The sequence below is a fragment of the Saccostrea echinata genome, unplaced genomic scaffold (assembly GCF_033153115.1).
Source record: "Saccostrea echinata isolate AGI-Se365-2 ecotype Australia unplaced genomic scaffold, CSIRO_AGI_Sech_v1 ptg000030l, whole genome shotgun sequence".
NCBI classification, from domain to species: domain Eukaryota; kingdom Metazoa; phylum Mollusca; class Bivalvia; order Ostreida; family Ostreidae; genus Saccostrea; species Saccostrea echinata.
Genome location: NW_026889779.1, coordinates 29,386,498 through 29,530,676, shown reverse-complemented (window position 1 = coordinate 29,530,676; position 144,179 = coordinate 29,386,498). Strand labels below are relative to the sequence as shown.

General features: G+C 32.9%; 3 protein-coding genes across 3 annotated transcripts; 2 read left to right on the top strand and 1 right to left on the bottom strand.

Annotated features, from left to right (window-relative positions):
• Positions 1–56,517: 56,517 nt before the first annotated feature.
• On the top strand, positions 56,518–56,970 carry LOC133197012 (interleukin 17-like protein). The gene has a single exon (XM_061332852.1). It carries the CDS (start codon positions 56,518–56,520, stop codon positions 56,968–56,970), a length of 453 nt encoding a protein of 150 aa, XP_061188836.1.
• A 10,191-nt stretch (positions 56,971–67,161) lies between these two features.
• Positions 67,162–140,954, bottom strand: LOC133197011 (uncharacterized). The gene is made up of 44 exons (XM_061332851.1): positions 140,840–140,954; positions 138,070–138,132; positions 137,661–137,717; positions 137,455–137,534; positions 137,253–137,361; positions 136,657–136,795; positions 135,783–135,922; positions 135,468–135,614; positions 134,933–134,987; positions 134,369–134,479; positions 134,124–134,216; positions 133,690–133,906; positions 129,820–129,884; positions 129,422–129,538; positions 127,890–128,064; positions 124,977–125,155; positions 124,444–124,647; positions 122,926–123,006; positions 122,556–122,670; positions 109,045–109,294; positions 99,418–99,584; positions 97,036–97,154; positions 96,510–96,641; positions 95,860–96,051; positions 92,198–92,288; positions 89,969–90,046; positions 84,485–84,512; positions 83,352–83,427; positions 83,066–83,267; positions 82,925–82,969; positions 82,074–82,142; positions 77,588–77,662; positions 77,228–77,407; positions 76,954–76,993; positions 73,333–73,364; positions 72,167–72,193; positions 71,950–72,065; positions 70,883–71,012; positions 70,681–70,785; positions 70,155–70,220; positions 70,010–70,043; positions 69,235–69,323; positions 67,667–67,853; positions 67,162–67,369 (listed from the first exon to the last, which is right to left on the bottom strand). The coding sequence occupies exons 1-44, from the start codon at positions 140,926–140,928 to the stop codon at positions 67,324–67,326; spliced, it is 4,812 nt and encodes a 1,603-aa protein (XP_061188835.1). The 5' UTR covers positions 140,929–140,954; the 3' UTR covers positions 67,162–67,323.
• Positions 84,943–90,377, top strand: LOC133196681 (cilia- and flagella-associated protein 119-like). Its single transcript, XM_061332540.1, has 9 exons — positions 84,943–85,048; positions 85,275–85,306; positions 86,452–86,517; positions 88,002–88,171; positions 89,042–89,112; positions 89,215–89,331; positions 89,421–89,481; positions 89,651–89,758; positions 90,175–90,377. The coding sequence occupies exons 1-9, from the start codon at positions 84,995–84,997 to the stop codon at positions 90,372–90,374; spliced, it is 879 nt and encodes a 292-aa protein (XP_061188524.1). The 5' UTR covers positions 84,943–84,994; the 3' UTR covers positions 90,375–90,377.
• Positions 140,955–144,179: the final 3,225 nt, after the last annotated feature.

The following is a 144,179-nucleotide window of genomic DNA, read 5'->3' as shown; positions in this document are numbered from 1 at the left end:
ACCCCCAAAAAAACTGAGCAACAAATTAACTATTAATGGTCCTCAAACTAGCTATTAATGGTCCTTCACATCGGAAAAATGATAGGGTTAAATTTTCATGCAGTGAAATGCAAACCCAGATATTTTCAATGCTTAACAAATCTACTTGAAGTAATTTGTAAATGATTTAATGTAACGGAATGACATATACTTACCTGGCAGTGAGTATAATCTAACATCCGCACAATCGAGGACTCATTACAAACAATACCCAGAACTACAGTTCGCCAACCTACCACACTTAATAACTTAAGATAAGTACATCATTTTCGGATCGTCGGGAAAACACATTATCGGATCAGGCAATCTATACCCGTAACATTAATGCCACGTCCTTTGGCGCATGTGTCCTGAGCAAAAAGAACCATTAACGCAATGCAGTCTTATCGTAAACCTTGGCTCTTCCTGCAATAATAATACCCTAGGAAACCTTTTTCTATACAAATTAACGGACAACCTTAAGAATCAGCTGTTAAACTTTGGTCTTTATGTATCTTATCCTACCTCGCCTTTCATTATCTGCTTAATTCTTCAACTGATTCATTTTTGTGGATTTTAGTCTCAATTAGAAAACTTTCAGATATAATATTTCATTCCGAATCCTCTACAAATTGATTTGACATGCAATGAGTGGAAGACGTATAACCATATATAAAAACCGCTCCAGGATTTATTTAAGGTTTAAAACCACGAGTCTTACTTTTAAGATAATGAGTATTTTTTTTAACCCAACTCAGAAAACTCAATTGATGCTTCATATCCTAAGAATTCTTATCTCATCTTGTGAAATAAGAAGTTGATTCTTTCTTGGACATTGAAATGACATTTTTACAATTTTTACAAAGCATGAAATTGCACCTTTGAATTGCAAATTGACACTAACAAACTTCAATTCCCCACATGGTTGCAGTAATTGGTGTTCTTTTCAAAGATACTTTTACTATTTACTTCAAACAATTGAATGCTTTGTTAAAATGAAGCTTATGGGCATCTTAATGCACTAAAGAGCGCATTAAAACTACTCCACCCCTTTTCAGCTGTCTTACTTCAGAGTCAACAATGTCATCACGAAAATTCCAGTAAGAACACCCTGGTGATTCAACCGCACATTACAGTAGTATATTTATTATTGTCGCACCTCAACTCAATTAACAGAATAGAATATGATTTGTCATTGACCCTGAATGAGTTGCATACCGACATTTGTTCGATTTATTGGTCCCCTACCGGTGAAACTGGAGGGGCTATACTAGATTTCCTTGCCCTTTGTCCGTGTGTCGGCCTGTCTTTCTGCCTGTTATTCAGTCAGTCTCACTCGGTTCTCCGGACCTTTACTCTAGATGTTTGCATATATTGAGCTGAGTTTTGGAATATGAGCCTATCTTGAGTTGACTTGCAGATCAAGTTCGAATTTGCTTAGACTTTGATGTGATTTTTGACGGAATCATGACCCCTACCAGTAGATACTCTCAGTGTGCTTATGTTTTAGGTCACCTGAGTCACTCAAGTGACCTATAACCATTTGTTTTTGTCTGTCCGTCGTGCGTTGTGTTAAACCTTTGAACATTTTCAACTTCTCTGGAACAGCTAAACCAATTTCAACCAATTTTGGTATATAGCGTCTATGGGTGAAGGGGAACAAAAATTGTGAATTTCATTATCCCTGTCCTCTGGGTCCTGAGGGTGGGCCTAAAACCAAAAAATTAATGCAATCTTTAAAAATCTTCTTTATTCCTGGACATCAAGCAGTCAAACAGTTGGCATGATTGTAATAAACATTGAGCCCTCTACCAAAATTGTGAAATTCATTATCCCAGGGTCAGGGGATCTGGTGCTAGGGTGGAGTTATTAAGATCATAGTGAAAGTGCATTATTTCTTTGAAAATCTTCTCTTCTCCTGGGTATTAAACAAACTAAATAAGTACATAGTTATGATAAGCAAAGGTGCCTCTTCAAAAATTGTGAATTTCATAGCCCTTGGGTCAGGGGTTCTGGTGTTAGGGCGGGGTTCTATTGATTATATAGTGAAAATACATTAATTCCTTGAAAATCTTCTCTGCTCCTGTGAATCATTTAAACAAACTAAGTGCATGGTTATGATAAGCAGGGGTGTTTCTTCCAAAATTGTGAAATTCGTGACCCCAAAGTCGGGGCTCTATTGATTGTATAGCAGAAAAGCATAATTTCTTTAAAATTATTCTTCTCTGTTCTCTGTTATAATGAGAAGATGATTGATTGCATGTTGTTTTCGTCCCGTTCGGGAATTTTTCACTCATATGAAGACGTCACCATATACCGGTAAAGGGCTTCAAATTTAGACCTTACTCGGCACTGAGGGCCATTGAGTAGCGAGGGTTCTTTATCGTAGCCAACTCCTACCGTGACAAAAGGCCTTGGTTTTTAAGGTCTCATCCGAAAGACCCGCAACTTTCACTTCAAAGTGCTGAGCGCCTGGCGAAGGAACAGTTGCTACCTATTTTTTAACGACTTAGGTGAGTCGCGTCCGTGATTCGAACACACGACCTTCCGATCACGGAGTGAGCGCCCTACTGACTGAGCTACCTTGACGGCTATAAAGAAAAGAATCTAAGTGTATAGTTATAATGAGCAAGAGTGCTTCTCCCAAAATTGTAAGTTTCATGGTCCCTGGATCAGATTTTCTGGCATTATTGATAATATAGTAAAAATGCATTAAGGTATTTCCATCCTCCTGTGATGTCGTAGGTTTTTGCAAAAACTGTTATTTATTTAAATTCATACCCAATAGAAAAATATCTTTTGGAAGAATGCTTTTCAATAGGTGTAATAAAAATTATTGTTGAGTTAAAGAATTTTAAACATGTATATTTTCTTTATTTAATCAATTAATCAATCTTTAAAAAAAAATGTTGCTAAGGGCAATAACTCTTTCTCATGTATCATCATTCAGGCATTTTCTTTATTGTACCTCTTATGTAAAATAGTTTCCCTGACATTCACAATTCAAACATATTTATAAAGTAGCAATTATTTTGGAACTTTCAGCACCAGAATTATGTATTTTAACCAATTTTTACATAATTTTTAAAATACTAAAGTCTTTTTACTAAAAATGTAAGATTTTTAATGCTGAAATATACTTCTGTTTATTTATGTCTGAAATCTTAAAAAATATGGCAACCTATACATTTTATGCAATTATTAGTTAATTTAAACTATAATCTTTGAAAATAAATGCAGTTTTTCTACTTTGAACCATTAAAATTGTGAGGGTGGATAAACCTTAATTTTATTAAATAGTCCTGTCTGCTCCTTAGTGTTGAGCAGATAAAATAAGTGCATAGTTATAGATCCTGGGCATATTGGAGGCAATCAGAGAAAAGTTTTAATAAGCAAAGACATTTTTACTAAATTTTTTAACGTCTGGATCATTTGGTCGAGTGTTCTGGCCCTGGCCAAGGTCTTATTAATTTGTATTCTACTGAGAAAAGTTATTCCCCTTTGCCGTTCACTTTTGATAATCAATCAGTGTAAATAATGTATTTGAAAGGTTAATAGAATAATAGAATTATGCAAGAATTTTTATTGTGTAATACAAAAAGTACTTTCATAGTTTTAAAGATCAGGTAAATAATAGAATAAAAATGAGACAAAAATAGCATATCTTATTAAATGTTCTTTAAAGACAAAGAGAGGCAGATGTGAGAGCTTAAAATATGTGTTAAAATAGTACAATAGCACTTATAGTTTGTTAATAGTGTGTATGGTGATTAAATGGGGGTCAGATTAGAACTTAATTTATGAGTTGTTACTGAATACTAGACTTATCATTTTGTTGATCCTGATCATATCCTATTTCTCTTACTTTTGGGCAACAAAGCTTCATCTATCAGTTTATTTTATATACTAGTACTCTATGGATTATGGATCCTCTACATTGTTGTATTATTCTTCGGTGACTGTTAAGGCCCTTGGGCTTCTTGTTTGTTTTCTGTGATAATAGGGCTTGTGCCCTTTTTTGTGACATCGTGTATGTGTAAATTAACCTCTTTTTAATACATTAATTTTTGGGGGGTGGGGGGGACATCCCACAAAAATCACCACCATCATTCAGTCAAAATAAAATATGAAAATGAATGCAATCAAAAATGAAAAAGAATCTACTGTACATTATAGTCTCATTTTCAATAAAGACATCTGAGACAACTTGCTATAATAAAAATGCCAACTTCCCTTTATTAGTTTAATACTACATATTGTCTTTCACCAAACTAAAATACTACAATTATTAGAAACACAGTTTAAGGGGTTTAAACTCCTTGCTTATCAAATATTTTCTACAATTATGAATTTTCTTAAGAATTTATATTTTATATACAACATGGGAGCGAATTATTGTTAAAGATGAAACTGTGTTATTTTTTTATTTTAGAAATAACGATATCTTTCTTATCAAAAGGTTACTCCGGCAACTCCTTTAAATAAAATCGAACTCTCAGTGATTCACTTTACGAATGTTCGTTACATATATCAAATTTACTGTTGTAAAACATAGTCTTACTTTCTATTCCTCCGCATATTAGTTAATAAAGCACACGTAAATAAAGTCTCCATGTAGCTGCAATTTATTTTTACAATTCATAGCTTGTTTCGTATTTCAAACTTCTGTCTTTCATATGATCGGTCGATTTACTTTATGTTTAGAGCAGAAAATTTGACATTAATTTTTGACTCCCAGGAGTCTCAGATGCAAATTAACAATGATGTATACCAGCTGAGGGACTGATCTCTCCATTTATCTCCTTGATTGAGTAATAAATTAAGAAGGGGATGTACCAAAGATGAATGGCTTTGCCATCGACCAGTTAGCAGTGATCGGGGGGAACTGACAAAGTAGAGACCCCTCATCGTCAGGGTCAGAAGTAACATGGAACGCTCTACAGACTAACGACTTTTGGTTGAAGCATTTGGTTTGATTTCAGTTTAGTTACATTCATTCGATGATATATATGATGGCTTTTTGTTAAGGTCTTTCGTAGTGATACATTTGTTTCATTATTTTTGACTGAGTACTATTAAGGAGAAAGAACAAAGAGAATTTCGCCTAATTTAGAATTCAGTAAACTCCAACAACTATCTTAAAAAAAAGGGTATTTGTAATTAATGCTGATTGATTCATTATTTAAACCCAATATTTAATTTGGATTTTTTTTTATATTAGATTCAATCAGATGGATTTAAAATAGTTGGTCTGTCCATCTTAACACCTGTAAGAAACTTCAGTTAGCAGTACCAAGCGTGGTGCCCATAAAGTTTGAATATATATATATATATATATATATATATATATATATATATATATATATATATATATATATATATATATATATATATATATATATATATATATGTATGTATGTATGTATGTATGTATCATGTATTAATTGTTAATTTGTCAAATCATTTTGTGAGCTGAGTGCCCACAGTACCTATAGTACTCCATACTTCGCACAACACAATAAACCATCAAAAAATCTTCTCAGGCCTCTAAGTGGCCTCTAAAATTTAGGCGCCAGCTGGCGCCTTATCAAAAAAATTTAGTCGCCAATGCAAATTTTTAGTCGCCAGGCAATTTTTTTTAAGGCGCCAACTTTAAAAGTTAATAGTAATCAATATAGGGGACCCATGACGTGACTAAGAGAACACCACATGTCCTGACTAAGAGAACACCACATGTCCATTGCTAAAAATAATTTCTTCTTTTAAATTTCTTTTCGCTTTTTCAGAAAAATTGTTAGAAATGTTAAATGTTCCGACGATCGCCAAGTCAGTTTAAAATGGTCGCCAATTTGGCGACTTATGGAAAATTTTTAGGCGCCATGGTGACTAAATTAGTCGCCAATTAGAGCCCTGCAGTTCTTCTTTTTTTTTTGGGGGGGGGGGTTGAAAATATATATATTATGATTCTGCACATCTGTTCTATTGGTGCTCAAAGTACTGGTTCACAAACTATGTCATCATTTTTATTTTTCTAATTTTAAACAAGATTAAAATTGTATGCATTTTATATAAGTGTGAGGAAATTATTCAGTAAAACGCCTTTTCAAGGCTTATATCTCGATGTTTTTGGTTTGTAGTCCACATAAATCTAAGCTCCGTAAAACTTTTCTTTATTTGTTTCAAATTAAGCATTCTTGCACCACGTATAATGGGATTCTAAATATATTTCAAATGAGAGAGAGAGAGAGAGATAGAGAGAGAGAATGAGTGTGTATGCCCTTCCCCCTGATATGAACACACTGCACACAGAGTCTGAATCATAGGATGCTTTTAAAATATAGACGCTAATTCATTTGCATTAATGATCCGTGAATAAACCTAGCTGCAATCAAACGGTATCCGGTGATGTATTGTTAGGGTCTTATTTGTCAAGAAAAACCTCGATAAAATCCAAAGAAACGTGAACAAATATTTAATGAAACAAATACGTAATTTGTATGGATACAGGATATAGCACGGCACTCTATATGTGTCCATTGTTACCATAAATAATTAGCACCAAGTAATCTTTGTAAAGTTTAAGTAAAAATAGTGTCGTGGTTATCTTTTCTGGAAAACGAAATGAATTTTGAAAACACTTGTAAACAATATATTTTTTTATACATGTAAGAAAAATAATCAAAGCCCCCCCCCCCTTTCCCGTACATACATTGTATCTTGGTGTCTGGTTAAGGAAGTTCTGAATAGCATTTAGACTTTGAGAAAATGATGTCAAATAAACGTATAAATACTGAGTTTACCTTGTTCATTTTTAACAGTGGGTACCTGCATCATTACCCAAGGAAAAAAGTTTCAAAAACAATGAAGCATTACTGAACAGGATCCACTGTTGTTTACTTACATTGAGAAAATTAATGTACATGTAAATAATGTAATCAATTACTTAATCTTGGTCTATTATAATATTAAGAATACTTTAACCCATTCGATCTTTCATCTAAGGGCAGATCACTCTATAAGCATAAAACTACTCTACATTATTCTGTGTTGTGCATGCAGTTTAGAGTTTCCTTAAATTCGATGGGTGACACTAAGTTTCATAAAAATTCCTTTTACACATTCTTTGTGTAGTTCTTTATCACTTTAGTTACAATAAACAATAAGGTTCATTTATTGTACCCCCTCTGTATCTCATTGAGCAAATACAGACTGAATGGTTAATGGTATCCAATATTCCCCAAAATAACCGAGTACGTGACACCCGCACGATACTGGGGTAATAGGAGGGCGCTGGATCAAACGCAGACAATACACCTTCATGTACAGGTAGATAATCTTCAAATACCTGCGCATACTCCCACCACCTTCCCTCAAATCTAGTCTGACCCCAATATAGAACAAACATTTGAAGTTGTGACCCCCGACCCGCTCTTAATGAAAATTGTAAATTTTGTTGAAGTGCGTAACGCCTCGAGTAAATAGATGTGCAAGGGCTTTCTTATGCAGGTTCTAGACAGGTATCTGTGTTGACGGAATTTTCGAGGACAGATCAATTTCTACTGAATGTTTTCCTGTTTGCTCATTTCCTTTGCCTGATCAAAGTTTTTAATTTTCGCTATATTTGTACACACTCCCGCAAGTTTTAAATTATTTAAAACTTCAAATACCTCCGTTATTCGATATACCTTGTACGTTCCAGATAAAATGAACAGCATTTCATCAGATTATTGATATCAATTCATCAACTGTTTCTCTGTTCTTACTTAATATACAGGTTTAGATTTCACGCTTATAATGACATTAACCTTAAGTTTCTTTAATCTTGTTTTTTTTTTTCTTTTTTGCGTTAGAACAACACCGTGCCAATGTGTGCAGCTAAGTCATGGTCAATAGCCCATGCAAATGACAAAGATGTTTATGTGGGAACCATTAAGAAACCGGAACAGAAAATTTATTTTACCTTACTATGGGATTATTCATGATATCCGCTTGATTGTCGTAAAGTTAGGATTCGTTAATCGTAAAATTCCTATCAACCTTGGATGCTTTTTATCGACAAATTAAAAAGAAACAAATCATTTATGGGTCAGGAAAATATAACAAGTCATCTCATTAAGACTTTCAAAAAAAGTATGAGATTTCTAAATCACTTAACGAGAAATAATTATTGGCAGAGTTACAGTGTATCTTTTAGGATGGGAGAAGTTCATACGCATACATGAGAATTGTATGGCTGTATTATCAAACCCTTTTTTAATCCAGACTACAAAAATACTAATATTGTTTGAATTAAACTAAGACCTTTTCACAAATCTATCAAGTAAGTCAGAAGACAACATAGGTATATTCTGTTGATTGGAAGCTATCGTGGAAAAATTACCTTTATTGACGGACGAAGACCTATGGTGCTGTCAGGTGTCCGAAGATGGTGTCGCCGGAGTTAGCCTTTGGTTCGATCCCCCACGTCGCTGTATACAATCTTACCTGTACTAAATCAATTCATAGCACTGTATCACAGCTCATTGAAACAGTAGGTGTATAAACAAGAGCACCGTGTAATGTATGATGCACGTCTAAAACGGAGAAAAGCCAACACTGGATTGACAGATGTTGGAGATTAGCAGAAGTTTAAGATCAATAGGTAACACACAGGAAAAGATTTATAAGATTCAATATAGCAAGTTCCTTTTAATTTGTGGTCATTAATTCTCCATATTTTGACAGAAAGACTGCAATCTTGACAGTGTCCTTTTTTCTAAAAATTTACATGTAATTTAACCCTAATTAAGAGTTAGGTCATTCGAAAACTGTATAAGATGGTGTAAGGTAAAGAAATCAAAGAAGGGTCCATGATTAAGCTAAATGTCCTCAGGTAGTAAATAACTAACACACGTGCAAACAGTTACATCTTTTGGGATTGTAGATACATATACAAGTAAAACACTAAACGAGAAAATTGAAGATCATTTATTTAGATTACCAACACATTTTCAGTTTAAATATTTTTTGTGAATTTCCCAACATCTTTTGATAACGTCAGTATCCCCTGTTGACTATCAATTGCCAGTATTTATTAATACATGTAACTGCAAAAAGAGTGATGCATTATTTGACCGTGTAGTCTGGTTTTAAAACCAACAGGGGAAAAGTGTCAAAATATGAGAAAAGAATTACCTGATCAAATGTTCTTGATCATCTTCAATTTCGTTTCTACCTTACTGAGTCCTACATTATACATTGTAGGAAAAAGTTTTCGCTATAGGTGACAAAATAAACTTACTCGTTGGTAAAATTAAGGCTTTTATTAAACATTTAATGAAATTACAAGATTATGATTAAAACGTTCAGTTGAATACAAATAAAAAAAGAAGTTATGAATGTTTTTCTACAACATACAAAAAGTAAAATGTTAAACAGCTAGTGGTAGAGTGGATAAATGATAGGACCAATCCGCGTCACTTAATGAAATTTTGTCTTTATTGTAACTATTATATGGTATATAACTGTTGTAACATTGCAGAAAAAATACATATTCCGCATTAAAAGGTTATATATATTTTTTCTACAATGATTACTATATCCAACACAACAATGAGGGCATTTCATTGTATATAATCATGTGTCAGTTATAAAATTTAATATTCTCAATATATTTCCACTAACCAAATTGATTTGAATTACCATACCTATAATGAATTTCCAAACTTCATAAAAATATTTACAGACAAAGATACAAAGTGTGATCTAGCAAATATTCTACCAAACCTCTTTCCTTACTCCTCACTTATAATTAAATATTAACTGCAGTGAAGGAGCAGCTTCAGTAGTGGTTTCAATCAAATGTGGATACTAATAAACTTCAAAGAAAATTTGAATTTGCAACATTTTGCCAAAAATATGTGAGTTTTCAACAATTCATACAACCATTCCCCAAAACAAATTAAAGACCAGCTTTTTGATAACAGAGAGAACTGTTTCTTCACTAACAATGGAACTCACAAGTTGTTTATATCTTGTCAATTGTCATCTACATCTACAAAATTATGTTGATAAAAACCATTCTGATTCTATGTATTAGCACTCTGAGGTTAATATTAAAATGATGCTTTTGGACGATATCTATATAGTCTTTGAAGAAAAGGTCTTCCACAACCTGCTGAAATTACCCCATCATTAGCCGACCTGTGTTTGTACTCTTTATTAGTCCCCTAGTGAAACCGGAGGGGACTATAGGTTTCCTCTGAGTCTGTCCGCCCGTCTGTCTGTCTGTCCGTCTAGCTGTCCCTCTGTCTGTCCCACTTGGTTTTCCGCACTTTTTTCTAAACGCTTGCAGATATTAAGCTGATTTTTGATATTTGAGTGTATCTTGATGAGTTACAGATCAAGTTTGCATTTTGTTCCGCTTCAATGATTTTTGACGGAATTTAGAGCTTTTCAATTTTTTAGGGTTTTCCGCAATTTTTTTCTAAATGCTTGCAGATATTGAGCTAATTTTTGGTATGTGACTTTACCTTGATGAGCTATATATCAAATTTGCATTTCGTTCCGCTTCATTGATTTTTGACGGAATTATCACATTTTCAATTTTTAACGGGAACCAGATTACACTTGTCGGTAGGGGACTAGTATTGCTAATGCAATACTCTCAGAATGCTTGTTCAAATTAATTACAGGCTTTTTGACATCATAGACAGCTGCTTTTTCAATAAAATGGAACTCGTAAATATACTTACCTTGTCATTGGTCATTTGCAAAATTATTTTGTTAAAAACATTCTGATGGTACACAAAGTATTCTGAATTTGATATTTAAAAGATGCTTGAGTTCTGATTGACAATATCTATAAAGTTTTTTTTTTTTGAAGATCAGGTCTTCGAAATTCCCACTTGCTTTGGCCTTCAACTCGCCATTTAGATATATCGACGATGCATTATCAATTAACAATAGTTACTCCTATTCATATGTCGACTCGATTTATCAGTGACCTTGAAATAAAGATACCACAGAGTCTAACACATCTGTTTCATATTTGGATTTTTTTTTTACTAGGAAAAAAAAACTTTAATGGTAACCTAACAACAAAGCTTTATGATAAACGTGATGACTTAAATTTTTCAATCGTCACCTCACCTTACTTATGTAACAATATACCATTATCACCTGCATACGAGACGATTTCTAAAATGAGGCAAGCTATTGACAAACATGTTGATGAAACAAGGATATCAACAGTCTCGTATAAAGTCATCATTTCGCAAGTTTTATGGTCGATACAATGACCTTGTCAGCAAATACAATCTATCATTAAGTCAAATGCTGACTGATGTTTTTTCATACTACTTGTTAGGCCATTATTTACACACTGAATTGTCTACGGATTTTTCCGTTTTTCCCGATCATGACAAGGAGCACAGGGCGGGTGTGACCGGTCGACGGGGGATGCTCACCCCTCCAAGGCATCCGATCCCACCTCTGAAGTTTTCGAAAAAGAATAAGGGCGCTTCTTATTGGCATTCGGCAGGGATCTGGGCGCACTTGAAAAATGAAAATTTCATTGCTCCGTCACATGAAATTTTAGAATTCTTTTGATGTATCGGGTTCCTGTGAAATAGGAAAGGGAAATATTTTCCCGATATTGTGTTTTGATTTGCTAAAAAGGAACGAGGAAATTGGCTAGATGAGTCATTTGGTACAAAATATTACATTTTTAAACAAGTTTTTCTAAAAATTTACTATCTCTGGGTCATTTCTCCATGATATTGAACGTTATTTGTGTGCATTTTAATTCAAAGAAACTAACAAACATTTCTAAAAAAAAAAAAAAAAAATGGAGAGAAGACCCAGAGACAATAAAAAATGAACATTTTCCAAAAAAATTCCAGTGTGTAAATGCCGTGCTTCATTGTCGCTTTAAAAACCAGACAGTGTGTAGCAGTGATAGCTCAGTAGTATGCGTTGCCCGTCCAGTGCAATGAAATAGAAATATTTTTGGTTCGATACTCGCATGGAAAGTTAGTATTTTTTTTTTAGTACAAACAATCAATTCTTTTGTCAGTTTAATTTCATGTACTGATTTATTTTCAAATAGATAAATTCTGGTTCTGTTGCAAAGAAAGCGAAAGCAATTCATCCAACCTACTGATACTTTAATATATACATATAATTGCATTTAACTATACCCTATAGGTGTCTATTATTTATGTGAAGTGTTATTAAGTTTGACATGTAGTAATTATTAAGATAAGCGGAGTGATATATTAAATTTGACAAAGTATTTCAAACTAAATGTATTATTTTCCCATGTGCGTAGCTTTGTAAAGTATGTCCAGCTGTGGTCAGCCGACCAAATCGTAGACATTTAAACTATAAATGTTTCGTACACCTTATTCCTGCAGATCACACGCCAAACACGCCCATCTTTTTTTGAAAATTTTTCTTTTAAAATTATTTACATGAAGAGGGTTAAGTTCATGAAATATTATATTATCGATCTGTACGATACATAAGTGGAAGAGCAATGAAATGGTTGACCTTTTACACTTCTTAACTGGAGTTGCAGATGACTTGAAAAACCTGATCCTTGAGAGGTCAGTTTTGTTTATTGCTTCAGAAAGCAGCAATATGATTTTCCCAAGAAATGAAGATGAAAATATTCAGTAGGTGTAAATACGTCCGTACATTTACCTCCATTGAATATTTCCTCCTTTTTTTCTAATAAAAACCGGTTGTTGTTTTATATCTGCAGATAACATAATATAGTCTAAACTTGTTAGATCCGTTTTAAGCTATCTGTAAACTATGAAAGATATTTAAGAAATATCAAAATTCAATCTTTCATGGCTCTACGGATCGATAAAACAAACTTTGATACACTTTATATGAATTATTTATTCTGATATAAATATAAACAGTAAATTGTCCATTGTGTTTGTTTATACGTAAATGAAAGGTTCAATCGTGGAATATATATTATTTCTTCAATGTTGCATCTATAAACCAAGAGAGAAAGCATTTTATTGTTTAAAGAAGCAAAATAAGTGGTTAAATCATTATTGTTTTCATCAGAATTTCATTATCCAACTATCACCATCTATAGACACGTAGACTTCACCGCTGTCGGTCAAGTTACATCAGCCTTTCATCATAATGATCATAGCAGTACCAATGTAAATAGTAGCAACAAATGAATGGTGGCGATGTCGACACCACGATAACAAATACTCAAAGAAACACATCTTTAACAGTGGTCGGAACAACCATCAGCAGACGACAGCCCCATCATTATCGTGACCTCTCAGTCATTTACTTGTATGTCATTTCCAGAATTCCCTTGTCTATTATTGACAATACCAAAATGCCAAAACCACAGTTTTGCCATTTCAGAACAGTAGATTTTTCTACCTGAGGATTAGTTCATGATACATCAGTACATTTGACACTGATATGAATATTATGAAAAAGGAAATGTTTTATTTAGCAGTGGAAAATACTCTTATATATTTTGCCAAGACTACAGGCGATAATGACGTCTGATTTCTGAGTTACTATAGAATAACACTTCTGCAGACACTGACTCAGTTAAATTCCCTGGTGTTCAAGCTCAAGAACTTTATTTCTCCGTGTTATATGACACATTAGAATACATATAGTAATTACTAAATGTATACAATATTATACAGGTCTAACAATATGACAGTGAACATAATAAATAGATAGCAGGTATATAAGACGTGTTATATCAGGTAATTTTGAATATGGAACTCTAAAGAATTAGAAATATTCATTTTTCTAATGTAGACTTATGCCTGTATATGTGTTTTGTTCTGCTTATTACTTATTCAGACATAATTCCTAATTCATATTAAGTAAATATTCTTTTTTTCAAAGAATATAACCATCTTGGATCAATATGGATCAGAACCTTCCAATAGTTTTAAGGTTTACATAAGAATATATTAACGAGAAAACAAAAGTACATAATGCTATGAACATATGTGCAAACCTTACGGGGGAAAACAAAAACGTTATGTATTCATTATTCGATAAAATAAAATCTCCTATCGTAGTTTAAGAAATATTCGATAATCAGTGTCCTCTGTTCATACAAAACATCACATTTTACTCAACTGGTTGGGTTAAAAAGAGTTTGGAAATGCTTATAACATTATTGTATAAGCTCATTAAAATTTTTAGCGCCTTTAATGCCTGTGCTGCTTGATGCTGCATTCCTTGGAGTAGGATTAGTTCTTTTTGGAAACAAGAGTGTTCCAAGGAACGCATGTGTCGCCTGCTTTGTGGCTTTATTAAATATGTAAATAAATCCAAGTGTAGTTAGCTATTTATTTACTACTACCATGTTAGTTCATGCATAAAAAAACATCCACGGATAATATAAGACTGCATTAGAATCTGACAATCAAAGAAAATATCATTCCCAACCCTAAAATGAATAATTATTTGAAATTATTAGAAATAATTATTTATCATTTTACATTATGTGTTTCAAAGTCTTAAGAGCGTTTGCTCTAGAGTCGCGATGTAAGGAGTTGATCCTTACGTCGCGGGTTCGAACTCGCTGCGGGACGTGGAGACCGGTCTTTCGGATGAGACCGTATAAACCAAGGTCCCGTGTCGCAGTAGGTGCTGGCACGAAAAAGATTCCTCACTGCTCAATGGCCCTGAGTGCCGAGTATAGGTCAAAATTTGCAGCCCTTCACCGGTAAGTGGTGGCGTCTCCATATGAGTGAAAAGTTCTGGAGAGGGACGTTAAACAACAAACAAACAAACTAGCAAAGTCTTTACTCCAATTGTCAGTCTACACAATCCATTGTGGGATACCGATTCCGATGTATTTTCATAGTATAAATATCAGTTTGTGTGGTAACTGAATATCATACAGTTTCAAAGTACAGTATCATGAGCTCATAAACATATTTAAATGCTAATTATCAATACACTGCCTCTCAAAACTCAAAAACATAAGTTAAATTAAAGTGTTCGGGGTATTTTTGGCAAAATAGGTCAAAGATCAAGGTCAAATGGATTGTAAGCTTTGTATTTTTCAAAATATTTTATGATAATCAATGCACATGCTAAATAGTATAGACTTACCTCTTAAATGTCAAAAATATACTGTATATTGGCACTATTAATTATTTTATAAAGTAAGTCAAAGGTCAAGGGTCACGAGGTCGGTAACCATGGCAATTCACAAAAACCATAGTGCCAAGAAATATATATGTGCAAAATATCAATTCCATATTCTTACAGATCTTGAGATACAAGGTGTGACAGACGGATACACAGACAGACAGACGCCGGGTAAAGTGATCCCTTAGTGTCGCTCTGCGTTGCAGGCGACACAAAAAGAAGAGAGAGGGATCAGAGGGTTAAACACACTAAACAGCACTAAAGACCTACACCTGTCTTTACATCTACAGGAAGATGAAGCATTTCCTACATAATTTTTACTAGGCTCATAAATTACTTTCGCTAATATTTCACTGGTGACTTTTTTTTTTAAATTTCTTTTAAAACATCAAGAAACATGTATTTATAACAAAGGTATCAATCGCATCTTGTTCGTTCCTTGTACAGGTGAATGTGCACTTAATTATGTAATGCATAATCAAAGCATTTCATAGTGACCGGTCGGCAGGGGATGCTCACTCCTCCATGACACCTGATCCCACCTCTGATGTTTTAGAGGTCCGTGTTTGCTCTGCTCCAAAATTTTTATTGTTTAATGGACTTAAATTGAGCTTGAATACTGTTCGTTTTCTCTATATATATCATTTAAAAAACGAGTAATAAATAAACGCAGTCATCTGCAAAATGAGAACATAATCTGAATGCATTTCAAAATTAATTGGTAAGAACATACATGTAATTTTTTTTTGTATGTTGAGTTCGCAAACATACTGTTTTTCTGGTTTATGTACCAATGTACCAAGCTACGATAGCCCATTGGGTTCATGTTCGTTTGTAGAGGTTGAAAGGGTTTTAAAATACATTTTACGATCTTTAACATCAAATCGATTTTCAAAGTTAGATTTAGTAACAAGTTTTTCGGTAAGGTTACTGTAGTTTGATACTACTACATATGTATCAAAACTAGCAAAGGTGATATCAAAAAGAAAATTTAATTTAAAAAAAAAATGGGCGAATGTCGAGTAAAATGTATATGGTTTGAAAATAAAAGTAATAAATTGACACGTAGACGTCGCGCACGATGTCGGTGTCAAAAAGTCAAAATTTCTATTGCGACAGCAGTTGCGCTATTTTTTTTTTTTTTTATATATATATATATATAATTTTGAAACAGTTTACTGTATGAAAACTATATATCATTCGGTCGGTAATTGTATACTTGATACATTTAAATATATACATATTGGTAAAAAAATTCGATTTATCAAATATATGAATTTGACAATTACGTCCGAAACGCATGTAGACAGGTAAAGGCCGGTTTATACGGTAATACATGTCGTATACAACTTGTCGTATACAACTTTTGTAATATATTTCTCACGTGTCTACATGGTCAAACAGGTTTACATTCCATTCTATTGTTATTTAAACAAACGAAACGCCCCTTTGAGAAGTACGTTTTTTTTCATTTTGTCAACATGGAAGCACAGGAAGAGGAAGACAGTTATTTTAATGTACATTTTTGATAATTTCATTTGCACTGCATTTATTTGTACCAGCAAAGGAAATCTAGAGGACGGGTCAGACAATGGATCGGGAGGAGAGACTACTATGGTGCATATGTGGGAACGCACTGAAAAAATTACGCTCTTTGATAAATTTCTTCAAAGTGCATTAAAATTGGGACAAAATCAATGCACTTTGAAATTTTTTTTTCAAAGTGCGTTAAGAGTGTACATTAACATTTTTTTTTTTTACCATGGAGACACTTAACTTAACGCACTTTGAAAAATATGTATCAAACAAAAATTCTGGACTTAGATTTAAGTAATAGACAGCATTATTTTGTTATATTTCTTTCGAAAAACTGATGAATTGATCAACTCTCATCGAAAACGAGGAGAAGACAGGTAGAAGGTCCCTCAGCGTTCTTTCTCAGTTTATCTTTCCTACCCATATATATGTATGAACATTACTGGTATGACATTAATATATTTTCTCTCAATAAATTTGAGATAACATAAAATAGATAAAAAAAATTGAGATAAGCTTTCCTAAAAAAAAAAAAAGGAAAATAAAATAACGCATCCTATTATAGTAAAGAAGAGAGGCTCAGGGGCCATATCGCTGACCTAAACAACAATAGCCAACTTACTATACTTTGGCCAAAGTAGCTTTACAAAATCAATTACAATACAAATAAAAAAATGTGTAAAATGCATAAATATTTTTTTCGTTCCTCTTACTGTAGATTCCTTATTTCTCGCGAAATGGATTTTTGACGTCAAATCGCGAGAACAATAGAATGGACGGTTGATCAAGAATTTTCATATGGATAACAGTATCATACAAATAAAAGCAAGTAAATTTATTTCGCGAGTGGAGCTTCTCGCGAAATTATCCGATAATTAATTCTTTGCTTATATTAAGGAATGTACAGTAATACTAATCAAATAACTATGAAAGACCATCATATTGTGCCGGAAAATTATTTTGGCTGAGGTTTATTTTTCTTACTATCAAATAAATGAGTCACCCATTGTTTCATCTATGTTCACTATATTTAGATGCATATGGTAGATTGAGAGAGAGAGAGTTTTCATGGTATGGAGAAATAATTTCCCTAAGAAAAATACAATGCTTTAAGTCACTTATCGACCCCTACATCTACCGAACGTATTACAGACTGGATAAAAAAAAAAGAACAAACGAAATTGTGCCATTAAACAATCATTCCTCCATTATTTCTTAAAGACTCATTTTCCTTTCATATTATTTACGAGAACCTTCGGGAAAATCTTTAAAACTTCTATATATCAGATCCTAAAGTGACATCATCACCGAAAAGTTATCCAATCAAGTATTTATATATTGGCCAAGCCGTGCACATTATTTTTCAAAGTATGTGAACCTGGTCCCAAATTTAACGCACTTCGAAAAAAAAATTTCAAAGTGCGTTGTTACATGCATATCACGTTCATATTAAAGAACTAAGTACTGTTTTTAATTAAATTTTCTAGAAAGTTTCTGTGAATAGATATGGCAGATTTTGATGATCTTCTGGACGCAGTATCCTCATTTATAGAGAAGAGGGACATATTAATGAGAAATTCAATTTCACCAGCAGAGCGATTTGCTCTTACAGTGCGTTTTTGGCCACCGGTAATATAAAATAAACCGTCTATTTGAAATACATTTAAGGAGGAATGCTAAACCAAAAAATCATTTGATGGATCTTTAAGACATCCATTATAAAGTAGGGTTTCAGCATTAAAAGACTGTTATTTGCTCTTAATTATTTTATATGATTTTGTTTAATTTTTTCAGCGAAAAAGTAAAAATATTGTTCTACATTTTAAATTTGAACAAGCCATAACTCATGTAAATGTACACGTATAAAAAGGTTGAGGTATTCTTTTAGAAAAATTAAAGTGGTTAGTGAAGCATAAATATAACACCAAAATCCCAGGCCACTGATTGGCTAGAGAAAGAAAGTCTCATACGACTTGCTGTACAGAATAGAGACACGCTCTATTCGAACGCGTGAAATATATGACTCCGGGGAGATTTAAATTCCGTGTAATAGCGCCGTACACACGGTAACATTTTGCTTTATAAAACAAGGTTTATACAGCTTGCTTTACCGTGTAAACCGGCCTTAACGAGAGCGTCGCACATGCAATAACAAAATGTTGATAACTTCCATAAAACAAACAATACAAACATTAAATTTAGCAGAAAAAAAATCAAAATATGATGTAAATGATGTAAGTTCTTACAATTGTGATGTCATTCAATCCGTATGCTGTGAACGCGTCCCTCAAAATGTAAGACAGAGATGTAGATCAGCGTTAACCGAAGAAATATGGAATGAACATGAAATGCCTTTGGGTTCTTAGAAAAATATTAAATAAGCTAAATAAAGGATGATGTGACATAACTGCTATCTGGGGCCCCTTTTTCTACGACGAATTATATTAAATCTACAACGATTTTGATAGTTTTCAAACATAAGTGAATAAATACGACGCCTTTTGAATAGTTTCAATAGTTCCATCACATTTTAATCATAAGGATTACTGCATTATCTATGATTTTTTTAGACCCTATGACAGCAACATTCGGCCAGTTTTGTGACAATATGTTCTTTTATGAAAAGAGAATAGGCGGGTCTTAGTACAATAGAGGGATATGCATGTCCGAGAAATTTACCTTATATGGCTATTGTTATTATTTCGCACATAGTCGCTTACCGAGAACAATTGTCCAATCCGATGACAGAACGACAAAACATGCTGGTTTACTAAATGTTTACATTTTATCACAGACACGTGGTTTAGGTCAATTTACACATTATCTCTACTACATTTCAAACTTTTAATGGTCAGCCAAGACTGTTTATACATAATGATACACATGGAACCTCAGCGTTTACCGTTTTGGGTCAAGAAATGCACATGGAACTTGTATTCACTGATACTCGGGAATACGTGTAGACCTAGCGAAATGCCCACCAAACGCTTTACAAAACTTTAAATTATGTATATTTATAAATCAATTGTTTGTAACTGTGAGCTGGGAAATTGTAGATCCGTGCCTAATCTTTGACTCAAATGCATAAAAAATTGTTTATCGGAAAGTAGGTAAAAAAGCCTTTTTTCCAAGCATAAAATTTCCTTAGTATTTTTGTGGTACTCACTCGTAATGCATCTCATTTAGCTGATTGGTCAGTTAGGAAGTATCGCCAGTGCCTCGATTAGCATATGAATTTATTCTTACGTCAGAAAAAATAGTTTCGTCGATCTGTTCATAATAGGAAAGGCCAGCTAGATTTTACCATTTTTTAAAAAACAACATGTGAGCGCAGTTACGTACATTTTTCTCCTTTCACATATAGGTAGATTTCAATAAAATACAGTGACCAGCCAAAGGAGAAAAATGTACCTACTTGCGCTCGTATATTTTAAGAGCTTCAAAGAGTGGGGCGGGGCCAAAATTCAATGGGAATCGGATGTAAACATGGTACCCCTACCCAAATGAAAGATCTGTATCTTCCAAATTACGCTTCTATTTTTGTTAAAAGTAGTTTTCCGTAAGGGAATACATATCAGTGATTAGTTGCATGCAAAAATTAGAGAAAAATTTGAACATTTAATTTTTTTTGTCAATTTACCGGGGGCCGTATGTCACATCATCCTTTTGAAATTACATCTCGATAATCCTTTTGGTGTGTAAAGAACTATTTTTAAGAATAGAATGATATTGTGTGTTCGTATGTATGTTGGGTACCTGATATTTAGAAGATTCATTGGGAGGATATCGAATAAGATAGTGTGTCACAAAGTTTGGACGTTTTGTGTCACAAAGTTTTTAAGATCCGTAGATTGGCTAATTTTGTAATACTGAGTGAAAAATCAATGTTAAAATATTTTTTTTTAATTCTACAAAAACGTTGTCATGTTATTAAGAAAAACATATCTATACAGAATTTTAACTTGGGATGTCGTAAGTGTTAAGAATAATTGCCGTGTCACATATATATACAACATGTAGCTACATAAGTTAAACATGTCAAAATGTTGATATATGTATGATACTTTTTTTTTGATACTCATATCTTGTTTACACCTTTTACATCCAATCCGTGGATAAATTATAATGAGGTCCATTTGGCAAACCTCGGATGATTCCGTCTTTCATCAAACTATTAAATTATCAAATTAGATGAGGTACATGTACGAATCGGTCAAGATGAGGTCTTTGGGTCCGTTCCTGGGTTTCTGGAAAGGCTGTACAGGGGATTGTATAGAGGGAGTATCCTTTCCCTAAACTAGACTTTGTTTATATAAATGGTTACCATTTTGGTCGGTTTAGATGCATTTGGAAGCATTATTTTTTTTTTTAATTTCAAAGAAAAATATGAAACATTACTAAAATAGATAAATAATGAAAAGATGAAAAAAGGAAGGGGCAGTTACTTATATTCTGTTTCCATGACAACGTCGGCCATTTTGAATGTTGTTTGCATACCTATTTTTGTTCACGGTATCATAATAAAATACAATTTTGTTTTATTTCAAATGCTACCGGGTTGATGACAAAAAGAAATAATTATCAATATGCTAGTGAAAATCTGAAATTTAAATCAAATCACAACCTCCAACTAACCCCCCACCCCATCCCTTAATCAATATTCGACTACCCAATGTCAAATGCCTTCCAATGCCCCATGTACATGTAGTACGGTTTGCTAGCAGCAAATAGACTTGACACTTTATTGTCAGGAAATTCATATTTGAAATCGTTATCCTTATATAAATTTTTGTGTATGTGGTTTTTTTCTTCTCTTTTCTAAAATTCAAACTGCAAGTGATGAGTACTTTTGGACAGATTCTGACAAGGATATATACTGATACAGTGTATACACTGTACATATGTTTTGCTTCTATATATAAATACACCTGTCATAACTTTAAACTGTTCATAAAATTAATCATTATTGGTACATTTTTATTTCATCCATATCAGCAAAAAGAGTAAGTTTTTGGATAAAATCATTAAATGTTTTAGATGGTATTTTATGCAAGTGCGCGAAAAACATCAAAAACGCCTTATTTTTACGTCTGTGACATAGCATGTTGACATTTATTTTTTGTTAGTATTTTGTCACCATTCTATTGATATTAATTTGGAATATACTAATAACTTTTTGAAGAGATGCACATTTGAAAAAAAAAATCGTTTAATTTCCAATATGTCTATATTTAATGACTACATATATAATTTAACCAACCACAGTTGTGCCATGGTAATTAGATTTATTAGTTTTGGACAATGTGTGACATTCAATGTTGACATCGCAGATAGCCTCTAAAACATACACTTCTATCAAGAATCAATTCAATTTTATATCTCATTGAAGTTTTGATTTTGCACATTTTGTATTTAATGATGTATGGTGCCAAATTAGAAAAAATAATTCTAAACATGAAAGCAATGTACTGAGTGTCGTATTTAAATGTTACGTTTATGCCGTCAAATTTCATTGTGACACATACATGTATATCAACATTTTGACATGTTTATCATGATGTGTATTGATACGTATAACTTTCCAATTTTGTTCTATAAAAAAGTTTTTAAAACATAACTTTTCAAAAATTTGATTTCATTATTGACAGGTGTAAATGTATTCTGCAATCTACTCGTACAAATAAAGAATAAGAATACACGAAAAGAAACGAATTTAAATTTTGTAAAGCAGGAAATGACGTAGATTCTTTTAATCATTTTTCATTCGTATAAAAAAGAAGGTATTTCAGATAATCGATAATCGACTTCAAGCGAAAAGCATTACAATATCTCGGGATATTGTTACACCTCCTATTAAAAGACCCGATTTCAAAAGTGGGGGAGGGGTGGGGGAGACTTCCCAAAAAATCTGACAAGCACGAAAAAAAACCCTATACTGACCAAAAAAGTGAGGGGGCCAACTGGTATAAAACACGCTTAAGGAATTTGAAATGAGCTGGTCGATTAATATTTTAAATCTTTTTTATTCTTGAAATTAAAATGCAGAAAGGACAAGGTATGGTAACGGCCGAATCTGGCCCCTTATTTCATGTAAAAATCAGAACACAGTTAAAATTGTGATAGTTTGTACTTAAGAACTTAAAACGAAGCTTGTTTTAAAACCAGCACTAATTTTGATTCAAAGCTTACACGGAGGCCACAAGATGAAGTAGAACATTTTCCCGAATTTCCTCAATTCTGGTGGAATTTCGTCAAATTTGAGATACTTTTCACTTCGGGAAACATAGAGCACAAGCTTGCCTATCTGAAATTTTTATACATAAGATGCATCTGATACTAGTGTATGAAATGTGTAAATCTGGTAGATAGGCAAGCTTGTGCTCCACGTTTTCTGAACCAAAATGTGCTGTAAAATCGATGAAAATTTGCATAAAAATGAGAAGATTCGGAAATTGACATTTTCTGACCTTCCTGTGACCTCTTTGTATCCCATAACTTAGAACCAATACTCATTTTGTGGTAGGGGTGACAACAGGTTTTTATTGATAAACTGTTGCATCATTCTAAAAGACACCTCAAACCAGGGGCCAAAAAGGGGTCTTAGTCTACCTTATACTTTGACAAAATTAATAAAATATTTTTGAAAATCTTTAAGTAACCTATTCTTAATTTACAATAATATGAATTTCTGAGTTTTTTTTTTTATAAGCTTCTAATATGAAATGAGCTGAAAAATATGTTCAAAGTCTTATCCTTTATGACTCACAGGTTTGGTTGAAAGATTCAAATCTAAATCTTGATGAAAGTATATACAAAACGGTCTCCGAAACACTCTTTGCTAAAATTTATGAGCATAACAAAAAAAAATATTCAAACGCATAAAACAGGTAAACTGTATCCCAAGGAGTATGAACCTACGATCATTATCCAGATCTGTTAGGCACGTTGCAACGCACATAAAAAAATGGGGTGTGAGGAAAAAAATTAAATATTTTTTTAAATAAATACAAAACCTCCAAAACTCCCCCACATCGAAAAATCCTTTTCATTGAGAAAGTTGGGGGGGGGGGGTCGATCGGTTTTGTTTCCTCTCCTTTTTTTAAATGAATTATTTGAAATAGTTAGATCTACTGTAACAAAAAGAAGTACTCAGTATGTAAGTGTCTATGCGAGGGCGGGGTTAAAGGTGAGGTGGGGATAGGGGCTTTGAATGAAAAAAATTAAATTCAATGCTAAATCAGCAACATATCTACACTATACTGAAAAAAGAGGGCTGGTACTAGGGCCTGCTGATATGACATGGAATTGTTTTGAATGTATCTCAATGAAATAAAAAGCAGATAAATTTACATATGATGTCAAATGAATTTTGTAATTTCTACCGAGCTTTTCATTAAATGAGGCAAATTATGCACATATTTCCCTCCCGCAATGAGCATGCAAAATATCAGAGAATTTAATTATTTTCAATGAACTGCATTGTATATTTGACAACATACTAGGTTTTAAATTTTTCCTTCCATAGAAAATGTAGGTCAAAAAAATAACGTCAAATTAATTTTCTAACGTCACGCAATCTAACGTCATTTTGACGTTACCGAAATTGACACCAACATCGTGCGCGACGTCGTAATAATTACGGAACCATCTTTGAGATATCTGTCAACAATTTTACATATTCTTTATCAAAAGTTATACATTATGTCTTAAAGTCTCATTAGTATGGGAAGAAATCGTCTTTAAAATATCATGCACACACTTAGGTAGGCAATATTGACCATTTCCATGTACTTGAACACATTTTTTCCAGTGAATCCTCGCTTCATTTTATTAAAAGTATCCGAGAACCTTTTATTAGCAACGTATCCTAGGACCCACGATACAATAAAACTACTATTTTATCTCCTAAATGATCACTTGTATATCTTTTTTAAAAATATCTCTACTTCAGTTTTTCGAGGTTAAAATCACAAACAGGATTTATTTGCCAGCACTTGTTATGAGTTGCTTAGATCAGTGGTAAAAGTGTCGGTCGAACTGATGAAAATTTATAGGTAAAATTTTTATCGATTAGGGTCAATTCCCGCGCAGATCACTGATGCATTTTCCCTCTTTTAACCATTTTTGTCGGCTTTTTTTTTTTTTTTTTGAAGCTTTACCCTCTGTATGCTTTTCTAATATTAAAAACTACTGAGAATTTTTAACTTTTAAAAGCAAGAGAAAACTTTCGTCATAAAGCATTAAAACTATTCTCAGAGAACCACCCTATGTGGATTATCTGTACGTTTACTGTTTATCCCGCCTAATCTCTGCAAACAACATAAATTTTGTGAGTTTTAGCTTTGAAGGATCCAGTTATTTTTGTATAGCTTGGATTTGTCACACAAACACTTCATATTTACCAAACATCCATCACGAAATTTATCACAAAGTCCACTCCAGTCTGATTACCTTACTTAGCGACTCCAAGTGCACCTGGCATTCTTAAATACACATTCCAGTTAAGTTGCTCTTGGGAAGTTGATAAACTTTTGTTTTAGAATGATCTATCCATTGATATTATTTATACAAGCATAAACAAGTTTCGAAGAAATCCATGTCGAACCCACGTAGAATATTGTATCATACCTCAGCTTTAAATCTGTAATCTGTACACAATTAAAAGCTATGAAATGAAACTATATAGAAAGGAAGGAAAACGTGGATTTGCCCAAATAACATAAACTTTTATTTACTAAATCGGTAATTAAACCTTTTGGGAAAAATACAATTTAATCATCGAATTTAATTAAATAAGTATTCAAATTGATAAAATATCAGATTTCGATATAATATAATGAATTAATAGGGGGATATTTCTAAGGGAACAGAAAACTTGGAAATGTAGTTTTCTATTTTCAGTGATGTTTCGTTGATGAAATTTTCATTCTAGACAAGTAAATTTAAGAAGAATAAGAAGAGATAGAAACCCAAAGAAATGGCAAGAATGTGTTATGAGGAATAACATTATTTAAAAAATGAATTCAACATATTTTATTGCTAAGTGATACGTTTTAGTTCAGACACTAAGATAGTTATCTCCTTATTCAATTTTTTTATGAGTACATTTATATGGTCTTCTACAAATACATTAAAATATGAAACTGAAATATATAGTAAAATTAAATTCTTGATAAGCAAATTTGAATAAATTTCTTTTAACAACCTGGGAATTTTTAGGAGAACAACCACATTCATTTAAAAAAAGTTTATAAACTTGACAAGTTGCGCATTTTGTCCATCAGAAAAGGAATCAATCCTCGTAGCATCAAATGCACATCTAGAATGTGGGTGAATTAAAAAATAATGACCGGCAAATTGAATATTTTTGGAAAAAATTAATTTACCATAATATTTTTTTTTCAATTATAACATCATATTTTATATTTATTCTATTTAAAAATTTCTGAAGTGACAATAGAATAGAAAAATGCGCAAAAAAAAGTTTCAGTATATTTATGAGTAATTGAAAAAGAAAATTGTACTACATCCTAAAAGACTTTCTAAAATTCATAATCAAACGAAATTATAGGTTATTTATTCTTACAGACTTGTGTGGAGGATATAAATGATAAGATCTAAACCTTGATTGAGTTTCTTCTCTTACTTAAGTGAAAAATTACCTTTTTTGAATGTTATCTCTCAATTCTGGCTTGAAAAGTTTTAATTTAACAAGAAAGAAATATGGTACAATAAATTCCCCAAAAAATAACTTTTTTGTCCATTTCATAATTTTTTTCAAAATCTAAGCCAAAAAAAAGATATACTGTATGTGTACTTAAAAAAGCGGGCTTTTTATTTTAGCGGCTTTGGCGCAAACAACGATGTGCTAATTCATGATTACCGAAATCATTTATTAATAAAATAAACGCCACGGACATGTAAAGCGCTAATTCCTGATTTCGCCAACAACTCCACACCCAGTGACTGCGCTAAATTTTGAATACGCTAATTTATGTACACGTACAGTATATGAGATATCAGTTTTCTTACAAAAAAAAATGCTAGATTTTGAAGTGATCCTGTTTTTCTTTATTTTGTTGCACTCCTGATATATATATATATATATATATATATATATATATATATATATATATATATATATATATATATATATATATATATATATATATATATATATATATATGTATGTATATATATATATATATATATATATATATATATATATATATATTGTTTTAAAAATTTTAACACACAATTAATCATTCAAAGCAGTTTGTCGCTGTGATATATTTTATCATTTACGGCAAGTTTTTCACATTTTCTTGATGTCAAAATATGATTATTTGCTTAGACATGAAAAAAGAAGACCTTGACTTTTTGTCAGAATGGATTAAGTGTATCAGATGTATGTTGAGAGGCAATATGAAAACCATTTATCCTTCTGTGTTCAATAATTCAAGAATTAATGCTGACAAAGCAGGTAACAACAATGTCTTTGTTAGTAATGTCCTTTATTTGAATTGTATTTTAGAGGAACTTCGATTTAATTCTACAAGTGGTAACCATGCAGCATGCGGGGTTTATATCTCTCAGTTGATTCGATACTCATGAGCATGCTCTACTTATGAACAATTTCTAAAACGAGGTAAGTTATTGACAAACAAGTTGATGAATCAAGAATATCAACAACCTCGTTTAAAGTCGTCATTTCGTAAGTTTTATGGTCGATACAGTGACCTTGTCAGCAAATACAATTTATCATTAAGTCAAATGCTGACTGGCTTTTTCAGTAAAATAAATTGACTTTTTCACACTAATTGTGAGGCCATTATTTACACCCTGAATTGTCGACGGATTTTTCCGTTATTTCCCGAGCATGACAAGGAGCACACGGCGGGTGTGACCGGTCGGCAGGGGATTCTTACTCTTCCATGGCACCTGATCCCACCTCTGATGTTTTAGAGGTCCGTGTTTGCTCTGCTCCTATTTTGTATTGTTGAAATAAACTTTTGAGCTTGAATACTGTTTGTTATCTCCATATATTTTATTATATAATATATGATTAAAAATATATGTTTAGTGATGAAAACGAATCTATGAATTGGCTGTAAAATGTCCAAAAATATCTGTAAATTGTTGATAGACGTAATAATTTCAACTATACAAATGTTATCAACCATTTTCTGCAATTTATTTTTAGTAAAGATAGATGAGGTTCATTAATAATTATAAAACAGTTTTGTTGGACTCCTAACTGCAGTAGACAACAGTTTTTCATAGAGCACAATTTAAAAAAAAATTGGCAACAAAAGGTTGTTAAAAAATTGTGCAATATATTTATAGTCTCAATACTTCATAGTTAAAACGCATAAAATTGTTTAAACTTTGCTTTATTTATTGAAGCATTCCCCATTAATGGTACAAAATTAGCTAAAAAGATATTTAGAACATAAAAGTTTATTTTAAAGGGTATTTCACTTAATTGGACAAACAAGCAATTCTTAGCAATTGAAATCAACCAGAAACATTCTACTCATAATTTTTTCTTTATATTTATTCATAATTGATCATCGATAATTCCAACATTTTTGTTGCACTCCTGACCAAGAGCATGCGAGTCTTAAAAAGTAGAATTGTGAAGCATAAATTTCACCAGAACGTGTTTTGATTTTCCAGTGAAGTTGTGGTAGAATTATTTGAATTTTATATCAATTTATCAATGTGTATTTTTTTTAATTTCACACAAAAATTAAAAGAAAAGATAAAAACACATCTGGATAGATAAAATAGAAAAAAGACAAATGCCAGTAATAAAAACTGTCAATAATTTAGCAAATAATCCTTTTTGATCAAAGAATTTATATTGTAAATCTGTTTGCCAAAAACGGAGAGGGAAGCATGCAGACCGGCCCAAGTTCAAGTTCAAGTTCAATTTATTCACCCAAACCAAAATATTGGTACATGGGGTTCATTAACAACATATATTTACATTTCCAATGTCTTGTCCGAGATAAAATTACAAATTGTAAAATACTTTATTTCTACATAAATCTACTGGTTCATCGATAGGCGCGGTTAAAAAAAAATCACGTGCGGGGCGGGACAAATAGAGACAGAAGCGGGGCTATTAGCACGGGAATTTGCAGAATCAGGAGCATGTAAATATAAGGAATAACTGTCAGATTTTTTGGATTCATGGCGATGATCAATCGATTGGCTTGCGTGATAATTTTATGCATAAACGCCTTCGGCGTTTATGCAAATTATCACGCAAGCCACTCGATTGATCATCGCCATGAATCCAAAAAATTAGACAGTTATTCCTTAAATATACATTATATACAATCTGGTCAGAGGTACATATACAAAACAAAAAACATGACATTTGATTGAAAAAGAAAATAAATAAATAAGAGAGGGGAAAATATATCAAGGAGGACAGACAGCATCATAAATTTTTAAAATAAACATACATAGTTTTTTCAGCATTTTTTCATTTTTGGTTGACATTAATTCCATAAATTTAATATCAATTATTTTAGAATTATCAGCTGATTTAAAATATCAAATCCGTTATTTTTAGTTAAAGATCTTATGATAACATTGATGATAATTTTAGAAAAGAAAAGCAAAAATCACTCATTTTTAAAGTTAATTCTGTTACTTTTTTTTTTTTTTTTTGGATGTAAAGTAATGAAAATCGTCAATTATTTTAGAATTATCAGCTGATTTAAAAATGATTGAAATACAGTATATTTTTGACTCAGGTTTCTCAACTCGGGTTTTTAGAGTTATTCTTCTTGCAGCACAGTCTACATTTAGATCTTGGATTAACCGCTTATACAGTTGTGATACCTTTACTTTATAAATGTTGAATATTCGTATCTTTTGTGTATATTTTAAAGCAGAAATCTAATTGACATTCAAATGTATTTTGTGTTTGTAATGTGTTCTTAATTTTAGTATAGTTATCCGAATCTTGTTTGCTTTTAACAATTAAATGATTATTAAAACGATGATGTTATTGGTGTATTCTCACTGCCGGTTATAAATCTGTCTTCTCCAAAATACGAAAATGTCAAATCCTTGTTGACTTCTTTTATGTTGTAGAGAATGCTATGATGAGGTGTCTCTAAGAAACAAAAAGTTTATGCAAAATAATTCAATATTACAATTTACATCCTTCGTGCGTCATATTTACCACTTGCTCGAGCTTTACAGTATAAAATGGGATTAAACTGGGTTTTTCAAAAGTAATTGCAGCCCATAGAAAATGCTCAGATATTTATTTTTCGAATGAAGCTTGATCAAAAGCAGGCAAGCAGGAAGTTAAGGTGACAATGTAAGAACACATGGGGAATCCTTGCTGTCCTTGCATTGCAGGTTTCGATCGCTATAGAATATTTCCATTTTTGTTAAACTTAAGAACTCGGCCTAGGGATTGAAATCGGAACAATATTTGTAACCGGTTAGTCGTATTTTTTTCCAGCTGAGTAACCGGGCGGTTAATCGAGCAGACAAGACTTGTTTGTAAATCTTATTATGAATTATTTCAAGTCATACTCTTACAAAGCAATAATTTGCATTTTAAAATAAATCTGATAGACGGAATTCCTTACTTTTTTAATCAAACGCGACAAGGATGTTAGGAAAAATTATGTAAACTTTTTTTCTTTAAAAGACTTATATATTATGTCATTGTTGTATTAAAGAAGATAATTCCTTGAATTTTTACTTTGGTCTTGAATAGTGAAATATTTTCCATATTTCCTAAAAACTCGGTTTTAGAAGAGAGAAAGTCTTTTTCTGTATCATCTGTTCATAACATGAATTTGAATTTAATATTTATTTTAGTCAAAATTTAAAAAAAAAATATTTTATGTAATATTTTCACTGTCATTCACATTATTTTCCCTTAAATTCTCCACGACTATTTTTATTTTTCAAAAAAATGATTTAATCAAACACTGATGACGACTGGTGACTGGTCACAAAATATTGCTTTGATAGTTTGATGGTTCTGGGAATCTCAAAGTACTTTTCTGATAAGCTTGAAAATTATGGGAATTTTGCGTTATTATCATATCATCCACACTCCTACATACTTGTTTGGTCTTATCCTTGGTTTTAAATTTTGCCGTTCCGGTCTCTCTAAAATATCGCCAAGCTCTCAATTGTGGTGGTGGCTTTTTCAGAATAGGTAAGCATGGCTACTTCACTGAGCTGAAAACTGCATTTTTAAAAAACTGTCTCTACCAAGAACATGAAAATGAGGGCTTATGTGAAAACTGCGCTTTCATTAAAAAATCGCCGATGAACCCTCATGAAGATATGAATTTGATACCTGTATGATGTTGAGATGGATTTAAAAATTCAAAGGAGGGACATGAGAGTTAAAAGATCACAGTCGAACTCATCGATCGCAATCTTCAGGACACGAAAAACATCGATGTTTTAAGCAAAATATCTTACAATGCCAGATAAAAAGTAAAAGACGTTGCTAAGACATTAAACATTTCATTACCAAAACAGTTTATAGAGTTTGATAAAGGAAATAAATCTTTATCAAAAAATTCTGTCAAACAAGTGTTTTATTTGATTTTTTTTTTTTACAGATTCCTGCAAGAAAACAGCATTAAATATGCCAAGGGTCTATTTTAACAATCGAAGGTATCATAAACGGGTGATGGTACACTCTTTTTACTTGTGATTTTCTTGTATCTAACAACATTCTGTTAATAAGCAATAAGATGTAAAGGAAATTATTAAGAAAGGAACGTTTACAGACCTTTGCCATCCCAAATATTCGCTAGATCTTAGTAAATATGACATATTTGTATTCTAAAAACTCCAGAAGATGCTACAATTTTAGATCTGTGTGGAGTTTTATATGTAAGTGTCTTGTGAGATGCTCTCACTCCTACATGGCACCTGATCCCACCTCTGATGTTTTTGGAGGTCCGTTTTGCTCTGTTCCAGATTCGTATTGTTTAAATGGACTTTGAGTTTGAATACTGTTTGTTATCTCTATTTCATTCCAAAAAAGAATATGCTGAGGTGTTCTGGTCATTGGTACAGAGACTCCAGAAATGTATTATTTTTGTCTTATTTATTGAACGCCCTTATATATAAAATATCCCAGTGTGAACAACTTCTTTAGCGGTCACTGTAGAATTGTAGTGCTATATGTTCCTGTATCGTACATTTGTTATGAGTGCTCTCTGCAGATTTTGACAAGCAGTGAAAGCATAATACTCATATATATATATATATATATATATATATATATATATATATATATATATATATATATATATATATATATATATATTCTAATATATATCTAATTGTTTTATGATCCAAATAATATTTACATGTAATTAACCCTTCTGCCCTTCATGTGATAGCTGCAAAAGTCGTGATCTAAGAGGGAATGAAATACATGTATCACACAGAGACTTCAATATGGTATTCACATTCTTCCCTTTTAGAACAAGGTGGTTAAAAGTCTCAACAAACAGAATCAGCGAACTAGATTGAAAAATGCATTTAAAATAATAAAAATACAAAGAAGAATCCAGTCGACTTGATGATCTGATTTGCTTAGATCAGTAAACCAATATAAAGGATAACATCAAGGGTATGCATTGGTTAATTTTCCTGTTTTCGTGGGATGAATTTCTCGGGGATGCATATGAATCCCTGCCAATAACAAATGAAGCTTGCTATAGATAAAAAGCACCTGACCCATTCTTTGTTGTACATCCAATCTCCTTCCTTGTTACTTTACCGTTTTTGTTACTCATTCAAGAATCATATTTACATGGATTAGAAGCACACTTCCTTTAGGAAATTCATGTTAGGTATTAAACCACGGCGCCTGCTTTTACTCTTTCACTAATAATTTCATTCGCTGATACGATAAGAAAATAAAAATTTGTTTAAGAACTAAAATTGCCGGAATAAGAATCTATCAACTAAAATACTCATTTTCATATTTCAAAAAAGGATAGACATTTTTTAAAACATGATATTCCGGAATCAAGAACAGATATTTTATTGATTGCATGCAAAATTAAAAATGGTTCACATGCATCATGTGTATGTATGATGTATTGTAACATTAAATAAGGATTTGAACATATTACATTCCCTTTGAAGGATTATACATGTTAATAACTGTCTTGCTACTGATTCATACGACAAACTTTAATTTGGAATTGACCATACCCGATTTTCTCTACGTAAAATGAAGTTAATGATAGATTTTTAAAAAAAACATTATAAATTACAAGATTAATTAAAATGTCTTTCTTATAAATTAAATAGAATGAGGAAAGGAATATTGACGTTTTACCTGAATGTTTCTTGATAAACAAGATATGTTTTTGAAACATTGCTGCCCCCGTATGGCAGCTCTTGGCCAAAGTAAAAAAAAAAATTCAAATGTATAGAAAACCGGAAAGTTAGGGTCAGAAGGTAAAAAATGTTGGTACCCAGAGAAATGGCTTTCACAAGACATACACATATAGTATGAAAGTCCTAGCACCAACCGCTCAAAAAGTATAGGCACGGTTAAAGTTTTTTTTTCAAAAAAGAGGATCAAACTCCAAGGTCAAAATCAAAAGGTAAAAAGTTTAATCCCAAACAAAGGGTTTGTCAAAAGAAATACACATATAAAATATCAAAGCCCTGGCATAAATCACTAAAAATTTATAATTTGGATAAGGAAAATTTTCAAATGTACGTCAAACTCCAAGGTAAAGGTCATGAGGTATAAAACGTTAGTATCCAAAGAGTTTTCTTGTCACGATGAATATACAAACTCCAAGGCCAAAAGATTAAAAATGTTGGTTCCAAAAAAAAAAGGTCTTGCTACAAGAAATACACAGTGTTAGCTTATTTCTGTGGTTATTAACTGCACAACATTTCCTGAAATGTGAAAGTTCTAGCATCAGAAGTTATGGCCAAGGTTAAAGTTAGATTTTTTTTCAAAATTACGTCAAACTTCACGTTGAAGCTCAATAGATCAAATATATTGGTACCCAAAGAAAGATATTGTCACAAGGAATACACATGTAAAATATGTTCAAATGTTATGGGCAAGGTTAAAGTTTTTTCGGACAGACAGACATCGATCTAGACAAACAGACGGATAGAGAGACAGCTAGACAGACAGACAGACAAACCAAGAACTATATGCCCCTGAATCTTCCATTATAGAGGCATAAAAATTCATCAAAAGAAGATGAATTATTGCACATAACTTTCTACCACATAGGCGTTTTTGACTGTTTAATAAGAAATGTGTTTCCTTTAAACTCATCAAATAGTAGTTCATTACTAGTTTCATATACATTAATATATCAGGGGATAATTCAAAACAATTTTAATTTTGACACATTCTGCAATAATTACAATCAATATTTCGTAGAGGAGAATGTACAAATAATTTTTTTAAATGTTCATGAAACAGTATGACATTCATTGCGTAATTTAACGGCATGGTTCAGAAACTTTCCCAAGTTACAGAGTGCTTGATATATTGTTTGCACATAGTAATTGTATAAATTTAATCATAGATAGTTTTTCCCAGTATATTTGAAAATATATTTTATAAGTAAATCCTTTTAGCGTGGATATTTTAAGACAAAATGGAATTCGTCCTTAATTTTGAATCTACACACAGTTCAATTTTTTTTTTTCGTAATATGCTTTATGTCGTCCATTCTGAATAGCTAAATTATGTGATGACAGTATTATATCTTGCAAATTTACTTTTTATAAATACAAGAATATGTTTACAGTGTAAAATGGTCAATAATGTTCTTTTTAAACAAGCGTACATCAAAAAGAATTTCTTGTGTTTTTTCTAACATATAAAACTTTTTTTTTCATAAATTCTAAATGCATCTTTTCAATATCACATGCATTGTAGTTTCCCCAAACTTTACAACCATAATTCAGTATGTTACTAACATATGTGTCAAAAAGTGAGAGCATAGTTTCAGTATTTTTTTTAATTCAACTGACTAACCTTAGATCTAAGATCAAACATTGTATTTCTACCTTGACTGATTGTTTTTGTGTATCATTTAAACTTCCGCTGAAAATCAATAAAACGCCGAGGTACATAGAATGTATGATGATCTTTGAGATCTAGTAATTATTCCAATACCTAATATTTCCGTATAGAGACGTACACGCATTCTCCGTCAAGGAACTATAACAGATAGGTTTGATTCATCAATAATGCCCTAAATGATGTCACTCTTTACAACCTTTTAGTATCGAGTATATAAAGGAAACATGATTGGAATTTGATCGTCTAGATTTTTTTTGAGCCATTTTACAGAGACAATGACTATAGGCATTAAAAATTTTGACTTGCTCCGCAAACCAATTTTTACAGTTTTCAACTCCTAATAAGTTTGAAATAAATCAAGATATTTAAAAAAAAATTAATTCAAATCATTTGAATTTATTGTTAAAATATTTCCACCAAATTTGGATATAATATGACGTTAAATAAAAAAGATATGACAGAAGTCCACGAACATTCCAACAACCCTCGTATAATGCTAAGTCTCCACTAAGCCAATAATGATCAGATTGAATGGAAACCACAGAGAAGAGTGTAATGATTCTGCTTCATATTCTACATGTAGTAGATCTTAAATATATAAATTTAAACATTCACTGGGACTTTATGATCAACTCAGTGAAATGTTATTTCCATGTTCACATCATCTTCAAACACGCTAATTATTATACCCAGAAAGACAGAGTAGCAAAATACGAGTGGTGTATAGTCGTAAAATTGAGATACAATGCAAGTAAAATATTTTAAAGCTTTCCGAATCTTTATAAGACTTCCGCCCTATTAGATATAGATTATGTATCTTAATCAATTATCTCATTTTGAGAGCTAAAAGATGTTTATTTTAAAGGAAGGTGTAATTGTACGACTTTTTTAATTGTCTGCATATTTCTTATACAACCTAGAAACAGAATAATCAGTTACTAGTACAATTATTTTTAATTTGGAACTACATTGTATTTTCATTGAGCAATCCGCTGTGTGATATAAAACATAAATAATATTTAAACGTCTCGTCTGAATTCTATTTAGAAATCTGAAGGTTTAAGGATAAAAAAAAACACACACACAAAATTGACTGATTTTGAACAGGAATTACTTAAATATTAAATTCCTAAAATATAAAGAAATTATAGGTTTCCTTTGGTGTTCAAACATTTCTATAAAAATCTCTACGAAATTTTTCATACATTTCATGACTATATTACAAAATCTTACAAAAAATTTCCACGATTTCTGTATAGATTCCTTATTTTTCGCGAGTACTTATTATCGCGAAATGGCTCTTTAACGTCAAATCGCGAGAACAATAATTCGCGAGTGGACGGTTGATCAAGGGATTTTGCATGGATTATCACCATAAAAATAAAAGCGAGTAATTTTATTTGCCGAGTGGTATTTCTCGCAAAATTAAGCGATAATTAATTCCTCGCAAATCTGTGAATAGGGCATAGACTTGGACCCCTGGAAATTCCAGAGGTGGGATCAGGTGCTTAGGAGGTGAAAGCATCCCTCTTCGACCGGTCACACCCGCCGTGAGCCCCATGTATTTATCAAGTATGATATATGGCTGATTTCTTCAAGAAAGGCTTGTGTTATTTATCCTTATTGTGCGCCTTTTCTTGTACAAGTAGATAGTTAATGAAATTAATTATTTCTCCATTTTGTCGAGTCGAAAGATGTGCAATTCTTTTCAGAAACAGGAACAAAAATAATAATTTGATTCGGTGTTATACACAGGAATTTTTTTTTTCAGAAAATGTTTTAGAAGGAAGCATCTTGCTTTGTAGTTATAATGAGGAACTCGGTGCATGATGAATCGTAAATGGCTGCAAAGGATTCGCTTGATTATGAAATGGTAAACAAAACATCAAACATTAAAATAAAGAACATGTAAATATATGTCAAAAAATTATACAAAATCATAAAGTGGCATTTGGAAAAATAAAGAAAAATGGCTCACTGATTGATCGACTGATTGATTGTATATTGTTTTACATCCCGTTCGAGAATTTTCTACTCTTATAGAGACGTCACCATATACTGGTTAAGGGCTATACTCAGCACTCAAGGCCATTGGGCAGGGTTCTTTAGTGTGCCAACGCCTACCGTTACACGGGGCCTCGGTTTTTAAGGTCTCATCCGACAGACCCGTAACAGTCAATGCTAGTGCCGGGCGCTTGGCGAAGGAAGAATCAATAACTTATGTTACCTCTTAGGTTTGACGCCGCGAACGAGGGTCGAACCCGTACCTCTTGATAACGAAGCGAACGCCCTATACCTAGGCTACTGTGACCGATTAGTTTCACTAAGAAACGAAGTGTTCATTTATAAAATTAAAATAATTAATATTTGTGTTAATCAATACCACTAGCCTACCGTAACCGGTAAAAAAAAATTAAAAATTATACATATGTATATTTAGTTGCATAAAATTGTCAGTTATGTGCAAATTTACGAACTATATATCACTCTAAAAATTAAGAAAAATTCAAATATTCCTGTTGCTATAGGAAACCGCCTCTTGGTTTTCCATTGACAATTAAATGATACGTGTATTGTCAATCTTATTTTACTCACCTTTCTCCGAAATATATGCGGATGCCTTAGCCTCGTCAGTTTCTATCATTTCGGGGGGGACGGTTTCAATAAATGATATCCCCGTTCATCTATATACACTGGTTATTTGTTTAAAGTTTTATCAAACATTTAAAATTTTTAACAAAATTCTTGATATGTTGTTTCCAAGAAACTCACAAAAATGTATAATATGTCAAATTGTCATTCACATCCTCCATGCATTGTTTTAACCATGCACATTCTCGAGTTCTATACAATGGCGATTAAACTGGGTTTTCAATGGTGTATAATTGCTGGGATTTTCAATAGTTTGTAATTACAGCTCTTGGAAAATACTAAAATATTTGTTCTTTGAATCAAGCTTGTTTAAAAGTGAACAAAAGCGCAAAGAATGAAGTGTACAATACGAAAATTCATGAGAAGTGCAACACTTGTTCCGTACTTCTGTCCTTGCATTGTCGCTCCCTAGCGTTGTCGTCAAAACTCCCTTACGCTCCAATCTCTTATGTTGTTACCAATAAAATAGCGAGGTAATGTTTTGCCCTAGTAGGACTCCATCTGTTTCACCTCTCTGCATGGGACTATTTTTTCCCTTTTTATTCCAGATCTCCTCTATCGTTTTATTACATGTAATTGAGAAAATCTTATCATTCCACGAGTTATATTTAAAACTAAGTTTTACTGATATTAAAATCGCCCAATAAGTTGTGTTCCAAACCTTATTCTACTGATATAAAATTGGTCCCATGAGTTTTGTTTAGATATAAATTCTACCTATATTTATGAATATCTCTACGAGTTCTGTACAAATTTATTTAAAACTCTGATTTAAAACTCATTTTCTTCATCTAGAAACTAAAGGTTTTTCTGTGTTATTGTTGCAAACAACAGAAATTAACCACAGATTTAAGAGGGCGCACTAATGGCTCCCCATCCCCCCTACCCCCCCCCCCCCAAAAAAAAAAACAATTTCTTTCTCGAAATATGTTTAATCCATACCGAAAAAAGGTATGATTGAAAAGTACTGTATTTTAACCATTTTTAAAATACATCATAACAAACCTTTGATCTGCATCTTGGAGTTGTTTGGCTAAAACAAGTTATACAATGTAATATAAACACGTATTTTGAGGTTTAAAATTTTCAATGAAAAAAATAACAAATAATTGAAAAAAAAAAAACCAAAAAGTGAAAATAAAAAAAGCACATTGGTTTTTACGGTCACCAAGTATCATGATTTTTTTCGGCCATGACTACTCTAGCTCCAACTGGAACTGTAACTCGGGTATCATGTAACAAAAAATATCACAGTTTGGCGAAAATTCTATAATCATTATCGTATTCGTGCAACTTGTCTCCAAAATATTCAGAAGTAAGAAAGATATAGTACACTGTATAATTTCAGTATATGACCAACTTAGCCTCACTCTGGGGTCTGAGCCATGCACCTGAATTTTAAAAATTTTTGAAAGGTAGTTGCTAAATATGAACATGTAAACAATTAGACTGCTAGATGTTCATGAGTAATGAAAATTATTTTTAAAATACTATATTTTCAATGTATGACCAACTATATGCCTTACCCAAGGGCCTGAACGCTATAAGTTTCACAATTTTGAAATAGGTCCAAGTGCGAATTGTAATCATACAAACAGATTGCTAGATGTCCACGAGTAAAGAAAAATATTTTCAAGAGTGGGATTAATTATTGATATATAACTAACATAACTGGGGACAGACCGCTGGATGGAGGGGTCACTATGCTTACAATTTTGTTAAAGGGTTTAAGAAGAGACATAAATTAGGCCTTTCAACTAATTTTTGAAGTTGCACATATGGTAAAAAAAAAAACAAAAAACATTTGATAGATAGATTAACAGCTTCGTGATATTCTCAAAAAAGATTATAACATATACATACCTTTAATTAAATCTTGAAAAAAATAATTATTAATAGTTTATTTGTACGAGGTTGTGTTTTAAGGACAGGTAACTCAAGTGCGAAAAACGACCAACAAAGTGCCGATTTATGAGTTATCGTTTATAGGAATAACATATAGGCTGCTTCAGTTGGTATTGTTATGTATACAAAAGGGTTCCTTACATTGTTTTGTACACAAACAGGTAACCAAAACAAGGAGAATGTCTTCTCTCTACCTGAAATAACGGGATCAAATGAATGGGGAACGGACTATATTCAAGATTTTTAACTCTCTCTGACAGTTGTTACGAGGAAGAAAATATAATGGCATGTTTTTTGTGTGTGCATTGTTGTGCTTCTTATATAAAGATATACATTTCTACAGGTAAATGCAACAATTAATTATCTTATTCGTTTTACTAAGCACGAAGAAGAACGACCAAGCATAAAAATTTAATCAGGTTAAAATTAAGAAGGGGGATAGATTTCACTTTATATTTTTATTTAAAATTTCACTTATATATTATTTCACAGTATCTGCAAGTACATTATAAATAATTTTAACATTTGAGCTAAATTTTAAAACCACTGGATTCCGCAGACAGCAAAGGAACACTTGAATAATGCTGAAAATTGACCTGTGGACCTAGCGCAGTTAAAAGGCCTACATAAATATCTCTCTGGTTTAAGTGCGTATTGCCCCATTAAGGCCAGTGAGTAAAAAAGAACATTTTAAATATTGGCACCAGTTGGTTGTACAAATACACGAGCATGAAAGATGCAATGTACTTTAAATTTATGACCAGCTAAGTCCCACCTTGCGTTATGATCTCAGAACCTAGGGCTATGAATTCTAACAATTTTGGAAAAAGGTTCATTGCTTATAACAACAACGCCAACAATTTAACCGCTTTGTGTCCATTTTGAACATAGTCATAGCTTTATCGTTTATAAGTTTTCTTCACATCTTTCCCATTAAATAATTAGTTTGAGAGGTATTTCTCTCTTATCAACAATGAAATTGAAGCTTCAGATTCCAATCGTAATCCAGAACCAAGCGTTAAAGCAAGTGATTCATAAGGTCAGTCTAGCCAAGCAGTCACTTGGTGGTTTTTTAATTCTAAAACATTATGGGGGTTATATATATATATATATATATTCCCCTTGTCATTGAACTGCCCATACAAACAAAAAATAAATATATCAACATGACAACATTGTATTGCATTAATAGAAGTCACACCTTCAGTGTACAAAACCGTAGGAACAGTGACAATAGACTGGCGTGTATTTGTGGATGTTGGAATGAAACATTAATGGTCCATATATTCCTATTTTTCCTTTTCGTTTCCAGAACAAGATGGTAACTCTTAAAAATAAAATCAATAACCAGTTTTTAGATCGATTTTGAATATACAAACAAAATCCAGTAGATTTAATGATCTCATTTGCTTAGACTAATAAGCCTACAAAAAGAAGAGACACCAAGGGAATTCATTTGTTAATTTTCCTGTCATGGTGTAACACCTAAACCTTTTCTGCGATGCGTATCAATTCCTGCCAATGACAATTGAGGCTAGCTTTAGATACACAGTACCTGATCTATTCTTTTTTGCAAATTCAATCTCCTTCCTTGAAACATAACCGTTCTTGTTACTCATTCAAGATTCATATTTACTGTGATTATCGGCACACTTCCTTGAGGAAACTTGTTTCAAATATTTTAGAAAAGCGTTGAAAATATAATTCTCTATTGCTTTAAAAACAATCATTTCAATCGCATATATAGTAATAATAACTTCACCTACCAAAAATTACCATTTCAAATTTTAATAACAAGGGCATATAATTTTAGTATTATATTCAGGATACATGTAGATTTTTTTATTATTATTATTATTATCTGCAAAATTCAATATGGTTTACATGCATCTTTGATGTAGTGTTACAATAAAAAAGAATTTTTAAAAATAAGTTTCCTCCCAGTTGATTGGAGATGCAAGAGCATGCTCTGAGTACGATTAATTTTTAAATCTAGACAAGCTACTAACAAATAAGTTGATATTTCAGGGATTTCTACAACCCCTTTAAAGCCAGCTTTTGGCAAACTCTACCTATTCTTGAGTCGTTTTTTGTCTGATTTGTTTCATGCCATTTGAGGTCATTGCTTTTATATTAAATTTGACTTTCTTTCTAAATTTGCCTGATTACTAAGTCTACCTGATCAATACATAGGGCTCATGACGAGTACGGGATACTTTTGGTTCCTGACACCTGATCCCCTCTCTGGTGTTTTCAGGGGTCCATGTTTTGTCCTGTTCATGATTCGTTTTGTTTACTGGGTTTACGAGATGGATCTCTGTCCGTTATCTTCACCTTTTACATACTTATGAATGATTGTATTATAGTATCTTCCTACTGAATCATCTTGCAAGTATTAGTTTAAGTAATTGAAACACTCTCCGATTTCCTTAGAATAAATCATAAATAGAAAAAAGTGGCATAATTAAATTTGTAAACTGGTTTTATTCTGGATTAAAAAGAAATAAGAAGATGATATAACACAAATATACTTAGTATATTGACCTTTTTTTCTTTAAGAGACGTGAATTATTTGAACAAAATTCCATTTACTATGTTGATACTAGACAAAGTATATAACTTTTTTTAAAAAAAAAATTCGGGGGCCTTCTTTTTTATTTTACACGAAATTATTACAAAAAATCTTAAACGTCCTTTCCAGCAAACAAATAAACAAGAGGCCCATGGGCCACATCGCTCACCTGAGCACATTGGCTAGGAAAAAGCACAAATCACTTCAGTATTGAAAAGTTTAAAGGGGAGGGGGCTTGGATTTTGAACTACCTGAGGATGCTTCCATATCAATATAACAAATGGCTTTACTGTTCTTGAGCAGAAGATTTTTAAAGATTTTTTTCCTATATATTCCCTTGTTAAAAATTTGATCCCCCATTGTGGACCCTCCCTACCCCCCCCCCCCCCCCTTCATTTGAACAAACTTGAATCTACACTACCTGAGGATGCTTCCATATCAATATGACTAAACATGGCTTTTCTGTTGATGAAAATATTTTTTCCTATATATTCCTATGTAAAATTATGATCCCCCATTGTGGCCCAGCCTACCCCTGGGGTTTATGATTTGAACAAACTTGAATCTACACTACCTGAGGAAGCTTCCATATCAATATGACAAAACATGGCTTTGCTGTTCCTGAGAAGAAGATTTTTCAAATTTTTTTCCCTATATATTCTTATGTAAAACTATGATCCCCCATTGTGGCCCCACCCTACCCCAAGGGGTCATGATTTGAAAAAAACTTGAATCTACACTACCTGAGGATGCTTCCATATCAGTATGACAAAACATGACTTTGCTGTTCTTGAGAAGAAGATTTTTGAAGTTTTTTCCTACGTATTCCTATGTAAAACTTTGATCCTCAATTGTGGCACCACCCTAGCCCTGGGGGTCATGATTTGAACAAAGTTAAATCTACACTATCTGAGAATGCTTCCATATCAATATGACTTAACAAGACTTTGCTGTTCTTGAGAAGAAAATTTTTCAAGTTTTTTTCTGTATATTCCTATGTAAAACTTTGATCGCCCCTTGTGGCCCTACCCTACCCCGAGGGGTCATGATTTGATACAAACTTGAATCTTCACTACCTGAGGATGAATACACATCAATATGACTAATTGTGACTTTGTTGTTCTTGAGAAGAAGATTTTTCAAGATTTTTTTCTACATATTTCTATGTAAAATTTTGATCCCCCATTGTGGCCCCATCTTACCCCTGGGGGTCATGATTTGTACAAATTTAATCTACACTACCTGAGAATGATTCCATATCAATATGACTAATTGTGGCTTTGTTGTTCTTGAGAGAAAGATTTTTAAAGATTTTTTTCTATAAATTCCTATGTAAAATTTTGATCCCCCATTGTGCCCCCCCCCAGCCCGGGGGTCATGATTTTGTACAAACTTGAATCTACACTACCTGAAGATGCTTCCATATAAATTATGACTAATTGTGGCTGTGTTGTTTTTAAGAAAAATAATTTCAAGATTTTTCCTACATATTTGTATGTAAAACTTTGATCCCCCATTGTGGCCCCACCCTACCCCTGGGGGTCATGATTTGAACAAACTTGAATCTACACTACCTGAGGATGATTCCTTATCAATATGACTAATTGTGGCTTTGTTGTTCTTGAGAAGAAGATTTTTAAAGATTTTGTTCTATATATTCCTATGTAAAACTTTGATTCCTCATTGTGACCCCACCCTACCCCAAGGGGTCATGATTTGAACAAACTTGAATCTGCACTACCTGAGGATGATTCCATATCAATATGCCTAATTGTGGCTTTGTTGTTCTTGAGAAAAAAGATTTTTAAAGATTTTTTCTATATATTCCTATGTAAAACTTTGATCCCCCCTTGTGGCTCCACCCTACCCCTGGGGGTCATGATTTGAACAAAATTGAATCTATTCTATGTAATGAAGGTCTCACATAAGTTTCAACTTTTACAGCCCAGTGGTTCTTGAGAAGAAGATTTTTAAAAGATACCACTAAATTTTCACTAATTCTTAAGTATCTCCCCTTGAAAGAGGGTGTGGCCCTTCAAACTTGAATCCCCTTTACCCAATGATGCTTTGTGGCAAGTTTGGTTGAAATTGGCCCAGTGGTTCTTGAGAAGAAGATGAAAATGTGAAAAGTTTACAACAACAACAACAACGACGACGACAACGACGACAGACAACAGACAAATTTTGTTCAGAAAAGCTCACTTGAGCCTTTGGCTCAGGTGAGCTAAAAATGATTAATACGGTTATTTATCAAACTTTTTCGAAAATAGTTATTGTATAGAAATGACGTTTTTCATTAGTTTTCTAGGAATAAGTATAGTGACATAAGAGATCAGATATTGTTTAGATTCTTAATATTTCCGTATTGAGAAGGATACATGTTTTACATTGAGGAACTGTCACATATGCAATGATTTGATTTGATTTGATTCATTAGTAACGTCTCAGATTATGTCACATCTCTAATGCTATAATTAGATAAATTTATTTGGGGAAAAAAACCGGATTAGACCTTAAATTACAAGGTGAAGGTGCGAGAGAGAGAGAGAGATTTACATTTTTATTTATTTATGGGAGAGTAGTTGGTTACTTGTATCAGATAGCTTTTTGCAGTATACAAACGCGGGGACTTCCTGATGCCCGAACTGTTTGTATTCAGATATCCCTATTGGTTACTATTACTATAGATATTTCACAATTCACGAGGAAAAGATGTATTTATTTTTAGATGAAGTCTTATAGGTTCAGGCATTTCATTCCCACATATGAATAATTCTTTCAAGCTTTGATTGTAATATTGAGATCAAGAACAGCAATTCAAGATTAAGAAAATGAGAACGAAATATTAGGTGTATTATCACAAGTATCGTTTTGAAAGGTTTAATCCACAAGGTTGTGATTTCAATCCCTAACCACCCTAACCGCCCTGCTGCAGATTCTTTCACACAGATATATATGAATATCTTTTTCACATCTGTTTCATATTTGCATATTTTACTAGAAAAAGACGTTAATGGTAACCTATCAACCAAGCTTTAAGATAAACGTGATGACTTCAACTTTTCGATCATTAACTTTCCTTACTTATGTAGCATGTAACCCTTATCACCTGCATGTGAGGTTTTGTCTTCCAGTTGATTCGATACGCAAGAGCATGCTCTACATATGAACGAATTCTAAAACGAGGTAAGCTATTGACAAACTGGTTGATGAAACAAGGATATCAACAGTCTCGTTTGAAGTCATCATTTCGCAAGTTTTATGGTCGATACAATGACCTTGTCAGCAAATAGAACCTGTCATTAAGTCAAATGCTGACTGACGTTTGCTCGTCATTAAGTCAAATGATGACTTACGTTTGCTCTGCTCCCGTTTTGCATCGTCTAAATGGACTATGAGCTGAATACTGTTCGTTATCTCCATATATATATATATATATATATATATATATATATATATATATATATATATATATATATATATATATATATATATATATATATATCGAGTACTCGGTCATTATTTTAAAAAAAATTCATGTTGATCTAGTTTTAAATACTTGTTTAGAACGGGGGAGGGGGATCTTCATCATGATATTTGTATTCAATTATACTTCCGATTTAAGCTTACTTATACGTAGCATAATATGCTGATTGTACATTGGAATTAAAGTGTTCTTCATTCGGCTTTTTTCTTAAATCAATTTTTTAGGTTTTCGGATTTTCAAATTCCATATTTTTTAGTTATTTATTCATGAATTTATTTTATTCACTCTGAAACATTTTCTACATGTATTACAGTAAAATAATGAATTGAAATGAAGCTAAAGTTTACTTGTACAATTTGATTCGTTCTGTTTTTGGCTTAGCATTCAATACTTATCGTAGGTATCCTATGTCCCTTTACATGAATTTCACTAAAAATCAACAACAAAAAACCCAGCAATCTATAAATATTGCTTTTCTAGAGTACATTTTGAAATACCTTGACACATATTTTTTATCTCAAGAATAACGTTACAACATAACAGATTACAACAACGGAAAGCCTTTCATTTATCATTTGTTTATGGACGTAAATAATACACACAAAAACTGATTGAAATGATTCTTATATGTAAACCACCCAACTGGTTTTGGTATTCCGGGCATTTAAAGGATATAAATAGGATATAAACAAAAAATAACACGAGGAATTACGTTGTAATGAATAAAACGTACAATATTAATGTAAGAAATTAAAAATAGTTACCTAACACGTGAGGTGAAATTCAATCTTTTCTTCCTTGTGTTTTCAATTATCTTGGTTGGATAAAATCGACCTTAAACAATAAACAAATGTTTACAGATATTTCATGAATCAAGTGGAAATCTTCAAGGAAAAAAATATAAACGTTGCACGAAAAGTCATTCTAAACTGATGTGAAAATAGAATACCGGGTGTCAGATGTCCATTATCATTGCTTATATTGTTAACTTACAAGCACTAAACAGATATTATTCTAGAAATAGCGAAATTGAAGTAAACAACTTCAAGTTGAAAACATAGAACACTTTCTGCATAGCAAACCTATATGTTTATCTACTATGTAATGAACACCCCCCTAGGAAGAAATACTATGTAGTAAACCTTCCCCTGGAAAGTTTACTATATCGTAGATATTCTTTAAAATATATCTTTACTATGAATAACTCCATCCTTCGATTGATTGATTGATTGTATGTTGTTTAACGTCCTTCGAAGTAGTTATTTAAAGTAAACCATTCCATCCATATTTTCTTTTATTACATGATTTCAAACTAATATTTGAAGCTATCATTCTTATTTTTCCGTGAGGTCCATTATTGTTAAATCCCTTAGTGATTCCAATTTTGTTTATAAAATACTTGTAAACACCCGTTTGTCTTTTGTTTCATTCATTTGTCCAACATGAAAACATCTATTCACAAGGAAGTAAAGCTTATATTTCTCATACACATTCATGTATGTTTTATTTATTCCTCTAGTCGTACGATTTAGATCCTTAAAATACCCGGAATACCAATCGGGTGTTTAATTTACAATCTTCTCAGTCCTTATGACATTTGTTTCCCATCTTTTTGAGTTATTTTCTTCCAATTACAATCGGTTGAGAAAAATATAAAATAAAATTCTCAGATTAGATTGGCTTATTAATTATGCTATTGGTTTATTTGGAAAATGTTTCAATATGAACAATACAAATACAAAAATCAAGATAACAAAATAATCATATCCTTATAGCCTGTTAGGAATTCTTACTCAGCCCCATAAAAAGGTTAAAATTCTTTGCTGCATGCTAGTATATATCTTTTTAATCATCAGATTCACAGGTAAAATAAAAAGTAAATAAAATGGATCGTAAATAGGCAAAAACAAGGACCCTCGGAAATAAAAGAGGTGGGATCAGGTGCCTAGGAGGAGAAAGCATCCCTCGTCGACCTGTAAGAACCCGTCGTGAGCCCGTATGTATTGATCAGGTAGACGGAGTACACATACACCATGTCTGTAATTGAATCTTAAGTTTGGAACAAAATTTAAAATGCCAGAATTAGGACACTAAAAGGAAATTTTTTTTCTTCAATAATCTGATTATTTAAACTTGTTTTCTGTAAAATATTATTGTAGAATATGGGCTTTTCTAACATTCACATCAGAACCACATTTTCTATATCTGCTTAACGTTTTAATCATTTAGAATTTTCTAGAAATTATCATCATCAAATAAAAAATAAATGTAACTTAAATATTCTTATCAAATAACATTTTGTTACATAACTTTAAATGTTGGCTGTAAAATTAGGGGAATTTAAAATTTATTTTTGTAGAAACAAAGAAATTTGCTTACGAGCAAAACCATAAGCAGTTTGTAAAAGTTTTATTTACACAGTATTCTACTTCATATAATTCACATTCTGCCATTTAATAACCGTTTTATGATGAACTAAGTTTCCTTTTACAGTTTTTTTTCATTAATTACTTGACATTTTTTTCATAATGTCCTATATAATACCTCAAATGTCTTGTACAATAACACTTACTTTCCTGTCCTTGAACACAGAATTTTACAATTGAAGCAATTATTTTATTTATTATTATTTATTATTATTATTATTATTATTATTATTATTATTATTATATATATATATATATATGTCGTATTTCGACAATTTGCGAAAGGTTAGGTTGACAAGTTTGTTAGATTAAGATACAACAATTATTCTTTACAAGCACAATGAAAAATCTTGTAATTTTAAGTTTCTTGACATTTCTTAATATTTGAAAATATTACATAACTTGGCTTTGCCCTAGTATTGTTGCTTCCTCTTATGTAAAAATAAATTATGGTTATTCCATTCTTATATACTTACAAGGGTAACTGTACCCAAATGTTATTACATATTAAAAACTTTCTACTATACTTTTCTCTTTTTAACTACATAATTGTAATCAGAATTAAGTTTAACTCACAATTTGTTTTTCGGTATTTTCCTAATCCTCTTTCCATTAATTTAAAATATTTTTTAATAAACATACGTTGTATTTATACGTCTTTTAGACCTTGTATCTTAGGACTTTGTAAACCAGATCAAGCTAAAAGAAAATAATTTAAACGTCAGAAGTCACTGTATTACAGTTATAAAATTAGTGATTTTAACAAATCTGCTTTGTCCACTTGCTTCTATGTTTTGTCGTCATGTAACCTAGATGCGGATACGATAATCATGTTCCGCTTGATTTGAAGTCAAAAATATTTCGTATTTCAAGGGCAATGAAAGTGGGTCATAAAGATCAAGCCTTGAACACAAGAAATTACCAAAAGTGAGCTTATGTAATGTTTGCTGAACTACGCATGATCTTACTCTCTACAACAAGAATAAGAGAACGATATTATTGTTGCGCCACCTACCTCCAAGTCAATTTTCTCAAGTTTACATATTTAATTGATTTTTCATATTTATGTAGATGTTTGTGTTTGATAACAGGAAGTAGAGTTGTTGTGACCTTGACCTGGGGTGTCAGTTTAGGAATACATGAATTTTAACAAAATATAAGTTGAAATAATTTATTTGGTATAACAAAGGGAGATGAATCTATAATTTTGACAAGATTTGTTCTTTTTACAAAAAAAATCAAAGAAAAAATGATTTTCTTTTTAAATATCCCCCCCCACAAGAATATTGCAAAGATGTTCATTTTATTACCAATTTCTAATGTGAATACAACTATAAAATTGTACTCGATTTTATGTTTAATTTTACGTATGTTAAACAGAGAAAGATTTAAGGCTTATTTTTCCCAATCCATGAGTATTTTTAAATCCTAGGATGTTTCAAACATGGTTTCAACTGATAAAATTCTCTAGACATAAAAAGTGTTGTAATTGAAATCAGTTAACCATTTGACACTGTTGCATGTATTAGAATTATGAATCAATTCCTCATGAATTCCACTTCGCATTCAAAAAAGTGTTAATGACCAGATCGTCATTAATATTGAGTTATAAGTGTGTTAAATGTAGTTGGGAATCTAGATATAGCATGCCTTATTCTTAAATGACTTTATCTAAAAAAAAATATGTTGTACTTGACACGCCTAGCTGTTGTTGTTAAGACCACTTATAAGGATGATCCTGATGGATATTATTCGCTTATTTGTCTTTTCATTATCGAAATGCTCTGCTTTAATTTCTCAAGGATACGTTTTGATATATTCCAAAAAAATGATACCTATAATTATATGTATTCTCATTCGCATACCTATAACCCTTATTAAAAGCTTCAATTTTATCCACAGAGAGAGAGGGAGAGAGAGAGCGTTTACAAAAGCATACATATAATGTATTATCATAAAAACTATCTTGCAATGCATTTTAAAAAATGATAAATTAGTTTCAAACAAGTCTTTGTGACACCTCGTAGTTCCCAAGATCTCAAGAAATTGAAATTTCTAAAAGGGTTTGAGATTTTAAAACAGTAAACTATTCAATAAAAATTGTGAAAGAAGTATCTATTGCGTACCATCCTTGGTACCGTAACATCCAACATTTAAAGGGTTTTTATCACGTATCTAAATTTCTTAAAAATGAAACACTATTATATTCTTGAAACATATAATTATCGTTTAATTATGAATTAATGTTGAAAACGGCCGTATATTAGACGATAAAACGCCCGTAGCTCGTAATTTTCTTGCAATGATTTTTAAATATATGATTTTAATAGCATGTAAACTTTGTCATATCAAAAAATTTTGAGACCTGATAAAAACCCTTTAATAATAAAATGGATTCTTAGCAGGGCTTTAATCCCAAAAGCTAAAGAGGGTACCATAGCCATAAATTCATAGTGTGGTTATAAATGCATTACTTTTTAGTCATTAGTAAATGATATTGCAATAAAAAATTTGAATAGTGGACTGGCGTCTAAGTTCACTAAAGTATCGTATATACACTAAACGTACGTTTTTCCACGAGGTCATTATTCCGCAGAATCACAATATATGTCCAATCCACGGGTAGAATATTACCGCTTAACCGCTTTACTGCCGCTTACATAGTGTCAATTAATCACTCGCAGAAAAATGTCTACAGTAGTAACTACATGTGCCTTCCAAAGTATGATTGCCATAATCTCTTTAGTTTTGTATTCGTTATTCTTTTCAAAATGTATGTATTTTATCCGATCTTCTTAGATAACAAGAAAATGGTTGTTAACAGGAAATTTTTTTCTGAAAGGTATTCTTCTGCATGGTATATTTATTGTTTAAAAACATAAAACGTAAAAGAATTTTCACAATGCAAGAGAAAAAATTGTATTTATTTTTTTTTTTAGAATGCTATTTATATGGATGTATTTTTAGAATTCTAATTAATTTGGTATGCCTATATTATTCGTGTAGGTATACTTCCAACAAACGGTTTTATTATGGAGCAAAAACAATTGGTTAACTTTTTCCCCCTTAAACATAAAATAAAATAAATATAAGATATGTATTTTTTTTTCTTGATAGAAATATTCTACTGTTAACTGTAGATCTAAAAAGGTACAAAATTGATATATTAAGACAAAGAGTTTCTAAATCGTTAATTCTGTTGAAGAATATATATATATATATATATATATATATATATATATATATATATATATATATATATATATATATATATATATATATATATATATATATATATTAGGGATGTCAACGAGTACCCGGTTAACCGGGTACTCGATCGAACGCCCGAGTATCGAATACTAAAATCGCTACTCGGATGTATATTTTTTTCATATTTCAAAGTTCATATATTTATTAAAAACTTATCAAAAAATGTGATTTAAATCTTATCCATTGTCCCTTTCTATAAAGTAATTAGCGTTACCTACGCCGAGTTAATATCCGTTATCGCCTGTGGCTGTGTACAGGTGTATACAGTAATTACCGTGACCAATCACTGGACATCGTACACAGCTGTTCTCACCTCTTGCGACCCTAATTTTTGGATGGCTTCAATTATTTGTTTTCAATGAACATCGTTTAATTATGATCTATTAATTATCCTTATATAGATTATTTCATTAGCATCGGGCATAAGTTATTAGAAATCGAATTAGAAATTAGAAATCGGACATAAATAGAAATACCGCTACCAATTCAAAAGTGAAAACTGTAAAGAATTATAATTTTGTAATTATTGGTGTATTAATTGATCAATACATGTCTTTCGTGTTTGTTTGATACATAAAGCAAGTACCCAAAAATTCATTTTCGTTGGGCTCGAATTTTATGTACATGCATTATAAACGAAAGTAAACATCGATGGGGTAAACAAGTCTCGATAAGATCAATAATTAAACTTTTACATGTATACACACTTTTTCCGAGTACCCGAGTACTCGATCGGAAAATCGTCCGAGTAACCGATTATCAAATATTGACCGATTTGACATCCCTAATATATATATATATATATATATATATATATATATATATATATACGCACCTCTGATATAGTTTTACGGGTTTTCAGAAGGGACAATATTTAGTTTAATACTAAGTTAATTCAATTTTTCAAATTCTGTATCTTTTACTCAACTATCATTTTATTCATTTTGAAACATTTTTCTCTTCCAAAGTATGAATGAATAGAAAGGTAGTTCAAGTTGACTTTTAATTCCTTTATGTAATTTGTTTATGCTTTATACTCTATTACATCTTCATGGGTATATACATGTATTGTCCCTTTACATAAATTTCAGAGTATTTAGGTTTAGATGAACCAAACTATTTTAGAATATCTAAACAATCATTTATGAACACTGCTTTTTAACAATACTTTTTACATGAGTTTCTCTCTTTAGAAGTGTAATTTATTATAATTCACAACAAAAAGGCATAAATCTGTTTTAAATGTATTAATGTATCATTTTATTAATGGAAAATAAATTTCGACTTGAAATTGTTTACTTTTTAAGGTTTTTGTTGGCTATTTATAGAATAAATACGTCTATTTAGTGTGTGTAAGCCAACAATAATAGCAATGATAAAGGACACCCGGTATTGCTATTTATGCATCAGTTTAGGAGAACATTCATAATTTCTTTCCGTAAAGTCCGTTATTGAATCCCTTACTGATTTCTATTATATTTATAAAATATCTGTAAACACCTGTTTGTCTATTATTTCATTCATTTGTCTAGCAGAAATATATGTATTCACAAGGAAGTAAAGCTTGAATTTCTCACACCTGTATATACGTTATATTAACTGTAACGTAAATTCCTCTGGTCGTACGATTTATATCCTTAAAATACTGAATACCCGGAATATGAGACGATTCGGGTGCTTTATTACTCATTACAATCATCTCAATCAACATGACCTATGTACCCCATATTTCTGTGTGATTTTCTTCTGATAACGAATGGAATAAAAATAAGTGAAATTAAAAAAAAATTAAGAAATTAACTTCTTAGGTTTGATTAGTTCCATTGATTATTTTATTGGTTGATTAAGATTTTTTTCTATATATGAACAATACAAATCCTGAGGCAAATTTAAGATACCAAAATAATCCTATCGTTATAGCCTATAGGGTACGAGTTCCTATAAAAAGTATGAAATTCTTTATTGCAGGATATATATATTGTTTTAAAATCATCTGGTTCACAGAAAAAGTATAAGTATCTTTTTAACTTTGTGGAGAATTGCTGTTCTTAATTCGAACTTACTTTCCCTCAAAATAATGACATGTATATAGTGTATGTTTGAATAAAAATGAACCAGGTCAAAAACTGAAGACTTGAGTTTGGAACAAAATTTAAAAAAAAAATCTTCGAATTAAGATACACATGAAAGAATTTTTAATAATTTGATTATTTAGACTTTCGTTTTTCTTAGAATATTATTGTAGATCACCAACTATTCCAACATTCATATCATAACTACATTCTCTATCTAACGTTTTATATAAAAAAAAAAAAAAAAACAAAAAAGAAAGATGTTTAGATGTTAAGAATTAGAGAAAGGAAATATTTGTACGCGTCATGAATAATGTATGTGAATAAATGCTACTTAATCATCCTCATCAAATTACATAATGTTATACCACCTTAAATTTTGTCTAATTGGGGGAATTTTCATTCATTTCTATAGTGAAAAAGGAATTGCAAAAATGCCATTTGCTTACGAGGTAAACAAACACACATTCCTATAGTAAAAGTTATATTTGTTTTTTCCTTCTTAATAGAATTTATATTCCGCCATTTCATAGCCGTTTCAATAATGAACTTAGTTTCTATTACAGTTTTTTTTCGTGAAATACCTGATACATGTATATTGTATTTAATGGTTCATGTATTATCTCAAATACCTTTCCTGTCCTTGAACATAGAATACTACAATCGTAGCAATTATTCTATTAAATACATATATTGCCATACTTTAAAAAAAAATGCAAAATATTGTGACAAGTTTCTTAAACCAAAATACAAACATAATACAAAATACTTTTATTAAGTTCCTTGACATTTCTAAACAATTGAAAATATTACACAACTTGGCTTTGACCACGTATTGCTTCCTGATATGTAAAAATAAAATAATGTAATTCCATTCGAATATACTTTCTCAGAATAACTTACCTAATTTTATTACATATCACAAAAACTTCCGCTGTTTTTCTTTCTTATCAAATAAACATAATCAGAATTTTACCTTACAATGCATTTGTACAATGCTATTTTTCTTAAATTTTCTTTCATTTGAAATAATTTTAAGGAAATGTAGCATACAATGTCTTTAGGCCTTGTACTAGTATCTTAAGACTTTGTATACCAGATCAACTTTAAAAAAGTAATTGGTGTGTTAGAAGGCACTGAACAATAGTTATATAGGTATTAATAAAAATGTCTGCTTTGTCTATTTGGATCTTAATATATTTTTCTGTATAAACAGAATTTACCTAAAAGGCCCTCCATTCACATTAAAGAGTCCGTTCACAAGATATCCTCTTGCAACAATTAAATGATGTATCTATCTTTTAATAATGTATGATTAGACGATATATAAATATTTGTTACAACTACTTTACGGTCTTTTAGCTATTGCTTGTTTTCATTATGGTGCAGTCTAGTGTAAATTGTTGAGTTACATTGGAAATAAAACGCTACATTTTGTCGTCATGTAATCTAGATATCGACACGACCAGCTTGCATTGAAGTCAACCTAATTTCAAATATTTCAAGGACAATGAAAGGGGTCGTAAAGGTGAAAACTCGACCATGACGCATCGCATCCAGGGAGCAATTCAAGTGAGGGGGGGGGGGGGGGAGGTGGCACAAGAATGTAATATAATGAAAATTCTGTGAAAGTTTCATTAAATTTTATTTGGTAGTATAGGAGTTCCTGATAAGAAATGGGTACCCCCATGTTATAGAAGAATGGCAATGCCCATGTTTTGTTATGGGAAATCCCAAAAACATCTGTATGTCAGATCCAGACGGAAAATAAAAGATGCACATAGACACTATATGATAAAGATTCTGTGAAAGTCTCAATAAATTTTATTTAAGGTATAAGAGGTCACATTATTGAGTCTCTTCGCCATGATATCCTCTTACAACAATTATTTAACTGCCTTAGTGTATCTTTATTGTTTTAAATTCATCTATGATAAGACGATGTTAAAAGATTCGTCGCAGAAACTTAACGGTCTAACATATATATTGCTTGTTTTCATTAAGGTAAATTACAGTGAAAATTGTTGAATTACATTAAAGATACGTGTGAAAATTACCTTTTTGTAATATAATTATGTAATCTAGACATATATCGGTGCCGCATGACCAGCTTGCATTGAAGTCAACCTTATTTCAAATTTCAAGGACAACAAAAGGGGCCGCAAACATGATCTGCAACGCATCCAGGTTCGTAGGGAGCAATATCATTTTGGAGAGGGGATGCAGCCTAACATTAATTTTTGACAAGCAAAGAAAAAAAGAGGTTCTGCATTTCATTTTTAAAACATCCTCAAGTTTAGCTTTGTTAAAAAGCTAACCTCAGTGTTTGCAGGCATAACGCGTAAAAAGGTTTTTACAGTTAAAAAGTTAACATTGAAGTATTGAGTTTCTGAGAAAAATTGTGGCATAAAAGTTGAAGTGATAAAGCATCATGTCAGCAAAATATGCAACTTCAATTGTAGTTAGATGAGCAATGGGGGACAAACAAAGCCTGAATAAAAAATACAACCAGCTTCGTGTATACTGAATACTTAAGATAAAGACATTTGTATTACTCCTAACCATCCGTCTATTTCTGATGTGTTTATCATTATTGTTGTATTTTTTATGTCAGAGACAAAATAAGTCTCTCTCTCTCTCTCTCTCTGTCTTAGAATATTAAAGTTTAGAATCCATTTCTATCCAGATTTATTTGACTCTTACATTTAAATGGCTACACTCTGTACATGTATTTGAAATATCTTTATTTCCTATTTTGACGTAAACAGGGCATTCGATGTTTGTTGTGACTAAAAATAGTTCAAATAGGGGTATTTCCTTGACGGGTTGTCCATCCTGCTATTCGTTAGCGACATGTAACTTCCCCTTTTTAGCTGCCAATAATGTGGCACCCAAACACTCAGTCTTTAGTCCTATTCTACTATAAATACGAGTGAATTCTGAAAGGTAAGACAAAAACTTTTTAAACGCACAACATATAATTTTATTTCTTAGGAGGCACATCGATAAGAAAAAATATATAACATGGCAATGAAAAAGGTATATATATCTTAAGCTATCAAAAGGAAAAAGTTATTCGAACCTTCCTTATCAATATGTACCTTGAAATAAATTACACTGTTTAAAGTTTATTTTCTCTTTACTTTTGGATTTTGAGTTCATAATTTTTGTTAATTGTAAATATATTGTAAAAAATATTCCTGATAATCATGAATATGTGATATTCATATCGGTATTTTTTTCCTTAATTTCAGGATTTTCTTGAAGTATTTCTTTTAGTATTAGTTGTTTGTCTGGTGGAATGTAGCAGTAAGATTTGTCAAAACCCGCCCTCCAGAGAAATGCGGAAACTGAGGAGGGGACTGAGCCAGCTAAAAATAAAAGATTTACCGGAAAGTTTCTTTTTAATGGAGCAATTACGGAACAGTACCAGTGCCGTGAGCAGCATTTCAGTGGAATATATCAACAGACTTTACGTCAAACTAGATAAAGACAACACAGATTGTCCTAAAAAGCTACTTCCGGGGATGGATCTATGTCCCGGATATAAGGTTATGGATTTTGACAGATTTCGGATCCCCAGAATGATGCTTCAGGTGAAGTGTAAGTGTAAATCTTGTGTCGGACGCGACGACAGCTCAACACACTGCACGCCTATGTACTATTATACCCGGGTACTGAGGGTTACGGATTGTGATGACAGGGGATTTTATGTCTACAATTATCACTGGGAGAAAGTCTCCAACGGCTGTGTATGCAAAGGAAGAAGAAAGGCCCCCCAGCTTCCCCAGTGATTTAGAGGAGCAACACAACGTGAATGCAAGCAGCAGTTTTATACTTTTTTATTTAACTTTGAGAATGCTTATTTTATACCTCATGTTCGTGTTAGGTTTATATGAGCGAGTGTATTGTGCAGAATTGAGAGGATATGGTGGTATTTAATTTTTTAAATGCTATGTGATTATTTTATTGTTGAGGGCAAAACTTCAGGTAACTGTCTCCTTATTCTAGTCAAAACCATCTCCCAGTGATTAAATCATGTGTCATTAATCAAACATCGATCTCCACTGCCAGGTCCATAAAGAAGGAAGTAAATACAACAGTTCACCTATATTGGCATAAACTCTGTACCTTGCAGGGTTTAAAGGAAACGTAGCCGTTACCGCTTTATCAAATTCAAATTATAATTCGCAGTGAAGGAAGTGATAGGATTCTTACTGCGATACGTCGATTTTTTCCAACTGCTTTTTTTCTTCCTTTTAATTTATTTTGATAAGTCAATATACCACTAAGTCATTTATTAACAGTTATTTCTTGCTGTTTAATTATAATACTTTCTCAAAAGAGTTTGAGGAACTCTTACAATCTTGTTTTTGTGACTGCCAAGTAACGTTGTTCCCAAGATAATGTGTTCAACGACACATAACGTTTCTTATAATTTCTTAACTTTAATTGATGTTTCTTATTTTTCAAGCCAAGAAGTCAAGTGACAATTATTACTTTAAGAAATCATAACATTTATCATGTTTCTTTCAAATTGATTTCATGCATTAATTTGTATTGTCTCATGCAACACCAACATACATCTCTACAAAAATGTCTTTCATAGTGCCAATAAGAGTATTTTGTCAATTTTATTTTTGCATTTTATTCAAATTTCTTTATTTTGTAACAGTTTTATTTATTAAAATATACTTTATTCCATGTTTCAATCTTTATTTAATATCAGTTGTTTGTTTTTAAATCAGGAAGAGTTTGTGGACCTACGTGTATTTTGCAGAAACTTATTTAAGGAATCACTGTCTAGTTAGTAGAGTATGCCAGGGCATCAACGATAGTTGGAAACGTGGGATAATTTGCATAAAGAAAGTGATTCCTTATATTTCCATTTCATTGTGAAATAAAATTGTAAATTTAGATTTTAAAAATGTAGACTAATAGATTTAAATTACACGAGGCCTCACATGTCAATTTTAATAGCCCCGCCCACTGACGTCAAACACAAAGACAGGCGCACGAGAATTACATGCATATTAGGCCTTCTTAACTCCTGACCTTTCGCTTGGCGAAATTTGCATTCCGTTAGAATGATCAAGAAATCAACTCTCCTAACTTTAAAAGAGTTATCACAGAGAAAACAAATAGAAATGGAAATATAAGATATTCACGCACACATTTTTTCTGACATAGTTTGAAATATAACCTATCAGACCCCTGTAAGAAGGTGAAATCAGACATTCGACACTAAAATGTGCATAGTTTGAAAACTGCCATTTAATACAGTACAAAAGTATGTTATGCTGTTTACAAAGCTTTCTGTTACTAAAATTCAGTAAATATATTGATACCGGTGTTGTAGAGTAGGACTTCCCGACAGCCCAGCTTTCCCCCCGAAATCTGTCCTCTAGAGTAAGATTTCCCCCCGAGGGGAAATCTCACTCTAGAGCCAGATTCCCCCCTCTTTCTTTCTCAGAGTAGGATTGCCCCTCTTTTACCGATACTTAAAAGATATCGACAATATTTTGGCTAATAATCTATATGAAAGGCAACTGATTTTTTAATGGAAATATTTGTGTTTTCGACTCAAAAATTGTCGAATTTAGTATGAAATCTAATCTTAAAATATATAGCTCAAAATCTCGTAAGACTTGATGTCTCAACACCCTCTCTCGACGCAGCGGTACCTGTTTCTTTATAAATTCAAAAATGTATATCAGACAACCTTTGGTTATATGATCTGTTTGCCCTCTAAAAATCCAGCATTTCATCTATGGATTGATTCTTTTTACAAAGAGTGTGTGAGAAAATTCTTCAATTTATATGTTGTTGATAGGTTCCACATACCATTCTGTATTTGAATCAAGTAGTTTTTCAAAGGGAAAAAATGAAGAAGAAAAAAAACAAAAACAAAACAAGAAACATTGCTTTTGCAAGCCGAAGCATATGTCCCCTCGATCCCACCGGTGTAGTATTGGATATGAAAGCAGAGAGCAAATACTCTCTTAAAGTTTTGCAAAAGTTCATTTTTTTTTTTTAAGAAATAAATGAACATTCGCACTCTCGCCTTGAGGGCGAAGATGGAGAGTGCGAAGTTGCGAAGGCGAAAGTGCGAAGGAGCGAAAGTGCGAAGGCGAAAGGGCGATACTAATATCGCACTTTCGCCTTCGCACCTTCGCACTTTCGCCCTCGCACCTTCGCGCTTCGCCGTCACATCTTCGCACTTTCGCTCCTTCGCCTTCGCAACTTCGCACTTTCGCCTTCGCAACTTCGCACTCTCGCATCTTCGCCCTAAAGGCGAGAGTGCGAAGGTGCGAGTGGCCCCAACGGAACACCATAATATTGGAAAATTCGAAAAACTTGCAATTTATTTGCACACCTTGTAATATATATGCGATAATTTTGTGTTTTATATATAAAAAGTGGATATTCATATCCAAAGCTTCTTCTTCAAATGTAAAAACTTGTGATTCATATTCGATAATTCTGTGATTTAAGGCAATAATTTTGTGATTTATATACGAAAAATAGATATTCATGTTCGAAAACTTGTTATGTGTATGCAAATTTGTGATTCATATTCGATGGTCATGTGATAAATATTGCGTATAAATAACAATATTTTGCAGATAAATCATAAGAATATTGCGTATAAGTCACAAGATTATCGAAAATGAATTAAAATTTTTGCATATAAATAACGTTTCAAATATGAATTACAACTTTAACAAGATTTTGCATTTAAATAACACAAGATTATTGAATAGGAATCACTTTTTTCTGTATGAATAACAAGTTTTCGATTATGAATATATCCACTTTTTGCATATAGAGCACAATTTAAGATTATCGCAATTAAATCACAAGATTATGAAGTATGAATCACAGAGTGTTGCATATAAATAACAATTTTTAGAATATTAATATCAACTTTTTACTTATATATAAGAATATCACATATAAACCACTAGAATCACAAGGTTTTTGCAAACTACAGTATAAATAACAAATTTAATTTTGTAAATAATAAACTTTTCGAACGTAAATCACAAGATTTCAATCAAAAGTTTACGAATATGAATTAGTTTACGAATATGAATAACAAGATTTTTAAAAAATATAAATCACAAATTCAATCAACTTTAACACAAAATTTGTATTGTAAAGCAACGTTTTACACGCTATAGTTAGTCTTCAATGAGGTACGTGTGTATTTTTACTGTCAAAATTCATATTTTTGTGATGATGATGTTTATGTATGTATGATGTGTGTGTGTGATGATGTGTATGTGTGATGTGTATGGGTGATGTAATGTGTGATGATACTGATGACGAGGATGGAGTCTTATGGGAATTAGACGAAGCTGTTACTCAGGTATCTTGAAGACACGAAACCATCCCTTGTGTATAAGTTGGCGAGGGAGGAAAGTGTATCATAAAACGCATAACATGGAATGAGTACAATTAATGTAGGCCCTTAGGAAGTCATTTGAGGCGGGGGGGGGGGGGGTAACTGAATTCTCGTACAAGCCAAAAAAGGGGAAGGGGGACATCAGACGTTATTATGAGGGAACACTAAAATAATTCTTTGGTATAAATCGGCAAAATTATTGGGGATACCCTTGCTTCCCTTCGCAGTCCCTACGACCCGGTACTTCTGGTCTTACTACAAACCAAATCGACCCAATTTGGCAAAAAAAAAAAAAAAAAATGGATCCCTATTGAAAGTAGGACAACGCATGTATGTTGTATTTAAAATACACCTTGGATAAGATATCAGGATTAAGTTTACCTTGGCATAATTTTTATAAGAACGCGGAAACTATTTCTCATAGGCTCTTAAAACAGTGTCATCTCCAATAGCAAATTTAATTGTTGGCATTCAACAAATCGTGACCATCACACACGCTTAGCATGTTGTTTCTTGAGCATTAAATCTCAGTTAGTATGTTATTCAGTTTGAAATCCGTATTTATTCAATTGGGTAGCTGAATTTTAGTTCCGTTTAATTACCTGTTCACTTGAAAATAAAAACATTTATCAGGAAGAAAAAAAAATAAAGCAAAATCTATATTTGAATTCTATATCTCAATATCATTATGCAAGAAGGCAATTTATATTGACAGATCAAAATAGATTCTGTTGCATATTCCCTTCCCCTTAACCATCACTTTATATAATCTTAATAAGTCCTTGATTCAATTAATACACAAATTCAATGAGAATATGAATGAAAAATTTATATAAGGAATTAAAATTGTTCATAGTTATTGACTTCTGAGGGCTTGTGTCATAATGTTCATATCTTGGAATCACTGGCATACTGTATTATCCTAAAGATAAAAATCATCTCACAATTCTCATCAACAAATAATCAGGTAAAACCTACAATGCTTCCAGACACGGTTTCATTTTTTTTTTTCATTTTTGTGATCTTGACCTTTAAGATATGACCTTGTGCCAAAATCACAAAATTTCTTATAATCATCAATAACAACACACTGAAAAATTACTTCATTCCAACTTAGATTATCAAAAATATGGCACGGGAACAATTTTACGACCGAGCCGTTCGCCCGCGTGGCGCAGTGGTTAGAGCGTCTGCTCTAGAGTCGCGAAGTAAGGAGTTGATCCTTACGTCGCGGGTTCGAATCCCACTGTGGGACGTGGTGACCGGTCCTTCGGATGAGACCGTATAAACCGAGGTCCCGTGTCGCAATAGGTGTTGGCACAAAAAAGATCCCTCACTGCTCAATGGCCGTTAGTGCCGAGTATGGGACAAAATTTGCAGCTCTCCACTGGCAAGTGCTGGTGTCTCCATATGAGTGAAAAATTCTTGAGAGGAACGTTAAACAACATAACAACAACAACGATCGAGCCTCCCGGTAACCTTGAATTTTATGTTGAAATATGGATCAAAGTAACTGCACATTCTTTACCCTGGGCAGTACTCTGTCTGGCTTTGAAATATGACAAGGCCAAGGTCAAGAAAATATTTACCGAACAAGGATATATACACAGAGACCTGTTTTGATTTTGACCTTTTATCTAGAATTATTGCAACCCTTTCACCTCAATGGGTTTTGTATGAAACAGATTTGGGCCAAGAGCAGAGAAAACATAAGAAGGTAAGTAAAATCGTACAGACGGACAGTCTGATCACGACAGCACATCCACAGAGCGGCTGAGGTCTTATTATCGGCCGCAGCAGTGGTCAATCTATTTTTGGTTCTATTAGAAAATGCACATGGGGAAATGAGACGTTATTAGTCCCTTACCGGTGAAACCGGAGGGGACTATAGGTTTCCTCTGAGTCTGTCCGTCCGTCCGTCCGTCCGTCTGTCTGTCTGTCCCTCTGTCTGTCTGTCAGTCTGTCCCACTTGGTTTTCCGCACTTTTTTCCTAAACGCTTGCAGATATTGAGCTGATTTTTGGTATGTGAGTGTACCTTGATGAGTTACAGATCAAGTTTGCATTTCGTTCCGCTTCATTGATTTTTGACGGAATTACGGCCTTTTCAATTTTTAGGGGTTTTCCGCAATTTTCTTCTTAACGCTTTCAGATATTGAGCTGATTTTTGGTATGTGACTTTACTTTTATTAGTCCCCTACCGGTGAAACCGGAGGGGACTATAGGTTTCCTCTGAGTCTGTCCGTCCGTCTGTCTGTCCGTCCGTCTGTCCCTCTGTCTGTCTGTCAGTCTGTCCCACTTGGTTTTCCGCACTTTTTTCCTAAACGCTTGCAGATAATGAGCTGAATTTTGGTATGTGAGTGTATCTTGATGAGTTACAGATCAAGTTTGCATTTCGTTCCGCTTCACTGATTTTTGACGGAATTACGGCCTTTTCAATTTTTAGGGGTTTTCCGCAATTTTCTTCTAAACGCTTTCAGATATTGAGCTGATCTTTGGTATGTGACTTTACCTTGATTAGTTATAGACCAAGTTTGGATTTCGGACCACTTCATTGATTTTTGACGGAATTATGTCATTTTCAATTCTTAACGGGAACCAGATTACACTTGCCGGTAGGGGACTAGTATTGCTAATGCAATACTCTCAGAATGCTTGTTAGTTATAGATCAAGTTTGCATTTCGTCCCGCTTCATTGATTTTTAACGGAATTATGGCATTTTCAATTCTTAACGGGATCCAGATTACACTTGCCGGTAGGGGACTAGTATTGCTAATGCAATACTCTCAGAATGCTTGTTTTTTATTAGTTCGGTAAATATTTTAATGATAACGTGCATAAAAATTATAAGTAAAATATTTTAAAAATTGCTTTAAACTAAGTCTTAATTGCTGTTATATTGGTCAATTTTATTTCCATTTTCTCATCAGATAATTATTAATTTATGACTTTATAAAAGAAGTTTACAATAGGTACTCCCAATCGTCAGATTTACCGGATATTATTATTACAATGTCAAAAGTGATGAATAAAAATTGAAAAGTTGGTAAAACTATAGTAATTTTTTTTAATATGGTATAGTTGCAAACGACACAAGGATATTTTTTTTCTTTGCAATTATTGTGTTGTCCATTAGCACTGGGCTGGGGTAGTACAGCGTTGCTCTCCATCCCTCCTTGATCTTGGTGGCAGATTTAAAGCTCTATCATGTTGTAAATTTTGAATTTACTAGGGGGAGGTAAATGCAAAATTTACATCATGTTGTAAATTTTGCATTTACCTCCCCCTAGTAAATTCAAAATTTACAACATGATAGCTCTCCTGTGTGCAGTTACGAACTACACAATTAAAGCTATGACACGGAAAGGTTATCGTATTACAGGTGTATTAAATCAGATAAAAATCACCGACCTTCGAGCAAGAACCACAGCCTATGAGAAGGTCCTCGTTGAACTAACCAATCAAATACCATGAATACAGCTCTTAAGGACTTCACAGAAATTTCAACAGCTTATTCAAATTTATTGATACATGAATTTTGATGATCAACTATTTTTAAGAATGTTTACTTCTTGAAGTATAATACAGGTACCTTTTCTTATGGGAAAGGGAAAGGAATCCCCTGAAACCAAATTACTACCAACTTTTTTTTTTCAAAATCATGAAAATAGATACTAAATCTACGTTTATATAAGTAAAATAAATAAAGGCTTTGCTACAAAATTTTTTTTTCTTTTCAAGATATCTTACTAATGTTCTATATATATAGTGATGAGAAATTGTATCTATAGATCTATAGGGGAAACGGCAAGAAATGGTTATGTTGAACATCAAAGGAAAACTCATTTGATATAACCAAAACTGTTTGTAGAAAAAAAGAATCTGAGGATACACGGTCTATTTGTTTCACCTTAAACTGTTAAGAGGGAAATTAATTTTTTCCGGAGCAATACTGATCTAAGTAAGCAACGTAGACGATTTCGTATTATACAGCAATAATATCAACGGGATACTCTAAGGCCGTGTTAGTGTCGTTTGGTTTGAACATATTTTATTGTTTAGATTTTAAAAGGATCGGACACGATTAATAATTAATACGATCAAATTACAGTATATACATGTATGCTTGTTGAAAAATACTTGATGTAACCATGTACACTGTTGGTCTCCCTTACGAATTACAAACATTATAATTTTACATTCTTACTAAATTAAAGAATTGTGCTGCTCAAGCAAAGAATTGCTAAGTATAAATTTTTGGATTTAATTTGCTTGTAAATGATGCAAATATCAAAGTTCTAAAATACTGAGAAATTGTAGACTTTCTTTGATGTTCAAAATTCTGACTTAAATCTACATAAATAAATGTTTTCATCATTCAAAAGGACATTGAGAAACCTTGAATGAAAATATGAACTTTGTGTGGCTAAATGTATTCTACTTGTTATACGCATAGACTTAGTTTTGATTTTCATGAATTTTTAAAAACTTTATAGCATCCTGTCTTAAACCTTTGATTGTGTATTGTTAAAAGCTTATATTCCATGAAAAAAATAGGGATAAATGTATGGAACCATTAAAGTCCTCAAAGTAAGATGATCCTGAAAAATCCGCTCAAGTGTTTAAATATTTTTTTAAAATTAGAAACATTGGGGGAAATACCCTTGCACATGATCATAGCTTTATCCATTTCATGTGGAATTCCACATTTTACTAAACGCTGCACTGTCTGGTGTAATGTAAAAAAAAAAATAACAGTATTTAGCACAGTGGAGCAAGAATACCTAGAATTTTTGAGATATCTTAACATCTACAAGCTTTTAATTTTCTTGTTTGAGCTGGAAAATAAAATAATTTAACGTCAAGCTTTTAAATGATCAAATGCCAGATTATCTTGATGTCTTTCAATATACAAAAGATGTCAGTTGTTGTCAAACCAGGTCATGTTGTACGTCAAAGTTATTATTTATACTAAAAGACAAAACTGATGTGTTAGTTTGGATTTTTAGCATAAATAAGTTCGACATACAATGATTCAAATGTAATTTTACATCGACATGGAAAATTAAAACACGTAATATATTGAAAAGTAATTAGCGTTGTTATAGTATACTGTTTCTGCAATCTTGAACCCAGCATACACATCAATTCATACAATTCATCAAGATCTGCTCCCAAAATCAAATCGTTTTCATGTTCCTGCAAAGGAGATGGGCGAACATATCGTGCAGAAAGCCTAGAGCTTCAGATATATATATATATATATATATATATAAAAAGTTCAATTTGTGTGAATTTAGTAGTATTTAGAGTAAAGTTCTCCTTATTGAAATATATGAAATTATGATGAACAAAACTTTTATGAGAAAAATTTTCTCGGCAAAATTTATTCTTTTATTAAAAAAAAATGTGGTATTTGTGGGGTTCGAACCCTAACAATAAAAATCCTGAGTGTCATTTTCTTTGTAGACTAGCATGCTAACCACTAGACAACACAAGTCCTGATGAATAGTAGCATTTAAATCATGTTTGTGATCAGTCTGATTAAAACCAGCCCCCCCTTCTCCTTTCACTCGACAGTGACGAGTGAAAGGAGAAGGGGGGCTGGTTTTAATCAGATTGGTTTGTGATATGACCCTTGACTTCAAGTATTTCTCGAAAAGATGCGAACGTTATGTCATAAAAGTATATTTTAAGGTATAGTGGGTCTTTGCTCCGTATTTTTGGTAACCCAAAAATGTCCATTTTTATGCAAACTTTTAGAATTAACTTTCAAAAAAAATGGAGCGAAGACCCAATCATATTGAAAAATAGTGTTTTAGTATTAGAAATGATTCTTTTTGCCCTCTTTAGTGTGTATATCTTACTTCGTAAGCCAATAATTTCAATCTTCGTGGGATTTTTGCAAATTGTAAAGATTTTATGTAAAGTATATTTTAATTAGATAAAATATCAGAGAAAACTTTTTATATAATAGAGATTTAATATTTCACCTTCATATTTGTTACACTATAGGCTTTCCGCTCGTCATGTTCACCCATTTTCTTTTGATTTTAAAACTTAGAAACACAGAGCACTTACAAACTTGTAAGTATATTTATAAAACAACCAAAGGCATCATCCAGCTGCAAATAATGACATTTGACATCTTCCAGATTTCCATTCTGAACACTTTTCCATTCTGTACCTTACGTTTTTGTTTGTTGTTCAATGTCCCTCTCGAGAATTTTTCACTCATATGGAGACGCCACCACTTGCCGGTGGAGGGCTGCAAATTTAAATCTATACTCGGCATTTAGGGCCATTGAGCAGTGAGGGATCTTTTTCACCTACTGCGTCACGGGACCTTGGTCTCAACCGAAGGACAGGTCTCCACATCCCACGGTGGATTCGAACCCACAACGTAAGGATCAGCTCCTTACTCTGCGACTCCAAAGCAGACGTTCTAACCACTGCGCCACACGGGCGACTTCTGTACCTTATGCTTACAAGTTTATCTTCTTATTAATTTATTTTTCCCTCTTAATGATTATTATAAATCATCCCAATGAATACATCGATCACAAAAACACAGTGGATATAAACATCACACTATTTATTAACAAAATGTCTTGATGATTTAAGCAAGTTTCCAGTGGTTAAAAGATGATGAAAACACTTAAAAACAATGCAAATAAAATGGGACATGATATTACAACAATGTTTCATGTAAAAATGCAATACAGCTGTCACAGTCTGAACTAGTATGGCTTTGGTCGTCTGTCTTGTCTGCCCATATCACCTCCCCTGAAAAAATAAAACATACATTTTTTAAAGGCTTTAACCTTGAGAAAAGAAGTGGGTACAGAAATATTCTCATAAAAAGAATCATTCAATATCATTATGACTATTGTATCTTCACCTACAATCTCTCTCTTCACTCATTACTAATTACTAATCTCAAAATTAAATAACACCTTAATGTCCTTTTATTTAACATATGTTTAGTTCTCAGCACTTCCATTGTTTATATTTAAAACATTAAATTCAGCATATTTAATATTCATTATACAACATGAACTACATAGAAATTAAATAACGAACCTGTCTCTTCCTCCCCTATCTCCACCTCGGCCTCCTCGGAATCCGCCACCACCACCGCGGCCTCTGTCACCACCAAATCCACCTCCTCTACCGCCACCGAATCCACCTCCTCTACCACCCCCTCCACGACCACCACGGTCAAAACCACCTCTACCTCCTCTCATTCCTCCTCGGCCACCACGGAAACCTAAGAAAATTAGTCACAAAATGCATCAAGTCTAACAAATGGCAAGCACCCCCCCCCATGTAGAAATATAACTTCTATTTATATGTAACACAAGAGATATAACTTCTATTTACATAAAAACATCTTTTTAAAACAACTAGAAATCTGACCAGTCAGCAAGGCCCCGCCGAGGGGTAGTAATATAAGGGTGCAGATTAGGGGATGAGAGTTTTACTTGATTACAAAAATTTAAAAATATATAAAGAAGAATAAGCAACTGCTAAATATCCAGCAACCTGTAAATAGTTTCCTTGTATTTACATAAGGCAGTAAAAAACATCATATCTATAATAACTCAATTAAATGTATATTTAAAGAAGAATGAAGCATGTGTTTTCTAAAATGCCAGCCTTCAGTGAATGCAAATATCACCCAGGCTTGACCTTAACTTCAAAACAAACATCAGTTGCAGACAAAGGTGTTAATCAAACTTAAAGTGACAGAAAGAGAACCCTCTGATATTTCCGCAAGCAGCAAGATAATCAAACCCAGGGGATTAATTATACTGCTCTCTCAACCTTTTCTTCTAAGTTTACAATAAGAACTTTTTCAGCAATGATAGAATGAGGTTATTATCTGAATACCTGTTAAAATAAATAGTATGCTTGAATTTACATAAGGCAGAAAAAAAGAAAAAAGAAAATAATAATGAAAAAGATATCTTGTTTTTAGAATTCAATAAAATCATAACTCAATGTGTATTTTACCAAAATAAACTAGGAATATTATTTAAATCCACATTTCAGAGAATGTAAACATCATTCAGAATTGACCTTAACTTCAAAACAAACTTCATTTGCAGACAGAAGTGTTAATTAATCTCAATGTGGCAGATAAAGATAAATGCTTTGGATTTTCTTCAAGAGGAAAGTTAATTGATCCCCAGAGACTCATTGCAGCCTTTCCTAGTTTACAACAGGAACATTCTCAGCAGTTATCTCTCTTTGTCCATTCACTCTTATATAAAGTTAAGGAATCTACCCCACCACCCCAGCTCCAAACCAGATGACACAGAGAACCAAACTTAGCATCAAAAAATGTCTTACTGCCTATTCAACAAACATACAAAATTTGAAGGTAATTGGTCAACCCTAAAAAAAGTTATTTAAAAAAAAAGAAAATCTGTGGACGGAAGAATGACAGACGGACAAACAGACAGACAGAGTGATTACTATAGGACACCCGCAAATCCTTGCGGGGCCCTAATTACATATTATTTCCAAACCCTGCAATTTCTCTACTCATCCAATCATATATTTTCTGATGAATGCTTTTCTTACAATAATTCTAGATATAGTGATGTATTGCCAAAGCTTAAAATTAAGTACTGTAGTGAGCTTACCACCATCATCTCCACCACCCCCTCCTGGTCTGGGAGCATTACATCTGTTACAATTATTCCTCCAGGAGAAATTGTTGTTTCCACATTGTCTATAAGAAACAATTGAACACAAATTATAGTACAGACCACTAATAAACAAAACTTCTATAATTTATACTGCACAAGCTACGATATATATACTTTACAACATATTCCAATGTACAAGTAAATATGTTAAGTTGCTTTCATGTAACTATCTGTAGATCTTTTTTCTTTGAATGTATATATTTTTCAATCTGCCTGTACCCCAATAAAGATAAGCTTGACTCTACACTCTGAGAGTTTTTATACATGCATATCTGGACCGAATCATCTACCATTGCTACAAAGCATATGAGGGAATAGTCTTTATTTAAAGAGAAAATTTGAGTTTGAATTCAAAATCAATTCCAAATAGGTGCTGTAATACATCAAGGTAGTGATAATTTTCCTAGTATATTCCCTACAGACATTGAATTGTCTTCAGTGTCAGTTCACTTATTGCCCTCAAGGGATCATTTTTCAAAGCAGAAAGTTCAGTAAAAAAAATATTCTTTCTTGATCAATCTCATTTTCAATGCCAAGGTTTATTATTTTTTTTTTTTTGGAGATATAGAGCAGTGTCATTTGTGCCATATGAAAAACTACATGTATATGGAATATTTTTTGAGTTAAAAAGATTTAACAAAAGCAGCAGAAAGATTAACTCTGCCATAATTAAATACAAAATGGTTAATAACATCAGCTGAATACTTACTCATTAGGACAGGTCCAGTCTCCTTCTCTGCCACCTTCAAAAGGAAAGATAAATTGTTTCATTTCACTTTACAATCATACAGAGATGGATATGTACTTTAAACTCTAAGATTTATCTTACATTGAGCCGGTTCACATGTACTTACCATCACCACCACCTCCACCTCCACCAAATCCACCACGGCCACCTCTGCCGCCGCCCCCACCACCTCCTGCAAGGTAAAAGTCAAAAAATCAGGTAAACAACAATTTACAAAGTGCTCATTCAAATGTCTTCACTGTTTCAGATTTTGCATTTTGACTGTTAAAACAAATGCAATAATTTCTAGAAAAGACTTAGAGGAGATAAACAAACTGACTTAAAATTGACTTCTAATGAAAAAGAAGCCAATGGGCCACAACATTCATTATAAGTCACCATTCTTTTCCCAGCAATTCATTTGAACATGTAGACAAAATTCAAGTGTGTAATCAAACCATCTTATTTAAAGTGCTGTCAAATTTTTTGGCCATCTCATTCTTATGGATGTGTCCATAATTTTGTTCCCTAATTGATGCCCCAGTCTAGTCCTTGAGACTATGATTTGAACAAATTTGATCTGAATTACATGACCTATGGCCCAGTAGACTTGAATTAACAAGAAAACCCTGTTTAGTACTTTTACTAACCACGACCAAATCCTCCTCTTCCACCGCCACCTCTTCCACCTCCAAAGTTAGCATTCATTCTCCTCGTGGCAATCTCCACCTTAATTGTATTTCCACTGAAGTCTTTCTCTACATTCAAAACAAAATCCAATTAAATCAATGGCAATAAAACTTGTATTAGTCTTGGATTTTGATTTTTTAGAAAAATTAAATAAAGAGTACAGACCATTAAACCAGTTAATTGCTGCCTTTGCTGTCTCTGAATCATCATATGTGATTGTGGCTTCTCCCTTTGGTCTACCAGTGTTCTTGTCTTTATATATCCATACTTTAGGTTTTCCTGATCTTTTATCAGTCTGGAAATTTAATATGACTCCATTTTTTAATAAATCCTTCTTAAAAATGTTAGTTTTGCACAAGTTTGATTTATTTCAAAAATAATATTAAGTTTGATTTATTTGAAAAATAATGATATATCAAATTTTCAAATTGCTCAAAATACTGTGTTCAAGGGTCTGAATTTGAATTCAAAGCAGGTTCCCCACTTTCAAGGTCTAATGATTCATGGCTCCTGTAATTGTCCTGTCTAACCATCATACTATACAAAGTTTGATTTTTGAAGCAATATGTTCTAGTGCAAAAGTTACGGCCAAGGTTCAAGTTTCTGAAAGCTAAATTTGAGGTCTAGGTCATAAAGTCAAAATCCCAGTACATTCAGAAATGTCTTGTTGCAGGTAATGCAGATGTGAAAAAGTAAGAAAAACCCTCCAGGCCCCAAGACCATAAACTGAGAACAGACTTAAGTCAAAATTTCAAATCAATATTACTTTTGAAATAATTTTGATAACAGAACAAAATTTTTATCATATGTTTTCATTGGAATATTATATAAACCTACAAACTTTTAAGCATGTATGTTAAATAAAACTCAAGATATTCAAAATCAAAATTTTGACTCAATTCTGTTCTCAGTTTATGGTCTCGAGGCCTGTTTCTTTTTTCTATTTTTTGAAAAGGTCAAAAATCAGAATACCCAGAATGGTCTTGTCACATGTAATGCACAATATGAGAACCATCTCTTCTAGTGCCTAAGCTACAGCAGAAGTTTAAACTTTCAAAAATTAAGCCAAATTCAAGGTTAAAATTCTTAAAACATTTAGAAGTATTGTCACAGTTAATGCACACTTGAAATATGACTGCTCCATCTTTTCTCATTCAAACTTGTGATGGTGTGTATAATCAAGTATAAATAGTAATTATATCAGTAAAACAAACACTGATACATTATCTAACCTTAATAACACCAATGCTGCCAAAGTGCTGTACTAGACCGTCTTCATCAATATCTTCAGGTAACCCTGATACAAATATTGTGTCTTCCATCACCATCATATCTCCACTACTGCCACCTAAAAATAACATAAACAACATGCTTTGAACATCTTAAAGTTTAGATTATGACAGTGACTCGACATATTTTGTAAATGTTTAGAAATATATAAATACTTACCCCCACGGTCATCACGGCCTCGGTCTCCTACAAAAGCCAACAATATCATTAGGATTATGCTTATTGTCATTTTTTTCTTCTTTTTACATTATAATTTTCATATCATTTTTGTTTCCAAATGAAAAATTCCTCCAGTTGAATAGACCGTTTCGGAAGAGAATTCATACCATAAAATTTAATAATCCAGCATTGCTGTCTTTTTCAAATCTTTGTAATATGCACAGTTAATGCGGTTTTAAATCATCATATTTTACATGCAGTCCCCAGAAAGCACACAGATAACATTTTACAGTGCTGTATATTTCATACAAATAATCCTGTACACAGTTAATATTAACATTTCATTCATTGTCCCAATACACTTTCTAAGAGCATTTCACTTCTAATGTATTACAGGGCAGGTTTTTTTTTTTTTTTTTTTTTTTGGCTACCAATTGTGAATGGTACCAATACCAGTTAAACTTGGGAAAACAGTGTAGAAATAGAATGCACTGAGAATTTTCTACCACAGAAACAATTGACATTTAATCTAAAATTATTAAACAACCATCTTACTATGATTTAAGAAATACTCAAACATTCACAGTTTTACAAATTACTATATATTATTGTCCTGTTTTTTAAGATGTTATTTATAATGTCGGACACTTGCTATATATGCCATTAGACTTCTAACTACCGGTACTTTTGATTTAAGAGGAAGTGACTAATTTTGTCAACTCATACACTGTTTCACACTTAGTGAAGTACAGTGTCACACGTCTGTTTCTCAACATTTAAACTGGGAATTAGTCTGGAAATTGGAAAAACCAATCTTTTTTTTTTTTTTGCATTGGGAATGGTACCATTTATCAGTCACAGTTATATAAGGAAAAAGCCCTGTTGGGACACCACATATGTGATCTTCTCGACCCTTGCAGCTTAATACTTTTTTTTTCACAATGTATTACTTGCACTTTAAGTCAAACTAGATACATTACATACTTCATTATAACTAACAACCTCAGTTTGTGGTCAGTAAGGAAGGTTGGTTTGTTGTTTTTTAACCATTACAGTGACACAAATAGATTCTGTATCTCGCTGATACAATTGTTAATGTTTATAAGAAACAACATAAAACAGAGAGACTGTAAAAATGTGGATGGTAACCTTGTTACCTGACTTACCACCAAATTTGTTGAAACCTCCTCGACCACCACTGAAATTATACGTGGGTTCATTATCTCGACTGAAGCCTGTATAACATACAGACTCAGTCGAGACAACTGTTGTCCTCTGTCAAGCATCCGTAGCTGGTTGTCTATACCCCTAACACTGCCTCATACTCAGGGCAGTTTCTAAACTCAACCATGACAATAATGTAGACTGTTGCAAAGTCACCCCACACAATCCCAAAGCTCTAGCTTTCCAGTAAATATGTTGTTAACCTTTTGTTTTTAAAAGCCCTACTCCTCTGTGGCTCTGGTTGACCCTGTGTTCTACATTATTTGGGGAAAGTATACTTATTTAGTTTCTTGGTTCAACATACATTGAAGTGTCTACTGTTTTGTATAAAATGGGACTTTATTTTTGCTGCCTGGATTAATCTCTGTCTTTCTGTTTTATTTACATTTTTCCGTAATTCTAACAACCAGAAAATTCTTACAAGCTAGACTTCTATCTTTCACATTACTTGTTGCTCAAAACTATACACACCATATGATTATTCAATATGAAGTCTTTTGTTAAAATATGGATATCTGAATCATTCATTGGGCTATTAATATCTATTACTTATGTAATTGCAATAGTCTAAGAATGGTGCTTAGGAGGGGGAAATGCAATACATATACCTTTTTCGGGGGGAAAGGAGTGGGGGAGGGGTCATAATATAAACATCTCTATAAAATTACATGTAACTTGTTTAAATCATGTTAAATAGCAAGGTACTTTGGCAAAACTAGTAATTCTTTGTATATTTAATTGAGGCAAGATTATCAAAATCATCTAAATAACAATTTGTCTACTACCTTATCTTTCAGTTTGCTTGTTCGTGAGCATACAGTGTTTTAGATTCCTGCTTCTATCAATACTTTATGTGTTTAACCAATATATAGGTACTTCTAGTAATCTTCTGCTTCAGTTTGAACATGTATGACCAATTTATTTATGGACACAATTCTCAAGCATATACATAAGGTACATGTGTATATCTGCAACAGATTTTATGTATTTTCATCAAATGACATTGAAACTTATTTAACAATATTAAACCTATGTTCGACATTTCACAGAATGTATTTTCCTTTATATTTCTTTGATACACAAGAAACACTTCACAACATAACCCAACAGATGTATAATCTTTGTACACTACAACCAGAGCCACATGTATTACCCCTGCAAACTCTTATTGCTGTACCCTTTTAAACCAAATGATATATTATACCCAAGGACTCGCTGGACAAGCAACACTAATAAACCTTTTATATTATTTCTGCAGCCATTAATTACAAGGAATCATGCTTAGGGGCTTTTAAAGATTAAATGCTTAATATGATACACATACATGTTAAATGTAACTTTATGATGCATCTTCTTTGATCGACTCAAGATTCATCACTGTTGCTTTTCTCTTCAATAAATAAACTTTCTTCACAAAAAACTTTAGTCACATTTAAAGATATTTAACAGTAAATAGATCTCTATAGTTTATTCTACTAATTCATAATCCACTCTCATAACACAATAACATTTATAACAGCAGGGCTCTATAACACTCTTTGGCAAAGGGACCAGTGTTGTTAAGAATGGGACAATTTGCAACATCATGGGAAATACTGGGAAAATCATTATATGTTATAACTCGTCAAACTCTGGATTTTGATGTTTTCTAGTCAACTTTAGTCCAGTTTTGTAATACACAGGAACAAGTGTAGCAAGTTTAGCCGGGAGTTATGACAAATGGGAAAATTAACATTTTGCTGGAAAAAATGGTACCTGCTTTAAATCAAGAATGGGGCCTTTCAGCAGCCCCAATTATAGACAACTGCTAAGGGATATTTATTATATTTTATAGTCCATAAAATGTTTCATCCATTAAAGGCAAAATATTGATGCTGAGGGAAAACATTCTGATATACAATAGACCTGGTTCTGAAGGAAATTGTTTTTCTCTAAAATTATCAAACTGAACTAAAATAAATTTCTATTATATCACGATGTAAAATAAAATTTATTAAAAAATGTTTTGTTGCTTCAAAAACATCATATTATAAAGCCAATTCAATAAATAATAAATTAAATGTCAGCTTAAGAAACCTCTTATCATGACATCTTTGTGATGTACGTAGATGATCTCTACAAACACGATGACATTTCTATACAGATGTAAATGTAGTGGCTACAAATTAACTAGAGAGGGTGTAAGTCTAAGTGTGCATTCTCCAGAGGATGAGCATACTGATAGACATGAACTTAATATACTTCACAAAGGGTCAGCTTTGAAAAAAAAAAAAGCTACACTTCATGGCAAAGCAAGATTTTCAATCTTCAATAAAAACTATGCCCTGTGTTTGACAAACTTTGATTTCAATATTATGATATTTCTAGTGAAAAACTATGTCCTGTGTATGACAAACTTTGATTTCAATATTATGATATTTCTAGTGAAAAACTATGCCCTGTGTTTGACAAACTTTGATTTCAATATTATGATATTTCTAGTGAAAAACTATGTCCTGTGTATGACAAACTTTGACTTCAATGTTATGATATTTCTAGTGATAAATTATACCATGGTACTGATTCCATTAAAAAAATTATAAACCTGTGTGATTATATTACTTCAAAACATTTATGTAGCCATTTAGATAGATACTTTATGCCGAGAAAACAAATCCATGGACTAAAAAGAATTGAGTGAATTTGTCTTGCATTCTGTAACCATTATATTTTTCCCCGTTGGCTGTCATTTGTTATATTGACTGTATGCCATGATGATGTCAATAAATTGAATTGAAATAAAAACCAATACATGTACATACAAAGTGCTTACATGACAGAAGAAATCTTCTGATCTCTTAATATTACTGTTGATTTCGGGTTGTCCATTTATGCATGTCATCCTTTTCAAATACCACTGTTTATAGACACCTTATTGCTATTCTGGACAAAGTGCAGTTTTACAAACTTGACACTTCTCAATTGAAAGTGCTGAGCAAAATAAAAATCATGTCTGCAAATGAACCTTTATAGTCATTTCATTTAAATGGCTGCAGATTTAGTAGAAACAGGATTGGGACTATAATTTAGAAGGGACAGGGCAGGGACCTTCTCTGTACCAGCGAGTCCAATTTTTAACCCTAATTTGTTCAGCACAGAAGAGTGCTTTTTACTACACCAAACCTTCAATTAGGTCACAAATTTTTTGCAACAAAATACATAGTCAACATCGATTCATATGGTCACCTGTTGGAAATAGACTCTAAAATTGCATATATGGGTTAAATTATATACATACACTCAATTCATATATATAACCTCTCCAAATCTAATTCAAACACTTTTTTTTTTTGCTTTTCAGTTTAACTCTCTCTTTTTTTTTAATCTTATTCAGGAATTCACCTTTTTTTTCACCTTGCATCTAGATTCAAATCAATATATATCAAATTAAAGTTTTTCACCATTTGACTTGCATGCAACAGTTGCCAGCTTTTAAACCTATTAACATTTCTTTCCCAATATGTTTACGCCTATTGTGCGCTTACCCTTCTTAAAAAATAAAGACCTAATGAAAAGTAACCTACCCATATCCACCCCCACCATCTCTTCCTCCACCGCGACCACCTGTGAAAAAAATAAAGAGATCCTATGTACAAAGCATAGCAATTTATTCACACAAGTTTACACTTTTCAAATTGATTGAACTGCACAAATCAAGTTTTACCTCTTACACTCAGTAAGGCCATCAAAGTATTCACCAACAAGATTGTAACTCTATTTAATTCTAGTCTTTCAAACCAATGAATACATTCATAATTATCTAAATTAATAAGAATAATCCCATCTTTAACTCCTTACCTCTCATGCCCCCACGGTCACCATATCCCCCGCCCCGGTCTTGTCTGTAGTTATCCTGAGATCCGTAACTTCCTCCACCATAACCACCACCCCCTGACTGTGGTCCCCCTCCATAGCTTCCAGCCTGACCCCCACTCTGCTGACCATATCCCCCACCACCCGATGCCTGGGCCTGATAACCTGTAAGTTACAAGGTCTTTAGTTAAATCCCCAGGTGTCTCATGTATATTCTATACAAGCAGATCATATTTCTCTATTAATCTGTACCAAGACAATTTTTACAAGAACCCAGTAAGTGCTGTGTTAGTTTAACCCCGGTGTTTTTTGTTGTTTTACTGTACCTGGTTTGGGGTGACTTACCTCCACTTTGTTGTCCGTATCCCCCACTCTGTCCACCATATGACCCTGCTCCACCTTGTGATTGGGTCTGATAACCTAAAATAACCCAAATAAGAAAAAATAATGTAAATAACATGTAGATTTTTAAGAGGGTTAGGGGGATCAAATTCTCTATTCCTCTGACATATTCCTATTCCACACATTTCCACACATGGTATCGATTACTACACAAAAAGTTTCTAATGAAAAGCATTGAATCTCACTTGTACTTCATACAACAGATTTTTTAAATCCAAACAGAAAACAAAACAAAAAGATGTCAATTGTAAAAATTACAGCATATCTTGCAACATTTACTAGTATTGCAAAACGTATATTTTTCTTGCTGAAATTCCCTTCCTTTCAGTTAAAAACCCTTGAAAATAAAACAATTTCAAAAACTGGCAAAGTCTGCCACAGTAATTGTCAAACCCCAACCAGATTATTGTACCTATGAATTATAGCATTAGATCTTAGATCTATTTGCTTACTGTCTGTACAACTACAAGATTCTTTATGATTGAAGTAAATACATCAAAAGACCAATGATCCTATTTTAAAACCTTTTTACTTGAAAATATCTGGATCAACATACATGTAAAATTTGACCGTTTCATTAAAATTGTCAGCTACAAAATACCTGATTTTATAATGTATAAAAATCCCCAAATTCAATGCTTAATAATATTATCAACCCTTGCTGTAAGCATTCCAAACATTTAGAGATTTGAAAGAAAACAAGGCCAAAGTTTTTTTTCTTTTGGTTTACGATTCTGCCGATCCTAATTTTCACCAATCATGAAAATAAAAATAATGTCTTTTTCCGACATATTTTTCCGGATTTTTCTCAGCTGAACTGGTGGGTTTTAAATTTTAGAATGCATCTTAGTCGAATAAGCGCTTATAAATATATGAGACATTTACAAACATTTAGGTGACCGTAAATAAACACGTGCAAACCAAAAATGGCGGTTCTGTCATGTAACAAGGTAATTCCTCACTGAAAGCAATGACACACACTTAAAGAACTTTTTTTGCATGGAAAAGTGAATAAAATCTTGGATGCATGATCCCTTTCTCCACTTGCAATGTCTCAATTGGCTAAATTCATACCGTAATATTGGAGAGTTTATGCCCAGAGTTTATGCCCAACCCTGCTCGACCTAGCAGACACGGTTACACCTATAGATAACAGGGATTTATCAGTGCCTTCTCAGGGGCCGAAATTCGGCCCCATTCCCAATTGAAAATGAGTTCAGTTTTTCCCAATTTGGCAGTATTTTTTGCCAATTGGTGAACAATGCTTTTATTTTTAATTATCTTGAAAAAACACATCTATTTAACTCATTTAGCAAAGCTACAGTCATAACACGTTTAAAAACACTGTAAAAACATCGCCAACTTTTAATCCAATTTCCTCTGTTTTTCTAAAAATAAGATGATATTGTGTAATTATATAGATTTATTAACTTATTTCCACCCACTCAATTGATCTGCGAGTGAATGGTAAGGACTTTAGGCATTATTTCAGATAGGAAAATATATTTTCAATGCATTAATACATATTAAAAGAGGACTTTTAGAAAATGTGTACTTAGTATAATTTTTTGCAGGAGGTTTATAATCTCCAGAAACAAATACTATATGACCTAAATTGAAACCTCATACACACATGTACTACCCTAAGTTGTATAAATGCTTTACACTCATTGAAGTTCAATTTACTTTTATTAATCTATTATTCATAATTGATCTTGTATGATGAAGATGGATCATATTTAATTGTTGTTTGGTTGCCCAAATTAGAGTTCATGCTGAAATGTTAAATGAATTGCCCCTGAATACAGGATTAAAGTAACATTTTAAATTTTTTCCAATTTCATCAAATAGCCGATAATTTATTCCCAATTCCCCAAAAATGGTGTTTCCCAAAACAGGCTGATAAATCCATGGATAACAGTTAGGCCAATTTAGTGTTAGAGAGATACATCTTAGTTGAAGTAACTCTGACCGGTATTTCACTGGATAAATTCAAATGTGTATAAAACATTTGTTAATTTATAGAAGTAAATTCAATATACAAATCTTTGCAAATTTCATACTCAACTGAGATCAAAGCCCTTTGAATTACTAAGTAAATAATGAGCATCGCCTACTGTGCAGGTACATAACAAAAATTTAAAGAAGGACTTGAGAAATTATTAGGCTTTTGTACCGCAGGTTGAACATTAAATTTGATAGCTGCATGATCAAATTATCATAACCTTTATTTCAACATCAATTACTTCTGATATTGTTAAACAATTAAATTGTATTTTTCTTCAATCTAAATTTGACTTAAATTTGGATCCTTATTTTTAGTTTGTGGGGATACCGAGGTTTATAACACATCAGTGTTTTCCCCAGAAAATTTTCAATGCATGGGGGGAATTTTGCTGAATTGACGGTGTGAAGCGTGTCTTGTTGTGTTATTTGTGCATGTATCTGAATTTATATTTAATAAATGAAAAATACAAATTCATTCATTTATATATTTTTTTAAATTTAAATGATATATTTTGAATATATTGTCAATATAACTTTTAAATAAGCTAAACAATTGAGTTCTCCTTTATAAAAATATATCTACGCCACTGTCTTTTTATCATGTTTATGTGCTGTGTTATTCTTGCATTCTACAAACTGAATAAGCCCCTAGTGACCCCCCCCCCCCTTTTTTTTCTTATTTACTACATTTTTTTTCTTTTGGATGTCCCTACTTTTACAGTCATTTTTAAACAAAAAGGGTGCACATTATGTAGCACCATTGCTTACATGTAAATACTGTGACAACATATTTAGTACACTGGTGTCTGATTTTGTTTTTATTCAACGTAAGCTGTTGAATGTAGGTCAAGCATGTGCACTTGAACGAAGTATTAGCCCATAGTTCATAGAGTAAATAAACAATGATAATATTTATTGGACATGTTTATTTTAAGCATATTTATGCTAAAAAATAGCTTTAAAATTAAGTGTTTAACTAATGAGTCATTTTTGATGTCAGAACATCAATGCTATTTATAGAATGACCTGTGGATGTTGGAAAAACCCACATGTGCATATAACAAGTGTATTACTTTCACCGTGTGTAGTATCTGACAGCAATTAATAAATTTTTCCTGCTTATAAATATTTTTAATCAAATAAAAGCTTAGTACTTAGTAACATATCAGTAAATTGCAATAAACATAAATAGACAACTATTGCATCATACCAAGTACCGCGATTCACATCAAATTCACCACAGGTGCGCAACATGTGTACAGTACACGCTGTGATTCTAGTGATTTGAATTGTTTTATTGAAAGATTAATAACTGATAACAATTTCAAAGTATATCTTCTTAAAATAGTCTACCTTTAATAATTCATGCATAGCGGGAAGCATAGCGGCAATGTGTGATGCATGGCGGGGGATCGTGAATGCATGGCGGTACCGCCATGCAAAAACGATCTGGGGAAAACACTGCACATCACATATCACTGAAGAGCACAAAAAGAAGTTGAACATCATGAACCAAGCACTGATTGACGAACAAAAATCAGAACTATATATGTAATTGAAAATGACATTCAGTCTAAAGTTAGAAATGAATCAAAATTAAATTAAAAGAGTTATGTGATCTAGACAATAAAACTTAAAAGTACTATTGACGTGTATTATTTTTATTAAAATAAACATTGATGGTATTTTGAAATGAAACTGTTGAATCCTAAATTATTTTTATTTTCCGACCACCCAATGCATTTTTTTGAGACAGAAAATCGTAAACCAAAAAAAAATAAAAACTTTGGCCCAACTAACATAATTTTGGTTACAAAAAAAAGGTTTTACTAAAATAAATATACCCTTGATTAAGCAACAGCTTGAAAAAAAAGGATATGGACCCATATCATTCAAAGCAAAAAATTAGGTGTCATGTCATATGAATCTTTACAATTCAGTTAGAACAGCAATATTTTTCAAATGGAAAAAGACTTGACAGGAAAGACACCCAAGTGACCCGACAAATTGAATTTAACGATTATTGCATCTCCCATTTCATCCAAAATAATTGACATGAAGTCGCTCCACATGCCAAGCCTGTTCTGTAACAGAGAGACATGTATACTTTGGCTAAAAACAAGATGGAAGTTGAACTATGAACTACAAGTTAAATTGATTGACTGGCTTCAAATGTATTGCTGCCTTTTTTCTGAATACATATTGTACTGCAAAAAGTTGAACAAAATTGCAATATACTTAGTTTTTCACATCAAAAAATACCAAATTCTTATTTTAAATGTGTCCTGATATAAACATATGTACAAAAAAATTAAGGAAACTATGTACATCATTTTGAATACATGATGATATTTCTGTCCTGGAGCCATTATGATGTTTACCTTTGTAAATTTGCCCACCTGAACACAGAACCATTAATTACCTGACTGCTGAGTGTTCATTACACCAGATTGTTGACCATATGATCCATAAGAGCCTTGACTACCCTGAGCTGAAAATTTAGCAGTAAACAGGGTTAAATAACCAAGTTTACCAAATATATGTACACCTTTGTTGTAAATGCATATACTAATGCTTTTTTTAGAAGAAAAAAAATATATGTTTAACAAGAATAAAAATATATATTGAACAAAAATTGTACAACTTCCATTACAAACTTTCAGCCACCATGAGAAGTCAGAGTGCCCACTTTTTGATGAATTAGTTGACAAAATGATCTGCTGCCAGGCTGATAAAAGTCAATACAATAAGAACAATACATCATTCTATTTAATAGCAAAACATTATGAAAAAGAAGATAATAGAATTAACTACAATGCCTATGTGTCGGGACATTTTCTTTTTAGTGGACTGCACAGACCCTGGCTTTGTAAATTTAAAAAAATACTTGTCATAATGGCTGAATTCTACCACTTTCATTACAAACTTGTCATGCTTTTCATTCTTATACAATACCTCAAAATTTTAATCTATTTAAACTTACAATAACCTTTTTAATACAAATAAATCAGTAAAATTGGAATAAACATGTAAATTCTTTACATTCAATTAAAAAGAACAATATATAATACTTGTGCATGCAAAACCTTTCACATTCATATGTACATGAAACCTGACATAGTGAACCTTCCAGTCGAAAGAAAAGGGAAATGCATAAAAAGACCTTGTATCTTATTACCAAGCACATGATAAAATGGCTTAAACTCTGACAAAGGATGAATACTCATCAATAATAACCCAAACCTTGTTGTCAAGAAACAAATAAAAAATTACCTCCTTGTTGAACATATGATGCATAGTTTTGAGAAGTTTGTCCAGCTGTAAAACCATTGACGCAATTTACAACATAAAAATATTGAATGATAAAAAGACTACACTACTCAACAAGACAAGAGGGCTTCATTGAAAACTTACCTCCTTGCTGACCATATCCACTCTGTTGTTGCTGTCCATACTGCTGCTGGCTTCCATATCCTCCTGATGAATCATATGACCCCTGAGCTGCGGGCTGCTGTCCATAGCTTGCACTCTGGGCACCTGCAGTCTGGCCAGCTTGCTGTCCATAAGCACTTTGGTCATAACCTGTGTAACCTTGCTGTTGATACCCTTGAGTTGCCTAAAAAATGTCATTTTATTTGGCTTTAGTTATTCTAAATGTAGAACGAAGTAAAGATTCATTAATTTTCTTATAAAATCTTACCGTCTGTCCATATGTTCCTCCTGGCTGCTGTCCATAAGCACTAGCATCTGTTGACTGACCACCATAACCACCATAGCTACAGAATTAAAAACATACCTTTATTCAGTGCAAGAGAAATGAAGAAGATATTGTCTTTTTCAAATGTAAATGTGTGTTTGCTTTTTTGATACAAGACTTGGGGACCTGAAGGAAAAGATTTTTTTTGGACATTGATAAAATTATAGTGTGTAAATATTGAGCTTATCTATCACTGTGTCTCAGGACAAGCCCTCACCACAGTAAGAATTTGTCCCATATACTTGCAATGTAGCAAATCAGAGCGGATCCGCTCTAAAATGATTTTGAAGAATACAAAAGGAGTTGCACTGCAAAATAACTACCAAATTAATCATAACTAACTTTTTTGAGATAGTATATGCCTTTTAACCTAAAACATAATCCATAAAAATATAAAAATGCAACTCATTTTCTCAACGTTTTTTTCCTCACTTCAAATTTACACGCTATGTTGATATTCAGAATTCTCTGGATTGTTCATAGAAAATGCAGAGTTAGAGTTATCGCCTGTGTTTATTTTGCTACATTGCCATGCACTGAACAAATTCCATCTTTAAACTGGGTCCATAGAACAATATCATTTTAAGAATAGAACATTCTATCTAATCTATTACATTTCCAACATAGGGTACCTTGCATTTACCCCCAGGAAAAATGTTCAGACAATGAATTATGAATAAAAATCACTGTTGTTTACTTAAGTGGGCAAAACACCTTCAATTGAAGTGTTCAATCTATTCATCTTGGCCTATTTATAAAATGTCATGGATGCTTGATTTGATCACAAATGAAGTAATAAACTGTACATTTCAATATTTATTTTATTCTAGATCAAAGAGCAGATTACTCAATCTGCATAAAAATACCACAAAATCAGAACTCTTAAGTGTGCAGAGTATAAAAGGCTCTTAAAAACATCAGTGTCTAAAAACTGCCCTAACGCTACATGGTTTTAGCATTATTCAAAACGCAATATCATCTGTTCCTTCGGAAGATGAGTAGACATGAAGACAAAGGATATACAATGTATTATTCATTTATCATAATGCTTCGAAAAATTTCACCAATCAACTCACCCGCCAGCGGCTGTAGAATAACTGTATTCTGAAAAAGAAAAGTATCATCACATTATAATCATGCCCTACCTTTTCCGCAGCACAGTGTGCGCATGGCCATTGTTATAAAGAAAACACGATTAATACTACATGGAAGTGAAAATGCTACATACTAATTGTATCGTTAAAGCGTTATCTTATTTTTTCCTAACATGATAGTTGATCCTTTTATTTCATGCATGTATAAAATTTCAAAAACAAGTATACTTACGACTTGCATCCGCCATTGTCGCTTTTCTGTCCGGCTATATATCACGTGATACAAACGCGTGCGTTTTTTCGGAATCACGTGACTTATCGGAAATGGTCGATGTTTTCTTCGTAGCTCATCGATATATTCCGGAAAAATACGATTGCCTTCGATGATTATTTGATCGGGTGTGGTATACGCATGAAGATTTCGGAGTCATTCCTTAGCAACAATAAATATATCACATACATCTCCTTTTCTTGCTTATAATTGGCCTGATAATGCTGTTGAGTGAAAATACAGAAGGCCCAAGCGAAGTGCCAAAACTAATACAGGTAAATGCTTTACTTGAAGCAGTATCAACTTATTCCTTCATGATTTTACTAGGCATTAAAACTAAAAGCATTGATTTTTGAAATAATATATTTAGAAAGACATTACATGTAATCGCATAACAATGGTATATGCAAACGAACTGAGTAAATCCCTATAACTCAATACATAATCTATCAATACAAAATTTAATCGTAAATCTTGATTAATTTACACTTTTTTTTTTAGCCAAGAAGTCACAAGGCTAAAGTCTGTGTTTGGTAAGAATGAAACTAATTTTTATTCAATATACTGGTAACAAATAATATGTAAAGGTTAAATAAAGAATGTGTCAAACATCCCATGTCATGGAATCTGAGTAGTTTAATTTTTTATGAATGATGCTACATGTGTAGGATATTGTAAAACTAAAGAATTTTATATTTGAAAAATCTCTGTTTTTTTTTTTTAAAAAATGTGTATGGAGGTACATTTTATGCCCTGTTCACAAGGAGAGTTTAATTCGAATTAAATGTAAGTTACTGCGAATTAAATTTGATCCATGGAGAATATGCGAATTAGTTTAATTCCAATTAGTTTACTGCGCATTACATTACTTCGCATTAGCTCCGAGTGAACGCTAAGAGAAGCTAATTCGAATTAAATTTTGACGCATGCGGAAGGGCAGAATTAAGTCACATGCCACAAGTCAGTGGTCAAATATAGGTATTTGCGTTATTTTTGAGTGGAAAACAAAGGAAAATTATGTTAATCACTAAAATGTATACAGACACTATGCATATGTCAAATGTATATCTGCTCTGCACAAAATGACGTGATTTGTAAATGACGTCATAAAAGCCTTACTGAATAGCCTTGTTGTAGAAATAAAATTTTAATTCGCATTAGTTTACTTCGCATTAGCTGTTGTGTGAACACAATTTAATTCGCATTAGTTTGATTCACATCATTTTACTTCGCATTAATTTACTGCGAATTAAACTCTCCGTGTGAACAGGGCATAAGAAATGAATTTAATTTTTGAAGATTCATGAGGACATGAACTACGTTAGCGCATCACGATAAATATGCTGGCGTGAAGCGTTGTAGTTCATGTACCACACCTCATGAATTTTCAAAAATTAAATTCATTTCTTATATTTACATTATTTTTCTGCGGAGTTGCCACAAATTATGCCATTCAATTGTCATTTTAAAGCAAAACAGTTTGCACTATTGTTTTGACGTCAAGTACGGTATTATGTAATAACAATTGAGATATTCATGCTCATTCATGGCAGTTTATGAGAAAATGAACTGTTTTCTATTTTGTAAAGAATCAAAGGGGAAATTTATTGGAAATGTAAATATTTAAGTATATATTCCCAGTTTGAGATTCTGAAGCGCGTTACACTTTTTTTTTCAGGTCTGACTTGACAGTGAATGATGTTGACAGAATTAATGAATCACTGAATGCTGATCACATTAAACAGTAAGTTCAACAAGAGAACTAACAGTATATCAATCATAAAGCCAGTGAATTTATTAATGTTCAATTTCACTTAATTGAAATACAAAGACTTTTAATGTAATATTTTGTTAATAATTATGCCTTTTGAACATCCATTTAAGTTGAACGTTTTTATGTCTTAAATATTAAAAGTACCACAAACAGTTATACATACCAGGTACAGTAAAACTCGGTAATAGGAAAATTCTGGGGACCTGTGAATTTACTTCGCTATATCCGTAATTTGTTATATCCGTATAACTAATTCCTTAAAGTATATACATGGCGAATTTGCAATATAGATTTTTTCATTCAATTATGACTACCAAATGTATTTAGGGGAATATAAAATATAAAATTTACCTTGGGGTTCAAAAGTTTTCGGATAATTCTGTTTCAAATAGAAATACCTTCAAAATTAATGACAGTTCAATATTTTAAAAATTTTGAAAATTGGCTATAAAAGATGTAAATTTCGTTATTTTTAACTCCTAGGGGACTCAAAATCAGTTCACTATAACCATAAATTTGCTATATCCGAGTTCGTTATATCCCTAAAATTTTACAAGGATCTGTTAAGGATTTTGCCGGGGATTACAAAAAACCTTCTATATTGCTAAATTTGCTATATATATCCGTGTCCGTACTAAATGAGTTTTGCTGTACCCATTATCCACTGTTTATTTAATTTTAAAAAAAAAACTTTTTTTGTTTTTGTTTTTTTATTTTCATGCTTGAAATGCCATTCTCTTTGATCATTATGCATGTAAAAAAGAAATTTTAAAAAGCCTTAAAAAAAAGAATTGAAATATGATTAAAACAAAATCTGAATCACAGAAAAATTGAAAATATACATGTCAAAAGTATGATTATAAATTTACTAAATATGAAGGTAAAACCAACAATCAAATTTGGTAGATGAGATGAATTAAAAGCTTTATTAGAGTAACCTATTTTAATTACAAATCGTAAAAAAAGTATTCAAGTACGCCATGAAAGTCCCCCTTCCTAAGGGTTAGATAGAACATTTTATCCTTAAAATGATATCCTATAGACCCAGTCAGGTAAAACTCGGTGGTGAGGCTATCTTTAAAATAATGTTTGATTGCCCTCTCCCGACTCAGGGTAAAAAAAATTGGGTCAGTCAGGTAGATGGGACATTTTTTTTTTCTAGAAAATGTCAACAAACATGTTGCTAGGATAAGAAAATTCAGGAATAAAAAATATATATATATATATCATTTCGTGGAGGATAAAAAAAAGTTTTCTGTTGGGCCATTTTTAGCCAGTCAGTCGGGAGGGGGCAAACGTACAAACTATTTTTAAAGATGGTCTGAGGGCTTGTCCTGAGACACAATTAGATTATTCTTACTTAATTAATCTACAAGCCTCTTAGCAAATTTCAAATTAACAAATTAAGGTAATTAGCTTCAACTGTCCATCAATTTGTTTGTGATACATTACAGAGTGTTGGCTGATGTATTCAATTTGGATGACCACAAAGAGAACCTGAAAACAGGCATTGTGATGGACCTGTATTTCTACACACTGCAATTTGCCAGGGACAACAACTTCACCAAAGAAAAAACATCTGCATTTTTTTCTATTGTGAAGAAAACACATGAAGTGTGCATAGGTAGGAATTTTCTGGCTTAATATTCCAAAAGGACATTTTTACCTATGGTAGCTTTTAATATAACTTATAATGATTAAATGTATGATTTAAATTATCTTAAACCTGATATTATTAGTTACATGTTTACTAGTGACTATAGATATGGGATGATATGTTAGTCAATTTCATACCTGGTGAGGCCAAGCCGAGTCAAATATGAAATTTAGTAATCAGGTATTATACCGTACCCTGTCACTACAAAAAAATGTAACTGATTTACCCCATCAATGACATAATTATACATGTATATTCAGGTGTCTACGTTTTGTTAAATTGTTTCTCCCCACTGTATGTTTCATCACTCCAGTCCAGTGCTTATGAATATGACACCACCCAGTGCTATGTATATTGTTTTGCAAGTGTTTCTTGCAGTAATAACACACCAGTTGTAAAGAATTTTAGTTAAAGGAGAAAAAGGTTCATAATGTGTGCTGACATCAACAGACACTCATGAAGCTTCGACATGTCTATTCCATTGATAATTAAAAAATTTAAGGAACTTGAGTTGTTCTGCGTTACAAAAGAACAATAACTCTGTATTGACTGTGTACTGATTTTCAAGTGACCATGTATAAGTATTACACTCCCTTCACATGATAGACTTCAACCAATCATAAGCCAGAATTTCAATGAAAAATCATCTGAGGTTGGGTAGATATGCCAACTCTGATAATTAAAAGCTATGAAGAGAAACATTGCTAATTATAATATGTATTTAAGCCACAAAAAAAAAAAAGAATTGACCAAACCCTACTTTTCTGCTGATCATTGATCTCAAAAGCATAAAAATAAGAATTAAAAATATTCCAAGGATATAACTTTTATTTTCAGAGACACCATTTGGAAATCTAGATCAGACTTTCAACTATTTCAAAGATCTACTCCTCTGTCATGCTGTCAATGTAAGAATACAGGAAACATTTACAAACACAGACAGTATTTTATATAATTGTTTAACCTTCATAAAATGACTTGGCTTAATTGTTTCACATTTTGTTTGTTAGAGACCCCCACACAGTATTGAATTATTTACACCCGACGAAATCAGGAAAATTACAGAGTATACTGTCAACACTTACTTCAGACACTTCAAGATGTACAAGTATGCCTTCACACCTCTGGTATGTTTAAACATTCTGAATATTTTGTTTAATGCCATAAAGTAATTTTGAAATCCTGTCAATGAAGTCATTACCATTTACTCTTTCAGGTTCGACTTGACCTCTCTTTGACCTATACAGGAATGCCAGAGACCCCACCCCCATCAGAAGGTATGAACCTGATAGATTTAACTATAGATGTCTTTTAAATGCATATTCAACTCTATTGCTTAGCATCTTGGAAAGTAGATTTTCATTCCAAGTCAATAAAATTGATTTATATGTTGAAGATGTTTTCCACTTTTAATAGAGTACTATAATGAGTGGCATTGTTTTGTAGCTGCCGAGGCCCCAGCAGAAGATGATCTGGCTACAGAGGAGGCTCCAGAACCTACAGAACCAGAGCCGGCAGAGGAACCTCCCAAAGAACCAAAGTCACCAGAACCAGGTAATGTAACTCACTGGAACAATCCCATTAATCAATCTCAAGAAAGGCTTTCATTTTACAATTACTGATGGAATGCCTTCAAGTCATAGACAAATAATAATGTCACCATTTCAACACTCAAAATAACACTATGGATACAAGGAAATGTTTCATTTCGTAAATTTATATATATTTAAAACTTAAGTTTCTGTTACCTATTCTTACAATTACTTGATCCAAAGAGATGGATCTCATCTCTTGAAAGGATGAAGATCCTCAAACTTGACTCCTGATATCTTAGATCTGCACCTGTCAAGTTCACACAATCTATAACTCAATGAATCAATTTACTTCAGTAATAATAAATAGTTATCAGTTATTTACTTATCACCTCTTACTTGATATTTTTTATTTATGAATGTGTTTTTGATTTTTAGAAGAATCCAAAGCACGCAAGGAACTACGGGCAATGGTGCAGAGTTACTTAACTGAGGAAATTAAGAAGATGAAACTATCCGTAGAAGAACAGCTGAAAGTTACAGAAGATTCCCTCAATAAAAAAATAGACATTGCCGAGGGTGGGGGAAACAAGTCTGGAAAAGGGGGTCGGGGATCTGCCAAGGGGAAGAAAAAGTAATCTGATGTTCTAATATTGTTGATTGTTGAATGGTTTTCTTTGTATTTGATTTCATGTATAAATATTAATAAATAATATATTCTGTTATTTTAATTTCTTTATTTAACATATTCATAAACAAACTAACAAATATAAACAAGAGGACTATGAGCCACAGTGCTCACATGAGTCAACATTCTCTTCCAGAAAAATAAACATGTAGAGAAAATAAGCCTCTTATTGTCCTCTCCCCTTTCAAAGTTCATGGACAGCTTTGGCTCAATTTAGGCCTTAGGCCATGATTTGCAAAAAAATAAAATTGATTGCATATCAATATGATTGTGGCCCAGTTCTCCAGAAAACATGATTTCTAAAGTTTTTACTTTATATATACAGTAAAACATGCTTATAATGAAGTGTCAGGGATGGATGATTTTGCTTTGTTTTAAACGTAATTTGTTATATCCATTAGGTTCATAATATATTATAAAGTCACGGGGAATGAAAATCAATTTGCTGTAAGCATCAATTCATTTTTAAGAGTGTTCGCTATAAGCGTGTTTTACTGTATTCAGGTGTAAAGCTTTGACATTATATTGTGACCATGTCTATGCCTCAGAGGCAATGAATTAAACAAATCTGTAGTTACATTATATGAAGAAGCTAAACTAGAACTTATATAAATTTTATGATGAATTGGAAAGATCTTGCCTGATTAAACTGTCTTACAGTCAAGATTGACAACGTTTCTTTTTCATAGTTGTATCTAGATACATATGTATTTCTGATGAGAAGAATAAGCACAACAAGAAGTCTGTGAGCCAATGCTCACTAATAATACCCCCGCTCTGATGTGAATACACAAGTTCAGTTATGGACAAACACAGTGATAATCAGGAAATTGACATCGGATTTGTAAAAACTGAATCCCAACATATGGCATGCCTAAACAAAGAAAAAATTTCAAGCATCTGCGATGAGTAGTTGCTGAGAAAACTACGACCAAAATTTATTATGTATGGTACGGACAGACGCACGGATAAACAGGAAGTTGACATCGGATTTGTTCCAAAAATGAATCCTATTATATGGCATGCCTAAACAAAGATTGTGCTAAAATTTGAAGCATCTGCAATGAGTAGTTGCTGAGAAAACTACGACCAAAATTTGTTTTGTATGGTACGGACAGACGCACGGATAAACAGGAAGTTGACATCGGATTCGTACAAAAATGAATCTCAACATATGGCATGCCTAAACAAAGAGTGTGTTAAAATTTCAAGCACCTATGATGAGTAGTTGCTGAGAAAACTGCGACCAAAGTTTGTTATGTGTGGTACGGACAGACGCACGGATAAACAGGAAGTTGACATCGGATTCGTACAAAAATGAATCCCACCATATGGCATGCCTAAACAAAGAGTGTGTTAAAATTTCAAGCACCTGTGATGAGTAGTTGCTGAGAAAACTGCGACCAAAGTTTGTTATGTATGGTACGGACAAACGCACGGATAAACAGGAAGTTGACATCGAATTCGTACAAAAATGAATCCCACCATATGGCATGCCTAAACAAAGAGTGTGTTAACATTTCAAGCACCTCTGATGAGTAGTTGCTGAGAAAACTGCGACCAAAGTTTGTTACGGACAGACAGACAGACAGACGGACAGACAGACAGACAGACAGACAGACAGACACACAAGGGTAAAACAGTATACCCCCCTCTCCTTCGGAGCGGGGGTATAATAAACTTCTTCCTCTTCAGAGTATTATTAGTGTACTTTTATTAGACGTAACAAATTTCTGCCACCTTACACAGGAAAACTGTGACGTCCACATCAGCTAACCTTCTGTCTTTTGGAGGACGGTTCTTCACAATTCTGTTCTATGATACTATCAGCCGTGGGTGTGACTATATCTCTAACACCACCCATCTGTAATAAGTTCAGATTATTTTATTCTCTATAAATTTAAATACTTTTACATAACTACCAGTACAAGTACGTGAAAAATAATAGTGTTATAGTGAACTGAAGTTCATTTTTATACCCTGCCATGAATATGGCCAGAACATATAGTGTTTATCATGTCCATCTTCTGTACATCTTTCTGTCTGTCCATTACACTTTGCATTTAGTTCAGTTTCAAAGAAACTATTCAAGATATTATAACCAAATTTCATACACTGACACATATTGCAACTATGGCATAATTTTCTAACCTTGATCTTTCCTTTCTTTGATATCACTATTCTTTATTTTGTGTTTAGCTCAGTTTAAAAGAAATTGTTCAAGATATTTTAACCAAAATTTACATATTGATGAGAGCTATTTAATTATGACAAAATTTTCTGTCCTTGACCTTCCCTGTGACCTTGACCTTACATTTCCTTATTGTGAGTTTAGCTCAGTTTTCAAGCATATTACCAAATGCATACAGATACATATTGATGAGAGCTTTTCAATTTTGGCAAAATTTCCTTCAGATTCCTATTTTGTGTTAAGTTCAATCTTAAAGTAACTATTTACAACATTTTTATCAAAACTCGTACACTGAAACATATTGGTGGGAGCTATCCAACTGTTTCATAATTATCTGAGCTTGACCTTCCCTTTCACCTTGACCTCATTTTCACTTAGTTTGCATTTAGCAAAGTTTAGAAGAAACTGTTTATAATATTTTCATCAAAACTCAGACCCTGATACAATACAACTTTGCCACACTTTTCTGACATTGACCTTCCTATGACATTGACTCCACTATATGTCATTTTGCATTTATCTTTGTTTAAGATAAACTGTTCAAGACAATTTCATAAAAATTCATAATTCATGTATGCTGTTAACCTAAATTCATAATTTTCTGATCTTGGCTTTTCCTATGACCTTAACCTCACTAGGCCTTATTTCAGAGAAACTGTTAAAGAAGTTTTCTTTAAATTTGTATACTGATACAAATTAGGGAAAGAAATAAATAGTTGTCCAAAAAATTTGAACTTGACCTTCTCTATGATCTTGAATTTAACATATTTTTCTTTATTTTACTCTTAGTTTATATTTTTGAATTCCTTAAAGGATTTCTTCAGAACAATCCATACATTGATAAATCCCTTTAAGAGCATATTTACAAAACATACTTTAGAGATCATATATATAAATTAACTAGGTATGAGATAATGAACTTAAAACAATATTATGAGGCTAAAAATATTTAGCTATTTAGATAATAGATGGGATAAATCAATCTCGGACCAAAGAAGGAAGGAACATTTTTTTTAATACTGTTGCAATACAAATGTACCTTGGACAGAGCATTCTTGTCCTATGGACATATTTCTAGTTAATTAAAGCAATATGAGCTGCAACTTTGATGTCGGAAATTTTTGTGACAAAATTGTAATTAACAATTTCAATGACAGAAAAAAAAGAACATTCATAAACTTCTGCTGTTCATATTTGCGATGAAAGAATTATTTAGAAGCATTGATTGAAACAAAATTACATTATTGTCGTCCTGTACAATATTGATTTCTTATATAATACTATACATTCAATTGTACATAAACCTTTCTTCTGAAAACAATTAAATGCTTTATTTTAGTCTAAATGATCATTAAGGTTTAAATTACATACAGATTTATCATAACAGCACATTTTAAAAGCAAAATAAAATTTTCAAAAATGCAGCTCATATTGCTATAAGCATTGAATGGTGCTACAAATCACAAAGATGTTGTGAATATGAACTGAATAATGTGTACTTGTGTACGAAAATTAGTGTGCTTATCTGTACAATCAGCAAGTGAAAAGAATAATTATTTAATGATTTCTTTATCACTTAAATGCATATTTTTAAAAAAAGCCAAATGGGCCACATCGCTCACCTGAGCACATTAGCTAGGAAAAAGCACATACCAGTTCAGTATTGAAAAGTTTACAGGTGGGGGGGGGGGGACTTGAATTTTAAACTAAGGATGCTTCCATATCAATATAACAAATGGCTTTGCTGTTCTTGAGCAGGAGATTTTTAAAGATTTTTTCCTATATATTCCTTTATAAAAATTTGATCCCCCATTGTGGCCCCTCCATACCCCCCCAGGGGGGTCATCATTTGAACAAACTTGAATCTACACTACCTGAGGATGATTCCTTAACAATATCACTAAACATGGCTTTTCCGTTGAGAAGAATATCTTTGCCTAAATATTCCTATGCAGAACTTTGATCCCCCATTGTGGCCCCACCCTACCCCTGGGGGTGGGGGGGGGGGGTAATCATTTGAAGAAACTTGAAGCTACACTACCTGAGAATGTTTCCATATCAATGTGACTAATCATGGCTTTGCTGTTCTTGAGAAGATTTTTCAAGTTTTTTTTCCCTTTATATTCCTATGCAAAACTTTTATTCCCCCATTGTGGTCCAACCCTACCCCCAGGGGTCATGATTTGAACAAACTTAAATCAACATACCTGAAAATGCTTCAATATCAATATTACTTAACATGACTTTGTTGTTCTTGAGAATATTTTGAAAGGTTTTTTTCTACATATTCCTATGTAGAACTTTGATCCCCAATTGTGGCCCCTCCCTACCCCCAGGGATCATCATTTGAACAAACTTGAATCTACACTACCTAAAAATGCTTCCATATCAATATGATTAAACAAGCCTTTGCTGTTCTTGAGAAGAAGATTTTAAAAGATTTTTTCCTATATATTCCTGTGTAAAACTTTGATCCCCCATTGTGACCCCACCCTATGCCCGGGGGTCATGAATTGAACAAACTTGAATCTACACTATCTGATGATGCTTCCATATCAATATGACTAATCATTGCTTTGCTGTTCTTGAGAAGGAGATTTTTGAAGATTTTTTCCTTTATATTCCTATGTAAAACTTTGATCCCCCATTGTGGCCCCACCCCACCCACAGGGGTCATCATTTGAACAAACTTGAATCTACACTATGTAAAGATAGTTTCCTAAAAGTTTCAACTTTTTTGGCCCAGTGGTTATTGAGAAGATTTTTAAATCATGCCACCAAATTTTCACTATTTCTGAATTATCTCCCCTTGAAAGGGCATGGCAATCCACTTGAACAAACTTGAATCCCCTTCACCCAAGGATACTTTGTGGCAAGTTTGGTTGAAATTGGTCCAGAAGAAGTCGAAAATGTGAAAAGTTTACAGACAGCTAGACAGACAGACGGACTACAGACAAAATGTGATCAGAAAAGCTCACTTGAGCTTTCAGCTCAGGTGAGCTAAAAACTTAAGTAAAACTTGTCTAATCTGACAGTCACTGGTTCCAAAGAAATTGGCCAGATAAGACAACATTCCAGATAAGACTATATTTTAAACAATTTTCTGAAAGGACCTAAGATCTACATTCACATAAGACAAGATTTCATCAAAAGTGGTAAACTATGATACTGCTTTAAACTACCCAAGGTGTATTTTGTACATGTATGTATGACTTTGAAGATAAAATCTCATTGCATAACTCACTGTGATTTGGTATGGCACTTTGCTCTCTTGTTTACTGGGGGATTTGTAGAGCCATGCCCATCTCTTCTGGGCCTCCCAATACAAGATTATACGAATTGTACTAGCATGCCCCCAGCTCTCACCCAGAGCTGGCACAAGGCGTGAATCTTCTCCTGGACTAAACTTTGTGGTCATCTGATTAGTTAAAACTACCTGGAATTCATTAATATTCTGTCCCAACAAAGAGTTTTCAATTTGTATCAGATAAGCTCCACTTTTGGGCTCAAGTCCTGCAGGGAGTGGAATGGGTGGGTTTATTTTACAGTTTTAATCATCATGAAAACAGATCTTTAATTCCAAAAGGGAAGATATAATGTATTTTCATACATAAACAATTTAGCTGCACCATGTAGGTCTGAACCATTGACCCAAGCAGTAACAGATTCTTTTGATTTATTTAAAGATTGTCCACTATCATCATAAACTGAGATTGTCTGCTACATACCGGTACATTTCTGAGAGTGAAAGAATTTAAGTTCTAAAGATAATTTCAATTCATGTTCAACTTCACCACCACAGGACCCAAAGACATTATTCAAAGGTATTAAAGGTATTAAAATAGAGACATAAGCACAAAATTATCTACTGTTATATGAATACAAAATACTCACTGCAATCTTAAACTCAGTAGCAAGTTTGATAAAACTTTGAGCCATTGCTGTAAGCAGCCTTGTTCTGAGAGATAAATCATCAAAATCATGTCGGAAATGGAAGGCAACACTGTCTACAAGTACAACTCTAACCTGAAAGACCAGAAAAAATGTCCCATATCTCTACCTTTACACATTACAAAACAATAAACAAGAATATGTACAGTAAAACACGCTCACAGTGAACATGCTTATAATGAATTAACAATTACAGCAAAGTGATTTTCATTTCCCCTGACTTTAAAATATATTGTAAACCTAAGGATATAACGATTTATGCTTAAATGAAGCAAAATCATCTGTCCCTGGCACTTTATTATAAGCATGTTTTTATGCAAATAATGTACGTGTATAATCTGTAATTTATAACAATATAAAGTGATGTTCTGTGAACTTATTTTACTGATGCATATCTCCAAACAAGGTATAGGAAGTCTAACACTTTGGAACTGTTTGAAAGTCTGAAATTTGTATGTCAGAAACTTACTTTAGGATGTTGTTTAATAAATTCTGGTAAGAGATGCACTGTTGCTAGAAGTTCTACATAATCATGACATCTGTAGTAATGGACCCGAGACAGAACGGAATCTACAGTCATCTTGTCTCCTGTAGGAAACAATTTACAAGTGAAATAAGTATGTTTCTGTGCTCTCTGGTCTTTGGTCACATTTTGTGGTTAGAAAATTACCCTTCAATCTGGATACTGTAGACATACTTTTTTCCCGCATGGTATTAATTTACGCTATGTACACGGTCACAAGTTTTTTTGTCACATAATACTTAAAGTGCATAAAAGACATATAAAAGTGATCCAAGAAGTTTGGTGTATTTTCTATACACAGATTGAAAAGAAATTGTGATTCCGCAGAATTATGACCCTGTGGAAAAACGTATTACAGTATTTCTGACTGTAGTATTTGAACTACATTTCAATCAATATTGCATGCACATTTTTTGTCAGTTACGTTTACATTACCTTTCAGCCCTCTTGGCTTGTCTTGCCATTTACTGACGGTAATGTTTATGATACCTTTCAGTCCCTCTACTTGCCACTTACTGATGGAAATGTTTACATAACCTTTCATTCCTACTTGTCTAACGATTTCTGACAGTAACATTACTGTTATCTTTCAGTCCCTCGTTTAGCCAGTTCCTGGTAGTAACTTTATGTTACCTTTCAGGGATAGACATTAACTTTCAGATTCACTTGCCCTTCGGGCAAGTGATCTCAAACATTGACTTGTCCGAATGCAAAACTTGGTTGCCCAAAATTAGGATGGAACTTAAGACGAAAATTATTAATTACTGCAAACGTTATGAAAAGAAAAAATGTGACGAAATACACTACTGTCAATTTGGCAAGTTGAGCTTACCGGGTACCTGAAAAAATTTCGATCCTGCATTTGTACATAAATGAATACCGCTGTACTTGTAAATTTAACCTGTTAACATACACTGCCATGCAGCAATAACCCTCCGTTTCCTTTTAAAAAAAATCATATTTTTGAAAATTAATTGCGGTAGGATCATTTTGTGATTCGTGATTTTCAGCGATAACTGTGAAGCAACGCTTAAGGAAGATAGTTGCTACGAAACATACATCTTACCTTGATCAGGATACAACGTGTTACACTGTACTTATATTCTGTGCGTGAATAATCTAATTTCATAATAAGAAGTTAACAAAATTTTGTTAGACGTAGAGTGTATTTCCTACGAAAGAAAACAACAAATTCGATTTTTATATGAACGGTATAATCCAGAAACGCTACCAAGGAATTTCGAATGCAAAACATTGTCAGTCAGGTGCGTGGCGGAAATCAAGTGTTCAATTTATTGTTTTATTTATAAATTAATGTAAACTAAATAAATATGTACATTTTTATTAGAAAAATTCACTTGCCCGATCGGACAAGTATGTCGACAATTTCACATGCCCGAACTGAGAATTTACTTGTCCCGGGCAATCGGACAACCGTTAATGTCGATCCCTGCCTTTCAACCCCTCCTATCTAACCATTTATTGACAGTAATGTTTATGCTATTACCTTTCAACCCCTTTTGTCTTGCCATTTACTGACAGAAATGTTTTGATACCTTTCATTCCCTCTTGCTTTGCTATTCACTGACAGTAATGTTTACTTTACCTTTTAGTCCCTCTTGTCTAGCCATTTCCTGAAAAGTAATGTTTAGATGTACATAACTTTTCAGTCCCTCATGTCTAGCCATTTCCTGACAGTATTGTTTACATAACTTTTCAGTCCCTCGTGTCTAGCCATTTCCTGAAAAGTAATGTTTACATAACCTCTCAGTCCCTCTTGTCTAGCCATTTCCTGACAGTAATGTTTACATTACCTCTCAGTCCCTCTTGTCTAGCCATTTCCTGACAGTAATGTTTACTTTACCTTTTAGTCCCTCTTGTCTAGCCATTTCCTGAAAAGTAATGTTTAGATGTACATAACTTTTCAGTCCCTCATGTCTAGCCATTTCCTGACAGTATTGTTTACATAACCTTTCAGTCCCTCTTGTCTAGCCATTTCCTGACAGTAATGTTTACATTACCTCTCAGTCCCTCTTGTCTAGCCATTTCCTGACAGTAATGTTTACTTTACCTTTTAGTCCCTCTTGTCTAGCCATTTCCTGAAAAGTAATGTTTAGATGTCCATAACTTTTCAGTCCCTCTTGTCTAGCCATTTCCTGACAGTAATGTTTACATTACCTCTCAGTCCCTCTTGTCTAGCCATTTCCTGACAGTAATGTTTACATTACCTCTCAGTCCCTCTTGTCTAGCCATTTCCTGACAGTAATGTTTACATTACCTCTCAGTCCCTCTTGTCTAGCCATTTCCTGACAGTAATGTTTAAGTTACCTTTCAGTCCCTCTTGTCTAGCCATTTCCTGACAATGATCTACAGTAGCTTTTGAGATGTCCACCAGTCTCTCCACAATAAAACTCCCCTCTGTATCAATGTAGACTGCCTCCCCCTCTAACCCTCCAAAATGTTCAGGAATTTGAACATCCACTGCTATTTGCATGCTGCAATTATGGGAGAGAATTTAATTTGAAAATCGTGAATAATAAATAGGAAATAGGAGTCAAATTCTACTTCAGAGAAACCAAGAGACTACATAAGCCCATCATTTTGTAATAATTTTTGTTTCTCTTTGAACCTTCTGAGATTGATTTAATAAGTCAATCAAGGAGATTGATTTTTGAAATTGTTGCAAAAATAGCAAATTTTCTAGGCCAACAAAAAACATTTGTTTGATGTACTCTGACAGATCTGTCAAAATTGCCCCTACCCGATCATCTTTTTCAGTACTTTAATTTTTTTTGTTTGCAAGGAAATACAGATTGTACGGAACATTTTTAATATTTTATTATTTCTCTAAGTGGCATTTAGTTTAATGTTTTTAAAGCAATAAATATTAACATGCATTCTCTGTAAGCACCAAAAAAATTACTATAGGGCTTGGAAACGACATCTCTCCGATTTTGATGAAATTTGCACCACAGGTGCATCTTGGCACAAAACTAGCAAATATGGTGTTAGAAGTTTCACACGTGCACCCGGTTGCCATGGAGATGGATCCATTGAATTTGGCCATGTTTGGCCCTTTTTGACCAAATGAAAACATGAAAATTGAGGAAATGTAAATGAATTTTTATCTTTACGTAGTAAACTCAAACATAAATCATTGTATCATAAGAAAACATCAACTTTTAAGGTATACAGGGCATATAATCGGTTATTCCAGAATTATTCCCACTCTAAGAAAAAGGTCCTGTAAAATGACCTAGTTTCTGAAAATGTGTAAAATGGGAAATTTGGTATTTTTTGAGAACTTTAAGGTTAAATAAAAAAAATTGTCTATGGAAAATTTTCAAATCTTATGTGTGTTTTCATACTTCAGAATTAGGAGTGTCACCTCATGAAAAAATTGGAGTGGGATCTCAATACTATTTTTAGTAACATGTATCTATAAATAGACATATTTCAGAAAAATCTAAAAAATCAAATTAGGGCAGAGTTTAAGATGCCATTGTTAGGTATTTAAGAAATATACTGTAAAAGTCAATATGTTAATGACAGAAACTGGACACCAATAACTACTATGCATATTATTTGAAGGGAGTTCCGTTTTCTATTTATAGCTTCAAATGCCGTAAAATAGACATGTCTCATAATATGTGTAAAAATGACTATTTTCTATCATTTAGAAGCTCCACTAAAACATAAGTGATAAACATACTGCTCCCACCAATATTTCATCAATTAGAACAAGGGATAATACAATAACTCACACATTATTGAGGATAGGCTCTCATTTCTATAAATAGTACAAATGTCTAAAAATAGACACATAGGAAATTAATGACGAAATGTAGATTTTTGCACTATTTCTCACATTAGAGATGAACAATTTGCATACTCACTGTCATTAACTGTAACTGACATAATGTGACTGACAAGTACAGGAGAGCATTAACTGAAATGCAGAATAATAAGCGGAGGTTTCCATTTCTATTTATAGTAACAATTGTTTTAAAATAGACATTCTACAAATTATCAAGAAAATGTAGAATTTTGCACTATTTTCTCACATTAGGGATGGACAATTTGCAGACAAACTGCTATTAACTGTTAATAACATAAGGGGAACAACAAGTACAAGAAAGCATTAACTGAAATGCAGAATAATAAGCGGAGGTTTCCATTTCTATTTATAGTAACAAACGTTTTATAACTATTGAAAAAATGTAGAATTTTGCACTGTTTCTCACATTAGGGATGGACAATTTGCAGACTAACTGCTATTTACTGTTATTGACATCAGGTGACCGACAAGTACAAGAGAGCATTAACTGAAATGCAGAATAATCAGTGGAGGTTTCAATTTCTATTTATAGCAACACATGTGTAAAAATAGACAAATTGCAAAAAATCAAGGGAATATAGATTTTCGCACACTAGGAATGGACATTTTGCCGATTAACTTTTACTAACTGTTATTGACAAAAGGTGAATGACAAGAACAGGAAAGCATTTACTGAAATGCACAATAATCAGCGGAGGTTTCGATTTCTATTTATAGCAACATACGTGTATGTCTAAAAATAGACATATTGGAAATAATCAAGGAAATATAGATTTTTGCCCTATTTCTAACATAAGGAATGCTCAATTTGCAGACTAACTATTATTAATGTAATGACTGACAAGAACAAGAGAGCATTAGCTGAAATGCGAAATAATCTGCGGAGATTATTTCCATTTCTATTTATAACACCAAATACTTAAAAATACATATGTCTCAGCATATGAGAAAAAATGAAATTTTCCCCCAATTACAACCTTCACAAAAATATTTAAAATAACATTGCTCTCTAAAATATGCCATCTTCAAGTACATGTGGTCATACAACACTTCACACATTAATGAGCATGGGGTCTCCATTTTTTATTAGGTCACCTGAGTCACTCAGGTGACCTATTGCTATCCGTTCTCGTCCGTCGGCGTGCGTCGTGCGTTAACATTTGAACATTTTTAGCTTCTTCTCTGAAATCGCTTAACCAATTTCAACCAAATTTGGCATATAGCATCTATCGGTAAAGGGGAACAAAAATTGTGAAATTCATGGTCCCTGCCCCCCTGGGGCCTGAGGGGTGGGGCTAAAACCACCAAAAATAATGCAATCTTTAAAAATCTTCTTCTTTACTCCTGGACATCAAGCAGTCAAACTGTTGGCATCATTGTAATAAGCATTGAGCCCTCTACCAAAATTGTGAAATTCATGGCCCCAGGGTCAGGGGTTCTGGCCCCAGGGTGGGGCTATATAGATCATATTGTGAAAGTGCATTATTTCTTTGAAAATCTTCTTCTCTGCTCCTGGGTATTAAATAAAGTAACTAAGTATATAGTTATGATGAGCAAGAGTGCCTCTTCCAAAATTGTGAAATTCATGGCCCCAGGGTCAGGGGTTCTGGTGTTAGGGTGGGGCTCTATTGATTATATAGTGAAAATGCATTGATTCTTTGAAAATCTTCTTCTCTGCTACTGGAGATTATGTAAACAAACTAAGTACATAGTTATGATGAGCAAGAGTGCTTCTTCCAAAATTGTGAAATTCATGGCCCCAGGGTCAGGGGTTCTGGTGTTAGGGCGGGGCTCTATCGACTATATAGTGAAAATGCATTAATTCTTTGAAAATCTTCTCCTCTGCTCCTGGGCATTAAGGTGAGAAACTAAGTACATAGTTATGATGAGGAGGTGGGTCCCTTCCAGAATTGTGAAAGCCATGGCCCCTGGGTCAGGCGTTCTGGTGTTAGGGCAGGGCTCTATTGATTATATAGTGAAAATGCATTAATTCTTTGAAAATCTTCTTCTCTGCTCCTGGGTATTAAATAAAGTAACTAAGTACATAGTTATGATGAGCAAGAGTGCCTCAACCAAAATTGTGAATTTCATGGCCCCAGGGTCAGGGGTTCTGGTGTTAGGGTGGGGCTCTATTGATTATATAGTGAAAATGCATTGATTCTTTGAAAATCTTCTTCTCTGCTACTGGAGATTATGTAAACAAACTAAGTGCATGGTTATGATGCATAAGGATGCCTTTTTAAAAATTGTGAATTTCATGGCCCCAGGGTCAGGGGGTCCGGTGTTAGGGTGGGGCTCTATTGATTATATAGTGAAAATGCATTGATTCTATGAAAATCTTCTTCTTTGCTACTGGAGATTATTTAAACAAACTAAGTGCATGATTATGATAGGCAAGGATGCCTCTTCCAAAATTTTTAAATACATGGCCTCAGTTTTTGGGGTTCTTGAGGAGGGGGGGGGGGGGGAGGGGGGCTCTATTGATTATATAGTGAAAATGCATTAATTCTATTAATTAATCATTAACTAATCCTGTCTGCTCCTTAGTGTTGAGCTAATAAATAAATTGCTTAGCTATGATGAAGATGGGAGCTTCGAACAGAATTTTTAAATCTTGTGGTCCTATGGTCAGGGGTTCTGGCATAACGAGGAAGGGGGGGGGGGCTTTTGATAATATAGTGGAAAAGTGTTAATCCTTTGAAGTCCATAGTTATGATGATGAGGGTAACTCTTCCAAATTTGTAAATTTCTTGACCTTTGGTCTTGGGTTCTGGTGTTAGGGTAAGGCTTTGTTGAATCTGTATTGAAAATGCATTGTACCTGTGAAATTCTTCTCTGCTTCTGGGCATATCGAAAGCAAACTGAGTAAAAGTTTAAATGATATAAGTAAGCGTATTTCTACCAGATTTTTGAACATCTGGACAATTTGTCTAAGCATTCTGGTCCTGGACAGGCTCTATTAATTTGTATTCTACTGAGAGAAGTTATTTCCCTTTTCCATTCACCTTTGATAATTAATCACTGTAAATAATGTATTTGAAAGATAAATAGAATAAGATAATTATGCAAGAATGTTTATCGTATAATTCAAAAAGTACTTTCTTAGTTTTAATAATCAGGCAGACCTGTAAGTAATAGATAAATAAAAATGAGACAAAAATAACTTATCTTATTAAAAGTTCTTCAAAGACCATAAGAGAGGTCAATGCTAGAGGTCTTAACATGGGTTTAAAAATAGTACAGAAGCACTAATAGTTTGTTAATAGTCTGCTTGGTGATAATATTAAGTGGGGGACAGATTAGAACTTAAGTGAATACTAGACTAATTATTTTGTTGATCCTGATCTTCCTACTTCTCTTGCTTTAGAGCAACAAAGCTTCATCTGTCAGTGTATTTAACTTCTAAATTGTTGTATTATACTCAGGTGACCGTTAAGGACCTTGGGCCTCTTGTTACAGTAACAATAAACTAAAAATATATGTAATGTATATATAGGTACTCCCATGGTTTGTGCTTGAATATGATTTTTATCCAACCAGTTGTGTGTTTTTTTTACTCCCGAGCCTTGGCGAGGGGATAAAAAACTCACAACGAGTTGGATAAAATTCATATCCAACCACAAATCATGGAAGATTCTTTTTATCCTATGTTTTATACATCACAATCAATGTTTTACACTGTTTTTATATAGGAATCTACTTCATTTTACTTCTCCACTCTCACGCTAAAACCCATTGTGACATCATATCTGTGGGATATCAAAAAAAAAAAAAATATCCAATGAGTGATATCCACGGGATAAAGGGGTAAACATGTGAAAGATCACCTATTTTTCGTGGGGTAATTTTTTCGTGGTTTGAAGAAAAAATTAGTTGGTAAAGGGGATTTTCTTTGTGAATGAAGAAAAGCTTTTATATTGTTTAAAAGTTGTTATATATTTGAATTTTACATTTCGTGGAGGACATATATTTGTGGGTCTCTCTATGCCATAAAACACCCACAAAATTTAATGATTTTACAGTATCTCAAATAATTTAGAAAATGTAGGTTCTTGCACTATTTCAAACGTAAGAAGTGGAAAATTAGCAGATTTTCTGTCATAATCATATTGTGACTTACAAGAACTAGTCAATATTAATTGCAATAAACATCAACAAAAACATACCCCTCAGCATATAAGGAACCAGAAGTCTCTGACGAGACTGTAGCTCTACTGGTATTTATTTAACAAAGGAAGAGAAAAGTAGCTAGGCAGTAGCACTTGGACTTGACAGTAAATAAAAAAAATATCCTTATTTAGCCTCTTTTTGTGTCAAAATTGCAGTTGGTCAAAAACTGTAATAGGAGTAGCCTTTGAAAAAATTGACCAAAATTTCCTTTCTTTTTGGTTACCATGACAACACTGTTATCTAAAACTAAAATCTGATGTACAGGATTATGTGTCTTAGTGCAGTCTTCTTGGAATCAGATCAAAGCTGTAGAAGAAGCTTCCTGATAGAATTTGACAGGAATTTTTAATTTTAGTCACCATAGCAATGCCATTCATCAAAACCAAAAACTGATAAGCAGAGTGATGTATCTCAGTGTAGTCTACTTGTATATAATTTAATTTTGGTTTTTACTCGTCATTTGATTGGATAAAAAACTAGTTTATACCATATAACCTGTGTTGCCTAGGTCACACTGACTTAAGTCAAAAACGTATCGAACCGCTTGATGTTACATTTTAATTATGTACAATTTGAAGGAGAAATTGTTATTTTTTCACACTTAGTGCCCGCTGAAATATGGCTGAAATAATGTCGCCTTGGCATTAAACAGTAGTCAATCAATCAATTACACTTGGTGATGGAAAATTACATAATAAGGAATGAATTTAATAGCTACCTAGTTTTAAAAGTAAGTCCCAATAAAGCTAAAAATGACAATTTTACATCAATTAGAAAATTCGTAGAAATTTTTTTTTACAGTTCTACCAATCTCCACTATATTTCACACATTATTGAGAATGGGTTCTCCATTCTTTTTATAGAAACATGTCTAAAATAGACATATTGTGATATTTTGAAAGATGAACATGCTCAGTATTTTAGACATTATCTGACAAAGTTTGATGATGCTAACCCAATTAGTACCCGAAATATTTAATTAGAGTGATATAAATTGAAAAGTAGGTCATTGTGACCTACTTTTCAGTTGACGTTTTTCGAGGACCCAAGATGCATCAACTTACAAAGTTTTATGATCATAGGCCTTAAAATGTCCAAATTATGCCTCTAAAACGCTTTGAAATCGAATGCCTGCAAAGTTCAAAAAGTAGGTCACTGTGACCTCCTTTTTAATAAATATGTTTTATGGCCCCAAGATGCATCATCTTGCAAAATTTAATGATTCTAAACCTCTCAGTATTCTAATTAATGACCTTAATTGTTTTGAAAGAGATTAGCCATAAAATTCAAAAAGTAGGTCAAGGTGACCTACTTTTTAGTCAACATACTCCGAGGACCCAAGATACATCAACTGACAAAGTTTAATAATCATAGGCCTTAAATTGTTTAAAATATGCCTCTAAATCATTTTGAAAAAGAATGGCCGCAAAATTTAAAAAGTAGGTTATCGTGACCTACTTTTGAGTCAACATGATATGAGGTCCTCAGATGCATCAACTGACAAGATTTGATGATCCATGTCCGTATAGTAAGCAAAATATCAACATTTTAATATAATGTAATTTTTGGTCAACTTTGAAGTGACCTTGAGACCATGCCCTTTGCCCCAGGGTGATTCCCCGTGCAAATTTTAATTAACTACATATTCTCATCCTTTTGTTTAAGTTTGGTAATAATCTGCCCAGTGGTTCTTGAGAAGAAGATTTTTTAGCAATCAGTACTTTTGTTTCTATTTTCCTAATTATCTCCCCTTGTTTAAGGGTCACAACCCTAGTTTTAGTAAAAATGGGAGCTGTTGGGCCAAGGATACCCTGTAACAAATTTGACAATAATTGGCAAAGGGGTTCTTGAGTTATGGCCCATATTCTATAAAGTTTACGCACACCGCACAAATGGCCATAGCATTAGCTCTTTGAGCCTTTGGCTCAGAAGAGCTAAAAATGGAAACCTCCACCGATTATTCTACTTTTCAGTTAATGCTGTGTTTTTCTTGTCGAATACATAACCTTTATAACAATAAGTCTGCAGATTTCCCATCCCTCATGTGAGAAATAGTGCAAAATTCTACATTTCCTCTATGATATGATTTTTAAAACATTTGTTACTATAAATAGAAATGGAAACCTCCACTGAATGTACTGTATTTCAGTTAATGCTGTCCTGCTCTTGTCAGTAGCCTTATGTCAACAACAGTAAATAACAGTTAGTCTGCAAATTGTCCATCCCTAATGTGAGAAACAGTGCAAAATTCTACATTTCTTTAATAATTTGCAGTATGTCTATTTTTAAACATTTGTTACTATAAATAGAAATGGAAACCTCCGCTTATTATTCTGCATTTCAGTTAATGCTTTCTTGTACTTGTTGTTCCCCTTATGTTATTAAAAGTTAATTAAATAGCAGTTTGTCTGCAAATTGTCCATCCCCAATGTGAGAAAATAGTGCAAAATTCTACATTTTCTTGATAATTTGCAGAATGTCTATTTTTAAACAATTGTTACTATAAATAGAAATGGAAACCTCCACTTATTATTCTGCATTTCAGTTAATGCTCTCCTGTACTTGTCAGTCACATTATGTCAGTTACAGTTAATGACAGTGAGTATGCAAATTGTTCATCTCTAATGTGAGAAATAGTGCAAAAATCTACATTTCGTCATTAATTTCCCATGTGTCTATTTTTAGACATTTGTACTATTTATAGAAATGAGAGCCTATCCTCAATAATGTGTGAGTTATTGTATTATCCCTTGTTCTAATTGATGAAATATTGGTGAGAGCAGTATGTTTATCACTTATGTTTTAGTGGAGCTTCTAAATGATAGAAAATAGTCATTTTTACACATATTATGAGACATGTCTATTTTACGGCATTTGAAGCTATAAATAGAAAACGGAACTCCCTTCAAATAATATGCATAGTAGTTATTGGTGTCCAGTTTCTGTCATTAACATATTGACTTTTACAGTATATTTCTTAAATACCTAACAATGGCATCTTAAACTCTGCCCAAAATTGATTTTTTAGATTTTTCTGAAATATGTCTATTTATAGATACATGTTACTAAAAATAGTATTGAGATCCCACTCCAATTTTTTCATGAGGTGACACTCTTAATTCTGAAGTATGAAAACACACATAAGATTTGAAAATTTTCCATAGACAATTTTTTTTATTTAACCTTAAAGTTCTCAAAAAATACCAAATTTCCCATTTTACACATTTTCAGAAACTAGGTCATTTTACAGGACCTTTTTCTTAGAGTGGGAATAATTCTGGAATAACCGATTATATGCCCTGTATACCTTAAAAGTTGATGTTTTCTTATGATACAATGATTTATGTTTGAGTTTACTACATAAAGATAAAAATGCATTTACATTTCCTCAATTTTCATGTTTTTATTTGGTCAAAAAGGGCCAAACATGGCCAAATTCAATGGATCCGTCTCCATGGCAACCGGGTGCACGTGTGAAACTTCTAACACCATATTTACTAGTTTTGTGCCAAGCTGCACCTGTGGTGCAAATTTCATCAAAATCGGAGAGATGTCGTTTCCAAGATTTTTTGGTGCTTACAGAGAATGCATGTTAAATCTATCCAGCTGTCCTGTGTGTGATGAAACATCAATAAACTTGTAGTTTATATACCTACCTTCCTGTCCACCTAGAAAAATGGGGGTCAGAGTACATCAAACAAAAAATTTATTAATGATTATCAAAATAAAAATGACCATTTATAGTGAAATCTATTGGTACTTCACATCATTAGCACAACAAGTCATACCATATTTTGATATATATCTCCATGACATTGTATTAAAGATAGCCCAAGTGAAAATACCTTTTCACAAAAGAATCATCCTTAGTTATACCCACAGTTAGTCTCAACTCTTGACTGGATAACTACTATTTATTAGTTACATATAGTTTGATAAAGACATACCACATTTGTGTTTTACCAACACCAGGAGCACCACAAAACTCTGTGATTTTACATAGAGGAATCCCCCCTCCCAGCATATTATCCAGGCTCTGTGAGAAAGTGATGATTGAGGGTAGCGACTGTTCTTCTTTTAACCTTTCTAGGGCTGACACCGTTGACTTAGTCGTGTGGTTTTTGCCACTTCCAGTGGTAGATTCTCCACTGACCAATTTCAAAATCTCCAAACTCTCCTCTAGTCCTATCCCAGTTTCTGTCAATGTCAACATCATGGTAAGGGTGAAGTATGGTGAAAAGTTAATGTGAATTTAATTAATTAATCATCATATAATTTATGCCCTCCATCTGCTTTTGAATGAATATATTTGTAAACCAATTATTATTCACAATGGCTTTTATTTCCAATTCATCAGTTTGAAATCCATTTGCCACTATTGATTTGAATTTCATGACTGGAGAAATATTCTACATAAAAACACAATTACATAAATGGCTAGCAGCATGAACAAAAGCTGGTTTACAGTAATTAACATGGTAGAATTTTGATTTGGTTGAAAACAAAACTTCCTCACATTTAGGAATGATCCTGTGATTACTTTAATTATACCCGCACTTTCTAAAGAAAGTTCGGGTATATTGTTGTTACTCATGTCTGTCCGTCCGTCCGTCTGTCCATCCGTCCGTCCGTCTGTCACACTCTTATTTCTCAAACTCCTCTTACATTTTACACAGTAGCCTAATCATCTTTTGGGAGATGTTTGGTGGTGTCATGTAGATGTGCAGTAAAGTTTCGGAATTTTCATTTTCACCCTGGGGGTCAAATGGGGGTCGAAAAATGACGTTTTTTATGCAAAAAGCCCCTGGTTCCCTGAACTCCTCTTACATTTTACACAGTAGCCTAATCATCTTTTGGGAGATGGTTGGTGGTGTCCTGTAGATGTGCAGTAAGGTTTCGGAATTTTCATTTTCACCCTGGGGGTCAAATGGGGGTCGAAAAATGACGTTTTTTATGCAAAAAGCCCCTGGTTCCCTGAACTCCTCTTACATTTTACACAGTAGCCTAATCATCTTTTGGGAGATGGTTAGTGGTGTCCTGTAGATGTGCAGTAAGGTTTCGGAATTTTCATTTTCACCCTGAGGGTCAAATGGGGGTCAAAAAATGACGTTTTTTATGCAAAAAGCCCCTGGTTCCCTGAACTCCTCTTACATTTTACACAGTAGCCTAATCATCTTTTGGGAGATGGTTAGTGGTGTCCTGTAGATGTGCAGTAAGGTTTTGGAATTTTCATTTTCACCCTGGGGGTCAAATGGGGGTCGAAAAATGACTTTTTTTTGTGCAAAAAGCCCCTGGTTCCCTGAACTCCTCTTACATTTTACACAGTAGCCTAATCATCTTTTGGGAGATGGTTGGTGGTGTCATGTAGATGTGCAGTAAGGTTTCGCAATTTTCATTTTCACCCTAGGGGTCAAATGGGGGTCGAAAAATGACGTTTTTATGCAAAAAGCTCCTGGTTCCCTGAACTCCTCTTACATTTTACACAGTAGCCTAATCATCTTTTGGGGGATGGTTAGTGGTGTCCTGCAGATGTGCAGTAAGGTTTCGGAATTTTCATTTTCACGATGGGGTCAAATAGGGGTCGAAAAATAATGTTTTTTATGCAAAAAGCCCCTGGTTCCCTGAACTCCTCTTACATTTTACACAGTAGCCTAATCATCTTTTGGGAGATGGTTGGTGGTGTCCTATAGATGTGCAGTAAGGTTTTGGAATTCTTATTTTCCCCCTGGGGTCAAATGGGGGTCAAATTTTTTTTAAAAAATATTTAACATGTTTAAATATCCTGGTTCCCAGAACTTCCCTTATATTTTATGCACTAGCCTTAAATCATGATCATTTGGAAGATGATTGATTTTGTCCTGTGGATGTGTAAAATGGTTTTAAAATTTGCATTTCCATGTGGATAGCAAATAGGGGCAGGAAAAAAATGGCCCCTCCCTAACCCATGGGGTCATGATTTGTACAGACTTGAATCTACACTTCTTGGGAATGTTTCCATATTAATCATGCTTTTGTTGTTCTTAAAAAGAAGAATTTTGAAGATTTTTTTTCCTTTTAAATCTCTATAAAACTTTGATCCCTTATTGTGGCCTGACCCTATCCTCGGAGGTCATGATTTGAAAACTAGAAATATGTCCATAGGACATAAATGCCCCGCCGAATGTATATTACTAATGCAACATGAAAATTTGTATGAGTGTATGAAGTTTGATGAGAATATCTTGAACAGTTTCTTTAAAATTGAAACTAAAATCTAAAAAAAAATGGATATAGATGATAAATTCTCACAAAATTATGTATAAGTGCATGCTTACATAAAAATATCTTAGATTGTTTCTTTAAAACTAAGCAAAATACAAATTAAAGAGAAGGGAGGTCAAGGTCACAGGAAAGTGCAAGGTGAAAAGTTTTTGATGCAGTTGAATAGCTCTCACTAATACATATCAGCATATTAGGTTTGATAAAAATATCTTGAATGATTTATTTAAAACTGAGCTTAACACTTATTTGAGAAAAGAGAGGTCAAGGTCAAAGGACAGGTTGAGGTCAAAATGCTGATGCAGTTGAAAAGCTTACATCAGTATGTATCAGCATATGACGTTTTATTGAAGTCGGACATGACAAACACTATATGCCTCGGCCATATTCATGGCAGGGCATAAAAAACTTTAATCTACACTATATGAAGATGTTTCCATATCAAAATGACTAACAAGCAAATTCAAAGAATTGTGGTCCCCTGCTTTCCGTGTCCTAGTGGATGGGATGCCATTATTTATGCCATATTGTTTCAAATATGCAGGCCTTATCATATGTCATTCAAAAGTAATCACCAAAGTTAAAATTTTTGAAAATTAGGTAAAACATCAAGGTCAAGGGGTAAAAAAATTATAGCATGCTCGGAAACATATTGTTACAGGTAATGTACATGTCAAATATAAAAGTCCTATCTCTTCTCAATCAAAAGTTATAAGGAAATATAACATTTTTGAAAAGTAGGTTAAACTTCAAGGTCAATGTCACAGAGTCAAAAGTCATGATATATTTAGAAAGGTCTTGTCACAGGTAATATACATGTATAATATGAACGCCCTATCTTTTCTCTTTCAAAATGATTATTTAAAATAATGTTAAATTTTTTGAAAAGTAGGTCAAACTTCAAGGTCAAGGTCATGGGTTCAAAAATCATGGTATGTTTAGAAAGTTCTTGTAAGTAATGTACATGTGAAATATGAAAGCCCTATCTCTTATTATTCAGAAGTTATGACCAAGGTGAAATTTATTGTGACAGACGGACAGACTGACAAACGGACAGACTGACAGACAAATGAGATTTAATGTCCCCATGGTCCCTTTTGTGAAAATGGACGACAATAATGCCCTTGCTGTTCATGAGAAGAAGATTTATGATGGAAAAAATCCCCTGCATTTTTCTATGTAAATCATTGGATCCCCATATGTGGCCCCACCCTACCCCAGTGGGTCATAATTTTAACAAATTTGAAGCTACACTAAGTCTATGTAAAGAAAGTTTCAACTTTTTGGGCCCAGTCAGTGGTTCTTGATAAGACTTTTTTAAAATGATACCACCAAATTTTCACTAATTCTTGATTATCCCCCCTTGAAAGAGGGTGTGACCCTTCACTTGAACAAACTGAATCCCCTTTACCCGAAAATGCTTTGTGGCAGGGTTGGTTGAAATTGGCCCAGCGGTTCTAGTGAAGAAGACAAAAATGTGAAAAGTTTACAGGCTGACAGATGGATGACAAACAAAATGTGATCAGAAAACCAGAAAAACTCAAGTGAGCTAAAAACTGATGATCACAAGTACTTGGAAAGAGTTACAGTATTTGAAAAGCAGTTTTTTTTCATGCATTGTTTTCAGAAGCTGAAAAGGTATGACTTGTATCCATGTTGAAAAAACTTCACATTTCAGAAAACAGTATGATTAAAAATAGTTAATCAAGGTGCTTTGAGTAGCAAAATAAGCTAAACTGGTATAGCTAATTCAACCACAGAGCTTAGTGAATTTTAAAATGCACAACCTTTTCAACTCTTAATCATTCTTAAAATATTTATATCATCATTTCTGATTCAAGGGAGAACTAGAGATATGATCAGAAGTATATCCGTTGACTAATAAACATGTACATGTATATTGTGCTTTTTAAGTCATTAATGTTTGTTTGTTGTTAAATGTCCCTCTTGGGAATTTTTCACTCATACGGAGACACCACCACTTAAAAATAATGAAGACGTGCAAGTCGGATTTGAGGTTAACATTCATTTTAGGAATTTTCAACAAATAAGACGTAAAGAGATAACTCCTTCCCCTTGCCCCTTCCCCTTCCCAGACCCCTGTTTGTTCATGTATGCAAACTAGTCTAATACTTTGGTTTGACATAAAAAAAAATGTGAATATATACAAATAGTTTAATGGTCCATCTCTTTGAATGATTTTCATTCCTAATTCTAGGAGGGTACATGGGTTGACCCAAATTCATGAATGAAATATATGTCAAGTAATCTTATCATTGATGCACTTTTATTTAATTTGATGTAGTCATATTATGAACATAATTCCAGTTCATTAAGAGAGGGGGGATGACCTCCAGGGGTTCATAACCTTAAACCATTAGATGTACATAACATAATACACAAGAAACAAAATTATGTATAGTCAAATGGAAAAGTTTTCTACTATTTAGGAGTCACATGATCATTTGTCATTTCAGGGACAGGGAGCGGCTAGGGAGATTGGACCCCCCCCCCCCCCGGAGTTATTTAAATAGGACTATATACTGATTTACAGAAGCAAATAAAAAATGACTTTGGATGCCCTCCCCCTTTAAAAACATGGACCCCACCATCATTGTTTTTATTTTGTTTGTTTGTTTTTTTTTTTGTTTTTTTGCTCCTCAGGAAATTCTGGGCTGGAATTTTTTGGACCGAGGAGGGGACCCCCCCCCCTCCCCCCGGAAAAAAATTCCCGGATCTGTGCCTGTAACTGAATGTAATGTCGACAACGGGAGATAACTCTTCAGAATGTGAAATTCGTCTATTGTGGCATCTGATGATCCACTCTCTACCATCGGCTCATACATTCGGTAGAGAGAAACGAACGACAACTCTGCGTAGGAGATTGCCGATGATCTTTGATCCTTTTTAAACTTTAACCTAACCATTTGCATTTCGGTTATTTTACCCCAATCTATACTTAAACTTGTACTTACCGACTGTCATAGGTCCTGTCAACTTCATGAAATATAATCCAATTAAAACACAAAATGAATTAATTTCCACTGATATACATGTAACACTGCACCATGTCACATGGCATGTGCAATCTAAAAATGATAATGGTAAAACTAGTACTGGTAGGGTGACGCAAGCCCAATGTGATGTAGAAATTTTCAAAAAGATGTTCACATACATGTACAGTACAAGAACAAATTTTAAATTATCATAACAAACGATGTTTTAACATAACTTTGCCATCTAGGCCTATTTCCAAAAACTGGCAAATTGTGTGTGTGTGTTGGGGGGGGGGGGGGGGGGGGGGAGGTGACAAAATTGATTGGGTATGGCTTTTAAAGGAGGTTTTTGCCTAATCAAATACTAAAAAAAGTTTGCACATTTTGATAAATTCATCAAAAACGCTTTGTACTAAAATAATATTATTTGTTGTTGAGAAAATAAATTTTAAAAGTTCCAATTAAAAATGGGCCAACAATTTATACCCCCCCCCCCTTTTATCAAAACCTAATTTACATCATTAATTAAATTCTGTTATTTCAGACTGGTAATGAATTAAGTATATGAAATGCGTATAAGAGGTTCATGGGTCACATGGTCACCTGAGCATTTTATGTTCGATTTGACGAATACATGTACTGTGTAAATTATAGAATTATTTGGACTTTTTCCTTGGTAAGCCCAATATGAAGGAGTGTGCATTTAGAGGCAAACACCTTAGTGCGGGTATTACTGTCTCATGACAGCATCTAGTTAATATTAGCAACTTCAAAATTTCAAGAAACATTTTCCTTAGCCACATGAACTGACCAAATGGGGAGGGGGATGTCTCCCACATAAAAAATATGGCAAAAGAACCAAAAAAAAAGTTTATCCAAAACATGAAAATACAGTTGAATTTCAATATCTCATGCACTGATATCTTGAATACCACTGACATGTTGAAGAGAGTTTGAAGTAACAAGATTTGACTGTACAGCAGAATTAGTCAAAAACATGTTTTATTATACAAATAGCTTATCTACTTACCTTTGCTTAATTCAGAAGGCTTCAAGTTTTTCAGATCCTCAAGAATAAGAAATCCTGCCATTGTCAGCTTGGCTTTGTGAGCTGGGGCAATGGGAAATGAACTTAGCTCTCTCTGTGACTGCATAGTAATGTTTTCCCCTTTGTTTAGCCTAAAATTGTAAAATAATAGAGTCTGAGAATTATGTAAGGGCTGGTAGTTTGGATTTTTGTCAAAAATGCCCACCTAGTCATGTTGAGTTGGGTTGTTGGAAGACTGATTTCATTTCAGTATTACTGACCAATCAACATCATGTTTTAATTTTTGTTAGGGTGTTTATATTAATGTAAAAAAAAAAACAAAAAAAAAAAAAACAATGTTCTGATTTTCTAGTAAGAAAAATATCTGAATAACAAGGTTCTGCACTAACTTTTCTGGGCTTTAGTCCAGCTTGACTAGTGTTTCTTTACTTTCATTAGTCCCAAGGCATTTTTATGAGTCCGTCAAAAAAAGGAGAATGATTAATTTAAAAATAAACATTACAATGTACTTTCTTTTAAATGAACAAAATATTTACATGAAGTGTTTCATTTTACAGGTTCGTTGAAATCTTGTGATCATAAAGGATGAAGGTATTTCCAATCTCATTTCATTTTCTAAACATTATACCCAAAACTAGAGCTGAAACGAATATTGAGAATGAATAGTATTAAATGGCAAATACTCAAATAGAAATTTAGCATTCGAATATTTGGTATCATGGTTTATACGTCAATGTGTACTTTGTTGATTAAATTATATTGGTACTTTAACGATAAAAACTTAATAGTATTAATAAGGATTTAGCGCTGCTTTATCCTTTCGATACTCCACATAAACTGTTGACAACCTCTCAGGATTATATTAGTGTTAGAAAGTACCGGAAATATGATTAGAAATTCAAACAAAGAATGCACATAATTTTTCTCAGTATAAATCCTTTTGAATATACGTTCAAGATACTTCATTCTTATATTGAGTGTAATTCACGCCTACCAATTTCTAGGCCTTTCAACTTTTTCAAGTTGCATATATGGTAAAAAACAGTTGATAAGATAGATTTGTAGGTACATGAAATTCTCAAAAGAAGATTATAAACTATACATACCTTTAATTAAATCATAAGAAAATTAATTATTAATATTTGATTTGTAAGATGTTGTCTTTTACGGACAGGTAACTTAAGTGTACAAAAACGACCAACAAAGTGCCGATTTTTGAGTTATCGTTTATAGGAATGACATATAGGCTGCTTCAGTTGGTATTGTTATGTTCACAAAAGGGTTCCTTATATTCTTTGATACACAAAAGGGTTGACCAAAACAAGGAGAATGTCTTCACTCTATACCTTGAATAACGGGATCAATGAATGGGGAATGGACTATATTCAAGATTTTTAACTCTCTCCGACAGTTGTTATGAAGAAGAAAATATAATGCCATGTTTTTTGTGTGTGCATTGTTGTGCTTCATCTATAAAGATATATATTTCTACAATTAAATGCAACAATAAATTATCTTATTCTTTTCACTAAGCACTAAGAAGAACCATCAAGTATAAAAAAAAAGTCAGGTCAAAATTAAGAAGGGGGATGGATTTCACTTTCTATTTTTATTAAAAATTTCACTTATATATTATTGTACAGTGTCGGTAACTACATGATAAATAAGTTTAACATTTGAGCTAAATTTTAAAACCACTGGATTCCGCTGACAGTGAAGGAACACTTTGGAAATGCTAAAACTTAATTGACTTGCTTAAAAACAGTTAGCTTCCTCGGACCCGCTGTAAACAAGTTCCGGTAATGGGTTATTGTTCTTTTCATCAAACCCTAGCAGCAGTTGAAAGGCCTACAATTTCATCACCGATCGTTTGCATTGCCCCGCCATTTCTATCAAGGGCGTCTCTAAATCACAAATGTGTTTCCTTTCAAAAAGAAATAATCTTATAAACTAATTACTGACAATAATTTTTTTGAAACAAGTTTATTTACAGACTGACCTCTTAAAATGTGATAAGCATGTTCAGTAATGCGTAATATGAATACCCCAATTACGCACGTGGGACTTTCGAATTTCCGACTTCTTCTACAGCATATGTCTTCTTACTATCAAACTGTGACTTTTCTGTGTTTTCAATGTATAGATTTTTCTAGTTTTAGAATGTACAGATACCCTATTTTATTTCTATTTTAGTACTTAAATTTACACATTTTCCCACCAACCTAACCTTGCGTGATATGATAAGATCTCTACTATCAATAGGGTGAGATCTGCACCACCAAAAAAACAAGAGGCCCAAGGGCCACATCGCTCACCTGAGCACTGTGGCTAGGAAAAAAGGAAAAATCGGTTTGAAAAGCTTAAATGTATAAGTGGTCCCAACCTACCCCTAAAAAGGGAGTGGGGGGGGGGGGTGGGGGGGGTCATGATTTGAACAAACTTGAATCTACACTATCTGAGGATGCTTCCAAATAAATATGACCAATCATAGCTTTGCTGTTCTTGAGAAGAAGATTTTTGAAGATTTTTCCTATATATTCCTATGTAAAACTTTGATCGTCCATTGTGGCCCTACCCTACCCCCGGGGGTCACGATTTGTACAAACTTGAATCTACACCACCTGAGGATGCTTCCAAATAAATATGACCAATCATAGCTTTGCTGTTCTTGAGAAGATGATTTTTGAAGATTTTTCCTATGTACACCTATGTTAACATTGATCGTCCATTTTGGCCCCACCCTACCCCCGGGGGTCACGATTTGAACAAGTTTGGTTGAAATTGGCCCAGTGGTTCTTGAGAAGAAGTCAAAAATGTGACAAGTTTACCAACAGATGGACAGCTAGACAGACAGACTTACAACAGGTGACCAGAAAAGCTCAGTTGAGCTAAAAAATCAACAGATACACAGATGTATGTATCTTAGTGTAGTCTACTTGTGTGTCAAATTATACTGAAATCAAACCAAAACTGCAGGAGGAGTAGCATTTAAAGCAATACGAGCTACATTTTTGAGAATTTTATTTTGCTGTTACAATGTGCTGTTTTGCCAAATCTATATGTAATTTAAACCTTTGTGATCATTACACTAAAATAAAGTATAAAATCTTTCATTCTATTCAGTGGAATGCATAGTATTATATAAGAAATCAATTTTCTACAGGACGACAATAATGTAATTTTGCTTTTATCAAAGCTTCTTCCATCGCAAATATGAACAAAGAGGTTTATAAACGTTCTTTTTTTCTGTCATTGAAATAGTTAATTACAATATTGCAACAAAAATTTCCAACATCAAAGTCGCAGCTCATATTGCTTTAAAAAGTTTTTCACAGAAATTTCTATTTTTATTAACCATGGCAACGTCATTCACCGAAATCGAAAAACGAAATAAAGAATTACTGTGGAAGGAGCAGATTTTTGAAAAATTATTTACAGACGTACAGACAGCTAGACAGACGAATGGACGACGGACACCTTACTATCACATAAACTCTTCTGGTCTCTGACCATTGAAAAGGACACGGGGCGTACATTCACTGTCCAAACTGGCATATACGCTTTAGTCGTACAGACTAAGCACCGATAGAGATGTTTCTTTCAGGTAATTAACGGAAACTATGCCAATTTCTGTAAATATTTGGAATACTTACTGAATCTATTGCATCTCAAACTATATTTTTTTTCTTTTTGACTGTAGTTTGCAACTTATTATTTCTTTTTAAGTTTTTTTTGGGCATTTTTATACATTTTCAACTTCGCGCGGTTTTCGGGTGCTTGATAACTCGTACGAAGTTTCCTTCATGCTGAATATTGATCCCGATGTTTTTTGTTGATATTCTCTGCTTAGCTTAAATAACAGATTTGGTTCATACTTTTCAGGCAGATCAATAACTTTGAACTAAATTCACGGCATTACATAAAAATATTATGATTGGTGGCGTTTACGAGCAGTTTGATGGATTGGTATAAGCTTTAGGTTTCTGCATTTATAACTTAGTACATTATCATACATAGTATTGTTGATATATTTTACATATGTTGGAATTAAGTTAAACGTAGCAAATATGCCCAAGAAGTTGGAAGCGATTCTTTTTGGTTAAATTAAAAATATTTTAAAAAATCACAATCCAGAACAATCGCAGATTAAGAAATCAAAAGTTCTTAATTTATCATATTACACATAACTTTATATGCATAAATGAATTTCAATGTATAAAATGTGCCTGGCAGAACTTTATGAAGCAATTCTGCTCAGTGGCATAACTAAGAATATCAATTGAATATCGAAAGAGTCAGGAGTTGGCAAAATAGATTTAATTATCACCTGCCTAATCTGGAGCAATTAAAAAATTCAGTTAATTTTGATTACAGCCAATTTCACGTTAAAAAAAAAACATGAATATTTGTCCTTATTTCATTTAAATAATTCAAATTATCACTTGTCACAACCACAGATTTATCATTATGACATGACATGTACAAGATATTTAACTACTAAATTTGAATTAACATACAAATATATATTCTGATATTACAAAGGCAGTAATGTGTAACATATGCAGCACAAAAATGCTATACCAGTATCATAATAAACAGTATTCTCCATACATCCAGTCAAATAATATTGACAAAATTAATAACAAGTATCATAATGAGTTTGAAACATTTTGGCACATTTATTTTGGTATCATTAAAACTGAACACAGTTCAGTACAATTTCTATTTGGTATATGTTTTTAAAACAAATATAACCAGAGAGAAGAAAAATGTGATGGACCAGACCAGGATTGGAACACTGAGCCCCTGAATCTCCAGTCTACAACTGAGCTATCTGGCCACCAGCAATCAAACCTATCTGACAGCCAAACACAATGATCACTTTGTGGTCAACCAACAAAAGAATCACTTTTCTAATAAAATTGCAATGTAACAAGTTATACCTTTATTGTCCTAAAAATAAATCTAAATTTTTATGAAGTAAAATTTGCTTCATTGATAACTGTATGTACATGTACAAGTATCTATATAATTCATTAGACTCAGTCAATATCTTATAATTTTGTAATACTTTACCATAAAAATTGACAGACACTTTAAGAGTACATGTATTTTGAAGAAAGTGTCTTTCTGAGGTCCCGGTAGTCATTTTGTTGCTGAAAAACGTACATGTACATAAATTAGCACACTCAAAATTTAGGGCAAGAGTCCTCTTCAACTGATTAGCACAATCATGAATTAACGCACTAGAGTTTAAACAACTGGTACTTTTTTTTCCATCAAATTAATTTAAGTCTACAGAGTGTAAATAAATTAGACATAAGATCCTAAACTTAGGTACATGTGGTCCTGACAAAATGGAATCAACTGTAAAATGTACTTTTAACACATTCCTAATATTCACTGTATATAATATACATTAAATACATGTATATTATACATTAAATACATGTATATATTATTACAGTAGATCTTCATTTTTAAAGTGTTGCTTGTATAAAAAAAAATTAAAATATAGTATATATATCCAAAATAAAGTATTTCACAGTGAATTTCAACATTATAAAAGGGGCAACAAATACTACTTCAAAATAATAGCACTAGTAAACGGAATAAAAAATGTTGTAGTATACAAGACAATAATTTGTCCTTCGTGACTAGATTTAGGAGAAAATAGGTAAAGGTTTCAAAAGTAAAAAAAATACATGTATGTGATTTTTATGCAAAGCAAAGTCAAATCAAATGAACATTCAATCAGATGTATACCCATCATAATACATGTTTAATACATGTTCATACACGTTAATACATGTATATAATCTTTAGGTCACATTTGAAAAATACAACATTAAAAAGCAAGATTGCATTTGTTTACATGTATATCCATAAATACATGATCATGAAATTTTGATCCAAGAAGGACATGTAGCATTAAATTTAGAAAGCAATCCTTAATGCATCATCAGGACTTCTTTGGTCCAGGTTTGGCTTACTGAGAATGGCCAAGCTCAAAAACTTTGACAATTGGGATTTGGAAATCAAAGCAAAGCAGTGTTATCTCAACTTTGTGCAAATGAGAAAACAATTATTGATTTGTTCTTTTATAATACAAACAAAACAATATCTTACAAATGTGTCAACTCTCAATTTCACTAAAAGCCTGTATTACCAAGAGTCATATCATAAAAATTAAAACTCTCAAAGTTGTACATCTCTACTCAAAATAATGCATTTTGAAAATACAGTTCTTCCACTCATGCATATAAACATAGGTAAAAAATCAAAGTTTAGGAATACAAATGTTATCCATAGGTAAGGAAAATCACACACAATTTTTTCTAGTTTGTGTGCATCCTAAGATCAATATCCATGCAAAATTAATTTAAGTAGGACATGTAGTTACTTGGGAATGGACCTGCTCCAAAAACTTTTACCTGTTCACTCATCCACAAAATGTAAGTTAGTTCCAACATCTGAGGCAAGTCTGGTAATGTCCATCCCTTGTTGCATCATTCATGTAAGTTTCATCATAACAGGCCATATAGTTATAAAGCTACTCAAAAACAATACCCTGGTCAGTCATTTAGAAAATATAGGTCAGATCCAGCATCCAAGCAAGTCTGTAAGTGTTCATTCCTAGAAACATCATCGAAGCCAGTTTGGTCAAGGTAGGGCAAATATTCACTCCTCTGTAAAATATAGATCAGAACAAGCATCTGAAGCAGATAAGGTAGGGTGCACCCCTACATCATCTATGAAAGTTTGGTTCAGGTAGGTCTTAAAGTTACTTCGGAATGGAAATGGTTCAAAAATTTTATTCTGGTCATTCATCAGAAAAATATGTCAGACCCAGCATCCGAAGCATGTATGGTAGTGTGCATCCCTAGATGCATCATCCATGCAAGTTTGGTCCAGGTAGGGCTAATAGTTACTTGGGAATGGACTTCCTCCTAAAACTTTAACCGGGACACCGACATCAATGCTGGGGATATAGCATAAGCTCATCTTGACTTCGAACAGGTGAGCTAAAAATAAATGCCATAAACATTTTGTATGTGTGTTGGAAATATTCCTAAATAGTGGTAACTCTATCAGGAATAAAATTTATCAGATCATTTGGCAATTCCACATCCATGCATTCAACCATCTGAGAGGCTGTTTGAGGAGAGTTCATGTCTTAAGCTTGACTCCCGTCTATCATCTGCCACAGCTGCGATGATTTCAAGAAGCATATCCTTATTTAGGCGCCCCAATTCTGGCTGCCTGGCAACCTGTAATGTACAAAAAAAAAATTACTTGCGTGTACATGTGCCAGCACATGCATACAAATAATTTATTCTATTCGATCAACCACTTGTTTCTTGATAGTTCTACCTTAAATGATTTGCCAATACATGCACAAGTACATATTTTCTATAAAGAGAAAACTTATCTTCTTTAGAATAAATAATGTAGATATTTTTTTTTTAATTGGCATTCTTGCAAATGTGTAAATTGCTTTGCAATAGAATAACTAATTTCAATACCTTTGGAAAATGATGTACAATTAATCTCAGAGCATGTTTCTTCATATCCAGTGCCTGAATCTTATCTGCAGCCTCTAAGATCTAGGAAAAAATTATCTTGTTTATAATAAAGTATCTTATCTAAATTCTTTATCCACTTTACTTCTTTTTACTGAAAACGAATGTACAAGAGGCCCAGAGGCCACAGTACTCACCTGAGTAACTATGGCCCTTCTGTTCTTCATCAGCAGATTCTTTTTCTGACATATTTTTATGTAAAACTTTGAACACTTTTTATGACCCCATCCTTCCTGATGTGGTCATGATTTAAACAAACTTGAATCTACTCTACCTGAAGATGCTTCCATATAAATATGAATGATCATGTTTGATGTTCCTGGGGAAAAGATTTTTAAAGACTTCTCCTATATATTCCTATGTTAAACTTTGATCCTCCATATCTGTCCAGCCCTATACCCAGGGTCATGATTTGAAAAAAACTTCAATCTACACTACCTGAGGATGATTCCATAATATGACTGATCATGCCTTTGTTGTTCATGAGAAGAAAATTATTAAAGATGTTTATATATATTCCTATGAATAACTTTGATCCCCTGCTGTGGCCCTACCCTACCTGGGCCCAGGGATCAGGATTTCAACAATCTTGAATTGCCACTACCTGAGGATGCTTCTTTATTAATATGACTAATCATGGCTATGCTGTTCTCGAGAAGAGGGTTTTTTAAAGATTGTTCTTATAAATTCCCATGTACAACTTTGATCCCTGTTGTGGCCCCACTCTGGATCATGATTTGAACAAAATTCAATCTACACTACCTAAGGATGCTTCAGTATTAATATGACTAACAATGGATTTTCTGTTCTTGAGAAGAAGATTTTTCAAGATATTTCCTATAAATTCCATTGTAAAATGCTGATCCCCTAATGTGGCCTCACTCTACCCCCAGGGCTCATGATTTGAACAACCTTGAATCGACACTACCTGTGGATGCTTCTATATTAATATGACTAATAATGGTTTTGCTGTTCTTGAGAGGAAGAATTTTAAAGATTTTTCCTATATATGCCTATGTAAAACTTTGATCCCCTGTTATGGCCCTGCCCTATCCCAAGGGGTCAAGATATGAACAAATTTGAATCTAAATTATGTAATGAAGCTCTCACACAAGTTTCATCTTTTCTGGCCCAGTGGTTCTTGAGAAGAAGAAAAATATTTTTTATAGATACCACAAATTTCAGGAATTCTTAATTATCTTCCCTTGAAAGAGGGTGTGTCACTTCCTGTGAAGACACTAAAAACCCCTTCACCCAAGGATGCTTTGCGGTAAGTTTGGTTGAAACTGGCTGAGTGGTTCGACACATAATAGACTGATGCTGGACACTCTTCAATCAGAAAGCTCACTTGAGCCTTCAGCTCTGGTGAGCTAATAAGTAATATCTGTTATCCACCAATGTGAAACACTGTTTCTATTAAATTAGGAAAAGCCTGCATATCTAATATACATTTTTATTTACCTGCACAACATTTTGAACAGAGACATTTTTCTCTAGGTTGTGTTTACAGTAGGCTTGCAATCTGTTGTTTGTGAATCCGTAGAAATAAGGAGCAGGGAAGAGGTACAGTGAGTCTTCCGGAGGCATGGTGACATCACCATAGTATATATACTGCAGGAGACTGTCAAATGCTTGTCGAGATGGAACCATTTCTCCAATAGCAATCTGTTGTCAACAAAGAAATTCTTATTTTCATATATAGTGCTATTATTTTTTTCTCGTGAAAAATTTGTTTTTACATACTGTAAACATATTTTTTTCCAGGGGGTCATAATTCTGTGGAATCACAATATCGGTTCAACCAAAGGGTAGAAAATTATACAGATTTATAGGATTGTCATAAAGTATTCTTTAATGCATTTGAGAATGCTCTGGAAAAATTGTGACCATATAAATAGAGAAAATTGTGACCATGAGGGAAAAAGTACCCTCTATAGTATCTACTTCAGTAAATACAAGTACCAATACCATGTAGCGAAGTTTCCTGGACTTACCCTGACAGTGTGATTTTCTGGGTCATTCCATCTAAACATTGCTTCAAAGTAATTACACCTGGCTGCTAAAATTGCTTTGTGGGCAGGGATGGGTGTGTCATCCAGCATTAGGGTGATGTCACAGAATTCTGCTCCATCTCTCTTCAGGAAGGCATTAAGGTCGTGTTCCAATGAGTTATCTGAACATACACATACAGCAAATGAATAATGCATGTGGACATACTATAACCTGTAAAGCCCCAGTCACACTGTCCCGATCTGGCTTCGCTACTACTCACAATTTCGCCTAACATACTTTATCGTCGGAGAACGTAGAAACAATCATGTTGAAACCTGATGAATCATAGGCTTACCCTGACTGATTGGCATAAGCTTATTAAATTCGACAACCTTCACTATTGTTTTGATGCTGCTCGAAACAAACCTGAGTGGTCTTGACATCGACAACATTGATAAAACTAGTGGTTCTACCATAGTATATTTGTTATTGAATCGTGATTTTTCGTAACAACACCTTTGTGGATAGACGTAGATGAACTTCAGTGGACGTGGTTTTAAGTTATTGCTCCATAAAGGTCTTTTTCACAGTTTCTTTGTTATCCCTTAAGGATACACCAAAGGTTTCCAAATGCCAGAAATTAATTTGCATGTAATTCTTTCATTATCAAAGATAACATAATAAAAGTATATATCATTTGAAAGCTTGTTAAATTTACTATTTAATTATCCTAATTTAAACTTTAATTAATAACTTATTTAAAAATTATTTAAATATTAATGTAAATTTTAGTGCATAAATATTTTATAAATCAACTTTTTTGTATTTAACCCCTCAAAGTGGTCATTTTACCTCAAGGTAGATTAAAGATTGAACTAAAAAACCGTATCTCAGATTGTCGATAAATCTTCTTATTCAAAAGTTACAGCCATTTGTCCTTCAATGTTACCAATTTATTAGCCTAATTTAACATTTCCCTCAATAATTCCAAAACTAAGCTTGATATAAAAAATCTGAGATACGGTTTTGTGAACACACATTTGAGAAGCAACCCATCCAATTATCAGAGAAATTGGTCGATAAATAAGAGAGCTGAATCCTTTGAAATAATACCACAAACTGTCTGATCTTACTTTACAGTAGAGGGCAAAAACCCATTACACAACAAAATCTGCCAAAGCTAGGAATATATGACACCTTGGAGATTCAGCTTTGGGTACCTGTCACTTAGCCACATTTCCTATGCATATTCACAAGAATAGGAGGTTCTTTTCTGTATTTAGATGCTTTTAACTAAGTAAAATAGGTTCAATTCTGAATCAGAAAGATTTCCCCGCAAAATGGCAAGAGCTAAGCTCCACCTCCTATTTTATGGTCATCAGTGATCTGTTAGATCTCTTTCTCTAAATTTAGAGTCCCTGTAGTTTAATTACTGATAACCTCTGTGTGGCTAGTGAAGAATTCCCCAAGTGGTCATAGTGATTTATTGCGTTGTTCATGAGCAGGCAGTCACAGATCAAATCAGAAGCTTCAATAACGGACATTCACAAGTGGTAGTGTTTATGTTTCATTATTGTTAAATAATTAGAAAACCATTTCATAATTACCAAGAATTTTACATGCATTATAAAGCAGTGATTAACTTCTTTTTCTTAGCCAAAAATCTCAAAATTGTTGAAAATCTTGAAAAAAGCCTTTGGTGTATCCTTAAACCTTTTAGATAAAGGAAAATGTGAAACTTTAACCAATCCACCATGTCACTTTCTTGTTCTTTGCTAATCAGCGATAAAACTTTTTTTTGTTTTTTGAAGTTACTTCATTGCAAAGCAGAGTTGAAGACGTAATAGATTGAGTACTTAAATCTGATGATGATGACGAACAGAAATGGAAAAAAAAGAATAAGACCTAAATATTATTTACCATGTCTTCAAACCTGTAATTTTCATTGAAATTCATTTTGCTTTGACTCTCCTTGGACCCGGGATGATGGGGTTTGATGAGACCTTTTCACTGCACTGGTGGATTTAGAGGGGGAGCAAGCCCCCCCTTTGTGACCAAAAATATATGCAAGATTAATAAATCAATTTTTATTGTGGTATATTACGTCAATTATGCATAAAGTAGCTAAAATAAGTCGAAAAACTGTAAGACTCCTAAGACCAGGGCTTCCCCACCCAAGGCCCCCAACTGGTTGCCCCACCCCCCACCACCCCTTTCAAGAATCTTGGATCCACCACTGTGTTGCATTGGCATGTCTGCTTATGCCATCAACTTAGTAAATCATGTATAAACTCAGCAGGAGAGAGCAGGGATCGGTTAACTGATTTCTTTGCCTTCTCCAATTCATGATCAAACGTAGTAAAGTTGTAAATAAACATAGTAAGATCGTCATAGTCCGTAGTGCAATCGCCCTGAATCTTGGATGAACTGTGAGTGATTGTACTTTTTCCATTAAGAACATCATGATACCATATAAGTGTGAAATGTGATAAAACATATTTATTTACATGATTCTGTCAAACCGTAACTGTGCCTAGAATGATTGTAGCATCACTGTAAGAATAGTTTGCCATGCCCATTTTTTTCCGTGAACTTACCTGATTTATTAGATGACACACGGTCGTGGATGTTCTTTGCTTGAATCGGCAGTGTGTGACTGGGGCTTAAATCATTGCAAGGGAATGAATTTTTAAAAAGCACAGGTACATGTTTATCATAGGAGTGTTTACTTCAGTAATATACTGTTGGAGTGTATACCTCTGTGACATCTTATTTGTTGTTGCTTAGAATAAGGACAAGTAATACAAAAAAAAATCACTTTAAAAATGAAATGTGACATTCTATTCCCCAAATCTAAATAATCAGTAACTTCATTTATAAATATTCTGTAACAATAACATGTTTCTCAGACTTACTATTTGTAATGATTGCTTCGTTATGTGATTCAGCAGGCAGTCTAACGTGTTGTTGCTGGGTCAGCTTCCTTCGGATGATTTCTACCATAAGCTGCTTATCTAAGCTCTCAAACTCTCTACTGTTTACTATCTGACTACAATTACTCTCCTTCACAATAAACTTCAGACAATATTCCTGAAATAAAAATGGCACTTTCAAAACTAACCATATTGTAATGAGCAAGAATTATGGTCCCCTGCTTTTGGTGTCTTAGTTGGGACATAATTATTTATGGTAAATTGTAACTGCTTTGTCTGTGTGTTTTGTTTCATCTGTCCCAAAAAAAGATTTAAATTTTTGAATTAATAAAAGTTACGACCAAGAGCAAAGTTTCAAGGTCAAGGTGATGAGGTAAAATACCGGTATCACACAGGTAGGTTAAGACTACTCATAGAATATAAAAGTTCACTTTGTGCCTTCACTTCACTGAACTACCAAAATATGACGTCATAATGGAAAAGATGTCAAGTCACTGCTTATTGGAGCTGTTATAATAGGGAAAGTGTCATGAATTTTACACCTTATTTCAAACTACATGTAAAATGTTAGAGGGCTATTGCAAAATTCATGTGTGGTAATTGTATCTTTAAATCTTATATGTCTGAATAGTTTAAAAATACATTGCTTACGTACCCTTAATTGAAATTCAGCCTGTTCAAAGTGCTTACAAAAAAATATACTTTTTATATGTACTGTTTTATACCCACAGTTAGAGATAGAATATAATATGTGTGTATAAAAGAGTCTGGCACAGGTGATTAATTAAGAAATATTTTAAAGGTATCATTTTAAAACTTTTATCAGGATGTAAATACGGGTTGGTCATGTGATTAAGTCCCATAAATCCAGAAGGGCTTTATGGTAGAACTGATGCACAGAAGCAAATTTATGTGAAACACATCAAAAAATTATAAATGAGGGAATTCTCTATATAAATTGGCATACTTAAGAACATAACATACAAATTAAAATCAAAACCAGCCTCACAATACAATATTATGTTTTTAATCCATATTAAATCTTAGGGAAGCCCTTTAATGCTGCGCATTATACATTATGGGATCATAAGTAATGAACATGTGAAAAAATGTGAAAGTCCTGTCTCTGCTGGTGCTAAAGTTACAGCCAAAGTTATACTTTTTGATAAGAAAATTAAACTTTTCGGTGAAGCCCATGAAGTCAAAAACATAGTACATTTGGAAAGGTCTTGTCGCAGGTAATGCACATGTGAAATATGAAAGCCTAATCTTTTCACATTTAAGTTATGACCAATGTGAAAGTTTTTTGTGACATATGGACAGACTGAGAGACAGATGAATGAGATTTAATCCCTCTTTCCTTTCATGAAAGTGGGGGACAATAAAATATCATGAATCCTCAGTTCTCTCTCAGTTTACTGGGGATATTTAATGAGTACATGTAGATTATTTACATGCATGACAACCAGATTTTTTTTTGACTGAAATATTTCCCTGTAAAGATTAATCCTTACTTTAAGGAAGTCGAGATTCATCTTGGACGCATTCTGTAAGGCTACAAGGACATTCTTCAGACCAATACAGGTCTCAAGGTACTGTACACACAACTGCTCCAACCGGGACATGTGGAACTGAAATAAATATTGGGTTACAGTTTATGTAGGTTAAAAACATTCTAGGTACTTCTGTCTATAGGACAAGATGGTCATCCACATATTATGAAGTTTATAACTCTTAGAATAAATCACCTGCAGATCACATGTTTAAAAAGACATCTTCAAAAATTAGGTCACCCAAAAAGGAGACTGAGTCAAAAGTAATTATTATCTATGGTGGTTACTAAAACATTACAAACTGAATGAAAAAATTATCTAATGAAGAGAAACTTCTAATAATTCCTGTTATCTATTACCTGAAGTGCCAGTCTATACACATCCATCATAAGAAGTATCACTTCATTACTATTAAAATCTTGGCCTGAAAATAAAGAACATGCATTGCATCAATATTTCAGTAAACATGTAATTAATGTCAGTTCTGATATGCCACTGTTTCATTTAAATGAATTCATGACTTTTTTCTTCAACAACCCAAAAAGGTAAAAAAAAATTAAATGCGTATTTACACTATACATATAAATACTTGTTCAATTATTCAGTGCCTCTGAAAAGTAATCAATTTATGCAACTAAGTCTAAAAATTACTCTTGAATTAGGGGAAGAAGGACACATGGTCACATAACTCAGTTTAACCTTGTCATTGTTTCTGATAATGTTTGTGTAAATTTTTTATAACAATTTGTTTTACTTCAACATTTTATATAAAAATATTAAAAAGTTTTAATGTTCATGTCACCATTAACAAACAAGAGGCCCAAGGTCCTTAACGGTCACCTGAGTATAATACAACAATTTAGAAGTTAAATACACTGAGGGATGAAGCTTTGTTGCCCTAAAGCAAGAGAAGTAGGAAGATCAGGATCAACAAAATAATTAGTCTAGTATTCAGTATCAACTCATAAATTATGTTCTAATCTGTCCCCCACTTAATATTATCACCATGCAGAGTAATAACAAACTACTAGTGCTTTTGTACTATTTTTAAACCCATATTAAGACCTCTAGCATTGACCTCTCTTATGGTCTTTGAAGAACTTTTAATAAGATAAGTTATTTTTGTCTCGTTTTTATTTATCTATTACTTACAGGTCTACCTGATTATTAAAACTAAGAGAGTACTTTTTGAATTATACAATAAACATTCTTGCATAATTATCTTATTCTATTAACCTTTCAAAAACATTATTTACAGTGATTAATCATCAAAGATGAATGGGAAAGGGGAATAACTTCTCTCAGTAGAATACAAATTAATAGAGCCCTGCCCAGGACCAGAATGCTTAGACGAATGGTCCAGATGTTCAAAAATCTGGTAGAAATACGCTTACTTATATCATTTAAACTTTTACTCAGTTTGCTTTCGATATGCCCAGAAGCAGAGAAGAATTTCACAGGTACAATGCATTTTCACTACAGATTCAACAAAGCCTTACCCTAACACCAGAACCCAAGACCAAAGGTCAAGAAATTTACAAATTTGGAAGAGTTACCCTCATCATCATAACTATGGACTTCAAAGAATTAACACTTTTCCACTATATTATCAAAAGCCCCCCCCCCCCCCTTCCTCGTTATGCCAGAACCCCTGACCCTAGGACCACAAGATTTAAATTCTGTTCGAAGCTCCCATCTTCATCATAGCTAAGCAATTTATTTATCAGCTCAACACTAGGGAGCATACAGGATTAGTTAATGACTAATTAATAGAATTAATGCATTTTCACTATATAATCAATAGAGCCCCCCTCCCCCCTCCTCAAGAACCCCAAAAACTGAGGCCATGTATTTAAAAATTTTGGAAGAGGCATCCTTGCCTATCATAATCATGCACTTAGTTTGTTTAAATAATCTCCAGTAGCAAAGAAGAAGATTTTCATAGAATCAATGCATTTTCACTATACATCAATAGAGCCCCGCCCTTACACCGGAACCCCTGACCCTGGGGCCATGAAATTCACAATTTTTAAAAAGGCATCCTTATGCATCATAACCATGCACTTAGTTTGTTTAAATAATCTCCAGTAGCAGAGAAGAAGATTTTCAAAGAATCAATGCATTTTCACTATATAATCAATAGAGCCCCACCCTAACACCAGAACCCCTGACCCTGGGGCCATGAATTTCACAATTTTGAAAAGGCATCCTTATGCATCATAACCATGCACTTAGTTTGTTTAAATAATACCCAGGAGCAGAGAAGAAGATTTTCAAAGAATTAATGCATTTTCACTATATAATCAATAGAGCCCTGCCCTAACACCAGAACCCCTGACACAGGGGCCATGGCTTTCACAATTCTGGAAGGGGCCCACCTCCTCATCATAACTATGTACTTAGTTTATCACCTTAATGCCCAGGAGCAGAGGAGAAGATTTTCAAAGAATTAATGCATTTTCACTATATAGTCGATAGAGCCCCACCCTAACACCAGAACCCCTGACCCTGGGGCCATGAAATTCACAATGTGGGAAGAGGCTCTCTTACTCATCATAACTATGTACTTAGTTACTTAATTTAATACCCAGGAGCAGAGAAGATTTTCAAAGAATTAATGCATTTTCACTAGATAGTTGATAGAGCCCCGCCCTAACACCAGAACCCCTGACCCTGGGGCCATGACATTCACAATTTTGGAAGAGGCACTCTTCCTCATCATAACTATGTACTTAGTTACTTTACTTAATACCCAGGGGCAGAGAAGAAGATTTTCAAAGAATTAATGCTTTTTCACCATATAATCTATAGAGCCCTGCCCTAACACCAGAACCCCTGACCCTGGGGCCATGAATTTCACAATTTTGGAAGAGGCACTCTTGCTCATCATAACAATGTACTTAGTTACCTTATTTAATACCCAGGAGCAGAGAAGAAGATTTTCAAAGAAATAATGCACTTTCACTACATGATCTATATAGCCCCGCCCTGGGGCCAGAACCCCTGACCCTGGGGCCATGAATTTCACAATTTTGGAAGAGGCACTCTTCCTCATCATAACTATGTACTTAGTTACTTTATTTAATACCCAGGAGCAGAGAAGAAGATTTTCAAAGAATAAATGCATTTTCACTATATAATCTATAGAGCCCCGCCCTTACACCAGAACCCCTGACCCTGGGGCCATGAATTTCACAATTTTGGAAGAGGCACTCTTGCTCTTTATAACTATGTACTTAACTACCTTATTTAATACCCAGGAGCAGAGAAGAAGATTTTCAAAGAAATAATGCACTTTCTCTATATGATCTATATAGCCCCACCCTGGGGCCAGAACCCCTGACCCTGGGGCCATGAATTTCACAATTTTGGTAGAGGGCTCAATGCTTATTACAATGATGCCAACAGTTTGACTGCTTGATGTCCAGGAGTAAAGAAGAAGATTTTTAAAGATTGCATTATTTTTGGTGGTTTTAGCCCCACCCCTCAGGCCCCAGGGGGGCAGGGACCATGAAATTCATAATTTTTGTTCCCCTTCACCCATAGATGCTATATGTCAAATTTGGTTGAAATTGGTTAAGCGGTTTCAGAGAAGAAGCTAAAAATGTTCAAATGTTAATGCACGACGCACGCCGACGGACGAGAACGGATAGCAATAGGTCACCTGAGTGACTCAGGTGACCTAATTATAAAATAGATTGTTCCAGTCCTCTGTTTCCCTACACTGCACATCCAACAAGTTAGTGACATCATACACGATCTGTTAGTACAACAGGATCATACTATGTGATTACATGGGTAGTATTTTTTCCATTAAACACGTCATTATCAGTGCACGGTGAGGTAATTTGTGAAACAAGGAACCCAAAAATTATTTTTGCATAGTTAGTAGCAGAAATTTTATGCATTTTTATCTAATTTTGCTTATCTAGTTTGCGAGTGGTATCACAGTTGGTTTTCCTCATACTTGAGATAAATGTTAACATGAAGTCTGTCTTTTTAGCATGCTTATGTCTTGCTTAACAATATCCTGTGCAAAAATGAGGTAAGCTTTGCATTTCAATATTTCTACAGTCAATAAATTTTCAAAAATTGAATGATGGAATTTTTTGAAAACTTCTTTTCTTGTTCAAGATGTCTTCAAATTTGTATAAAATACAAAATATGAAAAAAATTAAAGATAATTTTTTTTTAGCTCAAGGTTCTTCTTCCCCAGAAGTCAAACTTACCTTCTTTAGTAGGTAGAATTTTATCTGTGTATATGTAGGAGAGGACCAGTTTCAGCGCTGTAGGGTTTGCCTCGGGCAGAATCACCTGTATAGGGTCGGAGCTTGTCGCCTCATCCAGGTATCGCTGTTCTTTAGCGGTACGTATCTTCTCTGCTAACCACGATGACCTAGCAGCCACTAACGCGATGTGTGCAGATATACATTCCCGCGTCCCATCCTGAATGATTGAGAACATTTCAAAGTTATTTATTTACATGTATGTTTACCAGAATACAATACACAGTATGCAACTCTTAAGGTGTATTTTCAAATGCTACATTTCAGGACACTTTATGGGATGTAGATGTAGGTTTAAATATTTCCAAATACATTATTTTCACTCAATTTTACAATTCTAGAAATAAAATATCAATGCTTTGAGATTATTAGTTTACCTTGCCGACAATAAAGTGTAGGTCACAAAACTGCTGACTTTCTAAAAGCTTCCCAAAATCCTCATGAAGAGTACACTTAGGATATCTTGAAAACTGAAATTAAACTTAAACATTAATCAATTTAAACATGCATTTAATGATAGAATTTGAATATGAAATTTCAATTTGCATATTTGAATAAAATGAAGATATTCAAAAGACATGTAACTCAATTTTATAGCATTTATGTAAAGCATTGTAATCACCTGAAATCTATACATCTCTCCACTTCTGACTATATTATCCACTGTTCCACCAAATACATACATAGCATCATCCACAACAGCAGCAGCGTGGAAAAGTCTTCCAGCAGGTATCTTAAAGCAATTCATAAACACAGATACTGATAGTTAACCATTGGTTAGAAGTGTAGAGTCAGAGTCCTCTATCATTTAACATTCATATTTCATACAGATTATTTGTTAAAATAATAAACAGACAATTTCCAAGTCCCAACATAACCCTTTATGTGTATCTATTACATTGTATTGTACATGAAAAAGATTTTTTTGTTATTGATAACTATAAAATGTAGAAGTTTTAATGAAAAGAAAGAGATACATGTACAACATATTTACAGACTTGGATGGATGGATGGATGGACATACAGATAGGGATAACAACAATAATCCAGATCTCTCTTTCAATAACATACAGTGTATGTGTAATCTATCTTCTGAATAAGAAAATCTTAACCAAGATAATCATCAAAGATACAACAGGTCACTACATGTTTATATAGTCTGTAGTGATTCAGTCCTCTGTAATACCTGGCTGTTAGGTGCAGGTTCTGTGATGGACCAGGTCTGTGAATCCAGATCAAAGCTAGAACAGAAAACAGGAAATAAAAGTCACAGGTTGTCACATTCATGTAAAAGCTACAAGTATAGTAAATGTATAAGTAAAGTATGTTGGTTAAAACTATAAATGCACAAAAAACCATATATGTTACGACCAAATCTGTTTCCTCACTTTACTGCTTTCAAAATTTACCATTCTCTTGCTAAAAGCCTTAAATGTAATGTGATTACCTTCCGAAAATAGGAAATTTGTACTATTTTTAACAAGCATGATTCTTTCAGCACTTACATAGTGTATACATGAAAATGAATATATTTGAAAGCTTTGGAATAAAAGTGTGTTCCTTCACACAAATAGATGCTATTCTAATAGTAACTGTTATACAACAATTCTGGCATTTATCAGTGCAAGAAATGCAACACCAAAGTTGTTTGAAAATGTTGAGTTTTAAGTCATTCACATCAGTCAATGTTGTTCTAAAAGTAAACTATTTTATCATCAAACCTGTGCAGTTCATTAGGTAATGTTTGTCCAGTAGCTCCCCCAAACACATACAGATGTCTGTCAAAAGCCACCATAGTGTGTCCATACCTCTTCTCAGGAGGGGGCAGGGCACCTCGCAGAATGTGTTCTGTAGAAATTTTTGTCCATCTGACAAAACATTAGCAAACTGCTCAACTTTCCTTGTAAAATTTTAGACATCTCTAAATAAATTTTTATAAAGAATGTTCTTTTCTTCAATAAATTACAATCTCTGAGATATGGACATTACATAATTATTAAACTATTAAAGAAATCAATATAAATGATAAAACTTACTCATTTTCTTTAAAATTAAATTGGAAGAGATGATTTGTTATTTTGGCTCCACTTTGTCCAGAAAATACGAACATTGAATCCCTGGCCACTGCCAAGGCAAAGTTACAGCAGGTGGGAGGAATGTTTCCTCTTTGTTCAACCTAAGTGTGTTTCAAGCACAGGTAACCAATAGCAGTATACATGTAATTACATGTAGATGTACATGATTATTTAAATATCACACAGTTATGAAATTATTATTGAAAGGAATGTTAACCAAGATAATGATAATTTATCGATAACATGTAATTAAGATACAAATGCAAATTTTATTTATTTAAGTAATGAATTTAATAGCTACCCAACTTATACGGTATAAAGTGGGTTGGGGCAGTTTATGCTTTATAAACTGCGTTATAACCAGAATCAAATTATTTAAGAAATGAATTTTATTTTTGAAGATTCATGAGGACATGAACTATGACGCTTCACGCCGGCATATTTCATGAAGCACGTTAGCTTCATGATAAATATGCCAGCGTGAAGCGTTGTAGTTCATGTATCTCATGAATATTCAAAAATTAAATTCATTTCTTATATTTACATTATTTTTCTGATAAGTTTCCACAAATTATGTCATTCAAATGTCATTTTTAAAGCAAAACAGTTTGCACTATAGTTTTGACATCAAGTACGGTATTATGACGTAACAATGGATATATTCATTCTCATCCATGGTAGTTCATGAGAAAATGAACAGCCTTCTAATTTGCAAAGAATCTTAAGGAAAAATATTTGGAAATGTAAATATTTATTTATAAACCACATATATCTTCAATGTTCAAAAAAGGTTTCAAAATGCCTTTATTCTAAACTTTTTAACAAATCCCTGTACCTCTTGCCATTGTCTTTGTTCTCCGTTCAGAGGGACTGTCCACATGTCATTGAGTCGGGTGTTTCCATCGTATCCCGCAAATATCCACAGCTTCCAGTCATACACTGCTGCACCATGAGCTGCTCGAGCAACAGGTTTTCTAAATAAATATTCAAATATTTATACGTCAGGTTTCTTCACAGACAATAAAAGAGTTGAAATCCTCCATTTCAAACAATCATTTTACACAGTGTGTGTTTTGTTTAATTCTTACTATCAGTGCATCATATAGGTGGAGCCAAATTTACCATAATTCCAATTCAAAATTAATTTAGATTTGCATATAGTATATATATTAGTACCATAGCTGCATAAAACTTTATGATCAAATACAAATATGACACTTCACAGACTATTTGAATTTAATGTTAATGATGTTTAGACATACAGTAATTGCATTTAAAAAGCTGGGACATTTGCTTTGTACTTCTACAGCACCTAATACATTTATATATGTACATGTTCACACATTGTACTAGCAATGATCATGAATCTGTGTACAATTGACTTCATTATGACCCCGATAAATTAAGTGTAGATCTACAAATCACACCAACCTTCCTTCATACTTCCACTCCACCCACTGTCCTTTAGCAAAGCGATACTCGAATAGGTCATTCTTATTGGTTAGATTTGAATTCGAGTGGATATCTCCTGTGTATCCACCTAACACAAAAAATACACATTATAATTAACTCAATCTAATCAAACATACTTTAAATTCAACCAATCATGATCAAAATCACATTTGAGTCTTACCAAACACAAACATGCTTTCTTCATGCACTACAGCAGAATGGTGGTATCGAGGGGCAGGAGGAGTTCCTGTCGTGAATGCTCTTTAATATAACAAGTGAAGTCAGAATGATTCATTGCCACTTATATTTAAATTTAAATAAAGTCTGGGATTTTGTATTGTCAGAACCATTTAAAATATTCATTCTTTCATTGAAAAAAAAAGTTACCTTCCCCAAGACTTGTCTTTCACATCAAATCGCAACAAGTCACTCAGCATGTTTTTCCTAGAATAATATACATGAGCACACTATTCAAGCAACAAAAGAGAAAGTTAATTTTTATACCATGTGAATATATATTTAAATGTGAAATACTGCTGGTTTCATTCTATTTCATCAGCAGCTCCTTTTACAAATACAATATAATCTATATTAAACTAAATGTGAAATACTGCTGGTTTCATTTTATTTCATCAGCAACTTACTAGAGAGCTTGAGCTTAAATTCTTTATGTGCATTCTTAAAAGCTCCTTTTACAAATACAATATAATTTATATAAAACAAATATCATTTTAATAGTCATGGAAAATTGGAAACATACTAAAAGTATGACTAATTAATTTGAAATTAGAAATACCCGTTATCACCACCAAAGACGTATATTGCATCCTTGTAGGCAACCACTGTGTGTTTGCTTCGTCTGTCAAAGAAAAAATAATATACAAGGCACTTATTCTATTTCAAAGAATATTTTTTTTCATAATTAAAAAGTTTACATTAGTATGCCAAAAAAAGTATGAACAGGTAATTTTACATGTTGCAAGCCACAAAGCCAAAATAAAAATTGTACAAAATGTACAAAATTGAACTTTTCAAATAGTTACAGAAAAAAAAATCTATCTATTATTAAAGAAATTCAATTTTTTTCCCCAAAAATTACCTGGTATATAGATAACATTGCTTCAAAATGTACTGCAAACAATACTTAGTGACTATACTTTATTCAGACATGTATTTATGCCACAAACCATGTACCAGTACATTATATATGAGGGTTGTCCCACTAAACCCTAGCATACAAACAGCCTATCATATTTAATTTAGATTTTCACTAAGTTTTTAAGACTCACTTCTCTGTAAATATGCAAAACATGATTGACAAAAAAGAAATACTAAAGAAAATTTGAGATTTTCTATCAAGCAATGTTATGCCCATGAGGTAGAGCATTAAATGTAATATTGGTTTCAAAAGTGAACAAAATTCAGGAATTTCCTTGAATTGTAGGAAATTATTCATGTATTTAAAAGACATTAACTATGAGGTAATTATTCAAATTTGATGATGTTTGTTTAAACATTCGACTTCGTTCTACTATGATTTCCTATAGAAATGAACCATAGTATGAAGTATTTGAAGCAGACTATTGCCAGAACTCTTTGGCGTCGGAGGTTTAAACAAATATGTCAGTGCTTTGAAAAAATCAACAACTTGATTTTGGTTGGATTTAATCCTTTAAAAGGTAAGAAACAAAAGTTTTATAGTGATAGGGAGTTAAAAGGATGTCCAAAGCAAAAAGTTGAAGCAGGCAGGGAATTCATTTCAGCCTGTATTGATCGAAACAAGCGGTCGATGTCCAGGCAAGATTTCCCTAGTCACTTCAGGTCCAGCACAATCTCTTGATTTAGCTATATAGCTAAATAGCTATATAGCTTTATTAAGCTATTCAAAATAACTTGATAAAGCTATTTATATGCATTTTTAAAAAAAAACTTTTTGTAAGAAATAGACAAAAAGTCGCAAGTATTTGACTATTCATATATGTACTATGGCCTATCAAAACAACAACCGAAATCAAAGATAGTTGTAACATTGCATCATTTGAATACTTTTAAACAAAAGATGAATTTCCATTGTTTGAGTAACTATTGTGTGCACTTAGGCATGGATAATTATGATTGCTTCTCATTGCACTGAATTATTACCAATCAATTATCTTGTTGACCATAACTGGCCTCCTTTACATATTCCATTGAAGCAGTAACTATATCAATTGCTTTATATAGCCCCAAAACTTTTATAACTTTGAGTGCAAAGTCTCTTAAGGAGATGCAATTTGATAAGTGATTTTTACATGCATCATTTTCAGAAGAGTTCAACGTTAAATATTATCACTGCACCAAGGTGCGACTTTTTGTGCATGCTGAGAAAATAACATTTAAGAAAAAAGTGTGATAAAATAGCTAAATCAAGCTATCATGAATAGCTTAATAAAGCTATATACCTGAATCAAGCTTTAAGCTAAATCAAGAGATTGTGCCGATGTCTACACCTGCACTTTGTGTGGCACTGGTCTGAGATTCAGAAGAGACCTCTGTTCAAAAATTTTAGTTTCGATGGATCTCACTGAGATTACTTTATAAGTATCTTGATGCGCATTTATGATTAGCCAAAATAAAAATTTTCATTTTTTGCACTGTAAACTTATATCCCATTTGGGATATTTTATCCCAAAGGGCTTTTATCTGATTATATCACAGGAGATCGCAATTTTATCAATAAAGTCAATAGAAACACTCGATTGACCAAGCCATGAGCTATGCGTTAGCATAGCAAACAGGAATGCAACGCATTTTTGGAGAAATCGACCAATTTGCTTTTACCCACCGCTTATTCAATACAACTTGTCAGCATTTGTATCAAACAACATTTCTCTACTAAAATTTGCTTTCTAACCCTTCTTGGATGCTGTCAATACCCACTTTCTTTGATTTCACGTAAACATTCCTTTTACCAAGAAGCCATTGCATGACGTCACATCAAACCCGAACCCGACAGATAATTATTCGATTGTCTTAAATTAAAAAAAAAATAAATGGTTGTCAATTATTGTACATATTTTATTTTATAAATAAATTTAATAAATCATAATACTTTATATCCCCTGATTATTTTTTTATGGCGAGAAACCATGTCAAGTTGTTCAAAAACAAAGGGCGATAATTTCAGTTGCATGTGCGGGCAAATTGGAATATTGAGTAAGTAAAAAGAAATTCGTTGTCCAACAACTTTGCTGATACACTTTGGTAAGTTGGTGATAATATAAAGCAACAGGAAATAATTTAAAGTTTATTCTCTATCTTTTTTTTTATTTAATAATTATCTGTCAGGTTCGGGTTTGATGTGACGTCACGCAATGGCTTATCGGTAAAACGAATGTTTACGTGAAATCGAAGAAAGTGGCATTCCTGTTGCATTCCTGTATGCCATGCTAACGCATAGCTCATGGCTTGGTCAATCGAGTGTTTCTATTGACTTTATTGATAAAATTGCGAACTCCTGTGATTATGTCCCATTTCGGCGATTGGCCCCACCTGATAAAAGTAATTTAGCACTTGGTGTTAATTACCTTGCACCAACAAATTCATCACATTCTGGCATTCTTCTCCAGCGGTGAACAGCCTCAAATGGACCAAAATCTAAAGTCAAACATTCCATTTTCTTAACTGATATTAATAAGTTTACTTTCTTGGCAAGTGCGCGGGTTATCGATCTTTGACAATTCGTTCATTGAGTTATTCTCGTATGGTTCATTTATCACGATACTTCAAGCAGTAAGTCTTTTAATGATTACCAAACCTTCTTTCATTAAATTTTTGATATCACAATTTAACATTAAACAAAAATTTATCGCAATTTCAAGCATCAAATAAAATACGAAAGATATTCAGTACTAGTTATTAAATATTTGTAATGGAGGACAGACGGGCGTGAGAAAAACAGGGAACTTACAATAGGTTTTATTAACTTTCATTATATAGCTGCAAAACTGTTTATCTTGCATTTGAGTCTAAGCATTAATATGGTTACCAGATTGTTGTAAAATATCTAAGGGAAAATCTTGATTATAATGTTAGACATTCACCTAGACAGTTAAGATGTGGAACAGTTGCAGTAGTCACTAGTGCTGTTATATTGATTTTTATGATAACAATTTATAATAGCTGTGTAAAATTTAATCTTTGACCCTAAAGCGGTCATACTAAAATACGCCTGCCGACGCCTGCCAGGGGAAAATACGCCTGCCGAGAAAATCTATACGCCTGTCGTGTTATTTATTGACGAAATTTATATTTTATTAGATATATTACTTTAATAAACCATTTACTTGATGTTTTACCAAACAAAAATAATTTTAAAAGAATAATTTGGAGTTTTTCATTCGTATTCTAGTATGCATACACCATAGAGCACGCCTGCCGAGAAAATCTACACGCCCGCGGTGTTGTTTCTCTTATTACGTACTATTTTATATAATGTAATACTTTAATAAAGTCTTTGGTTGACATTTAACTAAAAACAAAAGAAAGAAAGAAATATTTGATTTAATAAAATCTACACAAGAGTTTGCAGTCATATTAAAGGAGATAACTCTTACTTCACAATACTTATATATGAATAATATTTTCCGTTCGTCTTAGAAGACTAAGAATTACTTTTATATAGGATGAAGTTGATGTATGTAAAACAAATGATTTTTTTTTCTTAAAGTTAAATATATGATTTTATGTAATTTTGAAATTTACGTATATGTCCAAGAGCACACCTGCCGAGAAAAACTATATGCCTGCAATGTTCATGGTGTTTACTTTTATAGATTATATCATTACGCATAAAGTTAACATTTGATAAATAATGAAAATGGAAAAATAAGATATATGTTTGATTCGTTTAATAAACTACATAAAAGTTATATAGTAATATCAAATTTTAAAGAGATAACCTTTAATTGGCCATACGATGGGAAGAACTGAAATATTTTATTCCAGTAGCCTGAACGTATATTTTCAGTAACTCGGCATGCTCGGTGCACTAATAATAAAATACACAAATCTTACGAGATCAGAATTATTTTATTCATACATGTATGTGTGAAAAAAATAGTAAACTGTATTGTACCACACACACACAATGAGTATATTCGATTTTTATAGAATACCATGCATTAATTAGACTTAAAGTTTTCACATCACAGTCCTACAATATAATTTTCTGTTAAAGTTTGGTTGATTCAAATTAGTCTGAACATCTAGTTATGAGATCGTGATGTGACATTGTAAATACATGTTGAATTTCTTTTCACGTTTCTGGTTCTCGTTTCTGTCTTCATCCCCCCCCCCCCCCCCCCAAAAAAAAGAAACGAATCATAAACAAGGAAGGTTTCCGAAACCATTTATGAAGATATAGTATAATTAAAATTGATTCACGATACAGATTGTGTAACCATTATAACAATCTCTACAATACTAATCTGAAGAAGAACAAAAAAACCACAATTAATTATTTACAGAGGCGTATCATCGTTCGTGTGTGTGTGTGTGTGTGTGTGTGTAATGCAGCGTTCTGATGTAAATCGGCGATCTTTTCAATAGTTTTCAAAACATGAAAGTGTATTAAATCCATCCATTTTTCTTGAAATTCGTTTATTTAACTTAATGTGTAAAATTTTACTAATTCTGATTTTGTGGTTCATCATTCCATCATGGAGTGTGTATAGCGCACGTGCAAAACTTCACAGTTTGTCATGTACCTAATTATGTAATATCACATAATATTACGTACTTGTACTTGTCTTGTATACATGAAGATCGATAATTTAGTTTCAATGAGATTTGCAGTCTGTGTATACACAGTAAACATAAATTCAGACATCCATATCATTTCAGACTAATTTAACAATCTTCATATACTATAACAAAGATACTGTAACATTTGTGTACTTAGTCTTTTGCCATTTTTCATCATGTATATAGCGGGAATATTTGGAACTTTCGAGGGATAATTTTTTTCCTGATTAAACTAAATGAATAAAATCGATTATTTTCAAAATCTTGCAATCTACTTTAGACCATTAAATTTTCGATAAAACAAAATGAATAAGACAAAAACAGTTGTCTCTTTAAAAATTTAACTTCCGTAACCGTAATTCAGGATTTTATTTTAAGGTATATATTTTTTTTATTATTATTTTGGAAGCGAAATGCTTCATACTTTTGATTAACATCTTAAAACAAACGTTATTTTTAAATATTGTCGAGATTTTTAACTTTTTTGGCTGGAAATTAACTTCGTAACGATTAACTTCCGTAACGATATTTTTCACGAATTTTAATTTATCGGATTCATGCGAGACTTCATTAATCAAATTTAGCGTTCTATACTGAACATCAGAAAACAAAAATTGGTCAAAATCAGCTTTATTTAAAAAATAAAAAGACTTGTTCAAGCATTAACTTCCGTAACATTCCTTAAAATCAATGGTATGTTGAAATTGTTGTAAAAAGTTAACGATAGCCGATTTGTGGGTATTTTTTTTTTAAAGTTAACTGATATGTCCTTTTGAGAATTATAATGTTGATTTTGCTATTTGAAACAATTATTTTTTTTTTCATGTTTTATACCCTGAATTGAACCTTTTATCGTTAAAGATATTTCCTATACATGTACACATGTCAAATACATACATGTACATGTTGTTTTTCTTATTCATTTCGTCTATTTCCATATAGATGGTTGTATAGGAAGAGCCTGAATTATTACCTTTCTCTTACCTGTAACATTTTGTATTTATTTAAATATAACTTTGTTGCATATAACCTGAAATAATAATTATACATTGATGTTAAAAAAGGGCAACATTGCCTTGAATATTTCAGATTCTGATTCAAAACGACTACCCGTAAAACGCA

What these genes read in the sequence shown, in the direction of transcription:
- LOC133197012 (XM_061332852.1), top strand. Translation starts at nt 56,518, where the DNA reads ATGCGGAAACTGAGGAGGGGACTGAGCCAGCTAAAAATAAAAGATTTA.
- LOC133196681 (XM_061332540.1), top strand. Translation starts at nt 84,995, where the DNA reads ATGCTGTTGAGTGAAAATACAGAAGGCCCAAGCGAAGTGCCAAAACTA. An exon ending in AATGCTGATCACATTAAACA is followed by an intron (nt 86,518 to 88,001) that starts GTAAGTTCAACA and finishes GATACATTACAG; the next exon opens with AGTGTTGGCTGATGTATTCA. An exon ending in TCCTCTGTCATGCTGTCAAT is followed by an intron (nt 89,113 to 89,214) that starts GTAAGAATACAG and finishes TTTGTTTGTTAG; the next exon opens with AGACCCCCACACAGTATTGA.
- LOC133197011 (XM_061332851.1), bottom strand. Translation starts at nt 140,928, where the DNA reads ATGGAATGTTTGACTTTAGATTTTGGTCCATTTGAGGCTGTTCACCGC. An exon ending in AACAAAGACAATGGCAAGAG is followed by an intron (nt 135,923 to 136,656) that starts GTACAGGGATTT and finishes AAACACACTTAG; the next exon opens with GTTGAACAAAGAGGAAACAT. An exon ending in GATGGTGGGGGTGGATATGG is followed by an intron (nt 73,365 to 76,953) that starts GTAGGTTACTTT and finishes GTATAATTTCAG; the next exon opens with TGGTGGTCGAGGAGGTTTCA.